General features: G+C 38.7%; 4 protein-coding genes across 4 annotated transcripts in view; 2 read left to right on the top strand and 2 right to left on the bottom strand.

The window, feature by feature from the left end:
- Positions 1-3,718, bottom strand: part of LOC141655159 (uncharacterized) — a 5,031-nt gene extending 1,313 nt beyond the window's left edge. The window contains exons 1-5 of the mRNA XM_074462251.1: positions 3,598-3,718; positions 2,083-3,468; positions 1,498-1,816; positions 310-1,409; positions 83-223 (exon numbers count right to left, since the gene is read on the bottom strand). Coding sequence (XP_074318352.1) covers positions 83-223; positions 310-1,409; positions 1,498-1,816; positions 2,083-3,468; positions 3,598-3,718 — 3,067 coding nt within the window. The remainder of the gene's footprint in view (positions 1-82; positions 224-309; positions 1,410-1,497; positions 1,817-2,082; positions 3,469-3,597) is intronic.
- Positions 3,719-4,842: 1,124 nt separating this feature from the next.
- On the bottom strand, positions 4,843-6,970 carry LOC141655158 (replication protein A 70 kDa DNA-binding subunit A-like). Its single transcript, XM_074462250.1, has 9 exons — positions 6,960-6,970; positions 6,702-6,867; positions 6,328-6,604; positions 6,187-6,256; positions 5,967-6,097; positions 5,692-5,879; positions 5,453-5,610; positions 5,072-5,357; positions 4,843-4,989 (listed from the first exon to the last, which is right to left on the bottom strand). Exons 1-9 carry the CDS (start codon positions 6,968-6,970, stop codon positions 4,843-4,845), a joined length of 1,434 nt encoding a protein of 477 aa, XP_074318351.1.
- Positions 6,971-56,705: 49,735 nt separating this feature from the next.
- LOC141655157 (uncharacterized) lies at positions 56,706-57,536 on the top strand. Its single transcript, XM_074462249.1, has one exon. The coding sequence runs from the start codon at positions 56,706-56,708 to the stop codon at positions 57,534-57,536; it is 831 nt and encodes a 276-aa protein (XP_074318350.1).
- Positions 57,537-95,314: 37,778 nt separating this feature from the next.
- LOC141657167 (putative bifunctional TENA-E protein) lies at positions 95,315-97,425 on the top strand. Its single transcript, XM_074464311.1, has 3 exons — positions 95,315-95,637; positions 96,207-96,424; positions 96,886-97,425. The coding sequence occupies exons 1-3, from the start codon at positions 95,515-95,517 to the stop codon at positions 97,214-97,216; spliced, it is 672 nt and encodes a 223-aa protein (XP_074320412.1). The 5' UTR covers positions 95,315-95,514; the 3' UTR covers positions 97,217-97,425.
- The last annotated feature ends 46,754 nt before the right edge of the window (positions 97,426-144,179 follow it).

Below are 144,179 nucleotides of genomic sequence, written 5' to 3'. Positions count from 1 at the left end.
CATTATCATTATATCTTTTTCTTTCTCTTGTTTGCAGTTTTTACATTTATTGTTAAACACTTAGTTAATTTAGAGATCTAACCGGACGATGCCACATTGAGTACAATCTTGCCCTCCGACCGTAGTTTCGCTGAGATTGCTCCGTATAAGAATGTCTTTCCTGTTCCTCCATGACCGTAAACAAAAAACAACTCCTGTAATTTGCTATTGACAGCATTGATAACTGCATCATAGACATCTACATTTGTAGAAATTTGTTAATACTTTGTCATGTATTTTACAATGCTAACTTTCTAGCTTATGACGTACCTTGTTGCTCTCTGTTCAGTAATTTGACCTTCCTCTCCCACTCGTCTCTAAGCTGCTTGTGATCGTACTTCCTCTCATCCCTAATCAGTCTGTTCTCCATGCCGTGTACATCTGATTCCACTTGTTGCGGCATACTTTCGATGTCCGATAGTCTCTTGCCGTATCTCATCAGAATTTTGTCTATCTCAAGTAGGGTGTATGACCGTTTGGCGGCATCACTAAGTTCTAAATTAGGGTCTCCAAACAATCTTCTTTTCTTGCGCTCAATGTCCTCTGATAGCATCCCATAGCTCTCCTCCCACAGCTTCGTTATATCTGTTACTTCACAAAACAGAATCATCGTGACGAATAGCTCCCTGAGCTGCGACGGCATTGCCCATTTATTTGCCTCTGACATGGCTTCATGCCACTCTTTATCATTATTTAAAAGGCCATGTGCATAACAAGCTTCCTTGAATGTAGGGTACACAACGTCTCCCAATGTTCTAATGTCTTGATAACTTTGCGCACCCTTGACTATGTTGAGGAGCACTCTCAGGTAATACCTTTCTCCGGCTGTTGGGTGAACGTACACCATCCTGCCAATGCACTTCCCTTGCTTCCTTTTGTGCCATCCCTCTTCCTTCCACACGTATTTTGTTGGAAATTCCGCATAGGATAACGTTCTTGCATCTGGCTGATTTGCATTTGTTGCCATCCACACTGTCATCATTGTGTTTGTGCTGTTTTTCTCCTCAATTCTTTCTTCTAGCATATCACTGTCCTTAATCACCACTGATTGTTCTCCTTCCAGGAGCACGGGGAGGCGCATCACTGAAGGATATCTCTCCTGGATGTCAAACTCAAAGATTCTCCAGGCCGCCTCTGAAGCAGATAGATATCGACAGTCCATGTAAGCCTTTATCTCGTCCTGTGTGTCCTCTTGTATGACTAAAGTCGCTTTATCTGGTCCCTTTGATATATATTTAAACAAATACTTTATGGCTTTTGCTGTGTTGCACCACTCGACATTGATGTGTGCATCAAACGTTAAAAGCAACCCTGGGTTATATGGTACAATAGATCTATTGTCCATTTCATGGATACCCTTTTTAATGGTCCTGCACGTAGAAATTTAACTGTTAGTTCACGTTAGTGACACTCTTGTCATTAGGTTAGAAAGTGGGCAGCTTTAGAATATGTACTCACCTACTGTCCTTCCTTCTTCTGTACACTGGATACCCATTGCGATCCAATGTTGTGCTCTCGTTATGTTCCTTTGGATATTTCTTTGTGCAAACATCATTCATCATACATGGGCAATTTGGACCATCTTTGCCGCATGGTCCATGGACCATAGAGCGTGACACAATTTCATATAACCGTGGTTCCTTGTTTTTGTCAGGTATCTCTGCATGGATTATGGTGTCGATGAATTCGGTTGATACCTCTTCACTCCCTCTCCTTAGCCACAATAATATATGAGCATGAGGTAAACCTCTCTTCTGAAACTCTATGGTATAAATATCTGCAGGGGCGGGGAACATGTGTTAGCTATTTACATTTAAGAATAGTCTTTGACATTGTGGTTCAGTTAGAACAGAATGAGTTCAGACTGAGCCATGGATCTGATCTTGTTTGTTCATCAAAGTTTTGTTCTTTTTGTAGGAAGGTTTAGTCTGGTTTATTATTTCATTCTATGGGTGGTTTCTACAGATCACTGCTGCATTAATGGGGAACTTATGTTAACTTTTGACATTTAAAAATAGTAATAATAATTTTATCAAGGTTTACCTGCAACGGTAGGTCCAAAATAGTCTTCCTTTTTCAAAAGGTGCATAAGTTGCCGGAGCTTCATCTTGAAAACTCTGGCCACGATATCTGGACGGTCCTCAGCTTTTTGTCTACCCATGAGAGTCAGAGCTGCCTCGATCTCTGGCCATCTTGGATTTGCAGTGAATGTTAGAAATAAGTGAGGATTTCCGTACCACCGACAGATGGCCATTGCATCTTGGTAGTTTTGTTGCATGTATCTCGGGCTTCCAGTAAATGAGGGAGGCAGATATATTCTCTGGCCAATAGTTATCCCCATTGTATCTCCTTGTGTAATGGCGTCATATACGTTATTTAAAACATCACATCTGAACTTGTCTTGATTATTCCTAATAAACCAGAGTCTTTCTGACTCGATCGCACAACAACAATCTACTAAAAATTGCTGGAACAATCTACCGCAATATAGTAATAGACCGCCTCCTACCTCCCTCTGTTGTATCCGATACGTATAGTATTCTCTCATAGTGACGTATTCCCTCTTGCCCTTTTTTCGTGTCCCATCTGGTACGTAATATGTTATTCCAGTATGGTAACTATCTTCGCCGTAGGGAAATAAAAGCGGATACTGAAGAGCCATATAGGAAGGATGTAGCTCGCTAATTGCTTGTAACCCTCTCGATCTATGATGTACAACTATGTCCTTCCCTCTGGACTCGGTACTATTATCGTGTACAATGAGTGCGGCGATCTCTGACGCTGTTGGAGTATTATATATCCTGTCATTAGGCTTTCTTGTACCTAACAATTTGACTGATAATCGTATGTTTTCGTCCTCCTTTATTCTCTCTTTTGCCATACGAAATGTCTTTGCTAGTGGGTTAAATTCGTCTAACATGTCCTTTAGTTTTGTTAGGATGTCATGATCTAAGGTAGGGTTGTCCTGTCTTCTGGCCACGGCGTTTTCTCTTAGCGATATCTCTGATGCAGTATCGTAGACATATAGTTGTGCATATGATGGCTGGGCCCCATCTTCTGGAAGCAGCGTTCCCATACGGTGGAGGACCTGGCCGCTTACCCGGAAGACGTAGCTACCTGGCCTCTGGTTAACCGAGTTGTCAATCTTTGCACCCATAGAAGTGAATGCGTAACAGGAATTGTATACTCTAATTAACTGTCTGAAGTCTTTTGAGTCCTTATCTTCATGGGTTAGTAGCCTTCTTAAGACATCGGGTGCATCCTTTAGTCCCTTCAAATGAACCTTACCATCTCTACAACACATGTTGAACCTTATGTTGTTCCGTGTGCTTGTGTTTTTTATTCTCTCATCGAACCACATAATGGCACCACATGAAGGGCAGTTGTACTCAGCATCGCCTAGGTAGCGATACTCTTTTTCTTTGTTCTCTACGACAAATATACCATTATTAATCTAATCAGTCTAAAAATTGAAAAATAAATTTAGATATTGTCTGGCTGTTGAACAACAGCCTAATACTTTCTTGATTGGTACAGAAGATAGGTTTAGTAATTTACCTGGTTGCCCTTTTTCGTCATTGTTTATCTGTTCTTCAGAATTGTTACCTACTCTTTGCCTCTTCCTTCTGCCTTCTGAGATGATCCTCCTACGTTTGTTCCTCTTATCTACCCCTTCCATTATTGTTGTTTACTTGGGTTGCAAAAACTCTGTTGGAGGAGTAGAAGACGTTTTTGTCTCCAATTAGGTTTTACATATAAATTTTATAAAGAGTGGCAGACTTCTTATAGTAAACATAAACAATATATAATATGGTCTCCTTTCCAATTGGTTTTTAAATATAGTTTCTTTTTTAAATTTTATCTACTAATAGTTTGTCAGTGTTGGGATACTATCGTTGCAATATCTAACTCTACTTCTTTATCATATTGTTATAATTTCAGTTATGTTATGCAGGTTTGTGCAACTCCTGGTGGGATACATAAGGGGGCAATCGAACAATTTAATATTACAATGAAGCATGGTATATGTACCTGGGTATTTTAAATTATCAGTGTCAACAGTCAAATTATCTTTAATACTTGTCATACGTACCTGGGTATTTTAAATTCGGCTTGCTCATTTCTATAATCGAACATGAATTGGCACAGTCAGCTTTTAGAAAAAAAAAACCCCCCGGGAATTAACATCAGTGGTGTCTCTGAAAGGATAGTATTCACTAAAACCTTTCAAGACATTAACTTTCTTCAAAATACCCTCAGATTTCACAAACCCGTTAGCTAACTTTGAAGAACTAAGCTCTGACATTTGTCTATCTTTTTTTAATTGGGCGAATTATTCAGGATATCCATGCATCTCCAGGAGTTCATGTCTGAAAATGAGGCATTCTTCTGAGTTTGGTCTTGTGTGAGATGGGTACAGTTCTGTGATTGAGAGTTTGATTTTATTTTGGGGAATTTTAATTGCAGCTGCTGAAGAAGTTTGCTTTCTTTTTCTGGGTTTTTGCGCTTCTGGAGATTGGTTATGCGATTTCAGGTTGGCACAAACTGGTATTTATTCTTTATTACTCAATATGAAAAGTATGTAATATCTAATGATAATACATCAATTATTGTCTAAGTGAATAAAAGTAGTAACTAATAATATGTAGCTGTGCTACATACAGCAAACTTCAGGAAGTATCTAGGAATTGAAAGTAACAACTAAGGGTTTGTAGCTGTGCCATAGACATCACAGCCATTATTAAATAACTAATATTATGTTTTTTTTATTAAATAAGCTATTAAGTAGTAGTCTAGAGCTATTCAGTCTTCCTTGAGATCTATTAAGTCAACCTCCTCGTGTCTTGTCTTCTTGTTTTTTGAAGTGCTGATCGACCCCTCGTCATCTGATTCGTCCACAATATGAACTTGTCTTGAGCGTTTTGGCTGTGTATGTTCTCCGTTAAAAGTCTGTAGTTAGTGGTAAAATTGTTAATATAGACGCTTGGTTAAACTGAAGCCATGATACATTTAGTAATATTTAGTCATTTACCTCATTGAAGCACTTCTCTGATATGTCAATGACGTTGAAGCTCTTTCTTCTTTTAAGGCCGTGATTATAATCAGCAACCCTTATTTTGAAACAGAATTCTTTTCCAACGAAGGTGTTGAAAAGCAGATCCGGAATGTGATTGTAGTCTTCATCATCCTCGTCCTCAATTGGTTGGGAATCAAATAAGGTAAGAGCATCTTGACCAATAAGTTTTTTAGCTTCTTTGTCAAATATGACGAAAGATGTGGTAGAGGTATCATTTTGCACTTTTAACTCGATACGATACCTAACCCGAAGAACAGTCGTATAGTTAGTTAATAATTTTGACAGTGTCACTATTACATCTATTAACAATCAGATTATTTTCTGAAAAAGTGATACCTGATTGTCTGAGTTTCACTTGGCTTCTTGCAAGTATCACACCATAGGCCAGATGCCCTATGACGTGGCTTACTGGTGCACCCAAAACATGATTGGTAATTCCAAGGTTTTTCTCTTGGGATACATTTTACTTTAGCGGTACAATAACATATAAGATCCTGAATGTCCAGAAAAAAGAATAAAAAAGGGCTTAGTGAACTAAAGGAGAGAAAAAAGAAGGACAGTTAATAACTTCATACCTTTTTGTACTCAGTTTTTGCATACTCTAAGAGGGTTGATATATCTTTCTGGGTGATTTCGTCTATAGCTGCTTTGTGTTTGAAATCCCCACTCTTCTCACTATAAATTGTAGTTAGTGTATTCACTTCAGGGAAGTCTAGATTGAGGTATAGACTACTTGATGAAGAAGTTGATATACTGTTGTATCCTGAAATTTTTTTAAGAACAAAAAATTTAGGGACATGCTTTAAATTTTAGAAATAGAATAGTAATGATGAATAAATTTCGTACTTACCATTATAGTTCTTTACTATGAGAGATGTTACGACAGCTACGGTGGGTACGTTAGAACCAGTAAGTTTTTCTTTTTGTAGATGGTAGTTGGCAAGACATTGATCCCATAGAGTAATTCTTACGCGATCACCCCTGTGCGAAGAATAAAGGAGGTTATAAAGTATTGGAGGCAGGGAGTAAAGTATAGCATATAGATTATAATACAAGAGTTGGGTACATACACTTCATTTTCAATCTCTATTGCAAAACAATTGTTTCCGGGTTTCTCGTCGATAACAACTCCGTATAGATCTGTAAATTCGGGATACTGTTAGAAAGGAAGATATTAATTACGGAATATTAATTAAAGTTAGTTCACATACCAGTAAGTATATAGTGGTTATCACGCCGATGGTCTAAATTGTCGAATGGAACAAAGTCGAATCTATGAATAGGAATAGTACTATCTTCTAATGCCATGGCCTTGGCAAAAGTAGAGTAAAAGAACTTCAGCATAATCTTGTTGTCGCTTACAACACGATAGGCGGTCCTATTTGGGATAATCTCAAAGTTTTTGAGGATATAGATTTTTCCATCACAAATTTTTGGTTCGAAGCGTTTCCAGAAATAACCTGGGATGGTTGCCTCCACGTACCCTCCCTGTATATGGTTTACAAAAATATAGTTTGCCGTCAGTTCGTTGCCCTGGGTTGAAAACGTAAAATATATGGCCAGAGAAAATAGAATAGTTTGTTACCTCTTCATCTATGAGGACCGTAGAAACATAAAGAAGCTCAGATTTGTTGGTTGGACGATAAACTTTGCATAATCTTGTCACACGAACCCTGATTTTCCAATTGTTACTGCCGGAGTCTTCGTTGTCAGGAGGTGTTGGTCTTAGTTCATTGATGAGCGAATAAGATCTGTGCATAGAAATATTCAAGTTAATATGAGTTAAGTTAGATATGTTTGGGTGCAGGTAATAAAAGTATAGATGGAGAACATGAGAACGTACCTCGGTGCCATGGCTGCCTAAAGAGTTTGCAGGAAAGTTTTTTTTGCAGGTAAGTTTAACATTGGAATTTGTTTATTTATATAGTGTTTGTAAGATTTATCTATTTCTATAGGATTAGGAATTTATGAGCTAAGAGATAAAGAGTTCACAAATAGTGTTTAACATGAACGTCAATTGGAATAAACGTGCAGGGGGATGGCATTGAAGACAGCAGGCATTTAACAAATTTTTAATGTAGTATTTGGTTTGTGGTAGAATGGGGAACGTATTTTTTTCAGTGTATATTCCATAAGAAGATATTTTTCCATATATTTGTGTACATAGGGATAATAATAATTTTTAAGAAGATTTTTTAGAAGGTATTTTATTATATTTGTGTATATTCCATAAGAGAAGGTATTTCTTAATGTAGTATTTGATAAGAAGATAGTCTTATGTAGATAGAATTTTTAAATTTTTAAATAGTATTTGTTTTGTGGTAGAATGTGGAAAAGGAGAGTTGAGAAAACATATTATCAACTGATATAATTTTCAAAAATCTTTTCAACGTGGTATTCAACGTGATATAATTTTCAAAAATATTTTCAACGTGATATTTTTTTTTGTGAAATCTTCAACGTGATAAAAGTATTTTTTCAATTTTAATATAATTATTATTTTGGTTCGAGTGTTTAAGAAAGCATGGAGTCTTTAGAATTGCCTGAAAAAAGCCTCTTATATATATATATATATATATATATATATATATATATATATATATTGATTCTACTTCCTTCCATCTTAGTTTGTATATTAATTAATTCTATCGATATTCGTTGGTTTTATTTGAGCTTACTTTTTAATACGAAGTATTTCGGTTGTTATTTAGCAAATAACATACATACATAATCCAACTAACCTATCTACTTAGATATATGGTAGATTGGAGTAATTTAGCGCGATTTTAACCGCGGTACTAGGAAGTCACTATTCACTCAGTTGCTGGATTTGGGAGACAGAGAGACGTATTCAAGATATAATTTTCTTCCTGAGATTGTGATTGTATTGAGAGGCGTGCTTTTAAGATTACGATACGGTAGACAAATGATTAGAACAGAGGGAGATTGTTTAAAAGTGAGTAACTTCCATGACTTCATGCGCATAAGCAGCACACTATGGCCAAACTAATTGATAGATTTATGGGCCACGACCACACTATGGCTACCTAATGTGCCCTACACGCCAAGATGGTGACCTGCTAGAGTGATATAAATACTTATTATTATTATTATGAGACCGTCTCATTCAATTATTTACCGAGCAAGTTTACCGAGAAACCGTCTTATACTAAATTAAATTAGGCAATTCGGTGTAATACACAAGAAACAATGAATTTACCGATCTCATCGATGTACCACAATAATAATATATTATTACGAGACATTGTTGTCAGAATCGCGATTCGATCCAACGATTCTACGATTTTACGATCCAAAAATGCTTGACCGATCCTGGATCCTATGATTCTATAACAGTTTTAGAATCTTACGATCCTATTAATTTGAAAATTTCTAGAGTTGGGATCATAATACGATCCTACGATTTTACGATCCTACGATCCGATTCCATAATAAAAAAATTAATATATATTTTTATATAATAATACCGTAAAACCCAAATTTCGTGTACGTTGTTCCTACATTGATACTAAAATTGTTACTAAAATCATTAGTTACCAATATTTTATGAATAAATATTAATAAATTAGTGTTTTGATTTTCAATTATATGTTTTTACCATATAAAAAATTATATTGAGTGAGTTTGTAGAATCTTGCGATTCTACGATCCGATTCTACCGATTCGATCCTACCCTCCCCCATCGATCCAAAGTAGAATCCCGATCCTGACAACATTGTTACGAGACCATCTCGAATAAGGTTGAGGGTTTGATGGACTATATAAAGTTAACATAAAACTCATACTAGATGATCTATTTGCCAAGTATGAAATGCTATTGCACAAGTTAAACCTCACAACTGAAAAGAAATCTCACAAATTAATTAAATTTAACATCAAAGGAACGTCCCAAGAGCCTTACAAGCGACATATTATATGTTACCTTAAGAATAAAGCAACCGATAATGATCGTCTTTTCAACCGTAATTCAAAACCAAGTATGATTAAAAGAGGAGTCCATGAAAACGGTAAGAATTGGTGAGGCGCTTGTCTCTGTGTGCTATGGTTGCGGAGAAGTTTGCGGTATATCGAACTGCCATTGTTGGGAAGAACGGGAAACCCTAAACATAGGAGAATATTATGTGATTTGAGGACTTTTTTTTTTGAGTTGAAATAAACCAAACTAACGTCACAAAAAATGCTATCAATAACTTAATAATATTTTGATATTTTTTTAATTGAAATTCACAATTTAAGACGATCAGGGAACAAGTGACTACTCATTGAAAGACAGCTCTTCCGTATCTTTTAACGTGTTTTCTATGTAACTTCTATTATTGAACACGAATAAAAAGTCCAAAGCAATTAGAGGAGAAACAATTTTGTAACCCGTGCAACGCACGGGCAGAAAATCTAGTAATAATAATAATAATAATAATAATAATAATAATAATAATAATAATAATAATAATAATAATAATAATAATAATAATAATAATAATAATAATAATAATAATAATAGTAATAATAATAATTTTGAAATGAGAGGGGAGGGGAGGGCGATTTGAGCGATCAACTTTTAGGGCAATCTGCGCACGTCATCACACCCACCGTCGGCCACCTCACGTCGCCGCCGTCACCACTATTCTGCGCCGGCAACCTCACGTCGCCGTCGTTCACAACGTGGGTTGTGGTGTTCCTTTCTTTGCGTTTTCAGATTAGGGTTCCTGCTGTTTCGTTTTGTTTCTGGTTTTTCTGCCGTTGTATTTGGGTCCCTCCCCGGAGGTCGTCTGTGCCCTCGTCGGTCGTTCCCTGTCATCATCACATTGGTGGTTGTTGTCGGGTTTGGGTTCCCTCTACCGGTTTCTTATCTCTCGTTTTTACTGCCGTTGATTTTCCTTTTCTCGTTCTGTTTTTGGTTGGAATTGCTAGGGTTCCGGCAGGCTCTAGGGTTCAGGCGTGGTCCTTTCTAGGGTCCTACGTGGTTCTTTTTCTCCTACTGTTTGAGGTTGCCGTGGGTAGGGCAGTGGGTTGCGGGTTTCGACATATGCGGGTTTTCGGCATTTCGGTCTTCTTTGCGTGTTCTTTGTTCCGTAAATTTGGTTTGGCTTTCTTCTTGCTTGTTCTTTCGGCATTTGGGTGGCTACTGGTGGTTGTCGTTTGCCTATAGCTGCCCGTTCAACAGCCTGCCCTTTCCTCCACCTTTCCTTTTCTTTTCCTTCGCCGTGCTGTTTGTGTTTGTTCTTGTGGTGCAACATTTACATGCACGTGCTTCTTTTTTGGTAATTTTTTTTTTGACTTCTTTTTCTGGAGTTATGCCCGACTTGGTACGATTTCATTGTCCGTTTGTTGGTCTTCATGGGTGTCTGGATAATGGTGGTAAGGGTCTTGTTAAAACTGCCATGCTACGACACTTGCAGGATCGACACTGTCGTGGTGAAGCTATGGTTCTAACCCGTCAAACTCTTTCGGATAGTTTGTTGTTTATTCTAATCTTGAGATTACTTTGCAGCGGATGGGGGTTTGGTTGTGTGGGGAATGCCTTAGAACCCATACCTTACCTAAGAGGTGTCGTCATAGTCGGGACGACATTGTCGCGTCTCCGATTTGTGATGATGGCCATGTCCGTTTTTTTATTTCTAGTATTCCCCGACCTACTGTTCCGTCTCCGTCGGTTATCTCATCTGATGCTGGGGTTGAGCCAGTTGGTTGGACCGTCTCTTTGCTTGATCGCTTGCTTTCTTTGGGGTTACGACCTTTGTGAAATCTATCCCTCCTAAGTGTCGCCTTGGGTTTGCTCGGGTTTTAAAAGGGGCTTTGGATGATGTGGGTGGCTCTCCAGGTGACCTTTCCTGCTGGATTCGTTTGATTGTGTTGCCCCTTTGTATACTTAAGACCTTTTCCCCGAGGAGTAATCTTGAGTGTAGGACCGCGGTCAGACGCCAGCGCCAGGAGGAGAGTATTGCCAGTGCTATTCTTGCTTGGGGTGTGCCTGGTGGCAGTTTGCAGCTCTTACGGGCAACTTTGGATGAGGTTCCCCCTTCCTTTCGTGTGGAGGAGGATCTTGATTTGAGTGAGCTTAACCTTCGGCAGTGTCGGAGGAAGATTTGTGATGGTCATTATACTGCTGCTGTGCGGGTGCTCTCTTCATCAGGTATTGCCCCTTACTCTGATGCCACTCTTGTGGCTTTGCAAGAGAAGCACCCTGTCGTCCCACCTCCTTCATTGCCTCCTTTGTCTGTGGATCATCATCCTCTTTTTGCGTCTTCAGCAGTGGTTTTGGATATGATTCGGAGTTTCCCACGTGGCACTTCTTGTGGGAGGGATGGGTTTCGTGCCCAGCACCTTATGGACTGTATGAGTGGCGCTGCTGTGGCTATCTCAGATGATTTGATCGCTTCTATTACTAAGGTGGTTAATCTTTTTCTTGAGGGCCGGTGTCCTCTTCCTCTGGGTGAGTACATTGCCAGTGCCCCTCTCACGCCGCTTGTTAAGCCGGGTGGTGGTGTTCGTCCTATTGCTGTTGGTACGGTCTGGAGACGACTTGTCTCCAAGGTTGGTGCTTCTATGGTTGGCTCGTCTTTATCTTCTTATTTTGATGGGTTACAGTTCGGGGTGGGTGTGTCCGGTGGAGGAGAGGCTATTTTGCATGCCTTGAACCGGCTCATTGAGGCTCGGGGGGCTCGGGTGGGGCTTTCTATGCTTGGTTGATTTCTGAATGCGTTCAACCTTGTTGACCGTTCGACCATGCTCCGGGAGGTTCGCCGTCGTTTCCGGTCTCTCTCGTTGGGTGGAGTTTTGTTATTCCAGCCCCGCCCGCCTTTTTATGGGGAGCACTTTGCTTGTGGTCTTGTCGGGGTGTTCGGCGGGGTGATCCGTTGGGGCCTTTGCTTTTCGCGTTGGTTTTGCATCCCTTGGTTTGCAAGATTCGGGACACTTTTGACCTCACTTTGCAGGCATGGTACTTAGATGATGGCACCATTGTGGGTGATACTTTGGAGGTGGGGAAGGTTTTGGACTTGATTAGGTTGGATGGCCCTCGTTTTGGTTTACACCTTAATGTCTCCAAGACGGAGGTCTTTTGGCCTGTTGAGGACCCACGGAGCCGGCTACCTGGGGTCTTCCCCACTTCTATCTCTCGACCATTGCGCGGTGTTACGAGATTGGGAGGACACAAGATTACTTGTCCTGGGTTTAGCGGTGAGATTGTGGCGACGAGAGTAACTAAGACCATTGAGCTAATGGACTTGGTTGCGAGGATTGAGGACCCGCAATGTGAGTTGCTTCTTCTTCGAGCTTATCTTGGTATTTCTAAGCTCTACTTCTCCTTCGTACTTGCTCCCCTAGTGTTTTTGGGTCTGTCCATCTTCCTTTTGATACCGTTCTGCGTTCTAGCTTGGAACGTATTGTCACCGCGTCGGGCGGGATTTGGGGATTAGCGTGAGCGCCTTGCTACATTCCCTTTTCATCTTGGTGGACTTGGTGTCTATGCGGCGGGAGATGTTTTATTTTATGCTTTTATTGCGTCCCGCTTGCAGTCTGCTGGTTTGCAGGCTAAGCTCCTCGGCCCTTCTGGTGTTGTAGCTGCTGGCCCCCGCTTTTGATGATCTTTCGCGGTGTTTCTGCGACTACGGGTTACGATATTTTAGGTCACCCTAGTGAAATTGCGCCCCCAAACTTATGAAGAAATTGCGGACATTTATTTCACGACGGTTCTTCCGCCTCAGTCTGTTTTCTCTTTGACACCGCGCCGACTTGCTTTATAGCGATCTCGGCGGGGTTCTCACTCCTCCGATTGGTTACGTGCGGTTCCTATCTCGGGGTTGGGTCAGACTATGAACGGGAGGACTTACCGTAGTGTCTTTGGGGTATCGTCCGGGTGTTCCGTTATTCACGGTATCTAGGCGCCCGTCTGCTTGCTCTCGGGTTTTTTCTTTGGGGATGTTTTTGGGGACCACGTTGTTTCAGACGTGCATCGTGGGCGTTAAACATCGGCATAACCTTGTCCGGGACACTCTTTTTGACATCTGCTATAGATCTGGTATTTCTGCGGGAAAGGAGGTTGATATCGGTTTGGTTGATGGGCATGGTGGCTCTCTTCGTCCTGCGGATTTATTGCTTTATTCTTGGGACAGGGGGCGTGATGTGTGTGTCGACCGACGGGTTCTTCACCTTTGACTCGGGACTGGGTTGGCGATTTTTGTCGGGTAGGGTTGTCGGCCCGATCTTGCCAAATCGGCGAAAGTGTGCTAAGTATGGGGATTTGTGCGCGGTAGCGGGTTATGGTTTCCTACCTTTCTCTTTCTCTTCACTCGGGGAGCTGAGTTCGGATGTTGTTGCCTTGCTCAAGCGGATCCAGAAATTCTCGGTATCTCAGGATGCTGGGGCTCGGGTAGCCGCTTACATTTTAGCTTTACTATTGCTAAGGGTGTGGGAGCCCAGATTGTCTCTCGGCTCCCCACCAATTTCATGTAAACCTTTTATTTTTATTTTAATGAAAGTTGCGCGCATCTTATAATAAAAAAAAAAATAATAATAATAATAGTAATAATACTTTATACTACTAATATTGCCATTAATCATAATAATATAATAATAAATAAATATATTAAATATAATAAAATAATAATAAAAATAATAGTAATATAATAAATGTAATAAATATATATTAATATAATAATAAAATATTAAATAAATTAATATAATAATAATGATAACAATAATAATATAAAATAAGAATAGTATTATTAATGTTGAAATAAACTGAACTGAACTGAACTGAACTAAACTGAATGAAGCTGAATTGAACTTAATAGAACTGAACTGAACTTAAATCCAAAAAAAGAGGGCCTAAGACCAAATAAGGAATACATTAGTATGTGACTTCGTCTCGTAAAAAGACCCATTAAGCTGGCTACGATGGAATTTTACCAATGATATATTCTCCATTCCTTTCATTTATATTGCCATAATTTGACTACAGTGTTTTTTTCATTTTACATAATATTGGTGTTATTATATTTATTTTTAGGTACGTAAATACTAGTATGTCTCTATCCGATGGTGAAACGGAATATCGTGGGGTGGCCATATCATAGTGGCTTCGGAATCCTATTGAGTCTGAAATTTTTTGTTGGAGTTTGGTTATCTGTCTACAAAGACTACTCGTCTATATTGTGAAATTGTTAATGCGATCTACTTATCTTATAATGCGAAAGCATATTGAGATGGGCATTCATTTTGACGTAAAAGTTTGGTGCGTGCCTGCGTGGTGAAATTTAGGTTTTACATGTCCCATCTTGTCATTAGACAACAGATGTATTTTTTTGATACGTATTCCTCGTGCAATGTTAGACAATTGAACACGAAAAAAGAAACAATACAGCACAAAGAGATGGAGTACTACTGTTCTGTATGGAGTCAATAAGTAGAGGTAATACATATGATATTCCGATGTATGATCCTTTTTTCTGTATGGAGTAGACCCTTGCAAGTTTGAAGGGTCAAGTCTTTCCGCCCGTCAACCACGTCTTTCTTACAAATAATTGAGGTAGAGGGACTGTTTACAAGTAACTATCATGATTTATTCTCTTCCTCGTTCTTGCTCTATCATAGCAATTTCTCACTCACCACTTGAAAGTTACAAGAACCAGTAGTATATTTTAAGTCATGAAGTCAAATATTGTGAACTAAAAAGACACTCTAAAATTAAGCTAAGAATAATCAAGAAAGATGAGGTTTTGATTTTACCGAAAAATGAAACCTAAATAATCCCCATCGCTATTCTTCGTTGACTAATTCCTTCGAATACTCAACAAATTTTGATGAGCATCTTAAAATGACCCGCCCTTCGATCTACCTCCTCCTAATAAACCACAAAAACTTACACTTAATCAAACACAAAATCAAAAACCGCTTTTAAAACTTCAAATTTTCAGTCAACAACGAATCAACTAGTTCTCTTCGTTATCGGATTACAATCATGGTTGACAACATTACCCATGATCACCTCTGCCCAACATACTTCAATTTAAAACGTTAAACTAATTGAAACAACGTTAAAAATAATCGAACCATACTTAAATGAATTGAAACATTGCTAAATTAAATCGATTTATTAAAAAAAGAAAAAAAGGCAAGGGGCGAGACGTAGAACCAGCACATCTGACCCTAGGTGTGGACGTGGAACCAACACCACGTCTTCTTTGCATAATCTAATCAATCGGTCCATACCCAAAGACTTGATTACGTGGGGTAATTTGATCAATTAGACTTCATTACCTTGATTCTAATTGTTAATTTTGGTGTATCTAGTGTTTTTACATTAAATTTTGGAACATTCATAATTGTGTGTGGTTTGATTGATCTTTGTGTTTGTTGCATTTCAATAGTTTGTTTGTCCATTCAATTGGTTTGTTTGATAATTCGATTAGTTTTGTTTCGTTAATCGTTCGACAATAATCAAATGCCTCGAAATTACCGGGTAGTAACGATTTGTTTAATTACATTGTGTGTGTTGTTCTTTACTTGATGAAGAATCCTTCTTTAGATATGCACCCTAAACACAGTTCTTGCAACTACTTCATTAGTGGGAAGCGAATAAATAACCGTTGGTAACACTCTGTTTCGCCTTTGACTCCTTGGTACTTATCTTCAAAATACTTGGTTAGGTCCAATATCAATTCACAATCTGTACTCTTGTAGTTAAACTGACAGTGTCTAGAAGCTCAGCTTGTTGCACCAAAATCTCTTTCACCTCAGTATCCTTTCCGATTTCCAATTAGCCAATTCATCTTCTTTCCGCTCATTAAAGTTGAAGCTCAAAATAGTTGGTTTGAGTGTTTTTAAATAAATACCTTTTGAGTATGTCCGAGATAAAAGAAAGATTGAGGAGGAAGCTTGAGTTGCAATTACAATGATCATGTGCTCTGGTGTTTTTGTACGTTCTCTTATCTATCAATTTCCTAGAATTTTTATTTACGGAGCTCAATAGGAATGACGAAATAAAAGATTTTGGTACAAGATGGAATGTATTGCACTCTAACCAAATTAATCTTCATTCTGCCTTCTTCCATTGATATTTGACAAGAATGTGAGAATTCTTCTCTTTAAAATATGTGTATTGCTCTTTAAGGATCCCCACATAACCAGGGATTCTCCTCAAACATGGATGAATTGGCTAATTGCACTTGTTTCGGAGTTGTCTTCTGGTAGGGATTTGTCCATGAAGTTTGTTGCTTGACAAGTTGAGACTGCTCAGCGAGGTTAGAACATAGATTATTATTTTATAGATCAAGAGATTCTAATGATCTCATTTCGCCTGTCTTCTGCGGAATATTCCCAGTCAGATGGTTGTCAGACAAGTTTAGACCGATAAACACTGAGAGATTTGTGATCTCTTCAGGGATAGAGCCTGTCAAGGCGTTACATGAAAGGTCTAATTTTACGAAATACTTACGAGTAGTTGTGTATTGCAATTTTGCTCCTTTCAGAACCACCATTGTGCTTTCGTCTTGAGTATCAGGATAAGACGGGACAAAAGTGAGCCCATCCATATAGAGTAACTGGCCAAAACAATGAGGTATGCTCCCTGTCAAGTTGGTGCCAGAAAAATCAATCAATTGGAGCGTACGGAGAAAGCACAATGTTGGTGGAATGACACGGACTAGTTAATTTCTTCCCCAATTACATAATTTGCAAGTAGGGAACAGTGCTCAATATTGGAGGAAGCAGAGGCCTTGAACAATTTCGAAAAAACTCCCATAGATAAGTTGATATAAGCCAGAGATTCTAAACCACTCCAACAATCATGAATTGATACGAAAATTGCGCGGAAGCGGTTTAAAGAATAACGAACAATAATTAAAAAGGATATTTGCTTCGAAATCCTGTCAAGATCTTGAAACAATGGGATATTTGCGCGATCTATACCTATAGATCGAACAATGGTGATTGAATCGCAAGACCTATTGCTATCAATCGGGTTAGAGTTTGAAAACGCGTCAAACAATAACAGTTTCGGAACGAAAACGCGTCGATCCTATGTTTACAGAACTTGCAAACACAACAAAGCATCAATTTTGTATTAATTCTCAATCTATCTTATAAACAATACATTAGATCTCCTTATATAGAAGTTAGAAACCAACCTAGCTAACCTAAAACACAATCTGAAACTTACCTAAAACCGTCTTGCCTTATTCTGTTAACTAGGAAATAAAATAAACTAATAATAATCTCTAATTAGGATATATACTAGTCCTAATGATTATGGAAAACCTTTATTTTGTATCATACTCCCTTTCTTCAAAAGAATCGTCCCGATTCTTAGAACAATGGAATCCACCGGGATCGAATACAATCCTAGCAAATTCAGATGCAAAATTGACTAAGAACATGAAGTTATTCGTGAAAATCATTGCTCTCCTTTTATTTCGTCATCTTCAATGCAGTCTTCAAGCTTATCCATCTTTTTCCATATGAGCTCGTGTCTTCCACCCCACCACCCTCCTTGCACGAGATCAAGCTTTAATCTTTTTGAATCACCTATGTCAACTACAGGAATCTCAATTGTCTCCTCATCATTATAATCATCAAAAATAGGAGGTAATGTCGGATCAAACTTAACATTCTCCTCGTAGATGCTTTGACTTGAGAATACTCCCGACATGTCTTCTTCTTTTTGCACTTTTTTTTCAGTTTTTTTTTTTCGTTGTTGAACAGTACCACGCGTGAACAGTAACTTTTTTTTTTTTTTTTTTTTTGTAACCGTCACGCCTTGAATAACCGATTAACCCTCAAACTACCTGCTTGAGTTTAACCCTTGAACTTCAATCGCAATCAGAAATTCAACTAAAAACTTGGTTTTAACACGCCTAGGACCGTCTAGACTTGAGGAAATCAAGAGCCGAAGCTCTGATACCACTTATGATACGAAAATTGCGCGGAAGCGGTTTAAAGAATAACGAACAATAATTAATAAGGATATTTGCTTCGAAATCCTGTCAAGATCTTGAAACAATGGGATATTTGCGCGATCTATACCTATAGATCGAACAATGGTGATTGAATCGCAAGACCTATTGCTATCAATCGGGTTAGAGTTTGAAAACGCGTCAAACAATAACAGTTTCGGAACGAAAACGCGTCGATCCTATGTTTACACAACTTGCAAACACAACAAAGCTTCTGCTTCAATTTTTTATTAATTCTCAATCTATCTTATAAACAATACATTAGATCTCCTTATATAGGAGTTAGAAACCAACCTAGCTAACCTAAAACACAATCTGAAACTTACCTAAAACCGTCTTGCCTTATTCTGTTAACTAGGAAATAAAATAAACTAATAATAATCTCTAATTAGGATATATACTAGTCCTAATGATTATGGAAAACCTTTATTTTGTATCATACTCCCTTTCTTCAAAAGAATCGTCCCGATTCTTAGAACAATGGAATCCACCGGGATCGAATACAATCCTAGCAAATTCAGATGCAAAATTGACTAAGAACATGAAGTTATTCGTGAAAATCATTGCTCTCCTTTTCAGCTCGTCATCTTCAATGCAGTCTTCAAGCTTATCCATCTTTTTCCATATGAGCTCGTGTCTTCCACCCCACCACCCTCCTTGCACGAGATCAAGCTTTAATCTTTTTGAATCACCTATGTCAACTACAGGAATCTCAATTGTCTCCTCATCATTATAATCATCAAAAATAGGAAGTAATGTCGGATCAAACTTAACATTCTCCTCGTAGATGCTTTGACTTGAGAATACTCCCGACATGTCTTCTTCTTTTTGCACTTTTTTTTCAGTTTTTTTTTTTCGTTGTTGAACAGTACCACGCGTGAACAGTAACTTTTTTTTTTTTTTTTTTTTTTTTTTTTTTTTTTTGTAACCGTCACGCCTTGAATAAGCGATTAACCCTCAAACTACCTGCTTGAGTTTAACCCTTGAACTCCAATCGCAATCAGAAATTCAACTAAAAACTTGGTTTTAACACGCCTAGGACCGTCTAGACTTGAGGAAATCAAGAGCCGAAGCTCTGATACCACTTATGATACGAAAATTGCGCGGAAGCGGTTTAAAGAATAACGAACAATAATTAATAAGGATATTTGCTTCGAAATCCTGTCAAGATCTTGAAACAATGGGATATTTGCACGATCTAGACCTATAGATCGAACAATGGTGATTGAATCGCAAGACCTATTGCTATCAATCGGGTTAGAGTTTGAAAACGCGTCAAACAATAACAGTTTCGGAACGAAAACACGTCGATCCTATGTTTACACAACTTGCAAACACAACAAAGCTTCTGCTTCAATTTTTTATTAATTCTCAATCTATCTTATAAACAATACATTAGATCTTCTTATATAGGAGTTAGAAACCAACCTAGCTAACCTAAAACACAATCTGAAACTTACCTAAAACCGTCTTGCCTTATTCTGTTAACTAGGAAATAAAATAAACTAATAATAATCTCTAATTAGGATATATACTAGTCCTAATGATTATGGAAAACCTTTATTTTGTATCATGAATGGTGGCGGAAATTTTATTTATCTGAAGATTTAGGAACCACTGTATCATTCTTAGCAGATGGATTGTGATGCACAAGTGGCCCTGAAAGCTGAAAGCAAGTTATAATTGAAGAGTTAAGAACGATAAACATCTAAAAGGGGCAGGGGGGTAAATTAGGTGTACCCTTTAAAAATTCTCTTTTACTTGGTTAGAGGCAAATACAAGTAAGATCTATTAAGTACGAATTTGAGAAACTTAATGGATTGTAAGTTCACAAACGGTACAGCAGGTCTATACAACAATATGAATGACTGTTGCACAACACTGGTAGCGAGATTGACAACTAAAAGTGAGATGATAAGAGAGCGTAAAAGTAAATAAATAAACAAGATGATGTTTTAAAAATTGGTTCAGCTCCTACTCCGGAGCCTACGTCCACCGTTATTTTATTGCTTGTTTAGAAATTTACTCAAACTTAACTAAACCATTACAATGAAAATAACTCGGCAACCTACTCCGGTTGCAATTGCTTAAAGCTACTCCGCTTCAAGACTTTATGTTGCTTAAAGCTACTCCGCTTCAAGACTTAAGTTCTATCTCAACGGTTTACAGAGTCAGAATCTCAGTTGTTCACTTAAGAACATGGAGACTACAATGAAGACCTAAACATGAGAATCATTGAACATATTCTTTTATGCAACAGTGAAGCGAACTGATACTTGGAGATTTTATAGCTTTGAAAAACAATTGAAGACTTTTGAAAACAGAAAACGGTTTTGCAAATGATTGAAGAACAAAGCTTAAATGCTGAAAAGATTTGCAAAGTGTTTACAATGAATGCTCTTTCAAAGTCTTGCAATAAATGATAAAATGAGATGACTATTTATAGAGAAAAGAAGTGTGTAAGAGAGGGATCTTAATACTTCTTTAATCTAATATCCATAGGTTTGTAATATGTTTTCTCATTTAAAAATATAAAAGAACAATCAGATTTGTGAGGCTCAAGGTGGCTGCATTTTTCCAAAGCAAAGGAGTGTTTCCAATAAATTATGGGAACTCACAATTTCGTCCAAAATGGAAAAAGCAAAAGACTTATTTTTAGCATAAAAGTCCACTTGCATTAATAGGATTGACATCTTTAATTTAACTTGGAAGAATATCCTTTTTGTTCTCAATTGTTCTTCAATAAATGATAAAATGAGATGACTATTTATAGAGAAAAGAAGTGTGTAAGAGAGGGATCTTAATACTTCTTTAATCTAATATCCATAGGTTTGTAATATGTTTTCTCATTTAAAAATATAAAAGAACAATCAGATTTGTGAGGCTCAAGGTGGCTGCATTTTTCCAAAACAAAGGAGTGTTTCCAATAAATTATGGGAACTCACAATTTCGTCCAAAATGGAAAAAGCAAAAGACTTATTTTTAGCATAAAAGTCCACTTGCATTAATAGGATTGACATCTTTAATTTAACTTGGAAGAATATCCTTTTTGTTCTCAATTGTTCTTCAAATTTGGAAAATTGTATCTTTTAGAAAACAATAAAACCTTTTGAGAGATTTTAAACACTTATGAATTTTCCCAAAAATTCTCCATACGTTAGTACCAGAAATCCTGGTGCAACAGTCACAGAAACTGTTGCACGGTTTTGCAATCACTTATGCTTAATGAGGATATGTTTAACTACCTCGTTTACAACATTCATTCTAGACAATGGGCATGCTTGACTTGTCTTTCATCTTGATCATCTTTGGGCTTCTTTGAACAATCATTGGATGCTTCAATTTGTTAAACAATTTAACTAAGAAGCAAACAATTAAATGACAATGAAACTTGGCATCATCAACAAGTGTGTTCTAACAAATTCCTCCTTTGATGATGGCTAGTTTTAAATATGTGTATAGTTCCCCCTAAGCCCATGGTGAGTCGGTCTTTGAACCAAATAATAAGGGGCATCAAATAAACATGATCAAGGTGAATGGGGGTCAACATGCTTGGCCTAAGTAAAACATCTAATCATCATAGCTAAGAAATTTCCACGGTGAACGTTAGCCTAAGAGTTGTTAGTTAACACATAAACACATAATTTAACTATTTCCCCCTCTTGACATCATCAAGAGAAGGACATAAGCATGTTCAAGTAGTACATAATTAAACCAAAGACAAATGTTCGAAATAAGAGAAAAAAAACAGTCCATAATTTGCATAAGAGTTAAAAACAAGGAGCCAAAAGGTTAGGAGGGCAAGGGTAGGCACGGATGCCTCATTCATCATCGTGAGCATCACCTCCAAGAGCTTGCACACGCTCAATGAGATCTTCAGTAATGGTTTTAAGCTCAGCAACTTCTTCCTTAAGGGTCTCATTATCGACAACCAACTTAGACACCTCACAGCTTGTCCAACTTTGCAAGTAAGCACCCATTTAAACAGTTGAGCCAACTGTTGCACCAGACTTAACCTTACCCGAGTACTTGCGAACCAATTTCCCATTGCTAATGGCCAAAGTCATTTGAGAGAGTAAACCCATGGTCATTTTATCACTCAACTTCTCAGTACCGGGGCTACCTTTCATGACTAGCTTCCTTTTCATAAAGATAATTGACAACCACATACCATAGGGAATCACGGTTTTCTTGTCAAATTTCCCTTTTTGAAGGTCAAGGGCTATCTTATTGATACGGTGAAGGATGAGTTGGTGAAGGTTGATGGGACGGCGTTTGATAATGTGGTGGAGAAGAAGCATCTCAAGGAGAGAGCATCTCCCCTACTGTTGTTGGTTGGTAAAATGGCTCGGTGAACAAGGTTAAAGGTGAAACGGTGGGAGGCACGAAGTTCATGGGCATATATGTTGGTGGGTCCATTTTCATTGTCGGGTCGAAGGGTTCTCACAACCTCACTAGCCATAGCTTCAACAACAACACCCCAAGTACTCTTAGGAAAGGAGGTAAAACCCATGGCTTCAACCACAAGGTAAGAGGCAAGTTGGTCAATTGTCAAGACAAAGGGTTTTTAGTTAATAAATGCCGAGAGAGTTCTTGATAATGCAACATCAACATGACTGTTGCATAGAACTGAACTACCTCCGACATGTAAACCGGAGAGTATTTGTCGAGGAGACTAAACCAGCCTTGACAAAAAATAGCAGCTTTGAAGAATGCAAAAGCCGGAGAAGAATCATACCATGTTTTCTTGTATCGCATCTCACTGTGGAAGCAACATGCAAGCATCCCTTGACATAGCTTGAGGGTGTCATCCGGAAGGTCGAGAGAGTTGAGATGAGCAAGGACATCATTTTTGAATGCCTCATCATGAATGGTGACCATCAACTCCGTGCAAGTGTTGAGAGGAATTTTATCCTCAATGACATCATCATCTTCCGGTGGAAAGACCACCTCCTTATTGTAACACCTCCTCATACCAAGGTACCTTACCAAGGACTACCCTAGTATGAAAGGCTGTTACCATCTCGGTTGCCCGAGGTTAGTATATCAAAAGCAACAATCCAAAACAACTTTATTAAAGTATAAAGAGTTTAACGATTACATTATCTCAGAACAACTCAAAATAAAAGTGTAAAGACCTCAATACAACTGAAATCAAAGACAGCTAAACTCGTAACAACGGAAGATAGACTCGAAGTGATGACTCCCCATGACTGTCCTATAGCTAAACATCTGCATTACCTTTCATAATCTGCTCACCGTCCCCGAATGGATCACCGTAGGTTTTACAAAACAACAACACGGGGCCAGTTACCGCATAATTAAAATAAGACAAATATGATAAGTAACCAGCTGATCATCCACCATCCTCGGTCTCCCAAACTCACACAGTAACCGACTACACACCGAAAGGTGTAGCCCTGCCAGATTACCCATCGCAACAGGTAATCCTCGCCGCCAGTGGGCGACCGCAGCCAATCCCCACCTAAATCCCACTCATCAACGAGCGATAACCCTGTCCCTTAATGTGCACATCCTCTCCCGTGACGGGTTCCACGGAGGGCGAACTAGGGCGTGAAGCCACTCTCGCAAGTGACTCCACCACAATCATCACAACATCACCACATCACAACATCACAACATCACAACATCACAAAATCACCACATCAAAACATCACCACATCACATCACCACATCATACATCACCACATCACCACATCATACATCACAACATCACCACATCACAACATCACAACATCACCACCACCACCAACACTCCGATGATCAGCAAACAACAACAAACACAACGAAAACACATCTTAAATCAACAAACAGAAACTGAGTAAGGAAACCCTACCTTTTCGCGATATGCTCTAATCAATCATGCAATATGCATAGCAACTACCACATCGTCACCTACAACAACGATAATCAACAGTCAACAACACATACGATGACCAAAACCCTAAACCCCCAATTCAAATCAAAGCAAACGCTAGAAATATAACCCATTGAATATGAGAATAAGAACTTACCGACGAAGAATTAAGAGAATGAATATACTTGCTAATGATCACACACACTTTAGGGAGAGATTTGGAGAGGATTAGAGCGTCGTTGAGTGATTATGTTTTGGAACAGTGTAATTAGAAACTGGTTTACCTTTTAATATAACCCTAATCATCTCCAAATCAAACCGCTGAAATAATACCTGTCAGACCGGATACTCGGTCTAGTATTGGGAATACTCGGTCTAGTATGCCATACTCGGTCTAGTATTAAGAATACTCGGTCTAGTATTAAGAATACTCGACTGTGTATTCCTAGAGAGTAGCTTGACCAGAAACACGCGACGCATTACTCGGCCGAGTAGGAGACTTAGGAAAACCGTAGTATTACAGCCTTCCCTCCTTAAAGACGAACTTCGTCCTCGAAGTTCAAACCCAACCTATAAAACATGAACTCCTAACCTTAACTCCACCTACTATGCTTACCTCCACAACATGGCTCACGATATCGTATCAACTACATTATACCCTCTCGACACTAACTCCATACACTACCGAAAACCATCCACAAATGTTGTTAGCTCCATCTCACTAACAAGAAAAAAAATCCAATGTCACGACAATCCACCAAGTAAGATCAACCACGAAACCGAATGTTATATTCTACCACCCTTAAAATGAACTTCGTCCTCGAAGTTTACTTACGCTCATAAACCTCATCCTACTACACCAACTATGTCCTTTAGTAGTATTGACCATAGCATAAACTCATCCTTTATTTTACACCAAGGCTTAAACATCCAAATATACCGCAACATGTACAACCATCAAACTCTCTTTGTCGCATCCTACTCCTCTTAAGGTAAATGTTACGTCCTCGTAACCCACTAATACTAGATCTTTAGCTGTTTTCTTCCCCTTATCCTCATCTTATATCACCTATCATCAACTATAACTTCAACACGACAACCATCCCATATCCAAGGCTCTCTCCTTAACAGCTCTCGTGCTTCCAATTATTTCGCACTCCATCTAACCTATACCATAAAATCCTCAGCATAACCACTACTCCATCAGTCCATCTCTTCAACATTACCGCAAAATGATATACTTCTTTATACATGCACTTATCTCCATAATCATAACTCACGATCCACCATTGTTACACACACTCACGCTAGGTCCTCAAGTTTTCTTGTTTATTGCCGTACAACTCATCCATAACTTAACGTAATACTGATTCCCAACACTCTATACTCACAATCCCAATAAAGATCACGAACCACTCGTCGCTTCCAGCTCAGCACACACACATTCCACAAAAATATTGCCACAACTATGTCCACCAATACCTCATCTAAAACAAGATCAAAAGTACTCCAACAACCTCTCACAACGGTGTCCCATTAACAGAATATCACCATACCATGACAACAACGGAAACATACGCAACTTCCCTCCATATCATACTCTACCCTTACTCCCAAACCGAACTGGTAAGAAACACTAACAAACAAAACAACAATCTACATACCCAAACCGACACTGACATGAAATAGCAGTAAACAAAACAACCATCTATATAACTGGTATACCCTTTTGAAAAGTTTGTCTCATCAGTAAATAAACAACAATCTATATAACCGTGCCCAGAAAGCCACTCAAGGCACAACAACCATATCGATAGTCATCGTAACTTTTACAATCTTATAACACTGACGCAGTACAACTTCCTTGACCAGAAGACTTTCTTAAAACCGCTTTGCTAAATCACAACGTAACATATTACACAGAATAACATATAACGACTTATAACTATCACACAATACCATTACTCGTGAGGTCAGAACCTCACACAAACATTTACACATATAATGGACCCATAAACAAATCTAACTAGCCAATCCTGATCACGTAAGTTACCACTTGATAAGGTTACCTCTCGCCCGTGCCTAACTCCTATGCCCCTCCTAACACATTCTCCCATTCGCTTAACTACCACTTTCTGACAAATGTAACCCTACCATCAGTACCCAACTACTAGCAAACACCTCCTATAAATACATCTTACACTCCCTCACAACCATACATACCAATCAGTCTCTACAAAATCAACCCCTTTTAGAACAACTAACTTCCCTATGTAACATCATCTTCAACCACTAGTGACAACACTACGACACCACCATCCTTCGTGTGACTACTCTCCTATCATCACCTCTAATATAACAATCCGTTTCCTCTCTTTGGTTATCATCCCAAATAACGAACATCAAATCCATCAACAAAATCTACCTCATCATTATTTCCAACTCTATCCTTTACTGCGTCGTAACCTAACTCTACACCAAAATCTCATATCGTGCAAACACTCTGCCAGCTCCTTACCCCCTTAATACCTCGAAACTCACGGCTAACGTGTCGTCCTGAACTCCTATATAACTATTAATTCACATCCTCTCATAATGGTATCATGCATTTCCCTGATTCCTTACTTTCATGTCCCATAACTTTGGTCAACCTTCTCCCAACTTACTTCCATCCAATAATACCGATTAATAATTCATCTCCTTCCTTTTCCGACCTAACTCTTTAGTAACCTGATTACCTTCTTGTGGCTCCACGACTCAAATTCTATTAATTCATATCAATATCTTCTCATTCTTTCTTATCACTTATCCCCTCTCATCTTGCTTTTCACTCACCCTAGTCACCATCAAGTCCACACACTAACGGTTACTCTTCAATTAGTCGTATCCCCCTTTCGTATCTCTAGAAAAAAAAAATCACCTCATCCGTCAATTGCCCAAAGATTTATACACTAGGCTAACCTCATCCTTGTCAATTCCAGATTCCCAAACTCGACCACTGCATACCCATCGCGGCATAACTCGATCTCACTATACACCATTCGTTTCCATCCCTCTATAATGACCTTTCATCACATATATCCTTAACCAACACAATCCTAACCGTCTCCCTCCATAAAACCTTACACATCCCAACATGCCACTATTTGTATCCCTCATCTCAATATTTCGTTCTCACGTTTCTTTACACTTACATTACTCTTGCCCATATACACTTACTTTTATATTACTCAACACACGACTATATCACTCATCATATCTCACAAAACATGTTCCTTGCCTCAATTAGCTCGTTAGTCTACCCTTTTCTTTTTCCACTATCCCTCACAACCACATATAGCTCATGTCCTTCCTATCCAACACGTATCCCTTATAAGCCGACATTCTCCCTATCATAGCATTTGGTAACTTACGTATCAAGTCCGTCACATATATAAAAGAATGCTTCAAGACCCAAAACATATGCGTGCCCATACCCTACGACTCAAAACAAATGTAAGAACATAGCTACCTACTCAAAACAAATGTAAGAACATAGCCACCGACTCAAAGCAAATGTAAGAACATAGCTACCGACTCAAAATAACCGCCCACTGAGGTACTCGGTCGAGTACATGACGTACTCGGTCGAGTACAGGATACTCGGTCGAGTAATGAGACTACTTGGCCGAGTTCACGACTCTAGAAGCTGAACAGACTTATCACAGAAAGATTACTCGGCAGAATATGGAATACTCGGTCGAGTATGAAAGATACTCGGTCGAGTATCGACACAGTTCTCAGCACCGTCCAGTTTTCGTAAAACAGTCATATCTCACTCGTTACTTGGTCATTCTGGGCGTGTGACCTATCATTAGAATCTTAAGAAGACAAGCTATCACCCCCAATTAGAATTACAGCAATTTCATTTATACAACTCGACTTATGACAGTTTTAAGACAACCCTTCCAAAATCGGTTTTCATACCAATCAAATTTTCTTAACAAAACAATTTAAACATGCATAAAACAAACAATAACGACCCAGTACTTCAAGAAACCAGTACATAGATTAACTTTTATCATTCCCACATGAAAATTAAACACGACATTTAGGTATATAGACGCATGACCTTAATCACATGCTTATACCAACAAACCAAACACTATCATCATCATGATCATATACACATATACCACTACCCTTTTGAAAGCCACGTATTAAACAGGTAACATGCTTAACATATTTTATGCTCAAGATCTATCGTATACGAATTCACCTTTCATATTTTACCATGTTCCAACACTTAACATGCCAACATATTCCATGCTCAAAGTTTTAACATCAACAAATCGTCGATACATCTTTCAACTACTATCACATTCCACTTCTTTCATCATTTCATCCAACCATGCACAAGATTCAAACTATAGGTATCAAACACACATGACTCAAACATACAACAGTCCCCCCCCCCCCATGTGACCGGCTTGAGATCGTGAGGGCCTTAATGCGACTTCGGGACGTCTCCCAAATCTTTGCGGTAGCTCCAAACAACTCTCCCCGGGTTCATTTTATTTAGACTCCCTAAGTTCATTGGGTTCATTAGTTTTAGGTGCCGGAATCGTCAGCTCTGATACCACTTTGTAACACCCCCTTATACCAAGGTACCTTACCAAGGACTACCCTAGTATGAAAGGTTATTACCATCTCGGTTGCCCGAGGTTAGTATATCAAAAGCAACAATCCAAAACAACTTTATTAAATTATAAAGAGTTTAACGATTACATTATCACAAAACAACTCAAAATAAAAGTGTAAGGACCTCAATACAACTGAAATCAAAGACAGCTAAACTCATTACAGCGGAAGCTAGACTCGAAGTGATGACTCCCCATGACTGTCCCATAGCTAAACATCTGCATTACCTGTCATAATCTGCTCACCATCCCCGAATAGATCACCGCAGGTTTTACAAAATAACAACACGGGGTCAGTTACTGCATAATTAAAATAAGACAAATATGATAAGTAACCAGCTGATCATCCACCATCTCCGGTCTCCCAAACTCACACAGTAACCAACTACACACCGAAGGGTGTAGCCCAGCCAGATTACCCATCGCAACAGGTAATCCTCGCCGCCAGTGGGGGACCGCAGCCAATCCCCACCTAAATCCCGCTCATCAACGAGCGATAACCCTGTCCGTTAATGTGCACATCTCCTCCCGTGACGGGTTCCACGGAGGGCGAACTAGGGCGTGAAGCCACTCCCGCAAGTGACTCCACCACAATCATCACAACATCACCACATCACAACATCACAACATCACAACATCACAACATCACCACATCACCACATCACCACATCACCACATCACAACATCACCACATCACCACATCACCACATCACCACATCACAACATCACAACATCACCACCACCACCAACACTCCGATGATCAGCAAACAACAACAAACACAACGAAAACACATCTTAAATCAACCAACAGAAACTGAGTAGGGAAACCCTACCTTTTCACGATATGCTCTAATCAATCATGCAATATGCATAACAATTACCACATCGTCACCTACAACAATGATAATCAACAACACATACGATGACCAAAACCCTAAACTCCCAATTCAAATCAAAGCAAACCCTAGAAATATAACCCATTGAATATGAGAATAAGAACTTACCGACGAAGAATTAAGAGAATGAATATACTTGCTAATGATCACACACACTTTAGGGAGAGATTTGGAGAGGATTAGAGCGTCATTGAGTGATTATGTTTTGGAACAGTGTAATTAGAAACTGGTTTACCTTTTAATATAACCCTAATCATCTCCCAATCAAACCGCTGAAATAATACCTGTCAGACCGGATACTCGGTCTAGTATTGGGAATACTCGGTCTAGTATGCCATACTCGGTCTAGTATTAAGAATACTTGGTCTAGTATGTCATACTTGGTCTAGTATTAAGAATACTCGACCGATTATTCTTGGACAGTAGCCTGACCAGAAACACGCGACGCATTACTCGGCCGAGTAAGCCTTATTCGGCCGAGTAGCAGACTTAGGAAAACCGTAGTATTATACTTCTTCCGTGGGTACCTCGGCTTTTTGGCCGCCTTTGGTTTTGATTCCCTCTTTCTCTTGTTAACGGTTTTAGGTTTTGTTTTTGTTTTGGTGGGAGTCCCAATGATAATGTCATCATCATCATCACCAAACAGTTCGGTGATTTTGATTGGGGATTTGTTTTTGGGGGTTTCGGGGGAGAGAGGGTCAAATTCATCAACTACCTTGTCTTCATTGTTGGGTTCATCCGTATTTTCATTGTTGGGGATGAAATCTTCCTCATGCATGACTTCATTTTCGGGATTTTGAATTGGAGAATCGACTTTTTCAGCATCATCTTTCTCACTCACGGTTTCTTTTTCATTTTCAAGCTCACTTTATTTTTCTTTTTCCTCATCTTTTTCACTCATTTTTTCTTCCTCATTTTTATTACCATCATTTTCGGTCTCCTTTTCGTTTTTTACTTCCTTTTCACTTTCTTTTTCTTTATCTTTTTCTTTCTCAACATTCAATTTCAACATCATTTTCTTTTTCCTTTTCAACACCAACAACATCTTCAATAACATCTTCAACAATCACCTTTTCTTTGTTGATTTTGCTTGCCATTTGATTAAGTGTGGGCTCATCTTCTTCGGAATCAACATCAACATTTGAGTCCAACATCAAGGAGATTGGGGAACTCATTTTTAATCCACCGTGGCCTCCTCTACCACGGCCTCTTCCCTTTATAGCCATGGATTTCTTTCGTGTAACACTGGGCTTAACTGTTGGAGGCTTGGTAGGAGTCGGGTTGGGTCTCGGAGTCTTTGATGTTTGTAGCGGATTTGGTGGCTATTTTTTGTTGGGCAATGTATTTTGGATTGAAGGAGTTTTTAAGATTTTAGACTTCTCTATTGATTGATTTTTTGGGACCCATTTGAGAGTGTTGGGGTTGACGGTTTTAGGGAGATGAAAGAGGTTGAATTGTTTTGAATTTTGAATAGAAGTTTGTGGGTAAGTGGGAAAGTGAGGTTATTGCATGAAGGATTTATGAGTGGACGGTTGGGTTAATGAGGGAGTGGTTAATAGGTGAGGTTGAGTGTAAATGTAGGAAATGATGGTATAGGGGACGGCTAAAGTGGGATTTGCTTGATGGGACATAAAGTAGTTGTAAGGCTCAATGCAATAATTCAATTGCAAAATGTGGAGTTTCAATGTAATTTTTTCGGTCCACTTGACACATGATAAATTTTGACAATCTTTAAACTTGAGAACATGTATATCCGTTTTCTCTAGTCAATCATGTGGGAAAAAATAATTTTAACTCTTGTTACATGTCGCCTAACAAACCAATTTTCAACCGAAGTTTTACGAATTGTTTCCTTTCTAACGGTTTTGTAAAAATGTCCGCAATTTGATTTTTCGTTCTACAAAAGGTTAGACATATATTTCCTTTTTCGACTTGATCTCGTAAAAAGTGATGCCTTATATCAATGTGTTTCGTCCTAGAATATTGTATTGGATTTTTCGAGATGTTAATTGCGCTTGTATTATCACAAAATATGGGAGTAGTTTTGAAAATAAGACCGTAATCACGCAATTGTTGTCGTACCCAAAGAATTTGAGCACAACAAAGAGCGGCACTTACATACTCACTTTCGGTCGTCGATAGAGCGTCGGTATTTTGTTTATTGGATTCCCATTAAATGAGGCACGATCCTAAGAAGGTGGTAATACCCAAGGTGCATTTTCTATCCAATGAGCTTTCGGCATAGTCCGCATCCGAAAATCCTACAAGATCAATGTCATAATGAGTTGGGTACCAAAGGTATAAACCCTGTGTTCCCATCAAATGCCTAAAAATCTGTTTAACGGGTTTAAAATGTGATTCCTTAGGATTTGATTGGAAATGAGCACATACACACACACACACACACACTAAATTGTATGTCGGGTCGACTAGCGGTTAAATAAAGCAATGAACCGATCATACCTCGATAAACCTTTTCGCTAACACTTTTACCATTTTCATTTTTGTCAATATTAAGCTTGGCAATCATAGGTGTAGGCATAGGATTCGAGCTAGTTAACCTAAACTTACTTATCATTTCCTTTAGGTACTTTTGTTAGTGGATCATGGTTCCTTTTTCATCTTGCTTAATTTGGAGACCAAGGAAGAATCCAAGTTCTCCCATCATGCTCATTTCAAACTCGGAAGTCATAAGATCCGAAAAGTACTTATAAAGAGTGTTGTTAGTTGCTCCAAAAATAATGTCATCGACATATACTTGCACAAGCAACAGTTCCTCTAACTGTGACTTGATAAACAATGTTTTATCAACCGAACCACGTAGAAAACCATTTTCCAACAAAAATTTTGAAAGCCTATCATACCAAGCTCTGGGAGCCTGTTTTAAATCATAAAGTGCTTTATCAAGTTTAAATACGTGATTAGGGAACTCATTGTTTATGAAGCCCGGAGATTGTTCGACAAAAACTTCTTCCTCAAGATAGCCATTTAGGAAAGCGGTTTTAACATCCATTTGAAAAAGTTTTATGCCGAGGTGAGACGCAAAAGCTATGATGATTCGTATGGCTTCAAGCCTAGCTACTGGTGCAAAGGTTTCCTCATAATCAATCCCTTCTTGTTGACTAAACAATTGTACCACTAGTCTAGCTTTATTCTTTACGATTTCTCCAACATCATCGAGCTTATTGCATGCGATAGACCCATCTCGTACCAACTATAGTATGTTGTGATGGTCTAGGGACCAGATGCCATACCTTATTCCTCTCAAATTGCTCCAATTCTTCTTTCATAGCCGTGACCCAATATTCGTCCGTTAATGCCATTGTGATATTAATGGGTTCAATTTGTGATATGAATGCTTCAAAAGCACAATGGTTTTGGAGTGATGATCTGGTTTTGATTCTAGAGATTAGGTCACTGGCCTGGTTAGATTTAATAAAGGGTGGGAACCTTGATGTTTTCATTTCTTTGGAACAAGAGTGTTAGAGACCTCGTTTGTTTCATTTGGTTCTGATGCAACGGTGGCTGTGACTGTTGCATGGGAGATATCTTGTGAGGGTGTTTGTGGATTAGTTTCGGTTTGGTTAGTGAGGGGTTCACTACAGTTTACATTTCCCTTGGATGATCTAGCTCCATCTTGAGATGAGGGAGTGTTAGTTCCCCCTGAATTTTGGCCAACTTCCTCAAGCAACAGTGGTTCCAAATGTTGCTCAGCCTCTTCCACTACTTGATCCATGTCATGACGTATCATTCCAATTTCGAAGTCATCGTCGTCCACATCATCTTCTTCATCATTAACCTGTGTATTTGAAACAAAGAGATTGGATTCGTCAAATATTACATGAACGCTTTCCTCCATTTTCATGGTTCTCTTGTTATACACTTTGTAAGCTTTACTTTGATCGGAATAACCAACAAAAACATCTTCACCACTACGAGCATCAAATTTGCCTAGGTTGTCTTTTCCATTATTGTGCACAAAGCATTTACTACCAAAGCATTTTAAGTGTGATATGTTAGGTTTTCTTCCTCGTAGTAATTCATAAGGAGTTTTCTCAATGATTTTTCTAATCATGACACGATTATAGATATAACAAGATGTGTTAACGGCTTCGGCCCAAAAGTTCCTTGGCACTTTAGAGCTAATGAGCATGGTCCTAGCCATGTTTTCAAGAGTTCGATTCATTCGCTCCACAACCCCATTTTGTTGAGGGGTTCTTGTGGCGGAAAAATTGTGGCTAATATCATGTTCATTGCAATAAGATTCAAATGACAAATTCTCAAATTCGGTTCCATGGTCAGATCTTAATGAGACAAGTTTATAAACAAATTTGTTTTGGACCTTTTTAACCCAAATTAAGAATTCGTCAAAAGTTTGATCTTTAGAACTTAAGAAGAGAAGCCAAACAAATCTTGTAAAATCATCTACAATGACACAAATGTAGCGACTTCCACCTCTACTAACAATATGAATGGGTCCACATAAGTCTATATGAATGAGTTCAAGAGGTAAGGAAGTGCTAACAACTTTTTTGGATTTAAAGAAGCATTTTACTTGTTTGCCTTTAACACAATCGTCACAAAGTGATTTAAACTCAAATTTGATGTTAGGAATTTCATCTACTAGATCAAGTCTCTTGAGGGTATTATGTGTTTTAGCATTAACATGACCAAGTTGTTTATGCCAAAGCCAAGGGTCGTTCTTTAGAACACTCATGGATGATAATGTTTGACCTGTCAATGAATATAGGTTAGTCATGTAAACATCCTTGACACGTTTTCCTTCAAGAATAAGTTTTCTAGTTTTTCCATCAATTATTCTACATTCACTAGCAAGAAATTCAACGATATTACCTCGATCACATAATTGTGAAATGCTTAGAATATTATGTTTCAAACCTTTGACAAGCAACGCTTTGTCGACACATAATGACTTTGACTTACCAACTTTTCCAATACCAATGACTTCGCCTCGTTTGTTATCACCAAAAGTCACCATGCCACCATCGTAGGCTTCTAGCGAAAGGAATTGGCTTTCATCTCCCGTCATGTGACGAGAGCATCTACTGTCTAAGTACCAATTGCTGCTGCCTTTCGCTAATGCCTATAAGAAATCAAACATTTAGTTTAAGAACCCAAACAAGCTTGAGTTCCTTCTTGACAACGACTTTCTTGACTTCTTTCTTTTTACTCCAAACTTGTTCAACTGCTTTAGTGCTTCTTTCTAAGTCAAGGACTCTCTTTTCACAACCATTAAACTCATGACCAGTTTTACCACAGTAATTGCACACAATGTATTCAGGAAGGCTAACATACTTTCTTCTTCGAAACTCAGTTTTGCTTGGGTCCTAGTTACGAGTGCAACAGTGCATGTTACTGTTACATTTGAAACCAAGTCCAACATTTTTTGCACGGTTTTCATATTCTTGTGACTGTTTCAAAAGAAATTCTAAGACATTATGACTTCCTTCCCATTTCAGGTAAAACATTTTAGCCTCATCGAGTTCTTTGGTTAAAGTTTTAATTTTGGCAAGATGAGTGAGATTTAGTTGACCTACTTTATCTAAAGCTTGTTTAGCATGTCTTACTTCATCACTAAGTAGTAAACCAATTTGCTCAAGTTGCTTGTTATCCCTTTTGCACAAGGTGAGGTCAGCTAACAAAGAATCACGTTCCTTAGTTAGTGAGGACACGTGTTTTGTGAGACTTTCAATTTTCTTTTTAAATTCTGAGGCAACAGTTGCATCATCTGTTGCATGGGTTTGTTCAGCTTTTTTCATGGTTTCAATTTGAACAAGAAGGTCATCGTTTGACTTTTGCACTCGATATAAAGCGCTTTTAACATGACTTGACTTGTCGTTCAACATTTCAGCAATTTTGACAAGATCACCTTTTTCATTTTCACATGTTGATAGATCAATCAAAAGTTGGCCACGTTCTTTGGTCAGTGAGGACATAGTTTTGACGAGGGACTCATCTCTTTTGTTAGACACAAATGCAACAGTGCAGTGATCTGTTGCATGTATTTCATCAATCTTTTTAGCAAGAAACAAATTCTGTTTTCTGAGCTTTTTAATCTCCGTTTCAAGACTCAATGATGAACTAGGTTTATCAATCTCATTTAGACATTCTTTCAAACCAACATTTTCTTCGTCTATGTCTTCAATTTCAGTTTGCATAGCATCTAATTTATTGTTTTAGACACGACACTTGTCAATGAATTGGTCTAGAAGGAGACAGACTTTGTCTTTAGAGAAAGATCGAACCTTTTTCTTGAGTTTATTTACCTCATTGTCTGAATCTGAATCTGAGTCCACAGAGTGAGCCATAAGACATTTAACACTTTCTTTCTTTGTTGACTGTGGAACATCATTGCTTGTTTGAGAGGAGATGCACATTTTGGCGTTCAATTCTTCCTCAAGGACGTCGTCCTCCTCGGAATCAGACATTATCAAAATGGTTGTCATTACTTTGCTTTTGAACTCTTTCTTAGCAAACTCGCGCTTTTCTTTAGATTTGATGTCGTTTCACTTTGGGCATTCTTTGATTTGGTGACCTTTGTCACCATATTTGAAGCAACCAACAGTGGAACTAGACTTCCTCTTGGGAAAGCATCGTTTGCTAGTATAGTTATTGAACCTTTGTAAGTTTCGACCATTAATCATGCCAACAATGTTTTTGGTGAACATTGCAAACTCGTTATCTTCATCCTCCTCATTACTTGAGAGAGCATTAAGAGCGAGTCCTTTCCCTTTAGAGCTTTCACCAGAATGCTTCATGAGAGTTAACTCATGAGCCATGAGTGAGCCCATAAGTTCATCAAGGGATAGCAAAGAAAGGTCTTTGGCTTCCTCAATAGCCGTAACCTTCGGTTGCCATTTTTCAGATAGGCTACGAAGGATTTTACGGACTAAATCCTCGGATTTGAAGTTTCTACCTAGACTCGTGAGGTCGTTAACAATACTAGAGAAACGTGAAGACAAACTATTAATTGACTCATCTCTTCCCATGTTGAACATCTCATATTGTTGCATAAGAAGATCAACACGGTACTTTTTGACTTGTGACGTTGTGGACAGCGGGGGCCCACGGGGGCGCTTGGGAGGAGAGAACAAGCGTTTGCATTTGTTGGAGTCGCCACCAATTTTTATGGGAAATTGGAACCGTTCGAATACCTCGTGTCATGTCAAGACACAAAGTAGTGACATGAACACTAAGCAATCGTTACCCTTAACATTCTATGTCTAGAATGACTCTCGTGGATGCCAATGAACACAGATGTTCACAGAGATCTGGAGTAAGGGGTGAGGGTACGTATTAGGAAGCTCTTTTGATCGAACACCTAATCCCGCCCGCCTCGATAGCGGCCTCTTCTAATGATTAGAGATATCATCTATACTCGATATACTGTCGATTATATGCATGCAATGCAACATCCAAGTTTTAATCCTAACATGTGAAGATTAGACTAAGTCGGTGAACAATTAATTTAGCATACAATTGGGTCGAAGTAGGATTTAATGCTCAATTACATATGAAAGCATGCAAATAAATCATACAAATGCGATAAATAATACAATAATAGAAAATTACAATAATTACAATAATTACATTGGGTTTCATTGACCTGCTGCGTCTGTTCCCAAGTGGTTTCCTCCTGCGGAAGAAATATTTCCGTGTTTAAGTTATGGTAGGACGGAATAATTTGGTTTTCCTTAATATTTTGTATGAATATTACGGGAAATTGTTTACCAAAGAATAAAGATTGTGAAATAATTATAAAATATGGAATAGAAATATCCGGAACATTCCAGAACATTCTGACTCGGGATTTAACGGTTATCAGGAAATGAAGACTTTTTTAGGCCCGGACTCCAAATGTACTCTAATTACTGTCAAAACGACCGTATCGGCGCGTAGATGACAACTAAGAGGTAGACATTAGTGTTTGAGCAATCACTTGACGATAAACTTACGAACTGTCACAAATCGTTCCGCGTACCAAACATGCGGCCCAATCATCACCGGGTGGTTTGCGAGAGGTGCATAAATGAGGTATCTACAGACGTTCCCTCATAAGCAAGATTAAGAGTGTCCCAAATTTCCTTTGCCGAGTCACATCCGGATATCCGGTTAATCTCTTGTTCACCGATGCCATATTGAAGGATGGACATGGCTTTAGAATTTTTCTCGATTTTCCTATAATCGACTTCAGCATATATGTCCTCACTTTTGAGGGACTTGGTGCCATCGGCATTAGTCACTTTAATTTTGAGGGGACCCTTTTGAATGACCAACCAACATTCATAGTCCGCACGTTTGACATAATGTTCCATGCAGTGTTTCCCCCAGGCATAATTCTCTCCCTTAAACATGGGATACTTAGTGTGTTTTGAATCGTCTATAACTATGGGATCAACTCTTTGGTTTTAACCAATATCAAGAGCATGAGGCTCTGATACCAATTGAAAAGTTAAGAACGATAAACACCTAAGAGGAGGAGGGGGTGAATTATGTGTACCCTTTAAAAAATCTCTTTTACTTGGTTAGAGGCTAACACAAGTAAAATCTATTAAGTACTAGTTTGAAAAACTTAATGGATTGTAAGTTCACAAACGGTACAGCAGGTCTATGTAACAATATGAATGACTGTTGCACAATACTGGTAGCGAGATTGACAACTAAAAGTGAGATGATATGAGAGCATAAAAGTAAATAAACAAACAAGTCGATGTTTTAAAAATTGGTTCAGATCCTACTCCGGAGCCTACGTCCAACAGTTATTTTATTGCTTGTTTAGAAATTTACTCAAACTTAACTAAACCATTACAATGAAAATAACTAGCCAACCTACTCCGGTTGCAATTGCTTAAAGCTACTCCGCTTCTAGACTTTATGTTGCTTAAAGCTACTCTGCTTCAAGATTTAAGTTCTATGTCAACGATTTACAGAGTCAGAATCTCAGTTGTTCACTTAAGAACATGGAGACTACAATGAAGACCTAAACACGAGAATCATTGAACATATTCTTTATGCAACAGTGAAGTGAACTGATACTTGGAGATTTTATAGCTTTGAAAAACAATTGAAGACTTTTGAAAACAGAAAACGGTTTTGCAAATGATTGAAGAACAAAGCTTAAATGCTGAAAAGATTTGCAAAGTGTTTACAATGAATGCTCTTTCAAAGTCTTACAATAAATGATAAAATGAGATGGCTATTTATAGAGAAAAGAAAAGTGTAAGAGAGGGATCTTAATACTTCTTTAATCTAATATCCATAGGTTTGTAATATGTTTTCTCATTTAAAAATATAAAAGAACAATCAGATTTGTTTGGCTCAAGGTGGCTGCATTTTTCCAAATCAAAGGAGTGTTTCCAATAAATTATGGGAACTCACAATTTCGCCCAAAATGGAAAAAGTAAAAGACCTATTTTTAGCATAAAAGTGCACTTGCAATAATAGGATTGACATCTTTAATTTAGCTTGGAAGAATATCCTTTTTGTTCTCAATTTTTCTTTAGATTTGAAAAATGGTATCTTTTAGAAAACAATAAAACCTTTTGAGAGATTTTAAACACTTATGAATTTTTCTGAAAATTCTCCATATGTTAGTACCAGAAACCCTGGTGCAACAGTCACAGGAACTGTTGCACGGATTTGCAATCACTTATGCTTAAAGAGGATATGTTTAACTACCTCGTTTACAACATTCATTCTAGACAATGGGCGTGCTTGACTTGTCTTTCATCTTGATCATCTTTGGGCTTCTTTGAACAATCATTGGATGCTTCAATTTCCTAAACAATTTAACTAAGAAGCAAACAATTAAATGACAATGAAACTTGGCATCATCAACCAAGTGTCTTCTAACAATAATTAAGAGAGATCTATGGACATACGTTGAGAGGAAGAGAAATATGGCAGTGGACCTGTAAAGAATTAAACGAAAGGTCAAGATGCTCATGTTGTAGCTAAGATCAATATGTTTGAGTTTTCTCATATTTCTAATTGAGAGTGGGATTTAGCCATTGAATTCATTCTTTGAAATCTTGAGAGGTTATCTAAATGTGACTCCGACAGTGCACCTTGTAGAAAGTTTAACGAGAGGTCTAAATCTTCCAAGTAAGATAAAGCTTTCTATTGATATTGGAATATGTCCATTTATTCTATTGAAGCTGTTAAGTAGGCTGAGCTGTCATCATAGGCATCAATAGAATCAACATCCGAATCTCTCTCTAAAATTTTAGAGGGAGAGAGAAAAAGTCCTCTAGTCTTAGAAATCCTAGAAATTAAGTTCAGTATGCTTTATTAACATTTTTTCTTCCGCGGCTATTTTATCTCCCTTTCTCTTGAAAGTGTTCTTCAGTCTATTTTCTTATTTCTTTTTCTACCTTCTTTAAGATTTGACTGATTCTACTGTCCATTTTAGCACCAGAGAGTTAATTTCAGTAATACATCTTTAGCTTGAAGGTTTAAAAAAACGGAAATTTAAACAGAAAAAAAATTATGAGATTTAATCTCATATTTGATTTTAGCAAAAAAAATCAATTATCAATTACGATTGGAGTATTTGAATTTTTGGGTTGTTCCTCGATCCGTCTTATGTGTTTTTTGGAATGGAGATTTGATTCTTTTTTCCTTTTTTCTTATGATATTCTGAAATGAATTCTTTTTTAGCTGCATTTCAATGGAGATCTGAGTTTTTTTTTTTTGGTCTTTTCTTTCTGAAATATGATTTATTTGCACCAAATTTCCCTTCTTCTTTCATGCATTCCGACTCCTATTGAGTCGGTTTTGTGCGCCTTACCTTGCATTTTGTGCCCGATACCCGTATCTATGATTTTGTGCCCCTCTTGCAGAATTCGAGGCGGTTATAGAGGAATCGGGGCAAGAGAGGCGGTTCGATGATCAAGCATGAAGAAGAGAGGGTGAAATGATGAAGCAGTGCCCTTTACTGGCAGGCCGGCAGCCAGTCCACTGGCAGGGAACACTACAAGGTGAAAAGAGAAAGGAATAAAGCTTAAGAAGAGCTCCCTGCCGGCAGACCAGCAGACCGGCCCACCGGCAGGGAATACGTGCCAACACTTAGAAAAATTTAAGAAGCTTTTTGGAGCCAAAATTGTGAGACCTCGCTACCGGTTGGGGTAGCCGGTAGCCGGTCAACCGGCATGCGCTTCCCCTTTTGAAGAAATGAAGAAGAAAATCCAAGAAGGAGTACTCTCTGCCGGCAGGCCGGTCCACCGGAAGAGAGATCCCCGGGTCTAATTTTTGCCAGATTTTGAAGATGACGCTGCCGGTTGATATTGCCGGCACAGGACGATAGCTGCGACAATTGGGCTTTATTTCCTCCTTTTCTCTAATCCAATGAAATAGTATAAATACCCCTCCCTAATCAATTGTAAAGACATACTCTAGATCTGAAATTACTACCTTAATCTTATGAAAACCCTTAATCAAAACTTCAATCTTTCTTCAATCAATTATTAGTTACTTGTTATTCTAGCTTAGAAATAGTATTGTTGGATTGTTTACATTTAGTATTGGGTTGTTAATTGGGGATTGATGAAGATTATTCTTCTATTTAATCAAAGGTTGCAACTTTTTCTTCATTATTGGTATAATCTCTTCCTTATTGTTGTTTATCTTTCAATTGTTTACATATTCAAGTTTATTTAATTAATCCATCTTCATATTATGTCTCCTCTTGTTTGTTACATGTCAAAGCATCCATCTTTTGTGTTTGTTATCATAGCTATGTGTGAGTAGTGCCTTACTAGGATGGAGGGGGGGGTCTCATATAGCATCATAAGGGTAGATTATAGCATAGAAAGATATAATTCTTGAGTTTAAGAATCGTAATTCTATTGTGCATGCTAGGTGCTTGTGTTAATGCTTGAATGAGGGTTTAAGTGTTTTCACTATCTATATTTGCTTGTTGAGTGAGAACTTGGCTAGTAATTAGGATTAACATGATAAAATTGTAGTTGAGTTGATTAGGTGAAGACTTAATTGATCTTAACGTGGGATTAGTCTCTTATCGAGAGATAGAGTCTTCTCTATGCTTTTACTTTCGAATTTATCACCCTATGCACGTCTCTCCTTAACTATATGAGTGAACCCAATATCCTAGTCTCTTAATTATTGTTATTCACCATCTTAGGCATTCATTCGACTTTCCTTGTTTTAGTAATCTCCTCTAGTTAGTCAACCTTCCCAAATCTATTTTATTTGAACTAAACTAGTAGCTAAATATCTAATCCTAGAGCCATAATACCGTCCTTTGGGTTCGACCTTCATAAGTATAATGACATCTTATACTTGCGAGGAATTACAAATAAAAATCACAAGTTTTTGGCGTCGTTGTCGGGAACGGTAACATTGGATAGGATTGTTTGTTTACATCTAGGCTTAGTTCTCTTATTTTGTTGCTTGTTTATTTTCTCCTTTGTCCCAGTGCATCTTTTGCATTAGGACTATTTGATCTTTTGTTAAGTGCATGAATAGGTACTACATCGGACCCCTTTTCCCACTTGATCACGAGATCGAGAAGATATTCCGGGGAAGAAGAAGATTAGCTATTTCGGCAATTCGAGGATCTCCACCCATTTTTAACCCACCAATCAACCAAAATTCCACAATAGATAATCTAAACCAACCACCCTCTTCCTCCACCTTATCACCCCTTCACATTCCACACAACTCTCCCCCTCAAAAGTCTCCCATTGACTCACCACAAAATTCACCAACACATTCACTACATTCCAACCATACAAACGAAACCGACTCTCCACGAAACAATCTCATAAACGAAGACATGACGGACTAACCCATGGGCTATTACAATAGATCGGACCCCAGCCGTGCATATTCGACTATTAACTATGAACCCCTTGCTCCCAATACATTTGAACTTCGACATCATGTAATCAACTACATGCAACAAGACACTTTCCATGGTATGAAGAATGAAGATGCACACCAATATCTCACCTCCTTCAAAGAGAAAGCGGGTTCCATTAAGCATAACGGTGTGACGGAGGAGCAAATTCTCTTGATGCTCTTCCCCATCACCTTGAAAGACAATGCTAAGAAGTGGTTTAATTCTCATGAGCCGGGTACATTTACCACTTGGGAAGCTTTATCTAAGGATTTCATCAACAAATTTTACCCAGCATCTAAGACCGCAAGAAATCGCCATAAGATTCAAACTTTTAATCAAAGACCCTTGGAAACTCTAGGTAAAGCTTGGGAACGTTTTAGAGACCTCCTCTCATCTTGTCCACATCATGGCATCCCAAAATGGATGACCACCCAAACCTTCTTTCAAACTCTTGAGCAAAGGTTCCGGGACATGATAGTTGCGGCGTCCGGTGGAAATTTTGATGGAATGAATAATGCTCAAATCACGGAAATGATTCAAAACATTTCCGAGATGGAGAGTAGTTATGCTAGAGACGTGGATTACAAAAGTGAAGGACCATCCAAGATAGAGATGGAGTACAAGGCAAAATTGGACACCTTGAATAAGGAATTTGAAGAATTCAAAATGGCAAAGAAGAATGGGGATTTAAAGCATGCTCATGAGCGCGGAGCTAGTCACTCTAAAGTTTATTATGTCCAAGAACTGTTGGACTTAGTGTCCTCCACAATAGTGCGTTCACATAATAAATCTCATTAAAGGAATATCATCAGATATTTAATTATTTGATCCCCGTCAGTTGTTTAACGTAAATCGATAACGGTTAGCTGACTAGAGTTTGACGATATTGTCGTGAGACAGTGTGGACACGGCCCACCTGCGCACCCAGCCGATCTGTGGACACACAACGGTCTTTTGAAAGCCACGCTCGGCGGCGTAAAGATGCTTTCGACCGGATCGCTATGGATCGGTCGGTTTCGTCTCGGTAAGGGTCTCGAAACGATTAGAGATGTTCGGAGTCGCCACCAAGCATTTGTGGGATGCCTGGAACCCGTTCGACATCCACTTTATACCTCGGTCAAATCGAAGCACAAAGCAGCGTTTGACATAGGTACTAAAGATAAGGAAATCGTCCCTCTTTAGCATCCTATCTCTAGAATGACTCTCGTACGCCCTGGATAAGGTCGTCCACTATCCAAAGTTTCTGAGTAAGAGGTGAAGGTACGTATTGGGAAGCCCTTTAATCAGACACCCAATCTCGCCGCGTTTAGCGGCCTCTCTCGATCGATCTTGGTTGGTTGAATGCAAAAGTTGATAAAACGGTTTAAATGCATGAATGCGCATCCAATAATTTAAACCTAACATGTGAGAGCTTTCTAAGTCAGTTGATTTAATCCAAGTATCAAGTATAAGATGTCGAGTTGGATTAACGATTGATTTGCATGCAAGACGGAAATTAAACATCCATTTACCGTATTAGGTTTAGGGTGCATAACGTGATCCATTTGTCTTAGTAAGACATTTTGCAAATATGGTTTTGAATAATCAAATAGTCATCTGATCCGTCATATATCCGGGTTAACCGGAGTCGGGATCATCCTAGACTAATGCTGGAAGGGAACAGGCCCTGTATCAGACGGCTACATGAGGCGTGAGCCAGCCGGCGATACATGGGGCTTCCCTCTGGTTTTGAAAGTGAAAAATGGAGGGCCTGTTTAGGCGCGGGTTAGCCCACGGTTTATATGCCGTGTTCTGACCTTTTAGAAAACGTTATAAAACGTGTTGAAAATGGGTATTTGAACCTGGCTTGATTTGAAGGGGTCATTTAGACCGCATTTGTTGATTTGAAGAACTAAACTCGAATAATCATCATTATTTTGATAATATTCGGTGTCGGGTTCGATTTGACAAACTTGACATGAATAGTTTTGAAAGTAATTATGGACTAATTGTTTTAAGTCCATTTGAATGTTATTAGTCGATACTCATCATCGTACCCGGGTTAAAGTCCGGCATGGTATGTACAACCAATGATGACTTTGTGTTGGGGATTAATATGTTTGTTTGAAAATGTAAAGAAATGAAATAAAAGGCTTTAAAATACCTTTTAAATGTCATTAACCAAATATTATCACCGAAACACGGATTTAACCGTCATGGCATGAGGAACCAAGGGTGAAAAATGTTTTATGGTTAAAACAAATGAAATAAGAAGGGTTCGAAAATATTTGGAACGGTAAAAACCGATTACAAATATGAAAGTGGATTAAAGGAAAATGACGAGAACAAACACGGTATATCTCTGGTCTGAACACCCCATTTAGGCGCGGGTTAGTTGGCGACCTAAGGGGCTTCTGCCTCAGACCAAAAATCAGTTTTGGCTCGTTTATTCCATGTTTTGATTCATGTTATGCAAGTTTTAGCATGTTATAGTCATGAAACAAATGAAAACATAATAAAAGAGGATTTTTACACCCTCATACTTACATGTTTGGTTATAGCGAGTGACCGACGTAAGTGTAATAACTCGTTTGATCGGGAAAAACTCGGTTTAAAACCGTTTTGGTAAGTAAAAAGAATGTTTTGATGTTTAGTGATGGTGTAGTGGTCGAAATGGTCGGTCAAGTGATTTAATGCACGATGACGGTACCAAACAATGTGTAAGGCTCGTGTTTACGATCGGTAGGTCGTAAATACGCGTCGGGTTGTGACTTAAGAAGTCGAGTTGAGAATTTTAAGGGAGAAAAGAGGGGGCGGACACTCGCGTAAATCTCAAATGGGTGGCATTTGAGGGGTATTTATAGGAGAATGAGTGGTTGTGTGAGTTTTGAGCGACGTGACCACCTGGGCTGCTTAAAGAGGCGCGAGCCACGTTGTGGTTCTTCAAGTTGTGTTGTCACTTTCACAACAAACGCAATCATGATTTGTTCTATCCTAGGTTTTGTTGGGGCTGGTGTCCTTTACAGTTAGTGCAAGGACTTACAAATCTCTAAAAGGATCAAAGGGCATACTTTTGGTATTATTATCAGTTGATCCACGTTTATCAATAACGGTTGGCTTGCTAGATAAGTTTGACGTTATTGTCATACAGATGGCGGTGATCAACTGGTCCCTAAAAGTCACACCTATAGGATACGTTTGAGAGATGTGACAGTATGAAAATACAGTCATGTTGATGCCAAATTTGACTAACCAGTTAGTCGGAGTTATTGACTAGTAATTAGTCAAAACGCGATGTTGAGATATTTTATTTAATACGGATTAAATAAAATGGGCTAAGGCGAATTAAGCAGTTAATTCGTAAATTAATATAAACGATCATATTTAATTGATGTATATTGAATTAATTATACAATATCGTCTTTGTCGGACATGTATTAATATTTCAACTAACCCGTATTATTAGTTGATATTTTAATAGCCGATAACCGATGACGATTTATAATAAAAACCGCGTCATATACATTTAGCAATTTTCGAGCCGGACCACGAGTTAAATGAGGAGAAAGTGGAAAGCCCACTCCCTCCCCATTGCTAGCCCACGGCCGAACCAAAAGAGAACAAAAGGAGAGTTTTCTCTCCTTTTGACCTAAGCATTTCATTTTGCAAAGAAAATTAGGGTTTTGGGGAGGCATTCTCTCTGAAATTCTAGATCTCACATCGAAAACCTCACAACAACTCTCTCAATATTGCAAGTCAATTAGAGAGTAATTTCTAGCACAAGGGGCATAGTCTCAGACGGTCTTGGGTGCAACGATTAGGAGGAAATCTACATTGATTTCTGTTCTTAGGCCCCATTCACAAAGGACCCAAGGTTGATTCTTGTTCTTTATCGTTTCTCTATTGTTTTTCGTTTATGACCATAAATCGCATGTTAAATTTACGTTATAGTCCTAATTTTTAAGGGTTTTATACGGATATTACCCCACAGGTTTTGTAGTCAAATGTTTGGTACTTGACCAACATGAATCCGGAAAAACTTAAGGTAGAAGGTTTGAAATGTTTGTTTTTTGTGGTTGACTCGGTTTGACTCGTTGTTGGAGTCGGGATTTGAATTTTGAGTCGGTTTTTGGTCCGGTGTCGGTTTTGACTCTAGTTAGTGTCATAGCGACCCCGTCGCCGTGCATTAAACACTCCAGGTATTTTTGAAATGTTTTGAAATGTTTTATTTTCGAAATCGTTTTAAGTTTTCCGACGTAAAGTTGTACACAAACTGTCGATCAAACGCCGCGATTCCAAAGCATGTTGTAGTCCGATAATCATCGGGTGTTTGTTGGAGTCTCAGCAGATACTGGGTATCTACGGACGGCGGTGATCAACTGACCCCTTTCGGTCACACCTAAAGGAATGAACCCCAATTGACAACTAATTAATTGTATGAGATACAATTTATTTAGTCCCTTGATTTGTGGACTAAAAGGTTAGTCGATTATTTTAGAGAGATTTCGAGTTGCGAACTCGAGGCACGACAGTTATTATTTAATTATGCGATAATTGAATAATAAATTATGGGAGACGGGTTTTAGTTAATTAATTGTTAATTCACTAAAATTGTACTAATTGATTAATGTGATTAATATTAGTACGTAAAATAATATGTGTAGCGGTACACATATATTTACGGAGTGATTTGGACGAAATTAATTGGAAGCATTTAAACATGAAACGATATTTAAATAAAATTTACACGTATTTGTGCGACAAATATAAGAACCAAAATGGACCCGTAAATGTGACATTGGACAGTGTAAATGGAGTGTAATGGATGATCATGATCATTACACTTTGCTTATTTTTCTTCCATAATTGTCATGTGATCATTATGTGTGTCATAATGTGTTGGACAATAAAATAAGGAAAATGAATCCTACACTCCACTACTACCCACTCCACCCACCACTTCCTCCTATATACTCCAAGTTTTGTTAATTTTTACACTACTTCACTTGTACACTATTTGCATGTGAATAAAACTTGTTGGTCTTTCTCTCTAAAACCATAATTTACTAAGATGTTAGTAAACAAAATTATTACTAAGAGTGTTAGTAATATTAAAAATATTATCAAGGTTAAGTTTTACAAACCAAGTGGTGTTAGTCCAGTGGTAGCCGGGTTAAACTTGAAGCTTGCAGAAGTGCAGGAGTTGAGAGGTCCCGGGTTCGATTACCAGTTGGGGCGATGATCACTTGGCCACTGCAGCCCCCCGAAGGGGGTGGCTTACATGGTCCATGTGGTGGTGCGGGAATGCATGGACCCGGGGGGATTCAACCCCTCGTTATCAAAAAAAAAAAGCTTAAGTTTTACAAATATCTAGTTAATATTTGTAAGATTATTTGGGTGATTTGTTCTTGGGTGCAACTTGAAGGAGACTTTCTTTTTGAAATTTTTTCTAGGAGGATCATCCTTTTGTTTTAAGCACAAGAACAATCAAGATAGGAGATCTTGATTGTGCCCATATTACCATAAATATCAATGTAAGGAATTTTTTTTCCTTAATCTTTAATTTTATGCTTATATTTGCATTCATGTTACATAGATCACTAAATGAACATATTATGAGATAATTTATTTTTAATCAGAGAGTCTAATTAGGATCTATGATCTTTCAAGTGGTATCAGAGCTTAGGCTTGTAATTTGCATGTTGATTTTAAGCATATTATAAAAACTCAAAAACTATGTTAGAAGAGGTTTTAGCACGAAATTTTTGGGGCATGCATACGTACTGATCTCAAAAGATTTGTGGTAAAGTTTGGTGATTTATGAAGTTATTTTGCTATTTTTAATGATTTTTGGTAGAAAATCGATTCAAAATGCCGTATTTTAGTTATAAATTGACTAAAAATAGTTAAAAGATGATTCGGTCCATGAAATTTTTATGGTGTTTCATGCATGTTTTCTACTGAATGTATGCAAAAGTTTGAAGGTTGGTTTGAAATTTTTTCATGTTTATTAATTTTATGAGATAAAAGTCGATAAAAGTGAAATAACTTAATCATAATTTCGAAATATTTGTTCCTGCCCATGATAAATTTATGTACATTTGAAAATATTATTTAAATGTTAAAATTGAAATTTAAAATATGTTTTCACCTTTTTTTGATGTTTATTGGTTTTAGTGGTTAAAAATCGATAAATATCGATCTTTTTCTTCATAAATTTTATCCGGATTTTTGGGGCAATTTTTATGACATTTTAGTGTTCTGGGGAGTGTTCCAGAATACTTAAAATTTTTGTTTCAATTGTTTGGGTAATGTTTCAATTATTTTGGATTTTTACTTAAAAATTATGATTTTACCGATTAAATTAGCAAAATATCACCAAATCAAACTAATTATTCATCATAAAATTAGCGAGGACTAATTTTGAGGTTCAAAATAGTTTGGACAATTAGTTTGGACTTAAATGAGATTTAACAGTTGATTATTGATTTTTACATGTTAAAAATCGATTAAATCCACAAACTCCGGGATGGATACCAACGATTGATGGATAGGGCGATTTTGGCATCATTTTACAGCATTTTAAGCATATTTATTTAATTTGAATGAATGATTGTCATTTATTTAAAGTATTTATCTTATTGTACCTAGTATGACCTAGTTTAATTTTAATCGTTATTACCCAAAATGAATGAGAATAGCGATTTGTTTGTAATTAAATACGATTTCGTATCGTCGGTTTGTAATTAATTAATAATTTTATTTATTTGATTAATTAATGTATAATAGGAATAGCTATGTAATTCAATTGTAATAGTTATTCTTACCGGCGTTTTCTAAAGACGGATTATATCGAGACGGAGTCTATTTTTGGAAGGTGTTCCAAATCCTACAAGAAGGAGCCACTTTTGGAATGAAGAGGCAAGGGACCAAGGAGTTGGTTTCCGATATGTAATAGTCTAGTTTTTATTAACTAGGTGGCCATACTAGGATTTATTAATATGCTTACTTATTTGCTTGTTTTTTATTTTCGCGCATGCCAAAATCGCCATTCACATGCATTTTATTTTCGCAGTTGTCAATTCACGTCATTTACATTCACCGACTTAGTTCACTTATAGGGAATTTATGACTAAATTGACAAGATCTCTCACATAACTAAAATTGAGATTAGCCTTACCAATTAGTAACACCTATGAATCTCTTGTTCATTAGAGTCACGCTCGCCCAAGCGGGGTGTTCTCTTTTTACCTTGAGTAAGTAGGGTGGTAAGCGGTTATCACACGCCAAAATTGGTTGGACTCAACGGGATATAAGACGGTCTTGTGTTCCGGGGCTAGTAGATGGATTTAAGGAAATTCGTCAACCAAGAGTTCTAGAGGAAGAATTAGTCAACGTGACTTACCGAATTTACACAATTATTGGATGTTTCGCCCAAGCGATGCTCATTTTTGTTTAATATTTGGGTCTTGGAATCATTTATATAATTTAGTGGGAGATCATTATATAAATGTTAAAACTTGTTGAACATGTTTTCATAAGTACTTTTTAAAACATTGAATGTTAATTTTTCCTATTTTTCGTTCTTTTTCATTAATGTATATTTTATGACATCGCGCACTTCATCCTTCTTTCATCCTATATTGATTATTATACTCGTTTCGTTTTTTCATAGGAAGCGGTTTCTTTGAAAGAATTTGATAGCAATGATTGGAAATATTATTTACCAATTCACCTACATAAGCTTACAACGATTTTTGCGATTAATTTACAACTTAATGTCCATACATATTAAAAAGGGGTTTCATGTTGCAAACTCATATTACGAGTTTAAAAGGAAGTCACATTTTTTCAAGAGAGTCTTGATTTCGGAAGTGACACCTCCGTCATGATGATGACATATTAGTTTTAATTACTCAAGTATAATTCAAAAGTTTGCGAAAATAGTTTTCAAAAACACTTATAATACTCCAATATGATACCGTCAAATGGCTCACTTCGAGAAAAGTCAAATCGATTGTTTATGCGCTAAAGAGTTTAGGCATATGATAACAATTGAACGGTTAGGTAGTCCAATTTCGCAAGAAGTTAAGATTTTGTTACATGTTACACTCACTTTATAGTAATTCACTCTTACTAAGTGTATAAAATATCACGAATGACATGAAGAGAGGTCTTCATGAGATTCATTTTTGCTTGATTGAAGCAAAGAGGAGTGTGAAAGTGAGTGGGAGTTAAGAAGTATCAACCCTAGATGTATGCGATAGAACAAAGTTGAAAGAGACATCTACTTAATGGATAGGCTAGTTCCACTATCTTGGTATGAGATACCAAGTACGGGTCATTTCTTTGTAAAGAAATTTACATGAATTGATAAAACGTAAGCCGTCTAGCATAGGACATTTTTGTATCGAAGTGGTGCTAGAGTAGCAATGATTTCGATAAGGACAAATGTACCTAAATTTGGTTTTAAAAGAATGTAATTATCTATATTTATACATAGAAGGCATCACTCATGTGATTTAAAACAAAATGTTGTACCTACTCCTATGATAACTTGGTGGTTGGTTTAGACCACTTAAGTTAGAGGAATTTTACATTCTTCACAAAAATTAAATGTTATACTTTCTTGTAGATTTAAAGTCTCTAATCTGGTGAACCCAATTGATCAAACCTCAAGTAAATTCGTTTCAAACGAGTAAACGAAAAGCACATTGAACAACCATTTGATTGTGAGTCTTATGGTATGTGTACATCTATTATGTTTTTCTTTTGCATAAAAGAAACACAATAGTGAGGTGATTGACCATATACATACGGATGCTTAAGGCCGATAGTTGGTTATATATATATATATACTTCCTTACTTTTACCGTAATGTTAAGTAGATATGAAAACCTCGTATCTATTTAATAAGACATAAAAGTGATTTTTGAAACGCGGAATATTTTCAAAATGAAGTAGTAAACCAAAAGCACGTCAAGATCAAGATGTTGATCGGAAGTTTCAAAGTAATGACTTTGAAGATCAAATAGGTAATATCAAGTAATGACCTTGATAATCACTAAGAAGATTATGAACCAGTTCACATAATACCTTCTCCTTGGGACACCATAGAGTATGGTGTAGTCAAGTATATAAACCGAACTTTATGAGATATAGTTTGAGGTTTTTCGCAATTTTTGTAAGCTATTTTCTCACTAAAAGTTTAAAACCCGACTATAATAGCCTAAATGACTCCATATGAGATATGGATAGGGAGAGTCCCTAACTTGTCTTTTTATACATTTGGTCAGAACCAATTTGTGTATTTGTGAGGGTTATCCAAAATTGAACCACTTGGTTTTTACTCCTCCAAAACGAGAACAAAGAGTTTGTGGCTCATAATACTGTCTTTCCAGAAAGATTTTCATTTTCTGGAAGACAGAGTGGGAGAAATTTTGAACTTACGGAAGTCCAAGACCCACAAACTGAGTTTAATGCAAGAAGACGTTCTTTATTGTGGCTAAGTGGTTATAAGGAGATAATTTTGCGATAATATTGCGTTACTTTTCAAAAGTGACGAATCTTAAACCCTCATCAAAGGCTTTTCTATAGTATGAACTCTATGTGATGGCGTGTCACCATGCAATTCGAATTGATCTCCTTGCACATGATGCGATAAGGAAGGAAACACGAGATGTTTTCGAGACTTGATTTAAGGTGAATACTTTGGTTGGTTACCTTGATCTTGTTGTAAAGGTTACATAAGATGTTTAAAATTTGCGTTTGTTATAGAGAGTTTGTGACAACCCAAATGCCTTTATCATTTCGTATGGTCTTAGCAATATAGCCTCTCATGAGGATGAGTTTAGGCAAAAGGACAACGAAACTTTCTCCTTGAATGTATCTTATGAAGGGAGAAGTTTTGTTGATGTTGTCAATGCTAAGAAGCCTAGCATGCTTGGAAGATCCCTTTTGTGATCTATATACGTCAAAGAGTTGGAAGTTTGGGTTCAATCATGTAGTCTATCAAAACGGTATTACTCGAGTGTCGAGATAACATGATGATACATGGAGTTTAGTGGGAGCTAAAGTGAGTTTCTTAGTCTAAAATATGTCCTTGACATATTATTGACTAGAAATGTAGCTAAGGTGATATTTCTTAGTCTAAAATATGTGTTTGACATATTAGTGACTAGAAATATTCTCGGGTAAATACTTGAGAGTATCATGGCGCATCTTAAATATCCGGATCTAATGAGATAGATCTCCATGGATACTAGCATCTTAGTCAAGAGACTTATGTGATAAGATTCTTGACTCGTTCAAGTTGTTGAACAAATTAATATGATCTTTTTGCTTCCGCTGTAGGATCTATTAAATATGCTAAAAGCTACTCTCATCGGGACTTATCATGTTGAGAATATGAGAAGTCATTACCAATCATTTTCTAGTGAGTGTCACTAGATGATTATCAAGAGCATCCTTGAGTACTTGAGAAGCACTGAGGATTTACTCTTGATTAGAGGAATTTATGAATTTTGAGTAAAAGGATTACACGGAAACATTCCTATGCTTATAAGATGTTATGGGCCTCGTTAAGGAATGGTTAGCATATAAGAGTGCTATGTGCATAAAGAATAATATGTATAAGAAGTTATACATATATGTATAAGAAGTTATACATGTATAAAGCAGATATGTATGAGGAGTCATACATAAAAGATGTCATATGAAGGATGTGTATGTATAAGTGTTATACGTACAAATCATGAACGAAAGCTAAGTACATTACAGCATCCGATGTTGTAAAAGAGATAATTGATATCCGGATTTTAATGGAACTAGAGTAGTTCTGTTAGCCGAATATCGTTCCCCGAGAGACTGTGAAAACAGTGGGAGTGTTTGACTGGCTTTAGAACCAGAGTCTAAAACTTGTTTAGACATGTACTTAGAAAGGCTGTATGTGATGAAAAGATTGCATAGAACAAAGGAAAATAGCAATGGAAATTAGAGTGATGCAACTGTTGCTAATCCTCTAACCAAAGCCGTAGGCATAAGGTAGACATGATGGTTATGTCATCTCAATGTGATTGAAGAGTATACCTTAATTGCTAAAGATCGTTATGTAAATATTGGATAGCGTATTAATATTTACGTAAGTCATGTTCGCATTCATTGTTTGAGTCTCTTTAAGAAATCAATTATTCAGTTTGATTGAAAACAAGAATACCTTGTTTATCCGAATAAGTTGTGGAGACAATGTTGAACATTATTCAAGTGAACAAGAGGAACATTGTATTTTGTCCCTAGTCACTTAATGAGGTGACGTCTCGGAGTGACTAGATTGTAAGTCGATTGATGTTTGTTCAACACCATAAGGTCATACGTGATGACTAGTCGATTACATAGGCAGAGTGTGTGACACTTTGCCGGACAATGACCATTTAAAGAGTCCCTAAGTTCTATTATAGACGCCTGGTCGTGGCAGGGATCTCTAAGATGTTCCTATGAGTCGATTCTTTTGACTGGAGACTATTATCTGAGCAAGTGCAGTTTCCGAGTGACTTTGGTCTTTGTCCTAGGTCGTGCCGTGAAAGGAGGCCAAAGGGCATTTACTAGGTCATGGTGATCTGTATTGTGCAATAGGATAGATAGGGCATACAGGAATTGTCCACCCACATTGGGTAACTATATCTCAAGGCCACTCGAGGAGTTAATGACTACAAATGGGTGGCCACGCTCGGAAGTAATCTGTGAGAGATTTTTCCGGTCAGGTAATCACACTCCCGATCGAGAAAACCACTCGCGATATGTTCATTAGCAAGTGCGACCTGAAAGACACCTTGCATTGAGTGGGAGATTAAAACGGACAAGAGAATTGGTAGCGCACACCTTGTGTCGAACAAGTGGGAGATTGTTGGAGTTAGTGTCCTCCACAATAGTGCGTTCACATAATAAATCTCATTAAAGGAATATCATCAGATATTTAATTATTTGATCCTCGTCAGTTGATTAACGTAAATCGATAACGGTTGGCTGACTAGAGTTTGACGTTATTGTAGTGAGACGGCGGTGATCAATCGACTTTTTCGGTCACACCTAAAGGAATGAACCCCAATTGACAACTAATTAATTGTATGAGATACAATTTATTTAGTCCCTTGATTTGTAGACTAAAAGGTTACTCGATTATTTTAGAGAGATTTCGAGTTGCGAACTCGAGGCACGACAGTTATTATTTAATTATGCGATAATTGAATAATAAATTATGGGAGACGGGTTTTAGTTAATTAATTGTTAATTCACTAAAGTTGTACTAATTGATTAATGTGATTAATATTAGTACGTAAAATAATATGTGTAGCGGTACACGTATATTTACGGAGTGATTTGGACGAAATTAATTGGAAGCATTTAAACATGAAACGATGTTTAAATAAAATTTACACGTATTTGTGCGACAAATATAAGAACCAAAATGGACCCGTAAATGGGACATTGGACAGTGTAAATGGAGTGTAATGGATGATCATGATCATTACACTTTGCTTATTTTTCTTCCATAATTGTCATTTGATCATTATGTGTGTCATAATGTGTTGGACAATAAAATAAGGAAAATGAATCCTACACTCCACTACTACACACTCCACCCACCACTTCCTCCTATATACTCCAAGTTTTGTTAATTTTTACACTACTTCACTTGTACACTATTTGCATGTGAATAAAACTTGTTGGTCTTTCTCTCTAAAACCATAATTTACTAAGATGTTAGTAAACAAAATTATTACTAAGAGTGTTAGTAATATTACAAATATTATCAAGGTTAAGTTTTACAAATATCTAGTTAATATTTGTAAGATTATTTGGGTGATTTGTTTTTGGGTGCAACTTGAAGGAGACTTTCTTTTTGAAAGTTTTTCTAGGAGGATCATCATTTTGTTTTAAGCACAAGAACAATCAAGATAGGAGATCTTGATTGTGCCCATATTACCATAAATATCAATGTAAGGAAATTGTTTTTCCATAATCTTTAATTTTATGCTTTTATATTTGCATGCATGTTACATAGATCACTAAATGAACATATTATGAGATAATTTGTTTTTAATTAGAGAGTCTAATTAGGATCTATGATATTTCAAGAACCTAGGTCTCCACCTATGCACTATCCTCGTCAAACGAATTGTGATTATTATGGCGGCATAGGGCACACTATTGAGTATTGTTCATCTATACCGGAAGAAGAACAACAAGAATGTTTTGCTCTTCAAGGGCAAGGTGGACCGAGAGACTCTCCTATTAACGCCATGAGACTCTTTATCGTGCCTTTCCCGACCAAGACCCAAAACTCTCTTATGCGGGCCAACCATTGGACCCCAAGTATCAATAAGCTCAATACATGCCCCTACCAAAACCCGATCACTCAAGGCAATTCAACAATAACCAAAACCAAGGCTTCAATTTCCGAAATCAACATCAATATGACAGTCCCAACTACATTCCACCACATCAACGTGACAACTATCTACACCAACAACAAAACCCTCCCTATCAACAAGGGTACCACTCAAACCAACAATCTCAACAACCATTCAATCAACAACAAGGATACCAACAACAAGGGTATCAACAACAACAAAATTTCAACCAATCTCCACAAAATCAACAACAATACATTGAATTACCTAAATCCAATTCAAATCTTGAGAAATTATTGAGGGACATGGATGCCAAGGTTGACAATCAATTTAAAAGTTTGAAGACCGAACTTTCGAATGTCCAAGCACATCAAAGGACATTTGACTCTTACATGGCAAATCAAAACCCCTCTTCCTCACAAATAGTTCCACATTCACTACCTCCTCAAGATTCCCATCCTAGGTATGGACCTCCACTTCATCAACAAGCCCATGTGGTGACCTTGAGAAGTGGGAAATAGCTTGATGATCCTTACAAGGACTATGAAGCAAAGAGAAAGAGTGATGTGATGAAGGATGGGGAAGAGAGTCCACCTCCCTCCCCCTCAAGTAGAGTTGACAACACAAATGAGGGAAAGGTGAATGAACAAGTTGAAGATGATGAGAATTTCGTTTTGGAGGAAAATGTAATTGAGAAAGACCAAGGCAAAATGAAGGATTCGAATGAGTTTGATGACGCCAAGCAAGCTTCCACTCCCGAAAAGGCCCACAACCCTCCAATACCCTTTCCAAATAGAGGTAGAGTAATGAATGAGGAGAAACAATTCTCCAAATTCTTAGACATGTTCAAAAAGCTTGAAGTTTCATTACCTTTCACCGAGGTAGTGACAAATGCCGCTCTACACAAAATTCTTGAAAGATGTGTTGACTAAGAAGAGAAGCATTGGGGGAGATGGTATAGTTTCTCTTAGAGGAGAATTTAGTGCAATCTTACTCAATCCCATGCCAGAGAAATTACAAGATCCGGGTAGTTTTTCCATCCCGTGCACGGTGGGTAATGTGAGCATAAAAAGGGCACTTTGTGGTCTTGGTGCTAGTGTTAGCATTTTGCCCCTTCACATTGCGAGGAAAGTTGGGCTATATGACATGATTCCCATCTCCATGACATTACAACTTGCGGATAGATCGGTACAAAGACCGATGGGTGTGATTGAGGATGTGCTGGTCAAGGTTGGCAACTTCTATATACACCTGGATTTCGTTGTACTCGATATTCCGGACGACCAACAAACACCAATCATACTAGGAAGGCCTTTATTAGCAACCGGAGATATTAATATTAGTATCAAGGAGGGGAAGCTCACCTTCAAGGTGGGAGGAAATGTTGTTGAATTTTCTTTGACAGGGGCAATGTCACAACCAATGTTTGAGAGTGTCTATTTGGTGGACATGTTAGAGGAAGTGATTGAAGATGCAAAGGATAAATTATCGGGGGAACATTTGGAAGAGCACTACGATGCTTTACCACTCATTCTTGATGAAGTTAAGGGTAAGAACTCCCCAAAGGTAGGCTCAAACCCTTACCCCTCCCTTGAATATGCTTATCTAGATGAGGCAAAAGCCTTCCCCGTCATCATTAATGCTAACCTAAAGGCTTCTCAAAAAGAAAAACTTTTAAATGTTCTCAAAGAAAATAAGAAAGCCATTGGGTATAGTCTATGATCTCCCGGGAATTGATCCTCGAATTTGGATGCACTGCATCAAACTTGAAGATGAATTCACTCCTTCCGCTCAACCAATGAGAAGGTTGAATGAGAAATTGAAGGAAGTGGTAAGGAAGGAAGTTGATAAATTGCGTGAGGCCGGAATTATATACTCCATCTCGGGGAGCGATTGGGTAAGCCCGACTCAAATTGTCCCCAAAAAGGGCGGTATGACCGTGGTTGAGAATGAGGAAGGTGAACTCATCTCCACCCGACCGGTCACGGGATGGAGAATGTGCATTGATTACCGAAAGCTCAATTCCACCTCAATCAAAGATCACTTCCCATTGCCATTTATGACCAAATGCTCGAGAGACTTGTCATTCATGAGTATTTTTGCTTTCTTGACGGTTATTCCGGGTTCTTTCAAATACCCATCCACCCGGATGATCAAGCAAAAACTACTTTCACTTGTCCTTATGGCGTCTTCGCATATCAAAGAATGCCATTCGGACTTTGCAATGCTCCCGGGATATTTCAAAGACCAATGATGTCCATCTTTTCTAAATACACTGAGAAAACAATGGAGGTGTTCATGGATGATTTTAGTGTCCATCGCAACTCAATCGGTGATTGTTAGAAGAACCTCTCCCAAGTGCTTCAAACTTGCATCCAATACAACCTTAAGTTGAATTGGGAAAAATGTCATTTCATGGTGCAAGAGGGAATGGTTCTTGGTCATGTTATTTCGAGTAAAGGGATCCAAGTGGATAAGGCCAGTTAAGGTGATTGAGAAACTTCCCCCACCCACCAATGTCAAGGGTGTGAGGAGTTTCTTGGGCCATGCGGATTTTTATCGAAGGTTTATCAAGGATTTCGCAAAAATCGCTAAACCCCTCACCTCACTTCTAGCCAACGACACTCCCTTTGTATTTAATGAAAGTTGTGTTGAGAGTTTTTGTAGGCTCAAGCAAGCTCTAATCTCGGTGTCAATTATGCAACCACCTAATTAGGATCTCCCCTTTGAAATAATATGCGATGCAAGTGATTTTGCATTGGGGGCGGTCTTGGGTCAAAGACATGACAAGAAGCTTCATGTGATCGCCTATGTGAGCAAGACCTTGGACAACACTCAATGCAATTAAACCACCACGGAAAAGGAAATGTTGGCGGTGGTGTACGCTTTTGAAAAATTTTGGCCCTATCTTCTATGTTCAAAGGTCATTGTTTACACGGATCACACCGCTATCAAGCAACTCATGGTAAAAAAGGACGCCAAGCCAAGACTAATTCGTTGGGTTTTGCTACTAAAAGAATTCGATAACATAATCAAGGATAAGCCGGGGTCCGAGAATCTTGTTGCGGATCATTTGTCAAGGTTGACTAGAGAATCCCGAGGGGATGTTGATGATGGAATCCCCATTTATGAGTGGTTTCCCGATGACTCTATCTTAGCTGTCATGCACTCCGAACCTTGGTATGCGGATATAGCTAACTACATGAGCTCTAACTTTATCCCGGAAGAACTTGATAACCAAGCTAGGAAGAAGTTGATATATGAGTCTAGGAGATATGTATGGGAAGATCCTTTCCTATATAGAAGATGCAATGAAGGGATTTATCAAAGATGTGTCACTCAAGAAGAAGGTCAAACAATTCTTCATGCTTGCCATGCTACTACTTATGGAGGGCATTTGTCCACCTCTATGACCAAAGCCCGGGTTCTTCGTTGTGGATTCTATTGGCCCTCTTTGTTCAAGGATGTCTATGTCATGGTTCACTCTTGTAACTCATGCCAAAGAAGAGGTAATATTAGAAGAAGAGATGAAATGCCCTTGAACAACATTTTGGAGGTAGAGCTCTTCGATGTATGGGGCGTGGATTTCATGAGACCGTTTCCATCATCATTTGGCAACCATACATCTTGGTTGCGGTGGATTATGTGTCCAAATGGATTGAAGCAATCGCCGCCCCTACCAATGATTCAAAGGTAGTGACCAAGTTATTCAAAGACTATATTTTCCCTCGCTTTGGAGTGTCCCGGGCCGTTATAAGTGATGGTGGGTCACATTTCATCAACCGCACCATCTACTCTCAACTTAAAAAGTACGGCGTCCGGCACAAAGTAGCTCTTCCATACCAACCCCAAACCAACGCGCAAGTGGAAGTATCGAATCGGCAAATCAAGACTATTTTGGAGCGGGTTGTGAACAAGTCTAGGAAATATTGGAGTGGTAAGCTCAATGACATGTTATGGGCTCTAAGAACCACCTACAAGACCCCAATCGGCACCACTCTTTACCATTTGGTCTTTGGCAAGTCTTGCCATTTAACTCTTGAGTTGGAGCATCGAGCAAGATGGGCTCTTAAGGAGCTCAACTATGATTTGGATGCCGCGGGGAACAAGCGGTTCCTTCAACTTAATGAACCTGATGAGTTGAGGATGGATGCCTATGAAAATGCTAAACTTTACAAGGAGCGGACCAAGCAATGGCATGACTCGAAGATCACAAGGAAGGAAATCGTTGTGGGAGACAAGGTACTACTCTTCAACTCCCGGTTTCAATTATTTCTCGGGAATTTGAGGTCCCGGTGGTCGGGACCCTTTGAGGTAGTGACCGTGTTTCCATATGGATCATTTGAGTTGAAGAATAGCAAAGGAGAATGCTTCAAAGTAAATGGCCACCTAGTGAAGTACTTTTATGAGGGTCAACCCATCGAGACCTGAAATGAAATTGATTTGGAAGACCCCCCCATCTTTGGGGGATGAGTAATCTCAAACTTGACCAAGAAATGGTTTGGTAGAATCCCACAACAACCACCATTTGTACATAGCATGCATGTAGTTAGAAATTGAGACGGTTTGGAAATGTCATTCTTGGAAAAATTTGGATTGCAAAGTGGGGCCCTTCACCTTACCCAAAATCCCGACATGAGGCGTCGGTTTGAAAACTGAAAACTCAGAAAATGGGTAAGTGAGGGAGTCAGGAATTGATTTGATAAGTCAAAAGAAGAAAACAAGCTGAAAATGAAGCACAGTTACTCTGTGTCGGTGCACCGGCAGCCGGTGCCTCCACCGCAGCGAGCTGAAAACTTTTTTGAAGAAAATTTGGAAATTTGAGCTGAGGAGAAGTCCCTTCCGGTAGGCCGGCAGTAGGTCCAGCGGCAGGGAGATCCACCATGAAGAAAAAGAAGAAAAAAAAATTGAAGGAAGTGTGTCCTCTGCCGGAAGGCCGGCTGCCGGCTCACCGGCAGAGGACCCAGCTATTTGAGGAAAATGAAGAGAAAGGCAAGGAGGAGTATCCTCTGCTGGCAGCTGGTCCACCGGCAGAGGAACCCATCACTAAGGAAAGAAGGAAAGAAATGAACAAGAGGAAGTCCCTGCCGGCAGCCGGCCCACCGGCAGGAGATTACGGTGAAGTTAAAAAATGAGAATAGGGGGTACTTTCTGCCGGTGGACCGGCAGTCGGTGCCCTCCACCGGCAGCGAGTCGAAAAATTTCTGAAGAAATAAAACGAAAAATCATATGTTCTCTGCCGGCTGCCTGTTCGCCCACCGGCAGAGACACATTTACAGCCTTTAATTTACCCGTGAGCAACATTTTCATTCATTAATTCTTCTTTCTTCTTCTCTCTTTTCACATCCATTCTCCTCCCATACTCCATCAAAACCCCTCAAACCACCATCAAATCACCACCATCCTTCACCAAACCTTCATCCACCATCAAACCATCACTCCGCCTTCCTTTTCTAACCTTCAATCACCAAAAACCATGGCTAACAAGGGGACTAGGGCGGAATTAGCATTGGCTCAACAAAGGTTAGTGGAGGCGGCGGCTTCCGATACCAACCCGGATCCCGACTTTCCGGATGTGGTGTTTGTCACTCAACCACATAAAGGTAAATTTATTTTGTTTTAAGAATCGCCCCCTTACTCCTACTAGGTTCATTTGTCACCATGTAATGAGAAATTTGGGATTGGATACGGAGACCTTTGAATTGTTTAAGGGTGTTGGGATGAAAGGGATGTATGATGACATGCATGAGGAAACTTACCCCCGTCTCACTTGGGAGTTCCTTAGTAGTTTCTGCCTTGAAAAACACCGGCAAACACAAATGTTTACCCAAATACATGTCTGATTAATGAACCGAGACCACTCCATGACTCTTGCTACGCTATGTCGAATTTTTGGCATAACAAATTCCCCAAACCACAAGCCACCCGAGAATATACACTTTTCTAGGGTTTTTAAGGCCATCTCGGAGTTATATGATCAAAATGGTATGAAAAGACCAGAAATTGCTTGCCATAATGCCCCTATGAGAATATGGCACCGATTCATGAGGGGTTCGGTTTTTTCAACTCATGAACCGTGGGTGTTCCGTGTTATTGAGCTAGAAATTTTGGGCTCTTACTTGCTCACAAACCCAACCCCCTACGAGTTAAATGTGGGTCATCATTTGGCCCTTCACTTGAGCAAACTCGCAAAATCTCTGGGGCATAAAGTTCCCCTTCATGTGGGTGGCCTCATCACCCGAATTGCCAAGTCTCTAGACAACCCGGTTGATTTTTCTACCTTGCGTTGGATTCGTGGAGAAACTTATATCACGAAAGATTGGTTAACGAAGAAACTTGAGTGGATAAAAACCAATCCTTTCGACGGGATTGACTATTGGCAAGTTCAAAAGAAGAATTTGGTCCCGATTCCCAATGCATCCAAATTTAAAATCAAACCCGGTGAAAACTCTTACCTCCTTGAAATTGAGGCGGAGGCCGACGAATCTCAACCTCCCCCGGTTCAAACAATTGTCTACGGGAGGGACAACCGGACGGAGACCCCATCTAGTCTCCAATACTCCATGCCCAACCCATCCTTCTGACCACCCCTCTTCCAACCTCAACCATGGGTTTTCAACTTTGGCGAGGGCTCCTATAGCCAACCTCCTCCACCGGACCCACTCCACGCCGACTTGATCACCTTCATGAATGATATGCGGTTGGATATGCGAATCGCCGCTAGTGAGAGGCGCGGTATAGAACAACGATTGGACCGGATTTACTATGACCAATCGGTGGGTCAATTTCCGGTCTATGATGACTATATGAGGAGGAACTAAGAGCATCCATCCCACCTCCACCCTTCATATTACCTCGAGCCGGGTGGTGGTTACCACAACAAAGGGACATTTGTTTATGCCGACATCAATCTTCGGCCGGATTACTTCGCCTCCCCGGTTTTTCCCCCTCCCGCTTCTCAAGGGGAGGGGCATGATGCGCAATGGTTTAGAGGTGCACCCTATATTTTTGGGAATCCCGAGGTTGGGAGTTGTTCGGGAGCGGGCACGGAGGTCTACATCGACTCCGCCACGGGATTTGGCGACCCCTCCGCCCCTATTAACACCGATGATTTCCTTAGGGAGTCCGAGTTCGGACCGGAGAAGATGATGATGAGGAGGAGGAGGACAACGAGTCCTAGGAGGCCTAGTCCTTGTCCTACTTTTGCTCCCTTTCCAATCCAAAGACAAGTATGATTCCCTAAATCCAAACCTTTTCATTCATATTTCCATTTTGTATGCATTTAGTTAGTTGTATGATATGTAGAATAGAATCATGTAGTTGCATTCATTTAAGCTTGCATTAGATTTCAATTTTGTAATATATTGTCACATATAATTGCATTTATTTAGCATAGTTTGCATTGTTATTTCCAGGTTACATATAGCCTAGTTCATGCATTGCGTCTCCATTTAAAAACACAAAAAAAAAACCGAAAAATCGAAAATTTTACAAAAACACGCATTTTAATTTTCGAATCTCCTCCATACACTATGTACATAGATAAGTGTGAGGAGGAGATTCCATATATTCAAAAAATACAAAAACATGTCTTCTATATTAAAAAAAAAATCAACAAAACACAAAAACACGTTCTTTTTCATTACTTCTGCCTCCCACCCACGCTTCCCCCTTCACCGGGTATTGTATATAGCAAGTGTGGGGAGGAGGCCCAAAAAAAAAGCAAAAACATGTTATTTAATTTTGAGAAAACCCCAAAATACAAAACCAAGTGCTTTATTTTGAAATAAATTAACAAAAATACAAAAAAATGTTATTTCCTTTTCCATTTCCTCCCTACATTTCGTTCCATCGAGGACGATGTAAGTCTTAAGTGTGGGGAGGGAAATATCTACTTCGTATATATTTGTAAATAATGTACATTTGTTAATAATTTATAATTTGACTAAATTTCAAAAAATCAAAAAGAATAGAAAAATCAAAAAAATATTGCATTGTATATATATATTTGTTTGTTGGCTAACCTTTGGCATAGACATTGATCATTTGAGGCAAAAAGGAGCTAGAAGACCGCTTGGTAAACTCGTTCTAATCTCTTACTCCTTTACCGTTCTTTCTTTATATATCTTGTATATTTGAAGGAGGATGGGATTTTGTGCCTTGGATGTTCCTTTGGGGAACTTTTGGATTGTTGGTGTTGATATGCTTCTAGGTTTAGTCAAAATTATTGCACGTCTCCTTTATGTCATTTCCATTTCTCGCATGCATTGTCACGTGTATATATATGTCATGTTTCCATCTTGTGCACTTAGTTTGTATATAATGTTGTGCTTGAAATATGGTCAAGGGTGGGAAGCATATATCTCAAGGATGAGTCAAGTCCCAATCGTGTCTTCCCTCTTCTCGTGGCTTGCACCCATGTCCATAGGTTAGCCTTGGGAAATTTGAGACCCGGCTAACGAGTCTAGGCCGTCTTGTGAGACCATTGACCGTAGGCTAGACCTAAGTCTCGACCTAGCTACTCATATGTGCGGATTAGAGCCTCCCAAGGTTGGTACATTCATATCCAACCCTCATTTAGGATTGTGAGTAGGTCTCCTCGCGGGACGTGTTATGTCTAGACGCATAAGTGTGTCATTCCGTCCTTAGACCATGATTTGCATTTCATTTTTTGTGCACAAGTTATGAAATAAAATTTGTTTTCACATGCATATGAACCTCACATTACCAAATTGCCTTATTTTGTCCCTTCCACTATCTCCATTTTTTATTCACCTCCTTTGAGCCTTAGCCTTTCCATTTGGCAAACCCATAAAATAGCTATATTCCATATCCACCCTTCCTTGATCAAGAATTGGTTGGTTTTGTAGTAGTGTTTTAGTAGGTGATTTGGGTCATGGTGGTCGATAGTGTATATATCCACTTGGGTCGAAATTTGGTATGCATTTTGCATTGTATATGAATAAGAGGTATTAATGTTGAAATGAAAAAACGAAATAGAAAAGTGAAAAAGTTTTGAAAAATTCAAAAAGAGCTAGTTGTGTTGTATATATATGTGTTAAGAAAAGAAAAAGGCAAGCAACTCCCCTCCTCATCATTTAAAGGGGTGGAAAAAGTCGTTGCTAGAATAAGGGGCAGTTTGATGTTTTTCCAAAGTGAGTCGGGTTTGCACAATTTTTTTGCATGATTTTGGGAAACCGAACAACTGTTAGGGTGTAGACGTTGCTCATTTGTTGAAATAAGAGGAGTATTTTCAAGTTTTTCCAATTTGAGTTGGGTTTATGCAATTTTTGCATAGTGTTGGTTGTCAATTCTATGTTAGGACATAGACGTGTCTCATGTGTTGCAATAAGAAGTGGGATGTGATGTGTCGACAATTCTTGATTTGAACTCCACATGTCCAAACGGTGCTTGCACCAATCCCGTTTCATCCTACTCCCTAGCCCCGTTACAACCCTTATTTCATGACTTGTGCATTGTTACATTTTTCCATCTCATTTGGACATAGGACGGCCTTACACATTAGATTGTGGGCACGTTCTCACGAGTCGGAGTAGGAGAGTGTTTAGGTTCCGTTTTGTACAAAAACACCCGGGATTCTCATGAGAGACGAGTGAAAACCGTGAGGATGTCGTTGACTTAGGTTCCCTTAGTCATGTCTTTTGGTTCAATCTTTTGTTGGCTTTGTAGTTCTCGGAGGTCTAGTCTTTCTTTCCCCTTTCCCGCTTTAGAATCCGTTTCTTGAGCTTTATTAGACACATTAGGGTTGCCTATGGGGTCGGCACCTCCATTGAGACTCTGAGACGATATTTCCCGACCGAGACCATGTTTTTGAGCTGAAAACTCGGCCACTTAGATGAGGAAGTGGACCATTTTTGGCTAGATGCATTCTATTACTTGCTTTTGTGCTTATATGATTGGATGCATCACATTTTTCTTGCAAGACCTCACTTGCCTCATGAGTCGTGCTTTACCTCATAAGCACGACTATGTGAGTTGAAAGGCGTAGAATGCGCTAATACTCGATCGGCTTATGTAGTAGAATAATTGAGTGATGCTTATATTATGCACGTACTCTTGATACTTATTATAGTAGTGTCTTGCATATTGATTTTGGATTTACTCGAGGACGAGTAAAGTTCAAGTGTGGGGAGGTTTGATATATGATTTATTTGCACCAAATTTCCCTTCTTCTTTCATGCATTCCGACTCCTATCGAGTCGATTTTGTGCGCCTTAACTTACATTTTGTGCCTGATACCCGTATTTATGATTTTGTGCCCCTCTTGCAGAATTCGAGGCGGTCATAGAGGAATCGGGGAAAGAGAGGCGGTTCGATGATCAAGCATGAAGAAGAGAGGGTGAAATGATGAAGCAGTGCCCTCTGCCGGCAGCCAGTCCACCGGCAGGGAACACTACAAGGTGAAAAGAGAAAGGAAGAAATCTGAAGAAGAGCTCCCTGCCGGCAGACCAGCAGACCGGCCCACCGGCAGGGAATACGTGCCAACACTTAGAAAAATTTAAGAAGCTTTTTGGAGCCAAAATTGTGAGAGCTCACTACCGGTTGGGGTAGCCGGCAGCGGGTCAACCGGCACGCGCTTCCCCTTTTGAATAAATGAAGAAGAAAATCCAAGAAGGAGTACTCTCTGCCGGCAGGCCGGCAGCCGGTCCACCGGAAGAGAGATCCCCAGGTCTAATTTTTGCCAGATTTTGAAGATGACGCTCCCGGTTGATATTGCCGACACAGGACGACAGCTGCGACAATTTGGGCTTTATTTCCTCCTTTTCTCTAATCCAATGAAATAGTATAAATACCCCCTCCCTAATCAATTGTAAAGACATACCCTAGATCTGAAATTACAACCTTAATCTTATGAAAACCCTTAATCAAAACTTCAATCTTTCTTCAATCAATCATTAGTTACTTGTTATTCTAGCTTAGAAATAGTATTGTTGGATTGTTTACATTTAGTATTGGGTTGTTAATTGGGGATTGGTGAAGATTATTCTTCTATTAATCAAAGGTTGCAATTTTTTTTCATTATTGGTATAATCTCTTCCTTATTGTTGTTTATCTTTCAATTGTTTACATATTCAAGTTTATTTAATTAATCCATCTTCATATTATGTCAGCTCTTGTTTGTTACATGTCAAAGCATCCATCTTTTGTGTTTGTTATCATAGCTATGTGTGAGTAGTGCCTTACTAGGATGGAGGGGGATCTCATATAGCATCATAAGGGTAGATTATAGCATAGAAAGATATAATTCTTGAGTTTAAGCATCCCAATTCTATTTTGCATGCTAGGTGTTTGTGTTAATGCTTGAATGAGGGTTTAAGTGTTTTCACTATCTATCTTTGCTTTTTGAGTGAGAACTTGGCTAGTAACTAGGATTAGCATGATAAAATTATAGTTGAGTTGATTAGGTGAGGACTTAATTGATCTTAACTTGGGATTAGTCTCTTATCGAGAGATAGAGACTTCTCTATGCTTTTACTTTCGAATTTATCACCCTATGCATGTCTCCCCATAACTATATGAGTGAACCTAATATCCTAGTCTCTTAATTATTGTTATTCACCATCTTAAGCATTCATTCGACTTTCCTTGTTTTAGTAATCTCCTCTAGTTAGTTAACCTTCCCAAATCTATTTTATTTGAACTAAACTAGTAGCTAAATATCTAACCCTAGGGCCATAATACCGTCCTTTGGGCTCAACCCCCGTAAGTACAACGACATCGTACACTTCCGAGGAATTACAAATAAAAATCACAACACTTTCCTTGCATTCTCTCAGCTTTTTTTCTTTCCTTCTTTGTGACTTTAGGTTTTCTTTTTTTTGGATCTCATAGTTGTGCACTACTCTTTGAGAGTTTTTGTACCTTTGTTTTCCCTTGGTTCTTGTGTTACTTTGGGTAATTGAAAACTTTAAATTTTTCGATTATCGCTTTCATCCGCGAGGATGTTATAGGTCAATTTAGTTTCTTTTCCTTATAAAAAAAAATAGAATTAACATCCGGGTTGGGTAGTTGGAGATGGGTGAGAAAGGCTGTAACATTATGACAGCCAACTCCTTCCCAATCACAACAACTCTTCCGTTTCCAAGATGACAACCTACTATTTGTCGGGCCGCTAAGGCTGTGCTTGAACTTGAGCAGCGCCTCTCGTTCCGCATCATGACAGACAACTGCCAAGCCTTGGTGTACATCTAGTGCACCCAAGTTCAGTAGCAATATGAAAAGAAGAAAGTGTGTTATAAGACATGATGTCAACCAGGGGCGTCTTAAAATAAATGGAGGCCCAGTGCGACACGGAAAAATGAGGCTCCAAAATGAATGCACGAGTATATTATACTTCGAGATTTGCATTGAATTTCATTAATAAAAGCTTAAAATACGGTTATCAAAAGCGGAGACCGGTTCCCACGCCCGTGGTTGCCCGTGGCCTTAGACAGCCCTAATGTCAACATTGTTCATTCAAAGAAACACAAGTCTGGATTTTCCTTTGTTATAAAGAAGCTTTGATGGGTGTGTTAACTGATGAATTGGCCACAAAGATAGATTCTCAAGTCAAATATTGTGAACTAAAAAGACACTCTAAAATTAAACTAAGAACAGTCAAGAAATATAGGGTTTTGATTTTTCCCAAGAACAAAAGCAAAGATGGTTTCTTCTTCTTCTTTTGAAGAGTAATAAAGGAATTGCAAGCATGATAAAATGTGGCAAAGAGTATGTTGTGCGAAAGCGTAAATATCCTTCTATTGGGCCTCTGCTGCATCTATGTCCACTGTTCTTGTCCGCTTTGAGCCAAGCCCTCACGGATTTACTCTTGGACCCCTTCCCAAAAGGCCCCGTACTATTATATTCTTTAAACACTTATAAAGATGATCTTGTGGAACATGGGTTTGCACCCTAACAGAGTCGAATCATGATAACGATATGGATGTTATTCTAGCTGGTATGGCTTCTCTCAATGACGAAATTGCGTTGTTTAAGAAAGAAGCTGAGAACCAATTCAACCAGAATCATTGCAGGTAACAAATTAGTCAAGCTGTTGACTTCGAAATGGCTGTTGATGAAGTTGACATTCTTCGACGTATCATGCATGATACATTTACTTGCGTTTAATATTTTTCAGACTTTTTAACCTTTGGTAATCCTGAGGTCGAGAAGTAGCATACTTTGGCGTACTTACGGCAATGTAACAATCAGTATATGATAAATCATGAAGATTGAGATTGTTTTGTTAGTATCAATCAAGCCAAATCTCACGCTCATGAATTGGCCACACAAGTAGTTTCTCAAGTCAAATATTGTGAATAAGAAAATTAAACTAAGAACAATCAAGAAAGATGGCGTTTTGATTTTTCCCAAATAAAAAACTTGAGAAATGTCAACTACGTACTGTTCTCGTCCCCAATTAAAAACAAAGATGAAGCTCCCATTTTGACTCCTGCCAATCTTAAATGGTCACTTTTTACCTTCTTGTACTGTACGATCGTCTTACATTCTTACCCTATAAATTTGTGATGACCCATTTGAAGAGTAAAGGTAAACCTGGCAAATCGGGTCAACGGGTCGGGTTCGGGTTGGGTCGTTTTGGGTTTCTCGAATTTTCGGGTTTATGGCTCTATTTTGGGTTTGTTGGTCGGGTCTATTCTGGGTTAAGCGGATCGGGTTGATTCGGGCCGGATCATTTTCGGCCAATGATTAAGAGAGACAAAAGCATTTCAAGTGTTTTTGGGTCAATTAAAGTTATGTTTTATCGGGTCATTTCGGGTTTAGTAGTTTCGCGTCGGGTCATTTTGGATCGGCATTGTTACGGGTATATGAAAGTTCGGGTTATTTTCGGGTTGGGTCAAGTCATGTCAATTTGGGTTTCGGGTATCATTCGGGTGCGGCAGTTCGGGTCGATTTCGGGTCTCGGGTTGGGTCATTTCGGGTGGGCTCTGTTACGGTATATGAAAGTTCGGGTTATTTTCGGGTCGAGTCGGGTCCATTTGGACTTCGGGTCGATTTCGGATCTCGGGTTGGGTCAATCGGGTAGGGACGTAGGGTTGATTTTGCCAGGTCTAGCTAAGGGGGTTGTAAGCAAAAACAAAGCTAAAGGCCCAATCTTTTACTCGGTCTTGACCCATTGTTTAATTTAATCTACCTTGTTTCCGTCCGAATTGATATACCCACAAGACAAAAAAGACGAAAGTAATACGAAAATCCCGAGTGATATGATATCAATCTAAAAAATGAGCAAACAATAATATTAAGTCGGGTTATTAAATTAACCATACAAGAGGTAAAATGTGGGTTAAAAATGCGTAAAATATAGTGTGATCAAGCTGAACTTTCAGATTCGATTACAAGCTCACTCAAGCTTAAGCTCAAATCAACTTATTTACCCCGCTTACATTTCTATGATGGAATATCTCTCTAACGACCTTCCCATTGTTTATTTCCGTTTATTCACAATAATGTCTCATTATCTATTTTTGGTAAACTTTTACTTATTTTAATCACTTCAACCCCACAACAATACCACATCTCAACCCAAAACAATACTTATTTTAATCACTTCACTCACAATAATACACCACAATATCTTCCTTGTCTCCAATTAACTCACCCCACCACAATACTTTACATTATTTAACTCATTTCCTTAATTCTCGTGTCATCCCCACAACGGGACACTTATCTAAAATAGGAGGGAGCATTAAATTATTGAGAGATCATTTTTATCATATCTCTTTACATTTCTTTCGTAACCCATTTATTTTTCATTGTGTCTCGGAACAACTATTTTTATTTAGTACATGTTTTTATAAACAAGTTCACCCATTGTATTATTTTTATTACCATCATCATCATATACATATATTGCTCTCATGCAGTTGCCAATAAGCTGACATGACATCTCAAATTAATTTCACAATCTGACGTGACGTTAAACTAGAGACTATAAATTATAAATTATAATTTATAAATATAAATATAATAATAAAATAATAAGTAACTAAACTCAGTTTTCACAAAATAAAACTGTACCACCCCCTTCTTACCTGGTCATGGTAATAGGACTATGGGAGAATGTTACCATCTTGGTTTCCCGATGCGGTGAAATCGGAGTTGCAATTAAGAAACAACTTAAATAAATATAAGTTTACTAATTTAAAAACAAATGAATAAATGAATAACAAATGTGAACTAGACATTATACAACTTGTCTACCATCTAAATTATCTATCCATGCTACTCGACTCTAAGTACGATGCTCGTCCCGTCTCCCGTGTGACATCATAACAACTTGTTAATCTGCTCCCCATATGATCGGAATTACCATATGGATCAACACAGGTCACCCCGGAAATAAGTGACAATTACACAACCACACAACACGTCAATTCCAATAAATAAATATAAGGAACAACATGATAATTAAATATGCAACATGCCAATAATATGAATGGAACATGATTATACCATAACCATGTCGGTACCGGGACGCGCCCAGATGTACCCAGAACCACCGATGCCAGAGACATGCCCACGATACCACCACAACAAGTTACCGGGACACGCCTAAACGTACCGGGTCCGGAAGCCAACCGGATCCCCTGCCAGACATCGTGTCTCACCCACGCGAGTCCCTCCGTATTCAAACCAACCGGATCGCGCTCATTTTTGACACTGCACCTCATCTTAAAGATCGTGCTCTTATTAATGAAAAGTTAAAGTTGTTTTACTTAGTTTTTGAGTATAGATTCAAACAATATCAAGTTGTTGACAAGGTGAATTGTTGGCTTAATCATAAAAGCGGATTTGCAAGTACTAGTAATAGTTCAAGTTTGTTTTGTGTGTTATGTAAAACAAATAGTGGATGTGTTGGTTCAATTAGTCAAGTTTCACTCGTAACCCGTAGTGGCGAGACGGATTATAGTTTGGCTCAAAATCCGCAGTGACGAGTCGGGCATTCAAAATGGCGAGGAGTATAGTTTGGCTCAAAATCCACAGTGACGAGCCGGGCATTCAAAAATGAGGAAGAGTATAGTTTGGCTCAAAATCTGCAGTGACGAGCCGAGCATTAAAAAATGCCTTTTACTAGTCGTATGAGGTAGAGTCATTAGATACTCTGGTTAGGCGTTGACCTGACATGATTCTTTTTTTTATGATAGTAGTATACTTATAATATTCTCTATTGTTAACTTGATTTACTTTTGTGAGATGGGTAATTAAGCGATGGAGTAGTCAAAGATTATAGTGGTACATAATTGTAACTGGATGTAACACCCCCGCACACCAGGAAGCCTTACCAAGGACCATCCCAATGTATGAAGGTGTTACCATCTCGGTTTCTCGAGGTAGTAGATCAAATAGACAATAAAAGAACATTTACAAGTTAGTACTTTAACTCTTTACAACCAAATACAAAACTGATTACAAGCGATGACAAAGGCTACTATAAACTCATGCCTCTGCATTTCTAGACCGGTAGCGTGATGACTCGATTCCCTCCATGCCCAGCAGCAACAGACCGACTGTACCTGCTAAGCCAACTGCTCACCATCCCCGAATGGATCACCACAGTTTTGAAAACACAACACGGGGTCAGTACTGCACAATCAAAATAAGACAGATATGATAAGTAACCAGCTGATCATCCACCATCTCCGGTCTACCGAGCTCACACAGTAACTGACTACACCCCGAAAGGTGTAGCCCTGCCAGATTACCCATCGCAACAGGTAATCCTCACCGCCAGTGGGGGACTGCAGCCAATCCCCACCTAAATGTCGCTCATCAATGAGCGATAACTCTGTCCCTTAATGTGCACATCCTCTCCCGTGACGGGTTCCACGGAGGGCGAACTAGGGCGTGAAGCCACTCCCGCAAGTGACTCCACCACAATCATCACAACACCACAACATCACAACCACCACCACAACACTAACACTCCAATGACAGCAGATAACAGTAAACACAAAACAATCACATCTTAATTCAATTAACAGAACTAAGTAGGAAAACCCTACCTTAACGCCAACCATGAAAATGCATCCACACATAGCCAAGCTAGACTCCGAGATGAATCCTACAACGATGACCACATCCTATTATACAACTACTTCCAACAATCTACTGAAGAAAACCACAAAACAGCAACTTACCTAATGACGCGGACCAACGGTGACACGAACGACGACCACGCACACGTCCTTTCTATGCAAACCCCGTCTTTCCCATGGTTGAGGTGTAGACTACATGTATGAGAGTGTGTGAAGGTAGAGGTGATTGGTGAGAGAGGGGTAAGCTAGGTGTCACGGTCCGCTACTTTTGCCGGACCGTGGCGCGCACCCTTGCCCGTCTCAAGGCAAGATGCAAGCGACAAGGATCTTCGTACTAGTGAGGGATCGCCCACTAGCACGATACTCGGGTCTCAAGTCGGTGTGTGTCGGGAATCCTAGTCACGATTATCAAGTCCGGCACACGAAAGCAATAAAAGTAAGCAATACGATTATTGAAAGCAAGCAACAAGCAACAACAAGCTTTTGGATGAGAAGCGGTTTTTCATTGACTAGCACCTCTCATAGAGGCAAATTTGATAGTTTGGTCCTGGTAGCAGGAAACATTGAATTTAAAAGTTTAGTGTAGAATAGCGATATACCTATTTATGGAAACCTATTCTAAAACTACTAAGAAAATACTTACTACAAATGTACAAGGAAAATGAAATTACATAAGCATAAATAAATCTAAGGGTTCGAAGTGTGCGGATCGTCACACTCTCCCCAACCTAATCTGTTGCCGCCCTCGGCAACACAAAAATCTCGAACGGCGCTTCAGTGAGGCATCTTCGGTGAGCTGTGGTCGTCCATGCTGCATTGTGGTTTGGCTTTCTCTTGAGTCCGGCTTGTAGATACTTCTCGGTCCACACCATGATCGGATTCATCGTCCCTTCAAGAATAGAGTGCATTTCCTTGACGGCAAGACTCCCGAACATCATGTCCTCCAAGTTTATCACTCGCCTCTGATCATTCTGGAAAGTCCAAGTCCTCGTTGCTCGAGCGGAAATTTTACGAGATCGTTCAAGGTGCTTGCTCCATCGCACCTTCACCTTGTCCATCACCACTTCGCACTGCATTCAAGGGTAAGTGAGTTCTCCGAACGCCGAATCGCATTTCGGCGCGGCCCCCGATGGTATGAGGCCTTCTCTCTTGGGTCGATCGACCCGCAAACCAGACGTCGATTCAAAGATATCGACGCGGCCCCTCGATGGTACGAGGCCTATTTCTTTGGGCATTTCGGCCCTCATTGTCTACTCCTCGGTGAGGAGGTAGACTCTCCTTTCGTCTCCCGGGCCACTTAGCGGCGTAGTTAGCCCGGGTCTTGTTCGCCTCGGCTCCACCGAACCTTTAGGCATTCTCCAAGGTTGCATTCCTTGTTTCGGCGTCGGTATCACCCTCATAGCCGAAATTCGATGCTGCCCCTTGTCTTCGTCGCGTCTCACCGTCTTCACTACGATAGACCCCATTAGTAGCATCGATCCGTCACTCGGTTTCAATACTACCAATGCTTTCGAAAGAAGCGCATCCGAGTACTAACTTGAAATCATCCATGAACGGTGGTGAAGTCGAGCTCCCCGCCCACTCACCCACTTGGACCGCGACCTTCTTAGCCACTCCTTGGACGCGTCTCATTTTCCCATTGACCTGGCTTTAGGCGGTGTTAGCATCCCGCGTAACTAGCCCCAACCGATCAGCTTCCTCTTTAGTAACAAAGTTGTGGGAGGCGCCCGAGTCGATCAAGGCTCGTGCTTGCTTCCCATTCACCATCAAGTCCACGTACATGAGCCCGTTGGATTTCTTGGCGGAGGAATCTTCGTACTTCCCCATCGCGCTGATCCTTTGAAGTGAGCCCGTCCGTGGTTGGTCTTCACCATCACTCGAGTCTTCGTTACACTCTTGGTGATAGTCGGCCAACGCCCCATCAAGACGTTCTTGAGCCCCTTTCGGCATCTACTTGAACATGGCATTGAACTCCGCTTTGTTCGGACAATCGGCCATCTTGTGAGGACCCTTGCACACAAAACACGCGAACGGTCTCTTCGTTGTGGAAGCATTAGAGTTTCCCGCCTTAGAAGACGAGCTTGAGGGCGAGTTTGTAGTGCTCGCCGATTGGGCTTGACTTCCTTGTGAGCGGAACCGACTGTTCCCAACTGAAATGGCGTTGTTTTGTGGCCTTTGTCCATTGTACCCACTTTGTGATGCACCCATATTCCCCGTTGGTGCCACAACTCTTGGTGCCTCTCGCTCTCCGTGAAAGTCGAGTAGGCGCTCCGCAGCCGATATGGCCGAAGACAGAGTTTTGGGATTCTGCCTCATGACCTCTTGTTGTGCCCACCTCTTCAACCCGTCAATGAATTCGAATGTCCTATCCGTCTTGGACATTTCGGTAATCTCGAGCATGCACGCTGAGAATTCCCTCACATATTCCCGGATTGATTTGGTGTGCTTGATTTCCTTCAACTTCTTCCGAGCAACAAACTCCGTGTTCTCGGGGTAGAAGTGATCCTTCAAGATCCTCTTGAAGTCGGCCCACGATGTCACCGTAATCGTGCCCGCATCGATTTCCTTGTACCTAGCCCTCCACCACATCTTGGCATCGTCGACTAGATACATGCTTGCCGTGACAACTTCCGCGTCTTCGTCGAGCCCACTTACTCGGAAGTATTGCTCCATATCGAAGATAAAGTTATCGACCGCTTTCGAATCCCTCGCCCCATCGTAGGAACGAGGTGGAGGTGCCTTCACCTTATGGCCCCCCAAAGATTTCCCATCGTTGGCTACCGCTTTCAAGAGTGTAGCGCAAGTGTTCTCTAGCTCCTCGATCTTTCGATGGAGGTGGGCTATCTCTTCCGCCCGATCGTCGGGGATTGCATCACTGATCACTTGGATCCGGACACCCATCTCGGTCATGGCCGACTCGTAGCCACTAACGGTCTTTTTCAACTCCTCGACGCTCTCCCCCATTCGCATCACGATTGTCTCAAGTAGGGGGAGTTTCTTATCGAGCGCTTCCTCTAAGGCGTCCACTCGGTCCTCTATACTTTCGCCCATTTTCTCGATCACGATGAACAAATGCGGCTTGCAGAAACCCGTCCGAAGACCGGGCTCTGATACCAAATGTCACCGTCTGCTACTTTTGCCGGACCGTGGCGCGCACCCTTGCCTGTCTCAAGGCAGGATGCAAGCGACAAGGATCTTCGTACTAGTGAGGGATCGCCCACTAGCACGATACTCGGGTCTCGGGTCGGTGTGTGTCGGGAATCCTAGTCACGATTATCAAGTCCGGCACACGAAAGCAATAAAAGTAAGCAATACGATTATTGAAACCAAGCAACAAGCAACAACAAGCTTTTGGATGAGAAGCGGTTTTTCATTGACTAGCACCTCTCATAGAGGCAAATTTGATAGTTTGGTCCTGGTAGTAGAAAACATTGAATTTACAAGTTTAGTGTAGAATAGCGATATACCTATTTATGGAAACCTATTCTAAAACTACTAAGAAAATACTTACTACAAATGTACAAGGAAAATGAAATTACATAAGCATAAATAAATCTAAGAGTTCGAAGTGTGCGGATCGTCACACTAGGGTTAGAGGAAGAGAAACTGCCGAAAATGGGGAAATGAAATAAATCTTGCGAACCTGCGTTTTTATATCCATGCGTCGCCAGCAGCCATACTCGGTCGAGTACTGCCATACTCGGCCGAGTAGGCTCTACTCGGTCGAGATACACAATACTCGGCCGAGTAGTCCCTGCTAGGTCGAGTAAACTCTCTCGTAAAGCACCTATCCTATCCTAGACCCTCACCTATCTCTTCCTAAAGGTCCTTCCTGGTCAAAGGGTCGGTCAAAAGAGTCCTTAAATATTCTGGGTATTACAGTCTTCCTCCCTTAAAAAGAACTTCGTCCCCGAAGTTCAGCCCACACAACTCCAGCAGCGAGGTTAGTCACTTCGAAGACGATCAACACACATAAAGATGTACCAACTTTGACCATCACTTGCACCACCACATCATATTATTCAAACATGCACCAACACGACCACGAAACTATACTTTCATTCATAACATACAGCACAACGGTCTTATCACAGATTCACAGCAATACATGTTCCTAGCCCACATCAAACATGTTTCATTATACTCGATTTCGTTAACCGTACAACACAATTTTACTAGAAGCAACTCCACTATCGCCGATAACATTAGATTCTCAAGCCATCACAACGAATAACTTCTGGCAATAAAGTACACAACATGCTATCTTACTCAATTGCACTATAACCACTATGAAACTATCCACAACAATCACATAAAGCTATTCAAACAATCGTTCACAAATCTTAAAATGCCACCAAAATACTAAAAATACTGTAACATTGATATAATTGCATCATTTTGCTTTGGCGACATTACTCTTCCCCTCTTAAAGGAACTTCGTCCCCGAAGTTCACCACTAGACAACTTCCCTGTCCCTGAAACCGATACATATCACATCATATTGACATTACTCATAGACCGCAACCAACATTGATTCCTACTGACAAAACCTAATCCATGACATGACACAACTACGACCTGTATCAACAGAACATTACTGAGATTATGTAGCATACCTCCAGATATATTATTACTTACTAGCAGCAAATTCACCAATTATTTGTTATTTACTCACATAATCATGTTACAACATTATAGCCATTGTATTTTACTTATCCAATTTGACTTGCTGTAACTATAAGTAACACAAATGCCACCGAAGACGGTGTGAATTGACCCCGAAATGCATATTCGACTCGTGACAGCAACAATACCCTTTTGTCATTACATAAATATGACCCACACGATTTACATGCACACGCAATATTATCACTTTAAGCAACGCAATAGCACTTTATGTTACCCGTAGAAAATTGTTTTAACGTTCATAGCCTGACAAAATATATAAATACCTATATATAGCATGACCGCACCTCATCACATAACAATTGTTTAAGCTAAGCAACCTTACTAAGCACCTACAAAAACGTTAACATAAGAGTATCCAAAATATGATGACTCAAACAATGTTAAAGTCGAAAAATTCTTGTGACAGTAGTAATCGGTCGAGTATGAGTTATTACTCGGTCGAGTAAGCTCTACTCGGCCGAGTATAATTTTCTACTCGGCCGAGTAAGCTCTACTCGGTCGAGTATTTCTTATACTCGGTCGAGTTTCTATGGGCAGAGAGCTTTTCCAGCCACGAAATGCGATTCATCCACAAACTATCCTGCAACAAATCACGATTACCACACCGAATTTCATGTCCAAGTAAAACAAGTCACCCCGTAGTATGCTAAACAAGTAACGGCCTTAAGGCCAAGTACAGTCATCCAAATATAAAAGTGCAATCCAAAAGATAAGTATCCAACACAACCGAAACAAGTCCAGAAAATACAATGAAAAGATCAAAAGCCAGGACCCTCCTCCATCTCCTCATCACCACCTGCACCAGATGCTCCTGCTCCAAAGGTACTAGCTCCCTGATAACCTGATGCTGCTGAGAAATCCCCTCCTCCTAGCTGACTGCCGTAGTTGGCTCTCACGGTCCCGCGAGGCAGTCAAACTCGGTCTCCTCAAGTGGCCTCCAAAAGCTGGGGTCGACGCCGTAGCTATGGAAGATACCTGTGTCTAGTCCGGGTCCTCTCCACCAAACAGGTTGTACCAACTCAGTCCCTATGCCCTGATTAAGGTCCATCTCATGCATGTTGCGGAGCACCAAGGTGGTGGAGATCCGCTCAGTCAAATCACTCACCTGCATCCTAGGATCATGCACTGTGGGGTAGGGCGAGTAGTGTAACAACCCCATACTCCAAGTGCCTTACCAGGACCACTCAAGGCATGGAAGTGCTACCATCTCGGTTACCCGAGGCAATGATAATCAAATGACAGTGAAGAAACATAATTTAAATAACAAAATAGTTTAAAGTGATTACATGATCAAAACCAAAACTAAAACTGAAATACAAGATTCTCAGACGGTCTACTGCTAAAACTATCAAAACTATAAAACATCGTCTGACACAGCGGAAGACTTCTAACTGCCACGTGATGACTCATCCCAGCTATCCCATACGCGTCATATCATACCTGCTCAATAACTGCTCACCACCCCCGAATGGATCACCACAGTTTTTAAAACATTAAACGGGGTCAGTACTAATCACACAATTTATATAAACCAACAACACACTAAACAAGCAGCTCACACGGTCACACACACAATCACACCCACTCCAATCAATCTCCATCACCGACTGTCCACTGGACCAGCCCTGCCAGTGGGGGACCGCAGCCGTACCCACCAAATCCCCGCTCATCATACCGAGCGATAACCCTGTCCCATTAATGTGCACATCCCCTCCCGTGGCGGGTTCCACGGAGGGCGGAACTAGGGCGTGAAGCCACTCCCGCAAGTGACTCCACTCAGCCGAGAACGCATCTCGAGAACCAGAGACAGACAATCACAACCATTAGACAGCAATCAAAACCAACAACCGTCACAATACGAATACGATAATATTCAACAACCACAACACACCAACAACACATTATGGGACTAATGCGAGTAGGAAACCCTACCGGAACAAAGAACACAATCGGACGGTCTCAACAATTTGTATCAAAATTCCTCTTCTACGAATCCTCCTCCTAACATATAATCACATAATTACTAACAATCACAAAACTAACACAAATCCCCAATTCCCAAAATTAGGGTTTAAACAAAGTTCACTAAATACTATAAAATTGGTATGTAGATCTTACCCTTGACGCAAGAAACACTATGATGCAAAGAATAAGATGATCCGACACTCCTAGCCTTGGGGATTTGCCAACAACGCGACGAGAGAGAACTACGTAACTCCTTTTTCTTTTGAAAGGTTTAGAAAGGTTAAAAATGATGAAATAAACTGACTGAAACCTTTTATATCAAACTCGCGTTATTAGAAAAACCCGTCAAAACAACCCCTTAAAACACACTTACTCGATCGAGTAACTAACGTACTCGATCGAGTGTCGCTTACTCGATCGAGTACCAAGGCTACTCGATCGAGTACCCAACAGGTCAGAAACTATTTTAAAACGCAAAACACACTTACTCGACAGAGTAAGACCCACTCGATAGAGTACCCAGAGACTCATAAAACCGTGGTATTACAGTCTTCCCTCCTTAAAAAGAACTTCGTCCCCGAAGTTCAACCCATACCCAAAAACAAACATATTAACTCGATCAAGACACAACAACCAACTAAGAACTCAAAACAAAACCCCAACCGACCAAACATGAACTCGTAACCCCAACTCCACCAACTATTCCTACTTCCACAACATGGCTCACGATATCGTACCAATTCCATTATATCTCTCTCGATCCTAACTCCATACACTACCAACACAAACGCTGCTAGCTCCGTAAAATATCATCCACTAGATAATCCAATATCAAGATACTTATAACATCAAACGGAATACTACATTCTACCACCCTTAAAAGGAACTTCGTCCTCGAAGTTTACTTACACTCATAAACATCATCATGCCACTTTCAAAACTCTCGAACTCCTAAACATCATCATCCAACCCTTACCACTATCGAAGTATTCTCACACTCCTAAGCATCACACTACTACAAGCACGGCCATGGCCTTTTATAAGTATCATCCATAAAACAAATCCCTTCTTTACGCTACGCTAACACTCTACTTCCAATTATATTACAACATGCACCACCATGAAACTCTCTTTTATCGTATCCTACTCCTCTTAAGACAAATGTTACGTCCTCGTAACTCAGTAAAACTAAATCCTTAGCTATATCATCTCATTATCCTCATCACCACCACATGTCAAAGATAACCGCCTATAACCTCATTTCCATAACCATTCCTATTTCCAAGGCTCTCTTACTTAAACAGTTCTCATACTTCAAATCACTCTGCACTCCATCTAACCAATACCACAAAACCCTTAGCATAACCAATACTCCAACTCTTCCACACTACCGCAACACGACATACCTCTCTATATAAACTATATAAACTCCTATCGTCAAAAGCATAGCTCACGATTCACACTTGTGACGTACACTCATTCCAAATCCTCAAGTTCTTTTCTTTCATCACTGCAAAACTCATACATGACTTAACATGACACTAAATCCAAACACCCTACCCTCACTGTCCCAACGAAAGATTATGAACCACCTGCAGCTTTCAGATCATTACCACACATGTTCTACGAATCACTTACCATGACTATGTGCACCGATGTCTCATCTATAACAAGATCAAATGTACTGTAACAACTTCTGACAATTGTGTCCCATCAACAGAATATCCCTATGCCATGACAACCACGAAAACAAATACACTCTCTTTCATCTCATACTCTGCCCTCATTCTCAAACTGAAACTGGTAAGAAAGATCAGCAAACAAAACAACAGTCTACCTGTTCAACCAAAACTTACAAGGAACAGCAGCAAACAAAACAACAATCTATGTGTCCAAACTGAAACTCACAAGGAACAACAACAAACAAAACAACAACTATGTATAACTGATATGTACTTTTGAGAACTCGTATCATAATCATCTCGCCTACTCCACCACAACCGGTGACGGCATCGCAACACCGCCACCAACAGCCACACCGCAGTGCGAAAATACCCGCATCACAACACTAAGTATCGTGCCCGGATCACCACCGGAGGCACCACAACCACACCGATAGACATCACAACAGACACAATCCCATAACACTGACTCAACATAACTTCTCGGACAAGAAAAACTTACTCAAATCCACTTTACTAAATCACAATGCAACATATTATATGAATTAAACAGATAATAACCTCATGAATATCATCCCCTTACCATATCACGGAATAACATATATCATGAATACATACAAGTATAACTAGTCAAGCCAGATCAATCAAATTGTTGCTTTTTTTTAAACCTCATTCCATAGTATACCGTACCCAACATAAATTACAAAACATTCATATAACAACTTTATAATTATCACACCATACCACTCCTTGTGAGGTCAGAACCTCACACAAACATTTACACATATCATAAACCCGTAATCACAACTAACTAGTCAATCCTGATCACGTAAGTTACCACTCGATAAAGGTTACCTCTCGCTTGAGCTTAACTCGTATGCCCCTCATAACACATTCCCCCATTCGCATAACCATCACCTCATGCCGAGTATAACCATACCATTACTATTCAACTATTAACACCCGCCTCATCTAATCGCATCCTATACTTCCTTACCACCATATATTTCAATCGGGTCTCTACAAAATCAACCTCTTTAGAATGGCCATTTTTCCTATTTATCATCACTCTTGACCACTAGTGACAACATCTCAACCCTACTATCGTTCGGACATCAAGCTTCTGACACTCATCTCTAAACATCACGGTTTCTTTCCTATCTTCGGTTAACATTCCAAATAACTAACATCAAATTCACCAACAAAATTACATCAACATCATTCCCAATACTATCTTACTTGTATTGTCATCTAACTCTCCACCAAAATCTCATAGAGTGCAGATACTAAATCAACCTCTTACTCCTTTAATTCCTCGAAACTCATGATTAATCATGGTGTCCTGAAAGTTCTGTATGACCATTAACTCACTTACTCTTGGTAGTATCATACATCCCGATGATTCCTTACTTTTATATCACATAACTCCGGTGAATATTTTTTCTCAGCTTACTTTTATCCTTCTTTTCTCTTTATACTCAACAATTCCATTTAATATCTCAACTCCTTATTACTTCTACCTAACCCTTTAGTGCTCCAATTACCTTCTCATCGCTCCAAAACTCAAATCTCATTATTTCATATCGATATCATCTCACTCTTCCTTACCATGGATCTTCTCTTATTGTGCTATCACTCACACTTACCACTAGTCAATCTACACGGTCAGTCCACTCCATCTCATTTTTTTTTTCAATCCCAAACTCATTTCATACTGTTAACTGCCCAAGAAATCACACATTAGTTCCACCTCTTGATAAACCAAATTCCCAAACTCACTCGCTATCTGCAAACCCACATCGCCGCATAACTCAATCTAAGCTCTTTATACCCCATTTCTTTCCATATACCTATAACGACCTTTCCATTACATATATTCTTAACCAACTGAGTGATAACCACCTTCTTTCATAATCCTTAAACATCCAAAGTTACCACCATATGTGTCTCTCATTTCAATCTTTCATTCTCACGTTCCCTAAACTTACATCACCCTTTGTCCACATTCACTCACTTTTATCTTACTCAACACACAATCATATCACTCATCCCGTCTCACAAAACATGCTCTATGCCTCAATTAAGCCTTGGCAATCTTCCTTTTCTTTTTCCTCTATCTATCACAACCACATATAGCTCATCTCCTCCCACCAAACTCATACTCACCATAAGGTGCCACTCACCACCCCATAAGGTTGGGTAACTTACGTATCAAGACCAACATACATGTAAAACAATGCATAAAGAAGCAAAATAACAACTTTGAATTAAACATAATATGCAACAAATTCAAAAGATAAGCATATGACCCGAATCATGGGTCACTAGATCGAGTACTGGCCACTCGATCGAGTAAGGGACTTACTCGATCGAGTAGGTGAAGGTCATAAGCACGTAGAAAAAATCACCAGGGCTACTCGATCGAGTAACTAACGTACTCGATCGAGTGCCGCCTACTCGATCGAGTACCTAGGCTACTCGATCGAGTACCTTACACAATTCTCAGCATTGTCCAGTTTTCGTAAAACAGTCATAACTCACTCATTTCTTGGTCGTTTTGGGCGTGTGACCTATCATTAGAATCGTAAAAGAACAAGCTATCACCTCCAATTGGAATCACATCAAGATTGTTTATACATATCAAGTTATAACAGTTTAAAGACAACCTCTTTATAATCGAAAAACACAACTACTTGATTTTACTTCCAAACAACTTAAACGACAACAAGGTAAAAAAAAACAACCCAATACTCATAAAACCAGTAGTCCCAATCACATGTTACTATTTTCGAAAGCAAAACAACAACATTCATCATGCACATAATTTATTTAACTTGTCAATCATGACTTACCCACATGCTTTTATTCTATCACTTTTCGTAAACAAAACATACTCATACATTACAAATCATATTTCCATGTTACTAATACAACAATATTACAAATACATTTCGTCACCTAAACATATTCATAATCACAAAATTCATATTCTCATGCAATTGCCACTCCACCTTTTCCAATCAATTCATCCATTTCCACCACACTCTTCATACAACATATACATATGAACAATAGTAGACATGTATAAGAAATCATTATACAAAATTACACAAATAAAATTATGTATAATCATATCACATATGAACCACTTCCTTTTTCCACCACATTACTCATCATTCTCATACAATTTTCTAACAATTCCAACCAACATTGTAAACCAACTATCATGCGACATGCTTTCAACCAACAACATATGAAATCACATCATCACCATCTTTTCTACGCATTCCCCATTATCCACATACGTACATCCACTGATTCATGTCACACATCACTATATAGATACACAATTCACAAGATAAACACATAGCGATCCCGACAAATATCCCATGGTGACCGGTTCAAAATTGTAGGGCGAGTTCGCGACTTAGGACGTCTCCCAAGCCTTTGCATTAGCTCCTACAACTTCTACCCTGGGTTCATTTTAATTAGACTCCCTAGGTTCATTAGATTCATTGGTTACAGGTTTCAGGATCGTCGCTCTGATACCATTTTGTAACACCCCCATACTCCAAGTGCCTTACCAGGACCACTCAAGGCATGGAAGTGCTACCATCTTGGTTACCCGAGGCAATAATAATCAAATGACAGTGAAGAAACATAATTTAAATAACAAAATAGTTTAAAGTGATTACATGATCAAAACCAAAATCAAAACTGAAATACAAGATTCTCAGACGGTCTACTGCTAAAACTATCAAAACTATAAAACATCGTCTGACACAGCGGAATACTTCTAACTGCCACGTGATGACTCATCCCAGCTGTGACACCCTCATTTTTAGCGTTAAATAAACACGTAAATTCCACAGAAAAACTGACAGGATATGTTTGTAATTGGTTCAACTAGATAAAACCTGTAATTTTTTAAAACTTTTCTAAACCATTCACAAACATTTCCAAATGAAGAGTGCCAAAACCTGCAAATACTAACAAACTAATTTACATAACATAGCTAAAGTCGCGAGAATATAGTGATACAAACCAAAGTAAAAGAGGGAGACATATGTCCCTCCAAAATATAAATACAACCATAAGTTTAAAGGTTTTCTACAAAATATAATCAAACTAGGTCCAAGGTTCTTTTGCTCACTAGCTCGTCCGTGTACCCCATCTAATCATCATGAACCTGTCAATCGCATTTTATACAAACACGAAAGCCACAATTCAGTGGGGAGTAACTTCGAGTCCTCCCAGCCACGAAATGTCATATTTAATGTAACATGTAAACAACATGATAAATAATTTAATTATCAAGTATTCTAACCTATGAACACTAAACTGACCAATTTAAGCTATCATGTGAAACATATAACAAACAGTAATCCAAACTTTATCAATTGTAACCGGCTTACATCTCGCCTATTACAATTCATAAAATCACCATACAAGAAAGGACAATATATCAAAGACAGGCATAAGTTCTTAGCACGGTCAATAGTCACTCTGTAACTCGAGTCTATACCACGAGGTAGGGAAGGTAATCGAACCGGTATCCTGGCTCAGAGGTTCTATCAAAACATGGCCAAGACACAACACAACCCTAGTCCTAAATCTGCGCAGACCTAGACATGCGGATACACACCACCGCACCCAAGACCCACAATTTTTTTAAAACAAAGTGAGTACCCTAAGGAGTCCACCAAAGGGTTGGCTAGTACTTAAGCTGACCACTTACTCTCAAAATAAGTAACGAGGTCATGCCCCAACTTGGATATAAACCCACCAAGTCAGGAACACAAAGGCTATTAAGCAGTGAACATACACTCGTCAAAGACTATAGAGACCTATCTATGACAAACACAACAACCTGCAAGAAGTATTCAATACCAATTCCTTTTCAAGCAATATTAACAATATTAAAGGTTTCAGGGAATCTAAGGCCGTTTCTACAATATAAGAAGCCATTCAAATCAACCAACAACACATGTGAAATAAAAACATAATAAATGGCCTAAAACAAGAATAAGGCCGATTATCCAATTCATACAAAATTTCATCCAACCGAATTTTTACCCGCAACCTGACCTGCGACAGTGCACGGGTTAAATTGCGGTGACCAATCACACAATTGATCGACATCGATTGATCAAAGGGACTAAGGGCTCGATTTTGGCATAATCATCCAAACATTACAATTATCGCTATAAAATTCATTTTAAGCAATAACATTACAATTTCATATCATAACTTATCCTAACATGTGCAAACTACCAATATAAGCATAATTTTACCAACCTCATTATATTTACTATTAACATTATTCATTTCAAAAGTTTACCCATATGTTACTTATACTAACTATAACATTAGTGAACCTAAAACGACGAACAACGCATGAAAAATCGCGAAAACAAGCAACGGGCTGACTTGGGCCAACCAGGTCGCGTGGCTCGCACGAACTGCTGGGCTTCTTTGGGCCGCCACCCCTAATTCTCCGTTTCTCCGTTTTTGTTCAATTTAACACCGTTTTAAGCATCAATTAATCATTCCCATTTCATTTTCATACTAATATGTGAACTTAAACATACAAAAGACATGAATTTAACCCATATCTTCATGTGATATAAACTACTCAAATAAAAATCACAAAATCATACAAGAAAACAAGGAATGTGACATTAATTCGTCGAGTATCTCGAAATATGTTACCTTTAGCAACAAAATGAGCAACTAGCACCTTGAACACCAAACCCTAATATGCAAGCTAGCCCCTATCTTCAACTATATACGAGTCTCCAAACTCGTCTTCTAAATCCTCACCTAAATAAACAATAAAAACACAATTATAAGCACTAAAACCGAAATTATGCCCAAAATCATCTTAAATCGACATAATGAAAACTGAAATTAAAACATACTAGGATGTAGATCTTGAAGAGAGGATTCCGAAAATATAAATTTTGAAAATGTTTTTATGATTTTTTAATGGTTTTAACATTAATGAGTGTTAAATCTCGTTATTGGAGACGTCCCAATAATGGGTTTTCTCATTTATTGGTGTAGAAATATTTTTATATTTTGATATGAAATGGGGTTGTTCTTGTCTGATCAACAAGAGTATCACCATTTCATTGAAAAGATATAATCCATGTGATATAAACTACTCAAATAAAAATCACAAAATCATACAAGAAAACAAGGAATGTGACATTAATTCGTCGAGTAACTCGAAATATGTTACCTTTAGCAACAAAATGATCAACTAGCACCTTGAACACCAAACCCTAATATGCAAGCTAGCCCCTATGTTCAACTATATACGAGTCTCCAAACTCGTCTTCTAAATCCTCACCTAAATAAACAATAAAAACACAATTATAAGCACTAAAACCGAAATTATGCCCAAAATCATCTTAAATCGACATAATGAAAACTGAAATTAAAACATACTAGGATGTAGATCTTGAAGAGAGGATTCCGAAAATATAAATTTTGCGAAAATCGGACTAGAAACGAAGAAGTTATGATGAAATTACGATAAAAAGATTATTTGATCTCTTTTTTTTTTGTGGATTTCGGTCAAGAGGCACAAAAGAAGAACAAAAGAAGTCCTAGGAAGAAATGGGAATGATTAATTTATGCTTAAAACGGTGTTAAATTGAACAAAAACGGAGAAACGGAGAATTAGGGGTGGCGGCCGGCCAAAGCCCAAAGAGCCGGCGAGTCGTGCGGGCCACGGCAGCCCTGAGTTGGCCCGGGTCAGCCTGTTGCTTGTTTTCGCGATTTTTCATGCGTTGTTCGTCGTTTTAGGTTCACTAATGTTATAGTTAATATAAGTAACATATGGGTAAACTTTTGAAATGAATAATGTTAATAGTAAATATAATGAGGTTGGTAAAATTATGCTTATATTGGTAGTTTGCACATGTTAGGATAAGTTATGATATGAAATTGTAATGAATAGGCCTGAAATGAATTTTATAGCGATTTTACATCGAAATAACCTTTTATTAAAGAAAAGGTTCAAATATAGTTTAAATTACTTTTAAACATTTCCAAACTATCAAAAATAATTATATTACTTCAAAATTAAATAAAATTATATTTTATCGAATTATTATTATTTCAAATAAATTAATATTAAATTAAAGTTGATTTAAAATATTACTTTTAAAATATAATAACGGTCCAAATTTACGGGGTGTTACACCAGCTATCCCATACGCGTCATATCATACCTGCTCAATAACTGCTCACCACCCCCGAATGGATCACCACAGTTTTTAAAACATTAAACGGGGTCAGTACTAATCACACAATTTATATAAACCAACAACACACTAAACAAGCAGCTCACACGGTCACACACACAATCACACCCACTCCAATCAATCTCCGTCATCGACTGTCCACTGGACCAGCCCTGCCAGTGGGGGACCGCAGCCGTACCCACCAAATCCCCGCTCATCATACCGAGCGATAACTCTGTCCCATTAATGTGCACATCCCCTCCCGTGGCGGGTTCCACGGAGGGCGGAACTAGGGTGTGAAGCCACTCCCGCAAGTGACTCCACTCAGCCGAGAACGCATCTCGAGAACCAGAGACAGACAATCACAACCATTAGACAGCAATCAAAACCAACAACCGTCAAAATACGAATACGTTAATATTCAACAACCACAACACACCAACAACACATTATGGGACTAATACTGAGTAGGGAAACCCTACCTGGAACAGCAACACAATCAGACGGTCTCAACAGCTGTATCAAAATTCCTCTTCTACGAATCCTCCTCCTAACATATAATCACATAATTACTAACAATCACAAAACTAACACAAATCCCCAATTCTCAAAATTAGGGTTTAAACAAAGTTAACTAAAATACTATAAAATTGGTATGTAGATCTTACCCTTGACGCAAGGAACACTATGATGCAAAGAACAAGATGATCCGACACTCCTAGCCTTGGGGATTTGTCAACAACGCGACGAGAGAGAACTACGTAACTCCTTTTTCTTTTGAAAGGTTTAGAAAGGTTAAAAATGATGAAATAAACTGACGGAAACCTTTTATATCAAACTCGCGTTATTAGCAAAACCCGTCAAAACAACCCCGTAAAACACACTTACTCGATCGAGTAACTAACGTACTCGATCGAGTGCCGCTTACTCGATCGAGTACCAAGGCTACTCGATCAAGTACCCAACAGGTCAGAAACTATTTTAAAACGCAAAACACACTTACTCGACAGAGTACCTAGAGACTCATAAAACCGTGGTATTACAAGTAGTGCTGGGGATAGAAGTTAGGGGCGGAGTAAGAGGGCTCAGTCTCGACCGGGTCCGCCCTAGGCTGCCTAACCCTACGACGCTCACGAGGTGGGGGAGGTGACTGCTGTCCCTTAGACACGGTGGTAGGCTTAGGTAGGTCCAGTAGAAAAGTGGGCTCTATCAAGTAGGACTGGGGCTCAGGTCTAAGCACACCACCTACCGGCTCCCACTCAGCTAAGTGGTCAACAACATGAAGATGTGCAGGGTCGGGAAGTACCATCCACATCGATCCTCTCACTCTCCAGGCATAAGACCCATCAGCCATCTTCCTCAACCACCTGTTTTGACACCAATACTTGGCGTTCATGGTAGGCACAGTCTCAACATACTCATCCCCCGAGGGAGGTGGGGCCTCAAAATCAGTCAGGCGCTGAGCAAGGCGGGTCACTATGGCCCCACAAGCAATGTGACGGTTCGGGGACCGTGACATGTGGTCCAAACTAGCACAGACCACTCCTGGAGCGCTATAGTAGAAAGGTTTCTTACGGTGCAGGTTAAGGTAGGACATCAACACTATAACCTCATGAGAATTAAGCTTGCTCACATCATCTCTCGCGTATAACAAACAGGTCATCATCCTCAGGAACATACGGAGGGACACATGCTGAACATCATTAATCAACATAGCACTGGCACTAGAGGCAGGTCGACCAGTCAAGTAAGGAAGGTAGAGAGGTGCACCACTGTTCTTAGCCACATCACTAAGGTATCCCATCCCCTCAGCCTCTAAACCCAGGTGGCCAGCAAACTCATCAAATGTCAGTTCGTGATCCTCATTCATGAGGCGGAAGGAGACGGTCTTCTCCTTCGCATCATAAACGAAAGAGCTCAAAAACTCTAAGGTCAAGTGAGGGTAGGACTTCTTCCTCAGATGATACAACCCCTCCATTCACAAGGTCTTAAAGATATGGGTTATGTCTCCCTTAATTCCCAAGGTCTCCAAAATCTCGGGGTTCACACACCGAGTGGGTCGGAAAGGGCGATTCATTAAGGCTATGAAAGCCTTACGCTGCTTAAAATCAGAAAAGATTACCAATGGATATGCTTCCACCGGTGGAACAACAGGCTCTTGGCTTGACTGACCCGTCTCAAATTGGGCATTAGCACGGGTCCTCTTGTTTGCTACACCTCTGGTTTTCGCCATACTGAAAAAAGATAGGTTTTTAACAAGGATACTTTACACCAAATTTTGCCATAGATGGACTGTTTTTCTGATTGTATACAAATTTGAGACGAACTTTTAAGACGAAATTTTCTCACCAAAACACCAAGTATTTTACTCAAAGACGTCATCCTCAACATCCAGGGCTTTGAAATAGCATGTTAAAACAAGCAAAAGACTGAAATTTTTCGATTTAAGCAAACCCTAGAAAATTCAAAAAGCAATTTAACCCATTAAATTGTTCTAGTGACGGCATAGACGATGTTTATAAGCATGTAAATCCAAAGAATCAGAAGAAAAAGCTTGATTTCAGTTAAGCATGATGGGGATTTGAAGTTTGAACAACAACATACCACAACTTTAAGAACAAAGGAATAAATTGATTTAAAACCTTACCTTGAAGGAACTTTTGGCAAGAAAGGAACAATTAACCACCAAGAAATCACCCAAGAGCTTGAGAGATAAGAGATATGGAGGTTTAGAGAGAAGAAGAAAGAAGTGTTGGAGGCGGAAATGAGAAAAAGAGGAGGCGTTATAGGGTTTTTGAATAACCCAGATGAGTCTCGATAAAACCGTACTCGGTCCAGTATTGGGCTTACTCGGCCGAGTATGGACTACTCCGTCGAGTATTCTGAATACTCGGTCGAGTACTCGGAAACAGTAGCAATTCTAATCTGACAAGAATGGACACTCGGTCGAGCACCACTATACTCGGCCGAGTGGGGACTACTCGGTCGAGTATGCGTTTTTACTCGGTCGAGTATCAAAGAGCAGGAACGAAATTTCGAATTGTAATGCACCTACAAAACAAGTAATATTTTTCGGAGTTCCGTGCAATCGGGCTCGTCACTGTTAGAGCTTACTTCTACCACGTAAACACGCATCAACACGAACTATGCATATCCATTACTAATCCAATCAACGTTTCCACCCACATTCCTCGCTCCACTGCCCCCACAATTACATCACAGCCCGTATGTATAATTCAACTAGTCACTACACCTGCAAGGATTAATCTTTATAGCCACAACATTACACATTCCACAATTCATCTTATACTCACATTAAGCAAGACATTCGTAAAACATTAACCATTGTATGATTCCACCATTATTAAACAGATAATTCAACTTAACCTTGCCATACGCAACAGAATTTCACATTACATCACTCACAATTTCTGGTCACATTTCAGCAATTCTAATCACCAATTCAAGACTTTTCCAATACCATAGTCACTACATGAAAAATTCACATTGATGCACATTTCTTAATTCACAGACGCACACGACAACAATCCTCACGCAACAACTCCTATCAACTACCCTTTCCCCGTGACTGGCTTAAGCACGATGGGGCCGTGATTTTGAAATGAGGGCGCCTAGTCACCAAAAATTAAGCATCGGCTGGGGCTCCTAACGCGTATACACCAGGTTAATTTTAATTTGACACCCTATATTCATTTGATTCATTGGTTCAGGTTCCAAAATCGTCGGCTCTGATACCACTTTGTAACACCCCCGCACACCAGGATGCCTTACCAAGGACCATCCCAATGTATGAAGGTGTTACCATCTCGGTTTCCTGAGGTAGTAGATCAAATAGACAATAAAAGAACATTTACATGTTAGTACTTTAACTCTTTACAACCAAATACAAAACTGATTACAAGCGATGACAAAGGCTACTATAAACTCATGCCTCTGCAATTCTAGACCGGTAGCGTGATGACTCTATTCCCTCCATGCCCAGCAGCAACAGACCGACTGTACCTGCTAAGCCAACTGCTCACCATCCCCGAATGGATCACCACAGTTTTGAAAACACAACACGGGGTCAGTACTGCACAATTAAAATAAGACGGATATGATAAGTAACCAGCTGATCATCCACCATCTCCGGTCTACCGAGCTCACACAGTAACTGACTACACCCCGAAGGGTGTAGCCCTGCCAAATTACCCATCGCAACAGGTAATCCTCGCCGCCAGTGGGGGACCGCAGCCAATCCCCACCTAAATCCGCTCATCAACAAGCGATAACCTTGTCCCTTAATGTGCACATCCCCTCCCGTGACGGGTTCCACGAAGGGCGAACTAGGGCGTGAAGCCACTCCCGCAAGTGACTCCACCACAATCATCACAACACCACAACATCACAACCACCACCACAACCCCAACACTCCGATGATCAGCAGATAACAGTAAATACAAAACAATCACATCTTAATTCAATTAACAGAACTAATTAGGAAAACCCTACCTTAACGCCAACCATGAAAATGCATCCACACATAGCCAAGCAAGACTCCGAGATGAATCCTACAACGATGACCACATCCTATTATACAACTACTTCCAAAAATCTACTGAAGAAAACCACAAAACAACAACTTACCTAATGACGCGGACCGACGGTGACACGAACGACGACCACGCACAAGTCCTTCCTATGCAAACCCCGTCTTTCCCATGGTTGAGGTGTAGGCTACATGTATGAGAGTGTGTGAAGGTAGAGGTGATTGGTGAGAGAGGGGTAGGCTAGGGTTAGAGGAAGAGAAACTGTCGAAAATGGGGTAATGAAATAAATCTTGCGAACCTGCGTTTTTATATCCACGCGTCGCCAGCAGCCATACTCGGTCGAGTACTGCCATACTCGGCCGAGTAGGCTCTACTCAGTCGAGTATACACAATACTCGGCCGAGTAGTCCCTCTAGGTTGAGTAAACTCTCTCGTAAAACACCTATCCTAACCTAGACCCTCACCTATCTCTTCCTAAAGGTCCTTCCTGGTCAAAGGGTCGATCAAAAGAGTCCTTAAATATCCTGGGTATTACACTGGATTTGTAATAGCATTTAGGTATGGACAGACTTATTTGTTTTGGAATGATTAGTGTGATGGCTTAACTAATCGAAGAAATTATGTACTCATCAACGAGTAAATGATATAATGTTCAAAAGCGTGAGTTTGTTGGGATTATCGTCTTGATCTTGTGACTAAGAACTTGAGGTAGAACACTAATATTTGAAGATAGTATGTCCAAGAGACAAGAATGGCAAATGGCAGTGATTCACATTTAAAGTGAATAATTAGTAAAGTTGGATAATAACGAGAAAAGGTGGTAGAAGAACGTAATGGTTTGCTTAAGAGTGATCTAGTGATTTGAAATTGACGTTTCTTTATCACAAGGAGATTTGTTATCAATATTTGGGTCAACTAGAATATTGTGATTGTAGATGTTATGGAGATTATGATATTAAGAACTCTTATTTGTGTATTGGTATTGGTATTGTCTTGTAATAAGTTTTCAGTTCGTATTATATTCGTGTTGTCGCCTCCTTTAACTGAGCAAACCATTTTGTAAAGATAAAATTAGTTCATTTATTTTATCATTGGAAGTATTAAACTAAAGAATTTTCATTTTCCATTACTTTTGTTCAATATTTAAATTGCTAGAGACTACTTATATTGAGGTTGTGTTTGTTACTCGTCTGACTTGTTTGTCCCTTTTGGGCTACCTGACATGGGGTAGATCTTTTGTCTTCTGGTTTATTTTCAGGTGACTCCCGTTGCTATTCAAATGTTTTAAGTCAAGAATTTATCTAAAGACTTTGTAAAAGTTTTATTTCATTTTATATCATTTTGATTTATTAAAGATTTTGTAATAAGAGACTTTTTATATTGATTATAATATTCCTATATTTTGGCCAATTTTATATGTAAAGATTGGTTTTAATTTAGCCTAAAAATAAGGGGTGTTACAATTTATGCTGAATTGAAAATTCAATTAACGATAAAAAGAGCATATTGTACTTGAAAATCAAACCTCAAGAGTTATTTACTATGTGAAAAACTTAGTTGGGTACTAAGTGCAAAATGACATAGTTTAAGGTTATTACGTGAATTTTCCGTTGTAGTTATAGATAAATGAACGGAAAATGCACGCGGTGCCCTTGAACTTTGATGTTTTGCCCAAATAGGCAAATACCCAATTTTTTATCCGGAAAACTTTAAGAGGCTATAACTCGTGTTTACGAGCTCAGAAATTGACGATTTTTTTTTCAAATTGATTATCTTTTCGAGAGCTACGACTTGAAAAAAAATTGTCGAGTTTGAAATTTGTGACCAAGAGATGTGGTCACTCAAAGTTTGTTCGGTAAAAAAACTTTGACTTACAAAAACTCCTAGCCACGGGATCCAAATATGACAATTTTTTTTTTTAAAATTGTAGTTCTCGAAAAGATAATCAATTTAAAAAAAAATATTGTTAATTTCTAACCTCGTAGAACCTCTTAAAATTTTCAAAACAAAAAATTAAATATTTCAGACAAATCATCAAAGTTCAAGATTTCCGTGTACATTTTCCCGTAAATAAATGAACGAGAAGAGTGGACACTATCACGGATCACAAATTCTTGTTTGTGACGGCACATATCCGTCACTCTTGAGTGACGAATACCATTTTACTTCACAAAGTACCCACTTTTTCTCTCTCTGCAACACTATTCATGTGGTACCCTTTCTCCACTAACCCATTTTATTACCATTTTATCTCACAAAATATCCGCCACAAATGATAACCCGTCACAAGGAAGACCAATTAATCACGCATATACATGTTTGTCATAGTTTAAGGTTACTACGTGAAGCCCGCAACTTTGTCCACGTCGTTACCGCGATCGGTGACTCGGTGAGTGCGTTATTAGAAATAAAACAAAGCAAAAAGTCAAAGATAGAAAGGGACTGATAAAATTGATACTCCGTAGTTTGTGATTTGGGAAGCAGGTAACTAATTTGGGAAGATGAAGATAATTGAAAGTTGGGTAAGAAAGCACAAATATGAATACAATGGAGCAATCCGTCATCCTTTTATTCATAAAATCCGTGATGCTACTGTTCAAACTTCCTCTTTCAAACGCTGGCTGGTTTGTTTCTATTTTTTCCCTTTCTCATTCTACTTCTCTATTTTTAATCTTACCACTGATTTTTATTGCTGATCATTGCAATCGTTTGCGGTGTAAATTTGTGTTGGGTTACTCGATTAAGATTGTTTCATCACTGGGTTTAATTTTGGTTTTGTAATTACTCCCCCCGCCATGGTCATTTATTTACCTTTTGCTTTTTTCACAAATATTAAGGAAATGGTAGGGGACCATTTGAGGGTGTTGGTGGACAATAATGAAATTGGTGATCAAATAACCCATTAGAGACATACCTAATATAGAAAGGTAAACAAATGAACGATACACCCTAAAATGGAAATGGTAAATAAATGATCAGGACGGAGGGAGTAGTATTTAGTAGGTGGGGGGTTGGGATGTGCTCCAGGTCTAGCAATACACAGAGAGCGGAAGATTCAAACATACGACCTATTATTGTTTTTGCTTCGAGGGAGTAGATACCTATCTAGCTAATTTGACAGCTGATTTCAATTTTGGAAAATATCATGCTACCATTCTAAGCATGTATAACTGTAAGTGTGTGTACTTTACAGGGTCAAGATTACTTATTTGTCAGGAATTTCATTCCTTTTGTGGCGAGTGTCCTCATAAAATGCTCCAAAGAGTCGAATAATGATAGTGATATGGATGTTATTCTGGCTGGTATGGCTTCTCTCAATGACGAAATTGCGTGGTTTAAGAAAGAAGCTGAGAAATGGGATGTCCAGCTTACTGGCATCACTCCGCAGAAAACCAACCAGAATTACAGCAGGTAACAAATTAGTCAAGCTGTTCAGTTGACGGATTTTCTCTCTTGATTTTAAACACTGTGACTTCGGAATGGCTGATAATGAAGTTGACATTCTTTGACGGTCTTATCACGATACAGTTACTAGCACTGTAGCACATCACATTTTTCATACTCTTCAACCTTTTGTGTCCTGAAGTCGAGTACAGCAATGTAATAGAGTCGTCAAGAGCAACCTTTGGTCTGATGAACTGCTTTCCTAGATTAGTCTTCATAAGTTTAATTGTTCTCATCTTTAACCATGAGAAAAACATATTCCGTATTTTTATTCGACTGTGTATATCTCAACTCATATATATTTAGTAGTCATAACAACTCATATCAATGTTAGGAACGAAATTTCTGTTCGTAGTCTTGTACTCCGTATATATTGTTGTCATAACAACTTTCAAGTCTCAAGCTCACGTATTTACTTAATACTTCAGTTTTCTGGAAAGCCTGATGCAACCAAATGTCAATTATGCGGTAGCAATCACGGCCTTTTGGGCAATAGAAGCTGTCTACCAACAGAGCTTTGCTTACTGCCTCGAAGATGATGCTAAAACTCCTGCAGAGTTGAGAGGGGCGTGTGAGAGATGGGGGAATGAGGGTTTTGGCCAGTACTGTAACTCCCTGAAAGAGATTGCTGAACGAAGGCTAGCGGAGGTATCAGAAGACGTGCAAGCCAAAGCTGAAGCAACCTTTTTGCGTGTTCTTGAGGAAGAAGTTCAGTTTTGGAACATGAGTGAAGGACGGCTGCCTTCAGAACAGAACTGACCGTTTTCTTAATGGGACATGAATGTGTATCAATGTATGTCTGTCTGTCTAGGTTTGTTTTCTTAATGGGCATGACTGTATAGTATGTATGTCAAGTGTTCCGGAGTGTCTGTGACTGTAGGACATCAGGCTTGTTTTCTTAATGGGACATGAATGTGTAATAATGTACCTATGTTGCGGTTTTGGAATGTCTGTAACTCTTAGGTGTATATGAGTTTGTGCTGACAACCTTAACTCTCGAACATAGTCGTCATGTGTGATCCTCAAGGCCAATTTAGAATGCCACAATATACGAATCTAATGAATCTTGTTAAGCAGCATCGGAAAAGGTGTTCATCGGATGTAGCAATGACAATTAATACTAGAAGGTAGGACTACGGAGTACCTAATGTTAACATTAGTTTACTTTGCAGATGTAACTCATTTTGACATAGCCATTTGAAATGGTCTCAACATATTGAATTTAAAGGGTACTATCCATGCCGAGAGTGACTCATCCATTACAATGGCATGATCGAATAGACTAAAGCTTATTAGATGGGATCCTACTAGAATGTTATCAGTGACAGATCTAAAGGGTTAGTGGAGACACTTGCCTCCTTGGATAATGAAAATTTCGAATATTTTGGTTTAAATTTTCTAATTTTTGAGATTAGGGGGTTCAAACTTGGAGCATATTGTCCACAATACTTTCCTTTTTTTTTTTTGGAATAAACATAACACCTTCTTTAGTTCTTTTCAACCACTTGCCAAAGACGTTTTCGATAAAGATGATCCGAGATTAAGGGACTAATGAAAACCGCGAAAGTGATAATTAGGCTCATAACTTTAGCCAATTGTGAGAGTAGGTTCCATAACTTACAAATGTAGTAATTATGCCTCATAACTTTGGTAAAAAGTGAAATTTAACTCAATTTCTCTTTTCAACATAAATCATATCATTAAATCATTTTATATAAAGTTCATTGTACACTAAATAATTATTTACATTTTAAAAGTATTTATTTAATTAATTTATTAACATAACTTTTAGAGGAGTGATTCTGTATACATGTCATAGGAGAGGTCTATGGATGTAAGCTGAGAAGAAGAAAAGTAGGGGACTGGACCTGTAATTTGATTGTGGGGGATATTTATCCCTCTCAATTTTACGCTTGAAAACCATTGAACCAACTTTCTGGGCATATTGTTATCAGAAACGTCCAACACAATGAGCTCGGTCTGCTCCATAATCCATTGAGGGAACTGAGTTTGGATTTTACAAGACCTCATGTGGAGCTTACCAAGTTGAAATGGGGGTGACCAGGTAGAAGTACTAGGGATGTCAGTGAGGCGGGTTTTGGCGGGTCTCGCCCCGCTCCCGTCCCACTTGGGGCGGGCGTGGGTAATGATTTGACGGGTCATGGGGCGGGGATAGGTTTCAAAAGTATCATTCGTCGCGGGTCGTGGGGCGGGGATGGGTATCACATGAAACCCGCTCCATACCCACCCCGCCCCACACCCACCCCGCCCGCCCGCCCCGCTCCGCTTATACCCGCCTCACTCATCTCCAAATCACCAACCCACCTATAATAAGTAGTAGTAATTATACTATAATAATAAAAGAAAATTATAACAAGAGGATAAAAAGCCCAAACCAATGATACTTGGTAAGAATGCTTAGCTGAACTTTAGATGATTTGAGGGAACAATGAGTGAAGCTCTGTTAATTTGATCAAACAGCTTTTTTTACTTTGGACATGCGTTTCATTGTTTGTAAAACTCTTTCATGGTTTGAAAAACTTGTGTACTAGTTAATTGAATGTATATTTTGCGAAAACTTATTTGTATAAGTAGTACGACTAGTATATTTTAGATTTTAGATTTATATTTTTAAAAATTGTTTATGAGGAGATAGGTAATTTGGCGGGTCAATGGGTCCCCGCGGGGCGGGACGGGTTTGAAAAGTTCAACCCGCCGCGGGTCGCGGTGCGGGTGTGGGTACGCATTATAGACTCGCGGGGCGGGTGCGGGTTACCCCTCCTCTGCACCCACCCCGCCCCATTGACATCCCTAGGTAGAACCGTAGAAGTGAAGTTCAAGTCCAAAGGATTAAAGCTTAGGTCTAAAGACTCGATGAGTGATTTTATGTTTAAACAACGTGTAGGTGTAAGTGAAAATAATTAAGATTAATATCAATTTGGTCTTATTTATACCATTATTAAGTTACTTTATTATCGGGTCATTTATCGGGTTGAGTTAATATCGGGTCACGGGTCGGGTCGTGGTCAGGTTGGAAAAAATAAGGATGTTATCGGTTTGAGTCGGTTCGGTTTCGGGTCACCAATTTCCGGGTTGTATCGGGTCGGGTTTCTCAGGTCGAGTCAGCTTTTGTCAGCTCTACCAGTCATCACCACTATCACTAGTATTGTGATAATGTCTTAAAAAAAGTTTTATGGGACCGTTTTATGAAGGGTTTTTCTACATGATAAGAAGCCATTAGGAAAATATATAGTTAAGATTCAATCATGAGAATTAGAAAGATATGCTCATTTTTCCCATTTTAGTGAAGGAATTATTAAAAAAGTTTTTCTAACATGTGCCCTAAGCTAAGTAGGGAAAGATTGTTGGGAATATATCATGACAATTTAGTATTGAAACTCATATTTGCCATAATGAGTGAAATAATCTGAAAGATGATACTCATACACGAGGTGTATGAGTTTTTTCATACACGACCAATGAAAATGCGCCACATTGGCAAACTAGAGTTAACTTGTAGAGGTTAGAATAAGGTTAGATTAGTAATTTAACATATTGGGTTAATAAGTTAACTATAGTAGTTAACCGTTTTTATGGAAGTTTTTTAATTTGCTTTGACTTTCTTTAATTTCTTTTAATTACTTAAATTTATGTTATTATTTATATTTTTTTTTGTTATTTAGCTTTTATAATTAGGAAAATCGGTTTTTTAAAAACAATAAAATAAAATAGATAAAAATTGAATTCAATTAATCAAACCTAATTTAATTTATTAATCAAATTGATGAAAACCCTAATTCCCAATTTCGTATTCAATAATCAAATCGAATTCAAATTTTCGATTTCATTTATCAAATTGATGAAAACCCTAATTGTAAATTTCGATTTCATATAATTGATGAACCCTAATTGTAATCGTCAAAATTCAATTAATCAACTGTAATTGAAAATTTCCAATTCATATAATTGATGAACCCTAATGCAATAAACCCAAATTGAATTCAATTAATCAAACCCTAATTTAATTTATTAATCAAATTGATGAATACCCTAATTCCCAATTTCGATTTCAATAATCAAATCGAATTCCAATTTTCGATTTCATTTATCAAATTGATGAAAACCTTAATTGTAAATTTCGATTTCATATAATTGATGAACCCTAATTGTAATCGTCAAAATTCAATTAATCAACTTTAATTGAAAATTTCCAGTTCATATAATTGATGAACCCTAATGCAATAAACCCAAATTGATTAATCGATTCCGTAATGAAATTGTAGATAAATATTTTGCCTTAATCAAAATCAAAATGAAAATGTTTATTAAATGATTAATCGTAAAAAATGAAAAAAAAAATCAAAATCGAAATGAAGTAACCCTAACTTGAGAAACCGAAAAAAAAAAGCAAAAAACTTTGCTTGTAAGGAGATTCGAGCACGGGTTGTTGCTAGTAGAGGGCTATTGTTTGCAAAGAGTGTAGTAACCATATAACCTAGGGGTATCAGCACGTCAAAGTACCCATTTCAATTCATTATATTGTTAAAAGTAAACCCTAATTCGGTTTTAAACCGTTTAATGAAGATAATTGTTTCCACGATTTTTAAAACTTCCTTATTTTAAAAACTACCTCATTTACAAATTGCCTTATTTTAAATTTTGAATTTCACATTTCCTTATTAGAAAACATTTTTGATTGATTTGTGGAATATTTATTTAAATATTTTATCTTATTGTTGAGAGATTTTAGAAAAGATCTTTCAATATTTTATCTTATTGTTGAGAAATTTTAGAAAAGATCTTCAATATTTTTTTGTGGTAGCAGTAACAGTAGAATATTAAAAAAAAAAATCAATCAGTTTATAAGAAATTTCACGTTTTGATGATCAAAACAATGAATCAAGTAGTGATGTCGTTATTATCGATGATGATGTTAGTAACGATGTTGCCAACCAGACGATATTGACGATGGTCCTGCAATTGTTGAAGGAGGATGGGTTGAAAAGGTCGGAAATATGTTAAACACGGGCGGTAATGGCGATTTGTTAGAAGTTAATACTCCAACCAGAGGAATGTCTTTCGTGAATGGTGACGAGTTTGCTGCGTTTGCGTACCTATATGCGTATAAAAACGCCTTTCAACTTTTTTGTAGGTGTACTGAACTAGTGAAGATGTACCAGGAAAAATGTGTCAAGCGCAATGGTATGGGGAAGAAGCAACCTCGTTTCTATATGATGAAGCGAATTAGATTATGTTGCACAATGGGGGCCAATCCGAACAAAACAAACGGGTTTAAAGACATTGCAAATTTTGAGAAATGCAAATTTGCAATAGAAGCATCGTTACAAAACGATTTTGTTGTCATCGGTGCGTGTTCGTTGGAACACAATCACGTTTTAAAACGTGAAAATACTCGTCACATGGTAAGTTACCGGATGTTTGACGAATATTTCAAAAGACGGGCCTTATTGAACTGACTACGGTGTTTCTATTGCCAATAACTTCCAAATTCTCGTTAGAGAAGCGGGTGGGCATGAAAATTTAAAAATCAACAAGCGTGACATACGGAATTTTCTTAATCAAGAACGAAGACGTAGTAGAATTAACGGGGATGCAGTGGCTTTGGAGGCTAGATTTATACAACTTAAGGAAGTGGATCCAGATTTTTACTACGCCATTCAGACGGATTTTGAAGGCAAGCTACTAAATGTGTTTTGGGCTGACGGACGTTGTAGAGGAATGGCAAAGGCATTTGGTGATGTATTTTCTTACGATGCTACATTTTGTGTTAACAGGTGACCAAATTTACGTAATTTATCAAATTTGATTTAAGATAATATTTTATTTATTTTCGAAATAATTTTAGTAATCGAAATAATTAGCTTAACTAATTCGAAATCAATAGCTTTACTAATTTTCGAAATCAATAGTTTTGTTAATTTTCGAAATCAGTAGGGTTTAGAAATTGGGCAATTCAATTGATTTTGAAATAAATAGCTTTAGAAATTAATCAATTAGCTAGGGTTTGCTTCTTTAGAAATTATTATTGTGCTTTTTTGAATAATTAGGGCATTTTAGTAATTGGAAATAATTAATGCAATTTTCGAAACGAGTTGCTTAAATAATTTGATTTTCGAAAATATTTTATTTATTTTCGAAATAATTTTAGTAATTCGAAATAATTAGCTTAACTAATTTGAAATCAATAGCTTTACTAATTTTCGAAATCAATAGTTTTGTTAATTTTCGAAATCAGTAGGGTTTAGAAATTGGGCAATTCAATTGATTTTGAAATAAATAGCTTTAGAAATTAATCAATTAGCTAGGGTTCTGTTGGCGTATGTTTTAATTATACTTATCTTATGTTTTAATTATAGGTACAAAATGCCCTTTACTCCATTTGTTGGCGTAAATCATCACTAAGATAGTTGTGCTTCTTTGCCGCTTTGATTTCACATGAAGATGCGGAAAGCTTCACTTGGGTGTTTAGGAGATGGTTAGATTGTATGGGTAGAGCTCCATCGGTTATACTCACGGATCAATGCAAGGGAATTGGTAAGGCTGTGAAGGACGTATTTACTAATACTCATCACCGTTTGTGTCTGTGGCACATAATGGTTAACGCAACAAAGAACTTGGGAAGTTTTGTCAGGTATCAAGAAATTATTGTTGACCTTTGGAAAATTATTGACGATAGTGCAGATAGCGATGACTTTGAGGAGGCATGACATCTTTTTGTAGCTAAGTATGGTCTTCACGAAAATGGTTGGATCATAGACTCTTTTCAAAACCGACATTCGTGGGTGCCATTGTATTGGAGGGACATCTTTTGTGTAGGTATGTCATCTACGCAAAGAAGTGAACAGACGAACCGATTTTTCAAGACTTATGTCAATGTTGAAACTACTTTGTTCAAATTCTTTGATAGTTATCAAAATGCACTAAGATCCAAGGTGGAGGAAGAATTACTGTTGAACTTTGCTTGTGACGAAAGACCGTCTCCTTATAATAAGACAATCATAGCTGAGGAAGTCTTCCAAAGGGCTTACACATCTAACATTTTTAGTTTGGTGAAGGATGAGGTAAACGGTCTTATACACACCAACGCTGAGTCTCATTTGAACATTGGGAATTTCTCTTCGTTTAATGTAACGGATGAGGTGACAACACCGTTTTTGAAGCGTCGAGAGAAAAAGTACAATGTTACGGTCAACTTGGACTTCGGTGAGTTTAATTGTACTTGTAAACTTTTCGAGTTTAAAGGTATATTGTGCAGGCATATTATTCGTGTACTACAGCTGAAGAAAGTGCAGTTTATTCCCGACAAGTACATTTTGAATCGATGGCGAAAGGACTTGGTTCGGGGTTATGAACACCTTCCTGTTGGGTACTACAATCCTGGTGAGTCTGAACGACTCAAGCGATCTCTTGCTGTCACGATGAAGAACGACTACATATATAGGCTGGCATTACATGATGATGAGACGTATGCCTTATATGAGGCCGAATCAGCCAAGGTGATTAAGGCATTAGAGGCGCATGTCGGCATTGAGGTACTCAACGAAATGGGAGCAGGCTCCGATGTAACAAAGGTGTGGGGCCGTAAAAGATTACAACCGAAGGAGAATAACCTACGCCACATGGTACGGAACGCACCTCCTCCTACGGAAGGCGCCTTGAGAGACCCCATTGATAAAAGAGGTGCAGGAAGAGGTTCTAGGCCTAGGCAAAAGAAAGTAAGGAGGGTTGTAAACTTCGACGAAGCAGGTCCATCGTCGCAACCAACGCCGCGGCGAAGAAGGGTCAGTACGACCACACCTCGTAACACGCAATAGAATTCAGCTCGTTTTTTTTTTTTTGGCTACATTTGGAATCTATTTTATTACTGTTTGTTTTAGACAATTATTTGTTTTAGTTTTTACATTTTGATACTGCCATTTGCCTTGATTAGACATTTTGTTTTAGAAATTGAAACGAATTGCACGTAGTTGATTTGGCAGAAATTGGAACTGGAACGAATTGCAAGAAATTGTTGGGACTTAATTTCCGAAACTGATTTGGCAGAAATTGGAACTGGAACGAATTGCAAGAAATTTCAGTTTATGTAGTTCAATTGTTTACATTTTACTTGATTTGACACAAATTGCATGTGAGACATAATCATTTACTTCATCTCAATACTCAACCTTTAGTTCATCTCAATACTCAACCATAATTACGATTTGCATGAAAATCTTTACGATTTATCGACGAAATTAAAATACAAAACTCTGACAAATTAACAAGATTAAACCGAGTACAATGTCCACCATAACTACGAGTTGCATGTTTAACGAACTTTATCGAAATTGGACTTCTATCTCACGAAATTGAACGAAATTAGCATGATTAACAGACGAAATTGGACTTCTATCTCACGAAATCGAACGAAATTGGACTTCTATCTCACGAAATTGAACGAAATTAGCATGATTAATCTGAACGACTCTGTCAAACGAAATTGAAATTTTATCTATTTGCATATGAGGAAAGACAAAAAAATTCTTTGTTTTGAATTACCTGTCAATTGAACGATTACAAGCAGACCATCTCTATACTCAACCCATGTCATATGCAATACACCAACTTGACAAAGGACTGAATATTTGATAATGAAATTCTTATGATTATAAGACGGAAACGATTCCAATAGCGATTTAAAGAAAAATGGAAACGATGCAAATAACGAGTACAAGTCCCTGAAATTAAAGGAACGAAATTAAAGAACGCAGTTTCATCGTCTGATTGAGATTTGAGTGCCATGCAAACTTATCATAAACCGTATACAACAAAAAAAAATACGGAATTAATACTGAAAATTAAACTTCATAAAACCGAGTACAATGTACATCATCTAATACACATATGTACACAATACGGAAGACTATACAACCCCTACTACTGCATCAACACAATACATGATTACCATTGCATGCAATACCAATTTTGCAAGCAAAATGATATCCCCATCACATCTACCCTTGCATGCAATCAAAATCAAATCTATTGCATGCAATCAGATTGGGCCGAATCAAAACCAAAATGAAAACCGATTGCATGCAATAGAATACCAGTTTTCGGCCTCATGGTTAAAACGTAAATAAAGCATAATCTAACATACGATTTTATATAATTAAAAACCTATTTTACATCACCCGGTTGTCGTACTCCCATCCACGGCCTCATGCAAGACCGTGTTTCTTTCGGAACTTCAGGTCTTGCCACTTTGCCCATGCATGGCCCCATGCCTTGCATACTGCTACGAGATTACCACGGTCCCACGAATAACACCGGGGAATGATCTCGTGCACAACCAAATCATTGCACGAAGCAACTCGAAATTGAGGGCTATTCCCGTTGGTAGAACTAATGGATATAGTAGACGGAATATCTTTAATGGCTTTGGGTAAAGGAGGACGATAAGGGGCAGGACAGTAAATTGCCCAATTAGGTTCTCCTTGGTTAGCCATGGATTCCTATAAGATAATTTTGTGTAAAAAAAAATTAGGGTTAAGGGGAGGGTTTTTAGAGGGGAAGCAGTTTGAAGGAGATGAAGATTAATAGTGGGAAAGGAGGAAGTTGAAGGGGGGTTTGGTTCCTTTTATAAGAGATTTTTACCAAAATTTTTACCTTTTTTTTCCCTTTTTACGTTAAAAACCCTTTGTTTCTTTCTTTTATGTTCAACTTTTTTAACTTTTTTTTTTTCCTTTTTCGTTCAAAACCTTTTGTTTTTCTTTTTGGTTAATAAAAATTAATAATATACATTGTACAAAATATAACTAAAAAAAAAAATAAGCTAAAATATTTTTACATGAAATAGAGATATTAAACTATGATCGCTATAAGTAAGCTTATTTTCACATTTTTACGTGATATAGTTAAACTAAGATATGATCGGTATCGCTATGTACATTAAAATCAAATCGTAGTTATAATGATCGGAATTAAATTGAACCCTAAACCCTAAACCCTAATTACATAAAATGTCGATAATAAGCTACAATCGGAACTATTTAGTACCTAATTACATAAAATGTCGATAGTAAGCTATAATCGGAACTAGTTAGTACCTAATTACATAAAATGTCGATAGTAAGCTACAATCGGAACTATTTAGTACCTAATTACATAAAATGTCGATAGTAAGCTATAATCGGAACTAGTTAGTACCTAATTACATAAAATGTCGATAGTAAGCTACAATCGGAACTATTTAGTACCTAATTACATAAAATGTCGATAGTAAGCTACAATCGGAACTATTTAGTACCTAATTACATAAAATGTCGATAGTAAGCTATAATCGGAACTAGTTAGTACCTAATTACATAAAATGTCGATACTAAGCTACAATCGGAACTAGTTAGTACCTAATTACATAAAATGTCGATAATAAGCTACAATCGGAACTATTTAGTACCTAATTACATAAAATGTCGATAGTAAGCTATAATCGGAACTAGTTAGTACCTAATTACATAAAATGTCGATAGTAAGGAGGGTTGTAAACTTAGAAACCCTAAACCCTATATTCTAAACCCTAAACCCTATATTCTAAACCCTAAACCCTAAATTCTAAAACCCTAAACCCTATATTCAGTTTTGCGCCAATTGTATTAAATTCAACATTTCTAACTTAGTTTAAATTTCAATTACTCATTTTGCGCCAATTAAATGAAATTTTGATGAAATAAAAATTGCTTTTATGGGGAATCGAACACGGGTCACCTATGAATGCATGACTATTAGAAACCAGTTGAGCAAGGGGTATCAGCACGATTACTAAACAATTAATTTTCAATATATACTAAAACGAATTTAGGGTTATTGAAATAGTAACATATATTTTCCTTTTTAATTTCATTCACGCAATATTCTATCTCCCTTTTAACTTGATTCACGCAATATTATATTATCTTAAATATAATTATAAAATTCTAATTATTTCTATCATATCTACTTTTAATATTTTTTTTTAATAATATTCAATTTCAATATCCTAAATAATAGGATAAACGTGATTTGGTGGGAAATAATGGCGGGAAAAAAAGGAGGGAAAATTTTGGAGGGAAACATTTCAATTGCACCCTATATAAATAACCCTAATTGCTAGATGTTACCTCCATTCCCAAATCAAATTCATAAGAAAAATAAAACTCGTTCCATTAAATCAAAACTTTTTAACCTACTGTCATGGCTAATCAAATTCAATATGCAATGTTAAATAGAGAGATTGTGATGGAAAGGAAGGCTCATGCTAGGGATTTGTTGGAGACAAGGATGTTTGTAAGGGAAATGTTAGACGTTGTCAAAGACAAAAGTAAAATTGAGGATGCTATAGCCCGTGCTCGGTGTAAAACCATAGAATACATATATGAAGAAGAGTTCAATGCCAAATATTCGGCGTTCCTACCCGATGAACACCTGAAGTGGCGCCAAGTGGGGCAACGTGAGTACCTACCAATGCCGGTTCCCGATGATGTACTCGTTCGGGTTGAAGGAGGGGACGATAATTTTGATGCCCCTACTACTCCCCCTCCAACGAGTCCTCAATGGAGGTCGAGAGGAAGATATGGTTTGGTTGGAAACAGCATAAGGCGCCTACAATTCTAGTGCTTAGTTAATTTTTAGCATTTTGTTTTATATTTTTCAAGTCTAATTACCACGGTTTTTAGTTTCAATTTACATTTCGTGTAATTGTTTCATTTTATTCCAATAAATTATATCTTATTTAGTTATATTCTTTTGCATTATTGGTTTTTTTTTTACAAACCCTAATGACCAGTTCTGAATTAGAGTAACTCATAATTTACAATTAGAAAATCAATTAGCCAAATTTGATGAAAAACTAGCCTGCGGATTCGAACCCTAGTTGAGGTATTTTAGCAATTAATCGAAATAATTAGGGGATTAAGAAAAAAAAAAAAGCAAAGTTGTGGCTATACGGATTCGAACACGGGTTTTCTTGACTTAGCCTAAATCTAATCCTAAAAAATAAATAATCCCAAAATCTCTCAAAAAAAAATAATATTCCTAAGATCAACTTAACAATATTTTTTTAAAAAACAAAAGATATTTTATGAAATAAAAACGAAATTTTATAATAAAGGCAATTTTTAAATTTAGGAAATTCATTGCCTAAAATCAAGCTAAGAATATTTTAAAAAGAAAAGATAAAATATCAAATGAAACCGAAAATCTTTAAAAAAGGTAATTTATATATTTAAGAAATTTATTGCCTAAAATCAAGCTAAGAATATTTTAAAAAGAAAAGATAAAATATCAAATGAAACCGAAAATCTTTAAAAAAGGCAATTTATATATTTAAGAAATTTATTGCCTAAAATCAAGCTTAACAATATTTAAAAAATAAAGATATTTTATCAAATGAAACCAAAATTGTTTAAATAAGGCAATTTTATAATTTAAGAAATTTATTGCCTAAAATCAAGCTATGAATATTTTAAAAATAAGGAAAGTATTAATAGTTTAAAAACGGAATTTTAAATAAGGCAATTATTCGAATTAGAGTACATTAAGGTTTAATGAATTAAAGAAATAGATTCATAATATAATGAATTGTAATCAGTGAATGTATGTGCTGATACCCCTAGCTTAGTTGGTTACTAGTCTCTTTACAAAAATCTAATTGCTACTAATGCCAACCGGTGTTCGATTCTTCACAACAACTTTTTTTTTTGCCCTTTTATGCCTTAATTAGAGTTATTCAATTAATGGATTAGGGTTCATCAAAAACTTCCCCCTTTTTCCCATAAATCGATTTTAAATGGTTAAGAATAAGGTTATGATTAATGTTATGAAATTAGGGTTCATTTGATTTTAAACGATTTTGATTAATGTTATGAAATTAAGGTTATGATTAATGTTATGAAATTAAGGTTATGATTAATGTTATGAAATTAGGGTTATGATCAAAAACTTCCCCCTTTTTCCCATAAATCGATTTTAAACGATTTTGATTACTTAATAGAATTCAATTAGGTTATGATTAATGTTATGAAATTAAGGTTCATTTGATTTTTATTATGAATTTTTATTGCTTACGAATACGATTTGAAAAACAAAATTGATTGATTAAGAGGTCAAAAATAAATAATAATAATAATACAAAAAAACGTTAAAAACAATAATAATACTAATAACAATAAAAATAAAAATAAAAATAAAAATAATAATAATAATAATAATAATAATAATAATAATAATAATAATAATAATACAAAAAAACGTTAAAAACAATAATAATACTAATAACAATAAAAATAATAATAATAATAATAATAAATCAAAATATGTCAAATAAAGGAAATTAAAAATTACCCTAAATATAGTTAACTACATGTGGTTAGCAAGTTAACTACATATGTGTAATTACTAATATAACCCTAAATTAACTACATATGATTCACTCTAGTTAGCCACATGGCGCAATTTAATTGGTCGTGTATGAGATTTTCATACACCTCGTGTATGAGTAGCCTTTTCCAAATAATCTTGAAAAGATTTCCCTACTTACCTTATTATCATGTGTCATAGAGTATATGTTAGAAAAATCGAAAAAAAAATATTGTCTTATATGGCTTCTTATCATGTGGCGCACGTTAGAATAACCGTTTTACGAATAAAAGTTGGTTAATTATCATGTTTAGTCTAGATTTACTATCTTCCAATTTATTATTTATTTATTTATTTGTTTGTTTGATACGTCTCATTACTTATTTTTCTTTCTCCTAACCGTCTATGGAGTATTATTTTTTTTATAAATTATGTTCGCAGATATGGACTATCAATTAAATACAGTACTGAATTAGATAAGATAAAGGGAGCTGTGATGAACTAGATTGACGTCAATTTGAATTGCATATTGGAAAGCTCAATTTGATCGATCATTCGACTTTGCGTAATTATGCCGTTATTTTTCAAATGTGTTGTGTTTGTTTACTTCCTAATATTGTTGTAATACACTACATGGTCAAATGGGCGGATCTACAGGGGGTGATGGGGGTGAACCCTCACTAGGGGTGTTAATGAGACGAGACAGCTCGCGAGCAACTCGAGATCGGCTCGGCAAAAGCTCGGTCAAAGCTCGGCTCGTGCGAGATCGGCTCGAGCTCGGACTCGGCTCAAGAGCTTAACAAGTCAAGCCGAGCAAACGCTGGCTCGGCTCGAAAAGCTCGTGAGCAGCTCGAACTTGTGTGATTATATAAGATATTGCTCATATTTTATAAAAATATTTTATCATGATTATATTTTTGTATCACATATATCAAATGTCTTACTGATTTGTCAAATATTTTATAATTAACCTTCGAGCCTTGTTATTGAAAATATCGGAAGAAAAAAAATCAAAAAATTAACCATTTTATATAGGCTCGATTTCAGCTCGAGTTTGACTCGAGCTCGCGTTAAAGCTCGCAAGCTTGAAATCGAGCACATTTTCTACAAGCTCGGGTAAGCTCGAGATTGGCTCGAGATCGAATTTTAGTTCTTGAGCACAAGCCGAGCAAGGCCAGGCTCGGGCTCGCCTCGGCTCGTTAGCACCCCTAACCCTCACCCTCATTAATTTGGAAAAAAAAATTAAAATCGTTACCCAGTATCCATACTAACATACAGAGGAACAAATTGCAAACCCCAAATTTAATCTTATTTCATTATTACATCTTCCCCAAATTTCTAATTTATCGTCTCCGGCGAGCAACAACCGTTAGACAAAATGTCTTCATCAAGGTATGTAATATTTCAACATCCTATTCAATTCGGATTAGATTGGTAGAATAGAGAAATGAGATGAGAAGGACTACTATTGATTAGATCGGTGATGGAATGGAATGAGTACTACATTTTCCGAGCAATCGATGTAATTTCCTGAGCAATCGGGTGACTGGAGTTAGGAAAGAAGATGAAGAGGTGGTGGAGTTGGTGAGAAGGAGATTAGTCTCTTATGTTCGTGCTTTCTTTTCTTTTCTTTTTTAATTCTATTTGTTTCTCGTTGTTATCAGTCTATGCTCTTAACCGGATAAGGAACATGTTGTTGGTCCATTAGTCAACGGATAATTTTGTAAATATTCGATTATCGATTTTGATATTCGATTTATATGATATACTTACAATTTGGACTCATATTATATACTCCCTCCTATTTATTTTAACTCTTCCCTTTTAAAAGGGCACGCAAATTAAGGGTAGGATTATTTTATTGTAAAGTATTGTAGTGGTGTAAAGTAATTGGAGAGAGGGCAGGTATTATTGTGGGGTAAGATGATTAAAATAAGTATTGTTGTGGGGTAAAGTGATTAAAATAAGATAAAATATGAGTATTGTGGGATATTGTTGTGGGATAAGGTGATTAAAATAAGTATAAAACTTTACTAAATAAGGAAAGAGAGAGAGAGTTATATGAATAGATGAAAAAGGAAAGGGGGAGTTAAAATGAATATGAGGGAGTATTTATAACAAACTATTTCCTCTATCCCGGTAATATATTTACACTTTCTTTATTTTGTGTAAAGCAAGTGTAAACATATCATTGGGACGGTTGGAGTATTTAACAATTATACACTAACCCAAATTCTAGAATGAGACGTTTTATACCATGAGACGATCCTTTTCTATAAAATTTCATTAATTTAATACTATCACTTCAGTAATTTTTTTTACACATAAATCGCCTTAGAATGTCATATCATCTCACATATTAATTACTGATCTACTAAAACTTATTATGTTGAAAGTCCGAAAAGTCAGAATTTTTAATTTCCTTATGTTATGTTGAATGATTGGGTACTTGTTTATGTATATTTTTTTTTTTTTTTTTTTGCAAGAAAGGGAAATGACCTTCCTTTCAAACCTTATTGGATCCGCCTAGTAAGAACTATGACGAGTGTCTTTACACCAGAGATCATAAGGAGATGTCCGGTTAGCCCAAACCTCGGGAATACGCGACAGCACGGAAAGCCGGCACCCCGTTTAACAGACCCCAAAGGGCCACCGTGCAATACATCAGTGCTCCCGTCTAGGGCGGCGAACCCGGGACCTCAAGGATTGAGGTACGTACCTTGCGGCACACCCGGAACACCACTAGACCCAAGCCACTTCGGTCTTGTTTATGTATATTGTTTAGTAGTAAGTCACTATAAGAATTTTACCAATGTGGCATAAACTTCAATTTCCAATTTTTTTTTTTTTTTTTGAGAAAAACTTCATTTTCCAATTTAATTAAACACCCTCATTCTATAAATCCTATATTCGCTACTGCATGGTCATGTGTAACAATGCAATATCAAGTGCAAAATATGCGTTGTTTGGTGTGGTGGTTGCTCACCTCATCCCTTAACCATGAGGTCAGAGGTTCGATCCCTGCCCATGGGAATGGAGCAAACTCTTTGGCCAGCCGTTTACCTCTTCGTGAGAGCACGCGCGGCGAGGGGATTATACACCGTTGTCGACGGTGGACACCCCGGTTTACACCAAAAAAAAAATACTTTTTCTCTCTCTAAAAACTCTCTCCAAAAAACACCCTAAAAACCTAAAACTCTTTTTTCTTTGCACCGCCGTCACCGCCACTCTCCCATCTCTTTCCCCCTATTTCGCAATCTTTCGCCGGAGATGAGGCATTGTCTATGTTCATCTCCGGCGAACCATCTCTTCACTATTGATTAATTCATCTAATACCATTTTTATCTTACTTTCTAAGGGATTGTAATATCATCTTCCCTACTATATTCACGATTCATCACTGCATGTCGTAGTCTACCGGTTTTCGTTATTGTGGTTGCTGTTTATCATCTGTCTCGGCTGTTTTCGGTGTCTAGCTTTCCATCTGGCTCTGCCGAGGAGGTGTTCCCCTCCCCCTCGTCCCTCCCCCCCACCTCTTCCGGTATGTCTTAAGTCGTCGATCGTCAAGTCGGTTGGTTTGTGTGTCGGGTTTTGGTTCTGTTTGGTTGTGCATCCACTTGATTTGGTGTTCCCCTTTCCCTCGCCCCTCCCCCCACCAATCGGGTTTTACAGGTCCCTGTGTGTCGGTCTATCTCTGTCTGTTTCATTCTTTCCATTTCCTACTTGGTTTTGATTGATTGCTTTGGGCTTTGTTGGTCTGTTTTAGCTTCGGTCGTGGTCTCGGCGGACGGTCTTTGTTTCTGGTTGGCTTTGATCTTAGGCTTGACTTATGCAGCTCGATGATGATTCTTGTCTATAGTTGGTTTGGAGGGTGGTGTTTGTCCCTTCTTTGTGTTTGATTTTTACTGGTATTGTTGCATTAAGCATTTTGGAAGAGTTGTGTTTTGATTGTTTAAAGATGGGGTGGTCTGTGATGTTGGTTGGGTGAGTCGGAAACGGCGGTTCTCCTCAATAATAATGTTGCTTTGTTTAAATCTCCTTTGTTTTTTTTCCTACAAATAATCCCGTCGTATGGGACATGCTTTTCGCTAGGTACTAATATTCGTAGCTTTTGTGTGTCTGTGATAGTGGTAATCTATCTGGGTTATGTTGTCTTCTCCCAAGAATGTCCTTGGGCGTTCATGGCCAGGGGATTGGTTATTGAGTTCTCTCTTTTCCTTCTCTTCAATCTCGCCGTCTCTGGTTGTTGTTGGTTCGTTGATTGTTGTGAGCGTTCACTATGGTGTAGGAGAGCGATCTCCATCGGAGACATGCCTTCGTGGCTTGTTTTCACCTTCAAATTTCTACGCTCTTGTGGCGTAAGTGCACCTCGTGTTTGTCCCATGATATTTCGATTGGATCAATGGCTTGTGGGATCGTTTTACTGATGATTTGGGTGAAAAAGCTCTGTTTCATTCCATCGTACTCCATCAACATGTTCCTGATAACCGATGCAGATATTTCACTGATCGCAGTTCATTAGTAGATATTTATAGTTCTATGTTTTATCATGCTTTATTTTATGTTGTAGTATATCAACATGGTTCGCTGAACCATGGTACTGGAATATAAAACATTATTGCACCTTTGTCAAAAAAAAATATGCACATTAAAGTATTGAGCCACACACATTATTAAGCATATATATAAGATCAGTTGTATAGTCATACATAACCTAACCTCACAATATCATACACACGATATACACTTTTTTTTTTGGACGGAATGAACACATTAAAATAAAGGAGGAAAGGAAGTCAAGTACATCACGGGGGAGGGTCGGGGCTTAGTGTCGTACAAGCCGAAAGAAAATCCAAATTACAAAAATTTAGTACAAAAGAAGGGGCGAATTTAGTGATAACATACGCGACCTTGTTTGCACTTCTTTTCTCAAATGCAATCTTCAAAAGGGGTGAGGCCTTTAAAAGTTCCCTACACTCAATTAAAATGTTAGCAAAGGGACCACAAGGGGAATCAAGGATCGTAAGAGCATTGACCGCATTAAGGCAATCCGAAGCAATCACAAATTTACTAGTGGACTGAGTCGGAAAAAGCAATCCCTCCCTAATCGCAAGCACCTTACATAAAAAGGGGTTAGGGGCGGTCAATCTAGTGGTCCAACCTCTAACCCAAAACCCACTACTATCCCTAGTAACACACCAGACACTATCAAAGGGAGAAGAGGGAGAAAAGGCCGCAACAACATTGATTTTAAACCAACCAAGCGGAGGGGAAGCCCAGCTACGCGAGCAAAAGGCAGAGAGACGATAGGTAGAAGAAGGGGACACGGTGGGGAGGGGGGCCAGGGTGTTGGCAGCAATCCAAGAATAAGCTTCGGATGAGATATTCGCGCTAAGGCGAGAAGCAAGCGGAAAAGGGCTGGTTGTGAACAAGGAGTTGCAACGTTCAGTCCAAAGCCGCCAAGTAATAAAGGAGAAAAGGGTGGTCCAAGAGGGATTACCCGAGGTACAATTGTCGTGGAGCCAAGGTTGGAGGTCAATAGAAAAGAAGAGAGGTTTGACTTTGAAATAAGACCAAATCTCGCATGCACGGCTGCAGTCGCGGAGGATATGGAGGGAGGATTAAGGGAGGGAGGGATTCTCACAAAAAGGGCAGCGGGGGGAGGGAATAATGGACCTCGAGTGAAGGGTGAAGTTATGTGGGAGTTTGTCCCACCAAGCTAACGATATGAAGAGTTTGATCTTAGGTTGGGTGGGCAAGTCCCACAACCAAAGGAGATCCACCGAAAAGGAGGGGGGACGGGGGGTGTGATCAAGTAAAGACGCATAACAAGACCCTAAGAAAAAACTTATTTTTTAGGGCAAGAGAGGTAGTAAGAATATCCGCCCTAGGCGAAGAGGGGAGGGGCAAGGCGAGGATAGTGCACCTTAGTGTAAATATGCACTTTAAAGCATCAAAATAAATGAATTTTAGGCAAGTCTATAATGTATGGGAAACAGTTATCTTAGTGTAAATATATTCTTTCTCCCTTTCGAGTATATATTGCCACCATAGTGGATTTGTGGTTGTGTACGTTGCAAGATATTGCCAGAGCGACACATCGAGCTTTTTTCAAGGGGAAATTTTTTTAGGTCCTTCAGGAGGACAATTTATGTGTCCTCCCTAACCAATAAGAAGCTTTCATGTCCATTTAAAAATTATAAATATAAAGGTAAACATAAGGAAAATATTAGCATGAAGGCTTAATATGCTTGGCACAATTTCAACTTAATATGCATTAACATAAGAATTCTCATTTGCAAATTACATGATTTTTGAATTGCTCGTAAAAAGTAATATTTTGGATCTTGAATGTAACACAAAGTCTCTCTTTTTCTCCTAAACATATAAGAAACCGTCAATTAGGAGTTAAACAAGACATTCTAGCGACATGAATACTTCCGGTCATATAAAATGCTCTATGAGTTTACACCTTTGGAATTTCTCACGATGAAGTCGCTTTTGCTTTTGTTTGGGGTGTCACGGCGGCAAAGTAGTATGAGGAAGGATGGGAGAGTAGCCGAGTAGTATAAGGAGGAGGAGGAGTAATAGGAAGAGAAAAGATTAAAATGAAAAATTAAAAGAAATTTAAGGAGCCAGCTCGACTAATTAAAAAGAATAAAATTTACTAAACCTACCAAGTTTCCTTTTTATCAATGCATCAATTAATAAAGACAGTCTTAATCAAAATGTCATTTTCTTGGAAGAAGTATAGGGTAACTGATAGAGGAGACACAAGAGGAGATGGGGAGACACGGAAATAACAAGGAGAGGACGAAAGGAACAATGAGGATGATAAGACAGAAGAGGGTGAGGAGGCGACAACGTTAAAGATAAAAGAGAGAAGGAAATAGGCGAATGAGAGGGAGAGGGACGAGGGAGAAAATTAAGGAGGAATGGGGAAATTAAAGGGAGGAGGACATATAGTAGGAGGAGATGCGGAAGGAGGAGGGGAAAGAGAAATGGATAGAGGTCGAGAAAGAGAGTAAAGGGGGAAACAAGAGGTAGAGAGAGGGAAATTGAAGGATGCGAACGATAAGAGGAAAGGGAAAGAGGATGGAAGGGGAGAGGGGGGGAGATATATGGAAGATTAGTACTAGGAACAATGGGAGGAGTAATATGAGAGCAATTTGAAGTAGGAGGGAAAATGGAGGATATATAAGAGGGGGATAGGAGAACATATAAAGTATATGGAAGGAGGAAGGAGGAAGGAGAAAGGGAAGTAGAACCACGAGGTTAAAAAGGATGATATGGTTTAGGATATGGCGACGTTCGAGAGAAAAGAGGGAGAAAAAGAGGAGGAGGAGGAGGAGGTGGAGGGTGAGGAAGATGGGGAAAAAGAAGCAAGGAGTAATAGGAAGGATTAAGGGGAGAAAAGCGATTAGTCTAAGAAATTAGGGAAAGAACTGAAGGGTGCAACCAACTAACGTTAGTTGTGTATATTTAGGGTTGTTCCCGAGTTTAAATATAATGCTAATGCCTTATGGTTTAGGATGTGGCGATGTTCAAGAGAAAAGAGGGAGAGAAAGAGGAGGACGATGTAGAGGGTGAGACAGGTGGGAAAAAAGGAGCAAGGAGGAATATGAAGGATTACGGGGAGAAAAACAATTAGTCTGAGAAACTAGGGAAAGAACTGAAGGGTGCAACCAACTAATGTTAGTTGTGTATGTTTAGGGTTGTTCCTGAGTTTAAATATAATGCTAATACCTTATGGTTTATCTAAGACAGGTGAATTGGGCGGCGTATGGTGATAAACCTACGTTTTGCATGAAAATGTTTAAATTTTTTTAAAAAACCATGTTTGAAAATATGTATGTATAGTTGGACAAAGCTTCATATATGCGTTTATGATGCAAGCTATAACATAAGGCCTCGTTTGGTTGCCAGCCAATTCATGGAAATTCTAAAATCCTATGAATTCTGGTTTTTGGAGGTTGTTTGGTTACCCCATTTTTTTTATAAAATTAAGGAGTTTCAAACTCCTACATGATAGGCGAATTTAACTACCTACCCCTCTCATGATCATTGGAAACTCTTAGGAAACAAACTCTAGGATGAGCAACCAAACGTATTATTGCAATTCATGTGAATTTCAATGTAGGAATTAAAATCACGTGCATTACAAATTAACACATCAATTTAATTCTTGTATGAACCAAACGAGGCCTTAGACCAATGTTTCTTGTATTCCATATAATTGTGTTTTCTTTAACATGTAATTATCCAAGCAAAAGGGGTTATATCCGTATATTCATGTTCTCAGTAAAATAAAATATGAATTACTTACGAATGGTTGTAACTTTGTTTGCAATCAATCCAACCATCAAAACTATATAACAACAAGAGTTTCATTGCGATCGTCATTCAACATGTACAGAAAGCGAAACCAAAAAAATAAGATAACATGCAAATAAAACGTCAACCGTCAAAATATCTTGGGGAACCGTGCTCATAGCGCACGGTGCAACCAACTAGTATTTATAAAAATTTTGTTTAGTTCGTAGCAAAATTTTGATCTTTTTTCGTGCTTTTTGAGATACTGGGTATGCTATAGTTCCCAAATTTCACCTATTTCTTCCTAAGTTTCAATATTTTTAATGTCTACTTGATGACAGGTCTCTAGATCACATTTATTTCTTGCGAAGTTTCAATCTTTTTCGTACTCTCTAATTTCGGAGTTTCGCCTTCGGGCTACCTAATTGTGTTAAATTGTTGGATTCATAAATTTATTATTTATAATACATTCTTATATGATAATTTTTAAAAGGGTGCTGATTTTCACAGTACACATTTTACTCAATGCAGTACATTATTGACAATTATGCCCCTTTTATTTCTCCTCAAAATTTATCTCTCTAACTTCTCTCTATTGTAATCTCTTTCTTCTTAATTTAAACCATCATCTAATTGCAAACCACCATTCCCTCCGATTTCATCATCTACTGTATTCAAAAACACATTAAAAAAAGAGGAAAAAAAAATCAAACCAATTACTACGAAGTACGAACAATACTCCATTAAATTGAATAATAAGAAAAGAAAAGATATTCTATGTAATAGTGTACTACATTAAATACAGTACATGTATGTTTACTATGTGCTTCTATGCCAGGTCATTAACCACCAACATCACCGGCAGCCACCTGCCTTGGCTACTTGTTGGTCGCAACTACCATTGACTCCCACGAACATCTCCCTCCCATAAGTGTCTCTCGTCATCTCCTTTTTCGCCGGCTTATGGAACGGAATCCGCCAACATGCGTCCTTCTCGCCGGTGACGTCTGGCCATGTCGCGGGTGACATCCCACTACACCAATATCCCCACCATCCCACATCAATTAACAATAATTAATTTGAGCATAAACCCTAATTAAAAAGAGATACAAAATTATAACAAAGAGTCCATTTGATTATTAGAAATGGATTAGTTAATTAAATACTTTGTAACGCCCCGTAATTTCGGACCGTTAATATATTTCGAAAATAATTTAGTAATCAAATAAAATTTGATATTAATGTATTTAAAGTAAAAATAATTCAAAGAAATATAATTTTATTATATTTTGAGGTAAAGTATTTATTTTGATAGTTTCGAGATGTTTAAAAATAGTTTAAACCGTGTAAAACTTTTTATTTCGAAATAAGGGCGTATCGGGGGGAAAATGACAATTCTTTTGAACATTGGGTAAACGAATTTGGAAATGGGTCGTATGAGTATTCAATTTTCTTGTAATCTCGTGTTTAAGAACTTTGGTCTTGTCGGAATTTGCATTTGACTTACGGTTTTAATTATTATCGAAACGAGTCAAAACCGACTCGAAAAATCCCGACTCAAACCCGACTCCCTCCTTTCCTTTCTCCCTTTCCCGCGGACCAAACCCCCTCCCCCTTTCTTTTCTTTTTTTCTGATTTTCTTATGTTCATCATCATCTTTCCCAAAAACCAAAGAAAACACCATTTTTACATAATTTCAAGCTAAAATCGTCACATCTCCCTCATTTCTACTCGGATTTTCACGAAATTTACATTTCCGGAATCCTCTCGTCGAGATCTACAACCTTGTATGTTTTAATTTCAGTTTTCTTGAAGTTGTTTTAAGACGAATTTTCGGTAATTTCGGTATTTATGTACTTATTATGGTGTTTTTATTGTTTAATTAGGTGAAGAATTGGAGGACGAGTTTGGGGACTCGTATTTTGTCAAGGATAGCGGCTAGTGCTTGTTAGGGTTTGGGTTTTAAGGTGCTAATTGCTCATTTTCTAGCTTAAGGTAACATATTTCGAGTTACTCGACGAAAGATCGTCACATGCTTTGTTGTTTTTGGATGTTTTGTGATTTTTGGTTTGAGTAGAAATTTTCACATGTTAAGATTTGATGCATGCATGCTTAATTTATGCCTTTTGGTTAGTTTAAGTTAGGATATTAGTATGGGAACGATTAATTAATGTTTAGACGATGTTAAAATGAACAAAAACGGAAAAAAAAGAGGAGTAATAGGTGGCGGCGGCGGCTTAAGCGAGCCCATGGCTGGCCCACGGCTGGCCAGGTCGGCCCGTTGCTTGTTTCGCGGTTTTCCATGCATTGTTCGTCATTTTAGGTTCATTAATGAGATAATTAGAATAAGTAATGTATGGGTAAACTTTTGAATTAAATCAAATTAGTAGTAAAAATTATGTTAAAGGTAAAAATCATATTTATTTTGGTAGTTGCACATGTTAGTATAGGCTAGAAAATGAAATTTGTAAAGATTAGGCTCAGAATGAATTATATAGCGATAATTGTAATGTTTTGTTGATTGTGCCGAAAACTGAGCCTTAGTCCCTTTGGTGATGCGATGTCGATTAATTGAGTGATTGGTCGCCGCAATTTAACCGTGCACTGTCGCAGTGAGGTTGCGGGTAAAAATTGATTGAATGAATTAGATAATCGGCCTTTTTCTTGTTTTAGGTCATTTATTATATTTTTATTTCACATGTGTAATTAGTTGATTTAAGTAGCTTCTTATATTGTAGAAACGGCCCTAGATTCCTTGAAGCCTTTAACATAGTTAATATTGTTAGAATTGGAAATTAGTATTGAATACTTATTGAGGATATTGTTGGATTGTTTGCTGAATAGACATTTATATAGCCTTTCACATGATAGAATGTTAGCATTTAGGGTGGTAAGTTGGACTTTTTGTCCTCTTATGGTTAAGTGGGTGTCTTACTTGTCTTGTGTGGTGTGGGCTAAAGTATTCAAGCTGGGACTAGCTGGGACTAGGTCCTAGGTGAGTATTTCGGCCTTCATCATAGATAGGTCTTTATAGTCTTTGACGAGTATATGTTCACTGCTTGATAGCCTTTGTGTTCCTGACTAGTGGATTTATATCCAAGTTGGGGCATGACCTCGTTACTTATTTTGATAGTAAGTGGTCAGGTTAAGTACTAGCCAACCCTTTGGTGGACTCCTTAGGGTACTCACTTTGTTTTAGAAAAATTGTGGGTCTTGGATGCGGTGGTGTGTATCCGCATGTCTAGGTCTTGAGATTTTAGGCTAGGGTTGTGTTGTGTCTTGGCCATGTTTTATTAATATTAACCGATGAGCCAAGATACCGGTTCGATTACCTTCCCTACCTCGTGGTATAGACTCGAGTTCTGAGTGACTATTTGGTGCTAAGAACTTATGCCTGTCTTTGATATATTGCCCTTTCTTGTATGGTGACTTTATGAACTGTAATAGGTGAGATGTAAGCCGGTTACAGTTGATAAAGTTTGGATTACTATTTGTTATATGATTCACATGATAGTTTAGTTTGGTCAGTTTAGGGGTCATAGGTTAGATTACATGATAATTACATTGTTTATCATATTGTTTACATGTTACATTACATGTTACATTAATTTTGACGATTCGTGGCTGGGAGGACTCGAAGTTACTCTCCACTGAATTGTGGCTTTCGTGTTTGTATAAAATGCGATTGACAGGTTGTTGATGCTTTGTTGGGGTCACAGACGAGCTAGTGAGCATAAGGAACCTTGGACCTAGTTTTGGCTATTCTTATAGTAAACCTTTTAACTTTTGGTTTTGTATATAATTTGAAGGGACATATGTCTCCCTTTTCTATTTTGGGTTTGTATCTTTACTTTTTCTTATCGTTAGCTATGTATGTAAATTAGTTCGTTAGCATTGCAGGTTTTGGCACCCGCCTATTGGGAATGTTGGAAATGTTGTGATTGGTTTAGAAAAATCTTTTGAAATTACAGGTTTTTGGCTAGTTGAACCAATTACAAACATATCCTGTCAGTTTTTCCGTAGAATTTACGCCTTTATTTAACGCTAATTTTAAGGGTGTCATATACTTGTTCTATATTCGAATAATCATTCATAATTGACTAATTTGAAGAAATTTGAAAGATGTTAAAATATGTAACAATAGAGAGGTAGAGAGAACTAGGTTTGATTTTTTTGGTCAAGGGTAGAGAAATGGAAAATTTGGTGTAAAATGTACGGTAATGAGCAAAATTTGTACTGCGAAAATAAATTACGTTAAAAAATTATGATTAATATATGATTTGCTAATGATAATTGGAAAGAGGGGGCAAAGGAGAAGGAGAAAGATGAGGAGGAAGCAAACCTTGAGTTGTGATCGTGCTCCTGAAAAGTAGTACGTTTTAAGTTTGTTGGCTGGTAATTTAGGACATGTTTTAGAGAGAAATAAGTGTGATGTTTTAATATTAGCTCAATTTGTAGCGAGGTAGCTATTATTTTTTTTTTAAAGAAAAAAGAAAAAAAATTAACGCATCAACTCGATGACTGATTTGGCATTCAAACATTGCTTTTGAAGATTGTTGTTGAACGGTTGATTTGAATGTGTTAGGAGGTGTTAACCCAATGACTACTACCTAAACAAATACTCCTGCAACTTTTATTTGCGGTATTATACAATAATTATTTCCGAATTATACGAAAGCTTGATACTTTGAAAAGAGACGGAGATGGGCCTTGGTAGTTGGGACTCCGAATTATCAATTTCAACCTTAGAATTTGTAGCTAAGACGATCGCTACGTTAACAAATATTAAAAAAAATCATTTATGAGTAATCGTGTATGAGTTATATGCAAACTTAATATTTCAATCTAGACGGAGGTGGTATTTTAGACTCCGCGCGCGCGGAAGGAAAACTAGTATATTCCATAATAAATAAACAAAATGTCATAAAAAAACAAATGATGATAAGTAGTGGACTAATAGATCTTAGTGGACCAATGGAGTTTACCATACAAGCCATATAAAATCTCACAAACCTCCATCACTCACAAGTCACAAACACTCGCCTAAAACCTAAAGAAACTCCGTCCCTCCTTCACTTACAAACACTCGCTTAAACCTAGAAGCTGCCGGAAGAACGACGATAAGAAGGCCCTATGAAAGTGTCGAGAGAAGGCCGGATGCTCCACCTCGAGACCTACATTTTCTACAAGCTCTTAGAACGGTCAGGCTCAAGAACCTACCGACCACCCGTTAGATAGTCCACAAAGTCGCCAAATTCAAGTTGAGATGGACACTCCCACTAGTCCATTCCGGTAACGGTCCAATAAACATTGCCGCTACAGAACTTGACAATTTCAAGCTCCACTTCTTCGACATTATAAGAAGACGTCGTCGTTGGATGAAGGCGAAGGGAGAACGCCGGAACCCGTTCAATTGGAACAACCTCGATTACCTCCAGAATTATCTGTTCCGATATTTTCCTTCTCTCAACAACTCTCCAGATCCAACGGTTTTCTATAAAAACGTGTATCAAAGTCATATGGTGGCTCACAATGCACTCGCTAGTGTCGAAGAGTGCTTCGATCTCACTCTTGTTGCTCACCACCATTTCCAAATGGATGGGCTCTTACAAGATATGAGTGAGCATTTGTTTTCCTCTTTTTCTCTTTTTCTTTTTTTCTGATTTTTTTGTATTTTATGCATGGAATTAGTCACTTCATCTTTACATAAAAATAAAATTATTTTAGGAGTAATTAACTATTACACGTTCACTAAACAAAAAACGAAAAATTGATAAGCGCGAAAAAAGAAATAAGGTCTCGGGAATCTACCATTATTACCACCAATAGAACAGAGATATGGAAAGACTGTGGTGTTCATCTTGTTAGATTCATTAATTTACATAAGTTTACATATTCATATATGAATTAGTTTATTTAGTCATAAAATAAATTCTAGATCTTATGCATGCAAACTAAAACAAGATAAGAGAAGAAATTGTCTATCTTACATTGGGATTTGGGATATTAAGGCACCAATAAGATCTCCTTCTTCTTAGTTCTTGAGCTTCCTTATAATGGATGAACAAAAGGTCCAAAATAGAACCTCTCTCAAAAGTATATATATCCAAGGAAATCCCTTAATAACTAATATTATTATGATCTAGTAATAATATAAGTCTTGCTATAAAAATTGACACAAAAATATTTTGTATTTTCTCTTGAATATTTCGGTCAAGAGAGGAGCTTTTGTGAGGTTTTTATTTCTCTAAAAATGTTTCATAAGATGTGTAGAGAAAAATAATTTCTTACACTAGAAATTATATTTGAAGTGATGAATAAAAATGATGGAGGAAAAAATCTTGTTATTTCCTCTTGGAAAACCGGTGGTGAGGGAGAGGGTGCCCAATGCATGAGCTAGTTTTTCTACCCAAGAAATCATAGGTATGCAAGGCTAAGACTATGGGTAATCATTGTGTTTTCCACTTAAAAATAATTAACACAATTTCAACCATAATCCCCTCCATTTTCGGCACATACATATAAAATGGGAGGTCCATTTTATTTTGTCATTTTTCAATTGTAACATATGTGACATGTTACTTGACATATGAAATTGTAATGTAGTTTTAACATATTAAAAATCAACATACTCATAAAATATGTCATATACAAAATCGACTAGTAATTCGTAATTACTTGTACCAAAACGGTTTATCAAATTATAAATTACAACGTGTTGTATTTATAATAAATTATTCATTAAATTTCAATTTCAATTGTTTCGTAAACAATAATTTTATCTAAGTAATAAAACAATTCGATTACTTAGACCGTATCTAATTTAATCGAATTATAATAAGACACGTTAATCTTACTCACAAATCATCCGTCAATTTTAAGCAATTTAATTAACTCGTATCTGCATACGATTAATTAAATAATCAATTAAGAGTATTTCCCTATAGGTATGACCTAAGGGGATCAATTGATCACCACCGTCGCACGACAGTAATGTCAAACTCTAGACAGCCAATCATTACCAATATGTGTGGACCAGTTGACTGTAAAATATTACATCCCACATGTATTCTTAAAATGAGATTTAAACATGTGATCATCATGATCGACAGTTGTGATCGCATTATTGTCGGAGGACACATATTCCAACAATCTCCCACTTGTCCTCGACAAGTGTGCATCACCAATTCTCTTGTCCTATTACTATCTCCCACTCAATGCAAGGTGTCTTTCAGGTCGTACTTGCAAATGATCATATCGAGAGTGGCTTCTTCGATCTGGAGAATAACTGATTGACCGGATTTATCTACCATAGATACCTTCCGAGCGTGGCCACGCATTTCCAGTTCATTACTCCTCGAGTGGCCCTGAGATATTGTTATAACCCTGACAAGGGGTGGACAATTCCTATCGCACTTATTCCCTTCGACTAGCCACAACCATCATACACCCAAAATATGCCCATTTGACCCCATTTACGAAGGTCGTAGTAACATAAATCAAAGTTAATCTGAAACTGTGCCACCTTAGGCGAACACTCTTTAGTCAAAAGAATCGATTCATTAGAATACTATAGTAGCTCTCGCCACGACCAGGCTATATAAATTTGCTAGAACTCTATAAGCGGTCATTAGCCCGACAAAGTGTTCCTAACAGTCTGCCTATGTGATCGACTAGTCATCTCACATGACTCCATGGCACTTGAACTTGCCATCAATCGCATCACACTCTAGTCACTTCGAGACGTCACCTCATGTAAGTGACTATGGGCGAATACAATGCTAATCCATGTTCACTTTAACGGGGTTCAATTGTCTCTACAACCCGTTTGGATGTAACAAAGTACAAGGTGAGTTAATAATAACTCAAACGACAAATGTCGACATCACATTCGGGTAGTCAATACCATATTACAACCTTGTGATGTATATTGTAAGTGTGTAAACACTAGTTACTCGCAACATGTGTTTAACATACCATGTGTCCATGTGTTCAAACTCTTGAATTGCATTTTCCTTTATTTTCATGTTTGTCTTAGATAGCATGAATCTCACCAAGTACATATCTAGTTTCCCAAACTAGTTTTAGATTCTTTACTTTGAAAGAACTTTCTTGTTGTTTATCACATAACAAACGAATTATGGTGGACGACATAACTCACACTAGTCAAGTGTTCTTCCAACTCATAAGGTACCAGGTATATGTTTTGTAGGATCTTGCAACAATTGTCAAGATGATTAGCCTAACAGTTCTCATATGTCCTAGCAAATTTTGAAAATACTAGTTTTGAGTAACTTCTTACTATAACCAAGTATCTTTTCAAACTTCTTATTTCTCCTTTCAGCTTGAATAGCTTATGATTTTCATAAATCCTTATGAGTTTTCGAACTTCAATATGTGCAACTTCTTGTCACATAACAGAGTGTTCTATCAAACACTAGAATAGCTCATTAGTTCTTCTCGAGAATTCATGACGATTATTCTATGGCTTACCAATGACTCATCATGCTCTTAAGCATACGATTCATTATTGGACATATGCATGATTATTCTAATGGCGGAAATATTAGTAATCTTTAATCATGTGATCAACCATTCTTAGGTTCAATGAATGACCATGACTGCATATGGTAATTCCCTACGTTTCTCGTTGATTTGATGTGCATATCTCAATGCCTATCCAACATCCCATGATGTGATTGGATTCATCTTAGTCCATTTTCATCCAGAATTGAAAACTCAAATACTTCTTTGTGAAAGATAGTACTAGCTCGTCATTCTCAATGAGTAATGAGTTATAAATTTTCCAAGATGATTGCTCCCACTAAATTTCATGTCTTCACATGATAATTCAAACTCCCACTCAATTCCACATGTTTCGTAATTGACTACTCAATCGAAACATTTCAAGAATTGAAATACATTTTGCTTTGCCAAGTTATTAAGATCAAAACCATATATGTTCCCAACATATCTTTTCAAAATACCTATTTTGAAAAGGTTTCAATCTTAAACTTATGGAAAGAGATTTTAATCTCTAACTCATTCATTTTTATAATGATGCATAGCAATGTCATTGTTTAAAAGTGAAATCCCATTTAATGCACGTCCTTCTCAAAATACCCTTTTCCGGAAGGAGGTATAACCATTTCATTTTCATAATGAGGTTAAGTAATGACGCTAGCGTGGTTAACAATTAACTTAGCTCTTGTAGACATCGGTATATCTTTCTTTGCAACTTTTAATCATAAATCTCATTTATATTCAAGGATGCAACTTTGTTTCATTTAGGCTCTTAAGTAAATATCAATATTGAAACTCTTATTTATATGTAGGTCATAGACTAGCCAACTCTCTTGTTGAGACTTTTCTTTACTCATTTTCTATCTTCTTTAGTCATTTTCTATCAAAACTTTCTTTTGGTCTCTTCGTGTAGTTATCTTAAGAACATATTCTTTTGATTACTTCATTTGGTCTCTTTTGTCATGTAGATCTCATCTATTCGAGACCATAGATCATTAAAGACCATATATCTTATCTATTCATGTATACTATCTAGGTATACAAATCATTCTTCCTTTCGTAGATCTCATTTACTCAAGCATACAAATTATTCTTTGTATTCTTTGTGTCTTCATTTTTCTCCCACTCTATCTTTAGAATAAATACACTAGATATTCAAAGATAGCTTATGAGACACAAATAATGATTTTGAAGTAGAAGGAGGATTATCTCATAGATTGACTAATAGATTTTAGATTTGATGAGTTTACTTGGTAATTGACATTCCTTTAGGAGAGTTCATCAACTCAACATCACTTTATAATTGATCATACACAAGCCTCAAGCTTGTGGACATATAATGAATCCCATCATTATAATTTTCTATTGGATCACTTTAAGTAGATGATCATATGTTTCTATGTGCAAGCATATAAAGACGAATTTTTAGAACAAACGAATACGATAAAAGGGGTGACTTGGGTTGCAAGCCAAGCCACCATAATCGAAAATACAACCACTGTTTAGAAAGGATCAACCATTTCCATGTCGAACACGGAAATCAAAATAGTTCTAAAATTCATAACATTAAAATAAAGACAATAATAAAAGCCAAGCTTCATTGGTAGCTACTCCTAGCTCCTTCATGATTTTTCAAGCTTGCTTCTCTTTTCCCTTGTCTTTGCTTGGAGGAGGCCCTATTTACAATAAAAAGGGGATACATTATCACAACTTTGTATCAAAATACCATAGTTAAATTAGAAACATAAAAGAAAGGATAGTCATTTACCTACTGGAGTGATCTTTCCAGCTTTGATGTCACCAAGATATTTGGAACAATTCCTCTTCCAATGTCCAACACCATTACAATAATGACATTTATCAAGAGGACCCTTCTTGGTTTTGGAAGTGATAGCTTCAAAAGTCTTAGCCTTGGTGGACATGGGAGCTTGCCTCTTACCCTTTTTCTCATTCTTCTTGAACTTCCCCTTGCTCTTAGTGCTTATATTAAGCACATCCTTAGGTGGGTTAACATTTAGCCCCATGTCTCTTTCGGCTTGCACAAGTAACTTGTGCAACTCTTCAAGAGACACGTCCTTGTCTTGCATATTGAAATTCACCCGGAATTGTACATATGCTTTTACTTTGGATAAGGAGTGAAGAATCCTATCAACAATGAGCTCCTTGGGGATTCAAACCTTTTGAAGTTTCAATGTCTCGACTAGCTCCAACAATTTGAGCACGTGAGGGCTAACCTTTTGGCCCTCCTTGAAATCGAGATCAAATAATGCCAATGCCGCCTCATATTGGACGATCCTCGGTGCTTGTGATAACATTGTCACAAGTTTGGAATAGATTTCATAAGCGGTGTCCATTTTAAAGGCTCTCGTTTGGAGATCCGCCTCCATAGCAAAAATCAACACATTTTTCATAGCGGCGGACTCTTTGTGGTAAGCCTCGTATGCTTCCCTAGTGGCGGCACTCGACCTAGCATTAGGTTCGGGTGGAGAGGCCTCAATGAGGTAATTAAGCTTGTTGTCACCTTGGGCGGCCAATTTGAGTTGGGCATCCCAATCGGAGAAATTTGACCCATTCTTTTCAAGTTTACAACGATCCATGAAGGATCGGAGCCATGAAACATTAGTGAGAGTGGTGGCGTTGGTGTTTGGTGCGGCCATTTGTTATGAGAATAAAAGTGGTCTACAAAATAGAAGGAATAAAACACTTGTCGTTTTCAAAATACTAATAATAATACTCGTAAATTTTAATTTAAACAAGTTTTATTGCATTTATCTAGTGACCTCTACCCAACTAGATAAATGATTCCAAGACCCAAATTCATATTAACTTGGGCACGGTGTAGCCGATTCATCCCTTATCAATATAACTCGGTGGATTAACTCTTTAATCGATTCTACTTTTAGAACTCTTGGTCGATAAAATTACATTAATATTTATCTTTAGCCCAAAACACATCCGGCAATGGTCGAGAATACTTTTGTTGAGTTCAACCCAAATTTCGAATAAATGTGTCCATGATCCAAATCCACATTAACTTGAGCACGGTGTAGCCGATTCATCCCTTATCAACATGAATTCGGTGGATAGACATTTATCACCCACTTCCCCTACGTAACAAGGTTTGTACCCCGGTGTGGCCGAACGCACTCCCTCACGAAATAGGTTTTCATGGTTTCTACTTTTTGGTAAGGCTAAGTCTCAATTGTTTATTTTAGCGAGAGGTCATGTCAATTTATTATCTATCACGTTTTAAGTGAACTAAAGCGGTGAACTACGATAATTGTAATTGACACGGTCGATAAACTCGATATAAAATGCATGTTTAGTTATGGCGATTTAGCGATGCATGCAACATATAAATAAAATGCAAAGCATAAAAATAAAATCCTAGTATTGCCTTCCTAAAATAGTAAATCTAATAAACTATTACAAATTTGGAAACCAACTCCTTTGGTCCCTTGAACTTCGGTCTTGGCAGGCACTTCAAGGTAACACCGTCTTGATGGACCGCTATCTCGAATGGTACCGTCTTCAAGGAACTCCGGAATAATTAAATTACAAAATGAATTACATAATTTCCTATTATACATTTGTAATTAAAATAAAAATAAATCTATTAAATTACAAAACGGTGATACGAGATCACAATAATTACAACCGAATCGATATTCCCATACATTTCGGGTAATATCAATTAAAACTAAGGCCATACTAAGTAAAATTACATAATTCAAAAATTACATAAAATTAAAATATGACAATCAAAAATAAAATACAGCATTATAATATCTATGAACATGCTAGATTTTATGCTAAATCGCCTTTTAAGAGCCAATATCATATATTAATCGGTTTTTACGGATTTACGTGATTTAACTTATTAAAATCACAATAATTACATAAATTCATATTTATGTACAAGTTAATTACCCTAATCATCTTAGGACTCAAAAATTAGTCTCCACTAACATTTTGACAATAATTAAACTTGATTTCTTAATACTGTTCATAAATGGACCCAAAAATACAAAATTATGCTATAAACTTCAAGTTAAATTATAAAAATTTTAAATAAATTCGAAATTTGAAATTTAAACTCATGAACATTCTGGAAAAATTCCATGACACTCATAATATTCAAAAATTAGGTTAAAAATTTCGAAAATTTATCACGAAAAACAATGTTGCGGTTTATCGGTTTTAACAATTATGACCATAAAAATATGAGAAAAATTATTTTCATCAAATTTTCACTTTTAGATCTGAAATATATGATAAAATGCAACATGTGACGTTTTTCTTTAGTCATAAAATATGTTTTAGCATTATTACTAATTATAGTCACTATTTATGTGATTTTTCATCAAAAATTCATAAATCATGCAAAACGACTTCATTATAGCCAAATATTTTACACACATCTTTTAAAATTGCATGTGACAACATACTAAATTTCCATCACCAGATTCGAAATATAACTCATATTAACCTATTTACCCATTTAAATACGATTTTAACTTTAAAAATCCATATTTCGAGCAAAACAACTTATTTTAACATGAACCTTTAAAGGCCATCAGTAGATAATATATATGAAAACATATCCAAAACCACTAAAAAATTCGAAGTTTATCTATTTTTCGTTCAAAAATGACATTTTTATCATAAAAATCACATTTTAATGCCAATAATATATAAAATGAACAATAAAATCCATAAATAAACCAAAATGTCCTAAAAATCACTTAGGACCATAAACTTTTAACATGCAAAATTATTTTTAGGTTTATCTTCATAAATCCAAATTAATTAGTTTTGTATGTTAATCTTATAGCTCGGAAAAACTATAAACCGATTTGCATGCAAACAACCTAAGGCTCTGAAACCGCTTGTTAGATTCATTAATTTACATAAGTTTACATATTCATATATGAATTAGTTTATTTAGTCATAAAATAAATTCTAGATCTTATGCATGCAAACTAAAACAAGATAAAAGAAGAAATCGTCTATCTTACATTGGGATTTCGGATATTAGGGCACCAACAAGATCTCCTTCTTGTTAGTTCTTGAGCTTCCTTATAATGGATGAACAAAAGGTCCAAAATAGAACCTCTCCCAAAAGTATATACCCAAGGAAATCCCTTAATAACTAATATTATTATGATCTAGTAATAATATAAGTCTTGCTATAAAAATTGACACAAAAATATTTTGTATTTTCTCTTGAATATTTCGGTCAAGAGAGGAGCTTTTGTGAGGTTTTTATTTCTCTAAAAATGTTTCATAAGATGTGTAGAGAAAAATAATTTCTTACACTAGAAATTATATTTGAAGTGATGAATAAAAATGATGGAGGAAAAACGCTTGTTATTTCCTCTTGGAAAACCGGTGGTGAGGGAGAGGGTGCCCAATGCATGAGCTAGTTTTTCTACCCAAGAAATCATAGGTATGCAAGGCTAAGACTATGGGTAATCATTGTGTTTTCTACTTAAAAATAATTAACACAATTTCAACCATAATCTCCTCCATTTTCGGCACATACATATAAAATGGGAGGTCCATTTTATTTTGTCATTTTTCAATTGTAACATATGTGACATGTTACTTGACATATGAAATTGTAATGTATTTTTAACATGTTAAAAATCAACATACTCATAAAATATGTCATATACAAAATCGACTAGTAATTCGTAATTACTTGTACCAAAACGGTTTATCAAATTATAAATTACAACGTCTTGTATTTATAATAAATTATTCATTCAATTTCAATTTCAATTGTTTCGTAAACAATAATTTTATCTAAGTAATAAAACAATTCGATTACTTAGACCGTATCTAATTTAATCGAATTATAATAAGACACATTAATCTTACTCACAAATCATCCGTCAATTTTAAGCAATTTAATTAACTCGTATCGGCATACGATTAATTAAATAATCAATTAAGAGTATTTCCCTATAGGTATGACCTAAGGGGATCAACTGATCACCACCGTCGCACGACAGTAATGTCAAACTCTAGTCAGCCAATCATTACCGATATGTGTGGACCAGTTGACTGTAAAATATTACATCCCACATGTATTCTTAAAATGAGATTTAAACATGTGATCATCATGATCGACAGTTGTGATCGCATTATTGTCGGAGGACACATATTCCAACACATCTAATCTTTTTATCTTTTGTCTAGTTCTATTACCCATGAAATTTGTGGTCGTGCACTGAGCTCTGTGACAAAAAGGAACGTAAAAAATGTTTTTATTAACGAATACCTATATTGACATAATATATCATCGAAGTATATATTTTCTATAGTTTACTAAGCGTTTGGCACTGATTATTAGTATTATGTCACCGATATTGTTATGTTTATTAGTATTTTATCACTATTATTATTATTATTATTATTATTATTATTATTATTATTATTATTATTATTATTATTATTATTATTACTATTATTATTATTACTATTATTATTATTACTATTATTATTATTATTATTATTATTATTATTATTATTATTATTATTATTATTATTATTATTATTATTATTATTATTATTATTATTATTATTATTATTATTATTATTATTATTATTATCTTCGATTTTTTTAGCTAAGTAATTAATTTAACCTAGAATATTTTTCTTAAAATAGAAATTTCTATATTTTTATTTTTTGAAATACTTATAGTCAAAAAAATAAAAATATTGAAGTTTCTATTTTAAGAAAAATTATGAAAATAAATATGAAAAAGTGAAAGAAATAGTTAAATTATGAAAATAAAATGCTTATAGAAGATTTCTTATTAAAATTTAGACGTTTATCTTAATACTAAAAAATGAACACTAATAGATTGAATTATGAAAATAAATATGAAAAAGTACCCTAATATGAACAAAATAGTTATCCATAATATATGAAGTACAAATTTTACAACCCGTTGACATTTGACACAAAATACACTTCGTTTTTTTTTTTTTTTTTTTGTCTGTTTCTACTAATAAAACGATACATCAATCATTTATCAGCTTCTATCCTAAGTTTTTATCATTAATTTTACCTCAGTCTCGTACCTTAACTACATTAAAGTGCCTTTGTTGATGATGTAAAATTGATACACAAGTTTTATTGACCAAAGGAGAAACATCAACATGGCAAACATTTAACAATAGAATTGAAACTTTCTCACATGTAGATCATTTAAATTAAACCAAGTGAAAAATATAAATTCAAATATAAAGCAAACATTTCATAAAAATGAACAATACAACAGTTAAAATATACTTGATCAGACTACAAACAACAACAACAACAACAACAACAACAACAACAACAACAACAACAACAACAACAACAACAACAACAACAACAACAACAACAACAACAACAACAACAACAACAACAACAACAACAACAACAACAACAACAACAACAACAACAACAACAACAACAACAACAACAACAACAACAACAACAACAACAACAACAACAACAACAACAACAACAACAACAACAACAACAACAACAACAACAACAACAACAACAACAACAACAACAACAACAACAACAACAACAACAACAACAACAACAACAACAACAACAACAACAACAACAACAACAACAACAACAACAACAACAACAACAACAACAACAACAACAACAACAACAACAACAACAACAACAACAACAACAACAACAACAACCACCATAACAATTTAATATAGGGATGTTAATTTCATTTTTATGTAACATACTCCATACATACATAATCAAATACGATACAACCATGAAATATAGTAAGTACTTTGAAAATTCATGAGCAATCTACATCGTATAAAAGATGAGTTTTTGTGTTTAAAGGATTCCTATTTGATAGGGCATATTCTGCACCCGCTGACCAAGTCAACATATTGACCAAGGTCAAAGCTAAAAGACAACAAGTCAAAAGAAAAACGGCCTAACCGACAAAGCCTGTCGGCCTGTCACTTGGGTCTCGGCTCGGCAACTAGCCGGCCGAGAGGCATATCCGTGTACTCGCATCCAGTCCCCTCGGCATGGAGTCAACCAGGCCTGCCGGCCTGTCATGGGTCCCTCGGCCGAGGGTAAGACAGTCTTTCCACCTGCTACGCCACTTGGCCACTACGTGACAAAAGGTGAAAGTCTATAAATACTCCACATCTCTCATTTGGAAATCAACTGGAAAATCTGGTATAAAACTCCCTTATCTCTCTACAATATACTTTGCCAAGTTAAACATACAACTTATCTCTCTAAGTTTACTGACTTGAGCGTCGGAGTGAGTACGCCCGGCCCCAAGCCGAGCCCTCAGTTTGTTCATCTTTATAGAAAAGAGTGAAAGGAAGAGACGAGCAACGACATCGTTCTACAAGCTCAAGTGGTCACAATCCTGCTCCGGAATTACACCCGGAACAATTGGCGCCGTCTGTGACACGGCGTTCGGGATGCCGAAAGAGCCAGAAACACCGCTGCCTACCGACCAAGTCAATGTCATGGGACATGTGGTCGATGCGGCCAAATTAAAGCTATTCCTGGACCTGATGGGTAGTACGCCGATTACCCCTGTCACGACGATGGGGACGGCAGCGCATCCACAGGTGACCAGGGCCCATAGAGTGACCCCGAACAACTTGTCCGGAGCGATACAAGGAGCTGGGCGTGCTAGAACGCCAGCAGAGCCCGTGGTGCCAGTGGCAGACCTGAGTCCTTCCCCCACTCGCGGGAAGACAGCGTCGCCGCGACAACAACGAGGCCAGCCCCGAAGGAATGAAAGAAGTCCGACTCACCAAAGTCGGACAAGAAGCCCTTCCCGCCAGAGGGAGATAAGCCGGACTAAGGTTGCGAGGAGCCGATCGCTGCGTGTCATTCGACACGTGGTCGATGACCCCCTCGCACCTATGTCCTCGAGATCCCTGTGCCGACTAAGCTGAAGCTGCCGCCCTTATCATACAAAGGGGATAGCGACCCGACCGACCATGCCGAGGCTTTCGTGTCGTACATGTCGGTATGGGAACAGCCTGATGAGGTGTGGTGCCGAGTCTTCCCAACGACCTTGCATGGGATGGCTCAGAGTTGGTACAAGGGGCTACCTAATGGCTCGGTATACTGTTATGCCGACCTGAGAGACAATTTCATAGCCCAGTATGCTTGCAACAAGAGAAGGGCCGTGGAAACATCAGATCTCCTAACTATCCGACCGGGGGAGGACGAGTCCCTCCGAAGCTACGTGAGAAGATTCGACGCTAAGGTTCAGCAGATCCGTGAGCTGAACACCGAACTGGCGGCCTTCGCGCTGATGAAAGGCCTCCCGAAAGGCGAGTTCAAAAACGAGCCGATCAAGTGCGAAGACCTCAACTTAGACTCACTTGAGAAAAGATGGCCGACCGAGCCGTGAAGGTGGAAGACTATCACAAAACCAGGTAGGCCACGGTGAAGCCGGGCACCCGAGAGAGGAAGAGCGCCGGGACAACGTAGATGAAGGTCGTCGTGACGAGAATAGGTCACGACACCGAGAGATCTAATAGGCTTGACACTCGGCGGGCGCGGGGAGTTCGGGACCATACTACCGAGAAGCGGTGCAAGTAGTCTCACCCCCTGGTCGCCTCTCCAGCCAAGGTCTTTACCCTAAGCAAGAATGATGGACAAAAGTGGGCAAAGCCCCCCAAGGCGAGGGGGGACGGTGACACAAGCCAGTTTTTCGAGTACCACGGCCACACCGGCCATAAAACTGACAACTGTCGACATCTAAGGAACGCCATCGAAGAGCTAATCCGAAAGGGGGCCTCAGCAAGTATGTAGCTGGAGGCCCAGAACAACAAGCGAGCGGGCGAATAGAAAATCGTTTTCCAACGGATGGGAGTAATCCAGGTTGTCATCGGGGAAACGAGAACGGTGGGTCAGCTAATGGGCACAAACGGCACCTAAATGAGTTATACCAAGCCATCAACTTTGTGCCTAAAACAGCGATCCCCGCTTCCACCATCCCCGATATAACCATTGGAAAGAAGGACTACGAGGAAGTCGTCGCCCCGCACTGACGACCCGCTTGTAGTCCACCCGGATATAGCCAACCACTTGGTCAAAAGGTGCCACGATTGACACGGGCGCCTACACGAACATCATGTTCAGGGAGTGCTTTCTTAATCTCGGTCTGAAAATTGGAGACCGAGCCCCTCGCATTAACCCGCTATACTGACTTCTCGGGGCCGGCCTGGTACCCCCGGGGTCAATCGATCACTAGGTGATGTTCAAAGCGGATGCGCTAAAAATGTTTTATCGAGTTCGTGGTTATCGATGGTTCGTCTGCCTACAATGTTCTCATAGGCCGAGTCACTTTGAGCGAGGCCGATGCGGTGATGTCCATCCAGGGCCCCGACATTGATGTACGTCTCGGGCCAGGGGGAAGCACAAAAGCTCGTCTCAAAGGACGAGAAAGATGAAATAGTCAATATCCAAGTGTCCGCGGGGGTGCAACATGCAATCCCTCAAAGTGGCGAAGAAATCGGAGAAAGGGAAGAGCCCATCCTTGCAGCAGGAGGACGAACCGATGAATACTAATGTCGGCATGGTCGAAGGAGCCGAGACCGAGGAAGTGGAAATTGACCCAGAGTTCACCGTAACTGTCGGTGTCAACCTGGAGCCAAAATTCAGGGCTGATCTCCTAGACCTACTGAAGAAGAACAAAGATGTCTTCGCATACTCAGTGCCGAGATGCCGGGCGTGAGCGGGAGGTGATCGTTCACAAGTGAACGTACTCCCCACCGCTCGGCCGGTCAAGCAGAAGATGAGGAACTCCTCGGCCGAGAAGGATGAGGCCATCAAAGCTGAAATAGACAAATTATTAGCGGCGGGCTTTATCATGCCTTGTACTTACCCTGAGTGGCTAGCAAATGTTGAAATGGTGAGGAAATCGTCAGGGGCGTGGAGGATGTGTGTTGATTTTACCAATCTTAATAAAGCGTGCCCTAAAGATTGATATCCCTTGCCTTGAATAGATGGTTTAATTGACGCCACGACAGGCTACACTATGCTAAGCCTGCTAGACGCCTTCTCAGGGTATCATCAGGTATTTATGGCCGAGGAAGATATGCCTAAATGCGCATTCATCACCAGTCACGGCACATTCATGTATAAAATGATGCCGTTCGGTTTGAAGAACGCTGGCGCAACTTACACTAGGTTGGTGGACAAAGTGTTCCAAAATCAAAAAGGGCGAAACATCGAGGCTTACGTCGACGATGCTATTGTAAAAAGCAAGTCTGACAGCGAGCACTTAGCCGATTTAGGCGAGACATTTTGTTCACTAAGGAAATATAAAATGAAGCTTAACCCAAAGAAATGTAACTTCGGTGTCCGGGCCGGCAAGTTCCTCGGCGTGCTTGTCAGCGCCAGGGGAATTGATGCCAATCCAGAGAAAGTCAAAGCAATACTAGACCTACCGGAGCCGAGAAACCGAAAAGAGGTTATGACGCTGACCGGAAGGATAGCGGCTCTCGCCCGCTTTTTTTCTCGGTCGGCCGACAAGAGCACTCCGTTTTTTAAAGTGCTGAAGGGGAATAAAAACTTTAGCTGCGGGGAGGAACAGAGCACGGCTTTCGGGCAACTGAAAGCCCACCTTCTGACACCGCCGACCCGTCCAGTCCGTGCCGATTTGGGGAGACGCTATATCTATACTTAGCGATTACCTCGGCCACGATCGGTCGTAATTGTCGAGGAAGAAAATAAGAAGCAATACCCAATTTACTTTATCGACCATACTTCGCCTGCCGCCGAAATAAATTACCCACTAATCGAAAAGGCGACCCTCGCCGTCGTCGTTGCCGCAAGGAAGCTGAAACCCTACTTCGACGCACATCCCGTGACGGTCTTAACCGACCAGCCATTGGAGAAAGCATTAGAAAAATTCGAAAAATCCGCGAGACTTATCAAATGGGCGTAGAGCTCTCCGGCTTTGGCATTGATACAAGCCGAGGTCTTCGATAAAGGGGCAAGCGCTTGCGAGACTTCTGGCCGAGTGCACGTATCAAGAAGAATCACATCCCGGCGTGTGGGAAGTGTATACCGACGGGTCCTCCACGGCGAACAGCTCAGGAGCCGGCATCCTTATCATCAGCCCTAACGGAAACGAGTTTGAGTACGCCTTGAGGTTCACCTTCTCGGCCTCAAATAACGAATCCGAATATGAGGCGGTGATAACTGGAGTCGAGTTAGCTAGAGCTGCCGGGGCGGAGCATATTGTGTTGAAAACAGACTCGCTCTTAGTGAATAATTAAATCCGAGGAGAGTATGAGACTCAAGACGATGGGATGGTAAGGTACCTGGAGAGGGTAAAAGCTGACACCTCAAAATTGAAATCTTTCCAAATACAGTGCATCCCCAGGTCTGAGAACAACAGAGCCGACGCTCTCTCAAAACTTGTCAGTTCAAGCATAAAAAATGTCGTCGAACCGTCTTTGGTGGATATCGAAATGCTAAAAGCATCACCGAGACCGTCGGCATGGTGGCGACATCAGCCGAGACGACGTGGATGACTCCGATAATGAAATACAAGGCGACAAAAGAGTTGTCGGAGGACCGCATGATCTGTCTCGAGAAGATAAGAAGGATCGCTGCAAGGTACTTAGTGTTCGAAGGAGAATTGTACAGAAGGTCCGTAATAAGACCACTCTTGAAATGTGTCGGCCCAGCCGACGCGGAGCTTATACTGACAGAGATTCACGAAGGCATCTGCGGACATCACATGGGGGCGAGAACGCTAGCCCACAAAGCTCTCCGAGCCGGCTACTTCTGGCCTACCATCTTTGAAAGATTCCGGGCAAAAACCAAGAAGTGCAAGAATTGTCGGATGCATGCTCCGTAATACATGCACCTTCCGAGACCCGCAACCGGTACTTAATCCCCTACCATTTGCACAGTGGGGGATGGATTTATTAGGACCATTTCCGACGGCCTCCGGAGGAAGGAAGTACCTGATTGTCGCCGTTGACTACTTCACCAAATGGGTCGAGGCTGTCGCGGTACCTGCCAAAACCACGGCGGCCGTAAGAAAGGTGATTTGGGAGAACATCATAACTCGTTTTGGATTGCCCCAAGTCATTGTATTTGACCACGGCCGAGAGTTTTGGAGCGACACGGTGATGAATTGGTTGGAAGAGCTCGGAATCAAATTTGCATACTCCTCCGTCTGCCACCCTCAGAGCAACGGGCAGGCGGAGGCAGCTAATAAAATAATACTGAACGGGTTGAAGAAGAAGGTTGAAGATCTAAATTGAAGATGGGCTGATGAACTACCCGGTGTCCTGTGGTCCCTTCGAACCACGGAGAAAGAAGCAACAGGGTACAGTCCATTCCACCTAGTCTATGGGTCTGAGGCCGTCCTGCCAATTGAAGCGGCGGTGCCGACATTCGTAACGCAAACTTTTAACCCGATCGAAAATGAAGAAGGCCGAGAGCCTCCTAGACTGGTCGAAGAAAGTCGAGATACGACACGGCTCAACTTGGCAGTATATCAAAACCGAATGAGAAGAGCCTACAACCGTAGGGTCCACAAAAGGGACTTGAGAGTAGGAGATCTAGTCCTGAGAAAGTCGGCCGCAATCAACAAAGGAAACATCCATGGTAAGATGACGGCCAATCGGGAGGGACCTACGGGGTGGTTGAAGAAATGGGGGCGGGACATACCGGCCGAGACATGGAGGGTGTGCCTCTAATGAGCCATTGGAACACAGACAACCTTAGGAAATATTTCGTATAGCGGCGGAGGTGTCCGAGACCGTTGTGGGCACCCCAACGCGTGATTATATCTTATGAAGAGTGATCCAAGTTTTCTATCGAAATGGTTGTCCCCTCCGTAGTCGTACCAAAGTAGACGCCACGGCCAAAGCCGGGGCAAATCACTACAAATGCGATTGATACTCGCGAAAGCGACCAACATGCTTAAGAACGTATAAGTACTGTTGAGAAACGCATAAATCGATCGCCTCGGCCAATCGGGAGTGGCGGAGGAAGCGATCAATATGTCTATAGATACGAATGCAGTCGAGCCGTAACCTCGATTTCCTCGGCGAAAGCCGGGAGTGACGGGGGAAATGACCGATATGCTAACATGTTTACAACAGCAGTTGGGAAGCGCAAATCTGACCGCCTCGGCCAGACCGAGAGCAGAGGAGGAAGCGACCGACATGCCAACATGTTGCTGAGCAAATTGGGAAACGTGAATCTTGCTACCTCGGCTTGTTCAGGTGCAGCAGAGGGCACGACCAATATGCTAAAAAACGTTTAAGTACAGTTGAGATACGCAATCTAATTGCCTCGGCCAAGCCGAAGGTAAAACGAAAAAAGCGCTCAATATGTTTGAAAACGTAAGAAGACAACTGAATGGAGGATGAGATCAAAGCCTCGGCCAAGCCGAAGGCAAATAAACAAACTTCATTGAAAATGTTTACAAGTGAGACAAAATAAAGTCGACGGCCGTCCCCATAGGGATAGCCTAAGCTCAACCTACCAAAGTTTAACAAAAAAGAAGGAACAACAAAAATTACAACATTAAGACATGAAGCGCCAAAAGGATGGCAGGGAGGAAAGGCTCAAAAGTTGGCCCCCGAACAGCTGAAGCTGTCCGAAGGGCCAGGTGAATCTGGTGACGACCGCCCGTCTCCCTATGCTTGTTGCCGCTCGCCACCGGCAGCAGCAGCAGCAGCATCACCGTCGGTGGACGGCCCAGAGGACGACTTGACAGCTTCACGTGCCTTTGCCTTCTCAGCCTCCTCTCTAGCCTCCTTCACCTTAGCATCATGGGCCGCCTTGGCCGCAGCTTCCTGAGCAGCCTTCGTCGCCTTCGTCTCGGCCATGGCATTTGCCTCCTCAGCAGCCGCCTTCTCATCCAGAAGTTTGTCAAAATCTTGCCACGGAAAAGTGCCTTCAGGAAGGAGCTCCTTAATCGCATCCCTTTTAGCATCTTGACTTGGTCCGACGGCACACATTTCAGGGATGATGACGGTTTTCAGCAGCTCAATATCCTTCTCCCTCTGAGCAAGGATAGCCTTTGTACCCTTATGTTCCTTCGCCTCGGCCAAATGTAGGGTCTTCCATCTTTCCCTCTGCTCAACCATGGCCTTATAACCGCCCTCAAGTTTGTTTCTCTCCTCTCGCAACTTAGCGGCATCAGCCAACGCGGACTCAACCTTAGCTCTTTCGGCCAAGACCTTAGCTCTCTTGGCCAGGACCACCTTCTCAGCGTCCTCCTTAAGCTTTCGCTCAGCGAGGAAGTCCTGCTTCGCCTTCTCGGCCTCCTCCCTAGTTTGAGCTACGAGCTTTTCTTGCTGGATAAGATGAGTGCCGGCAACGTCAGCCCACTTCACCAGCCTTTTGGCCAACCTCATGCCGTCCTCTCTGAGCTGAGCGAAGGAGGCCTTCTTGGACGAGGTGTCGGCGGCGATATTTTTGTCGCCCATCTGCACAGGTTGCTTCTCCAATTGCCGTTCGGTGAAAGCAACAGCTGGCGACGTCTGATCTAGAAAAAACCCAGACAAAGCGTCCATGTCAACATTCATCGACATATAAGAAAGCCTGTCATCAGGAATGCATAAGGAACCTGCTAAATCCGAGCCATGGGTTAGATCCGTACCGGTCCTAGCCTTCTTGGATAGAGGGCCGGCTGACCCCTTCTCTTTCCCTGCCTCGGTAACAGCAGCTGCAGGCGTTGTTTCTTTCCTCTTATGTGAAGGAGGAGGACCCTCCAGAACGGTGAGGTCCTCGTCAACATTGACGACCTCCTTATCTTTTTGGACTATGGGGATTGGAGATCGAGTTTGAGTTGACGTCGTAGCCGCCGATCTCTGCTTGAGTCGCCCCCACGTCCATTGCTTTCAACGCCTGCTCCATGAGTTCGTGCGGGGCCTGCTTGCGATCACGCGACGCGGCCTTAATGTGCAGTTCAACAACTCTCCTGTCCTGGTCAAGTCCCAACTTGCTTAGGATGGAGACAGAGAGATCCCGGCCAAATTGATCTGCAAGAAACAAAGCAGGAGTTAAGCGAAAGAAGTAAACCGAGGCTCAAATATCGAAGCATAAAAGCAAAGGGGGGCCTCATACTGACCCCACTCACCCTGGCTGAGGGCCGGTATGAGGCCGACGTGACAAAGCGGCTCGTCTTGAAGGACGATCTGCGTCGGAGGCATCCATCCCTTCGGCGTGCCATCCTTCTCAGCCTCGAACATGCTCATTACCCGCACTTCGTCGTCATTAAGATAAACCTTCTTGGCGTCCATCTTAATCTTATTACGGGAGACATATCTTTCATGCTCTCCCTGACTCTCACAGAGCAAATTGACGCGGCGCTGGAAAGACCGGGGCAGTGGATAGTCCTCCGGAACCTCGACATATACCCACCGCCCCTTCCAGTCTTTGTAGGATGTCAGCTTGGAGACGGTCACGTAACCCGGCTCGGTCTGCACGCTGTACCACCCCATGACGCCTTGGGTAGACAGCCAAAGATGGTTGAGCCGGCGGAAAAGGTTCACCGTTGGGACCTCCCCCTTAAAGAGACAAAACCATACGAAGCCAATAATCGTCCTAATGGCCAACGGGTGCAGTTGTGCCACGGCGACATTCATGGTTTTGATTATGGCCGAGACGTGTTTATTAAGAGGAAACCGGAGCCCATACTCCAGATGTCTAATATACACGCCTATAGAACCTTCGGGAGGGCAACAGACTGCCTGATCACCCACAGGGACAATAATTCTATACCCCATGCCGAAGTTGTAGTGGTCTTCGAAAAGTTCAGGCCCGGAGGCACAAGCGAACTTGTTCGTCCAAACGCGATCAGGTTTAATCGAGCAGGCTTCGCCGTGCCACAAGTAATGTGGCCTCTCTGAATCAGATTGGGTCTCTTCCCCCTCATCATCATCATCAAAATCCTCGAGATATTTCTCGTCGATTTCAGGAGAAGACGACTTGCGACCCCCGAACCCTACCGGGCAGACAACCAGTGGCTCCTGTTCAGCCGGAAGTGGCGGTTCGTCCCCCGGGGTTGAGGTACTAGGCGGAGCGTCAGCAGCAGACATGGTGGCAACGAATACTTAACAAATAAAAGTTGGGGAAGAATTTGTTTTTACCTTGAAAGAAAGTGTTACGCCGAGTAACGCTTCGAAAATTAGAGAGAGAAAACTCTTCGAAAGCTAGAGAGAGGAAATTTTTCTTGAAAAAGAAATTTGCACAGCAAAATGAGGGGCATACTGCTCTATTTATAGAGCAAAGCCCATTCAGCGGACCAATCAGAGCAAAGCCCATGAAACATCCACCAATCAACACCAGGCCACGTGTCAAGCATGCAGCCGCAGAATGTCAATCGACATACAGTGACCCATCTTCTTCGACACGCTCCTTGGTATCTACTTGCCAACGGCCAGCTGATCAACCAAGCTTCAAAGGCGGCCGGGGCAATCAAAAGCA

This window comes from Silene latifolia, chromosome 5, assembly GCF_048544455.1.
Source record: "Silene latifolia isolate original U9 population chromosome 5, ASM4854445v1, whole genome shotgun sequence".
NCBI classification, from domain to species: Eukaryota; Viridiplantae; Streptophyta; class Magnoliopsida; order Caryophyllales; family Caryophyllaceae; genus Silene; species Silene latifolia.
The sequence above is the reverse complement of the archived record's forward strand: the minus strand, read 5'-3'. Positions and strand labels throughout refer to the sequence as shown.

Bases quoted from the DNA above. Each gene is read 5' to 3' on its own strand.
- LOC141655158 (XM_074462250.1), bottom strand. The intron at 5,880-5,966 runs GTAAGTACGAAA...AAAAAATTTCAG, and splicing joins CATAGTAAAGAACTATAATG to GATACAACAGTATATCAACT. The intron at 5,358-5,452 runs GTATCACTTTTT...TCTTCGGGTTAG, and splicing joins AGTGAAACTCAGACAATCAG to GTATCGTATCGAGTTAAAAG.
- LOC141655157 (XM_074462249.1), top strand. From the start codon at position 56,706: ATGCCGCTCTACACAAAATTCTTGAAAGATGTGTTGACTAAGAAGAGA.
- LOC141657167 (XM_074464311.1), top strand. From the start codon at position 95,515: ATGAAGATAATTGAAAGTTGGGTAAGAAAGCACAAATATGAATACAAT. The intron at 95,638-96,206 runs GTTTGTTTCTAT...TGTACTTTACAG, and splicing joins CCTCTTTCAAACGCTGGCTG to GGTCAAGATTACTTATTTGT. The intron at 96,425-96,885 runs GTAACAAATTAG...TTAATACTTCAG, and splicing joins ACCAACCAGAATTACAGCAG to TTTTCTGGAAAGCCTGATGC.